The sequence below is a fragment of the Dendropsophus ebraccatus genome, chromosome 9 (genome assembly GCF_027789765.1).
Source record: "Dendropsophus ebraccatus isolate aDenEbr1 chromosome 9, aDenEbr1.pat, whole genome shotgun sequence".
NCBI classification, from domain to species: domain Eukaryota; kingdom Metazoa; phylum Chordata; class Amphibia; order Anura; family Hylidae; genus Dendropsophus; species Dendropsophus ebraccatus.
The window spans coordinates 9,787,544-9,931,722 of NC_091462.1; the positions used below are offsets into that span (position 1 = coordinate 9,787,544).

Genomic DNA, 144,179 nt, shown 5'->3' on the forward strand with positions numbered 1-144,179 from the left:
AATCCTTACAAAACATTAAATGTTGTCAACAATCGATAACTTACAGATGTGTCATTGTGTCATGAACAAGTACTATGCTATTGGGCACTACTTATTCATAAAGACTGAGGCAGCACTTAATTCTGCGGTGGGTTCCTCTTCAGGTACAGTCAAGGGGCGGATTATCTCCAATAATCACTGGTAGACACCTGACCCTCTAATGCTCCTATAATATTAGGAATACAGCAAGGATAAGGGCTGAAATACTGGGAACACAACTGACCCTCAATACAGCATAATATGATACATTTCGAGCACAATACTGTCAATAGACCCTATAAAATAATAAAGAGGAAGAAAGTCTGAGATACTGGCATATCGGAGGTCTCTTTAATGCTGAGGACAAGGTGTGAGAAACTGCACACCTGATCCCTCAGGGGTCCCTATTAATATAAGAAGGGGGCCCGAGATGCTGGACACATATTTGAATCTATGGGATTCCTCTAATATAATAAAAAGGGTGAGAATATGGTCTGAGATACCGGAGGAGGAGTGATATACCGGACGTACAACTGATTCTCGGGCCCCTATAACATTATATATAGGGGTGAGGAGGAGGAGTGAGATACTGGACGTACACCTGACTCTCGGGGGCCCCTATAACATTATATATAGGGTGAGGAGGAGGAGTGATATACTGGACGTACACCTGACTCTCAGGGGCCCCTATAACATTATATATAGGGTGAGGAGGAGGGAGAGAGATACTGGATGTACACCTGATTCTCGGGGGCCCCTATAACATTATATATAGGGTGAGGAGGAGGAGTGAGATACTGGACGTACACCTGACTCTCGGGCCCCTATAACATTATATATAGGGTGAGGAGGAGGAGTGAGATACTGGACGTACACCTGACTCTCAGGGTCTCTATAACATTATATATAGGGTGAGGAGGAGAAGTGAGATACTGGACGTACACCTGACTCTCAGGGGCCCCTATAACATTATATATAGGGTGAGGAGGAGGAGGAGGAGTGAGATACTGGATGTACACCTGACTCTCAGGGGCCCCTATAACATTATATATAGGGTGAGGAGGAGGAGGAGTGAGATACTGGATGTACACCTGACTCTCGGGGGCCCCTATAACATTATATATAGGGTGAGGAGGAGGAGTGAGATACTGGACGTACACCTGACTCTCAGGGGCCCCTAGAACATTATATATAGGGTGAGGAGGAGGGAGTGAGATACTGGACGTACACCTGACTCTCAGGGGCCCCTATAACATTATATATAGGGTGAGGAGGGGGAGTGAGATACTGGACGTACACCTGACTCTCGGGGGTCACTATATTATAATAAATGGAGTGAGGAGAAGCTGGCGTCTCTGGCTACAGTGTGTTTGCATTTCATAGATACTTAGGATTTATCGGCAGCAGATGGCTTCAAAGAGCTGCAGAGATGGAGGGAGACTGGCGGAGCTGCACATGTGCTGACACACACGTCTTAAGAAGAGGCTGTGGATTGGGCTTCATATTGGAGGGAGCAGCGGCCGTCACATCATGATTAATGGGATCTGCTCCACACATTTGTCCTTCCCTGATTAGCAGATTAAAGGGTCCCGGGGCCGACACTGCCGGGTAATTGATAATAATGCACTTCTGCCACGGCCAGGAGCGGCCCCCCAATATAATAGTCACTAAATGACAAGCACCTATATCACACCCCATTATCCAGATATATATACCTTTTATCATCCCAAAGAGGTCACACCCCATTAACCAGAGACCCCCATCACCTTATAGAGATCTCATGACATATGTATGGGACTGTAATACATGAATACATAATAATATTGTAAATAATAAGACAAGCATCTATATGATAATAAGTTATGTAGATATATATACTTCCCTATTAATACCAGAGACACCAATATACTAAATGCATTTACATGTCCACTCAGGGATATACAGTCACACATTGCACAGATATAGCCAGTACCCCATTGCAAGTATATACTGTCCAGCGCACTGGCGGGATGTATTATGGCAAATTATTATGCATGTTATGGGTGACTATATTATAGCTGATAAGTGAAATTGTGAAACTATAACATTATATGGATGGTTAGTTTACAGCAGAAACGCCACGAATAAAACTCTGACGACATCATCACTACATCACCTGATCCGGCTCCAAACAGCAAGTCAGACACTGCCAGAACATCCACTGTGGGCAGCAGAGTCTTACCAGACACCTCACCAGGAGTGGGGGGTCATTACAAGTAATGAGGTCAGCACAGAAATCAGGAGTCACAGAGAAGGATAGGAGGCCCAACATTGGCCCCCGATCCAAGAGACATTGGAGGCCGAATGAAGCACAACTCAATCACAAGACAATAAGTGAGAGGGAAACAATACCATACAACCGTAGATGACCGCAAATTAGGAAAACTTAAGTCCTATATACTACTATAAACTGTATAGTATAGGGCTGTCTACACCAGTGAAGGGCAACCTTTTCAGCTAAAATACGAGAATAACTTCGACAAAAACAAAAACATAATTTCGCAATATTTATAGTTTACATAGCAAAAATATACACCCCAGTCCCCATCCCTTCACCAGCATACACCTTCAGTCCCCCTGCCCACTCATCCCTTCACCAGCATACACCCCCAGTCCCCCTGCCCCCCATCACTTCACCAGCATACACCTTCAGTCCCCCTGCCCCCCATCACTTTACCAGCACACACACCAATTCCCCCTGCCCCCCATCACTTCACCAGCATACACCCCCAGTCTCCCTGCCCACTCATCCCTTCACCAGCATACACCTTCAGTCCCCCTGCCCCCCATCACTTCACCAGCATACACCCCCAATTCCACTGCCCCCTCATCCCTTCACCAGCATACACCTCCAGTACCCCTACCCTATCCCTTCATCAGCACCCTCTTCTCCCGCATACTCTCCAACTTGCTGAAGGGTCTGGTCTACAAGCAGGAGTGTGGCGCCTTTGAGACACAGACTACACTGCGCAGGAACATGGTGCCGCTGCGCATCCAATCAGAGTGCCGGGTAACATGGAGAAAGCAAAGTCCTGGCGGTATGTGAGACGGGGTACATGAGGTGGGACACGCCTGGGAGCACTGGCAGAGGCTGGATACTGTAATTGCGGCGCTGCGTGAACAGGACTAGGTCAGGGTCATTTCAATGCCCCTAGATCCCATTCATGCCACCCATCTTCCTGTTGGTATTTCTCCTATGTGCACTGCTTGAGAACCAGCACACTTCTACAGAGAAATCCTTGGGGGGATGTAGGGGTTAGTCCATCATCTCTTGTACTGAACACAACTCTAGACCAGCTGGATCTGTCAAAGTGTTAGCCGAACCCAAACGCTTAGTGTTTGATTCACTGCAGCTGCAGACTGTGGATGCCACCATATGGCTGCCAGGAAAACACAGATACAGCTTAGGGGTATATCCATGTTTTCCAGGACTTCCTAGGGGGGCATCAATCTTCTGTAGCCACAGGGAGTCAAACACTGTAGGGGGCTCTTGTGTACTGAAAACACACCTAGACCAGCTGGACATAACAGAAGTCCTAGAGGGAACATTCTCTTATGAAGACAACCCTTGGCTAGTTGTAGCCAAGTTGTAGCCCTGAATCCAACCCTAGACCAGCTGGACATGCTTTTATAGAAATGTCCTTGAGTCCTCAACACAATCCTGGACAACCCTATACTTTTATAGAGAAGTCCTAGAGGGATGGGAGCTCTCGTACCCTAGACCAGCTGCTGATATGCTCCCACAAGAGAAGGGCCCTTGTATCACTTGGGCACAACCCTTAACTAGCTGGACTCCATTGCAAAAAGAAGTAGTTCTTGTCCATGTCACAATCCTTGATTAGCTGTCATACTCCTATAGATAATTCCTGGGGGAACTACTGTGTCCTAGACCACAACTCTAGACAAACCAAATCCATATACTTTAATAGAGTAGTCCTGGTGGGGAGGGGGGCTCTTGTGATGGGTCTATTATCACCGTATCAGAATACCTGACAATAAAGAGTCAGATATATTATATAACAGTCACTCACAGTATGGGGCCAGGCATAATATTGTATTACAATAATTCACAGTAAACGGATAGATGAGGGCCCCATATTTTTTCCTGGAATACCAAACCAATCCACATTCCACAATATATTTGTCTGTGTATCACATGCAGACTTTGGCGTCCATAAGGCCCAGCCTCAATTGAAAGCCTTCAGTCTTAGTCTTCAGAACCAAAGCCAGGACAGGACTGTGGGAATGTGGCACTGCTTGGACTTTCACCAGTATTACAGATGCACAAAGGCAAATGTGATGTGCTGTGTGGAGCTGTCCTTAGAGAGTTCTGATAAATCTTCCCCAGTGTATACTGTGAGATAGACTCACAGGGACGGGGCCACAGCAGTGACCCACTGAACATTTACATGCACACTGCTCTAACATGGAGCCTAGAACCCAACTTCAGTTCTAGGCCAATATAGCGGAAAGGGCAGGCCCAGTCAAAAGCAGATCCAGATACAAGCTCCGCCCTCTTTGTTGGCGTGAATGAGGGTCCCGATGATTGTCTGGCAGCGGTCCGGATACTGCAGCCATATTACAGACATGTAGGATTCTCCTCTCATCCTGTTGCAGTTGTCAGTAAGACACTGCTGGACGGATAGGTCCCATAAATCTCTAAATCGGGCAAAATGACGCGTAAAATAAATCCGCCGCTCTCTACACGCAGCGGCCGCGGCGGAATAATGAACATTTATCTGAGGTAAATAGCGGCTGCGGTTTGCGGGGTATAATCAGTCACTTTCAATTAAAGCCGTCTCACGGATGCGGAGGCCAGGAATAAATCAGCACGGCCACATAATGGAGGCTATTAGCGCAGTCAATAGACTCCCTGCAGCTCCCATCTGCACTTTACAGCGAGCTCCTCTGACAAGTGAACGTCCTATTACCGGCGCGATCTTATCTGCGACTATTATTACACAGCAGTCAGGGAGGCTTCGTTCCGCCGCCTCTAATGTGATTTTTGATTAATAGTGGGATTTTTACGTGACAAGAATATTTCTCCTAGGCAAACGTTTGCTCATGTATCTTTACTTGAACTAACTTGTTCCTGGCAGCCGCCGCGCTCCCTGCACCTTGTACTACAAATGTCTGTGTCTCGCTCGGGGACGGAGCTGCTGACAACCTCTTAATTGTCTCTGAGTCATCGCTGGCAGGGGCTCATTTTGGCCAAGCTTGATAAGAACAAAAAAATAAAGTGACCCCTAAACTTTTCCATCGTTTACTCAAGAGCCGAGGGTGCGAGCACAGGGCGACACACGTCATAATGATCATCATGAACAACAGCATCCTCTGCGGCTCAATGTCTTCTTGCAGGATGGCTTCTGTCCCATTCTCTTCAATTCCAACTTATTTCATTCCTGACAATTTTTTTCCAAAGAAATACAGTAGGCAAAAGTTGGCTAAACCTGCCAAACTTCAGCAGGACCCGCTTTGGCTGTCTAAGAATGATGGGAATCGTAGTTTTAAAGCACCTGACAAGCCGCAGGTTGGTCACCACCGGTCTAAAGTGTAAGGCGGCCTCCTGACTCTCCCCCAACAAATGATGCCAGGGGAGAGGAGGATAGGGTATGTGGAATTACTTACATAATCTGCCACCAGGGCTGTCAATGGCAATGGCCATCCTGAACGTTGTGTATGGCAGGATCTGGTGACGTAGCAGCCAGCTGTCGTTCAGGCAACAACCAACATCCAAGGGCAATGCTCCCCTTATCCACATAGGCTGATCAATGGCAAGTCCTCAGTATACTGACCTATCATCTGAGGGCACAGGAATGAGGGGCCTGCGGCAGAATGGATGATCTGTTTCATCTGGGGTTCAGATAGTCATGTAATGAAACGTTGCATGCCACACCTCCCATAACACAGCATCTGGTGCTGTACAGGTACTTTGGGGGGAGTCAAGAGTAGTGTAGAGTAAACCTGTCAAAATGTTCGGGTTTGGAAACGTTATCTGAACTCGAGCGCTTGGCGTATGTTTAACGTGGCTTCAGAAGATTGATACAGCCTTCGGCATGGCTAGATGTTTTATAAGACTCCCCATGAGCAGCATCCATCTTCTGCAGCCACAGGGAATCAAACCTCGAGCGTTCGGGTTCGAATAACGCTGCCGAACCTGAACATTTCACAATTTTGCTCAACACTAGTTTGGAGTGAAAAATGGGAATGGGTAACCTAAAGTTTAGTGCAGAGGAGGAGTGAGATGTTATAAATACAACTCTTCATAGTCTGTGATATGACCCCTAGAAAGTATACAATCTGTATGAAGCTACAGAGCGGTACAGATCAGCACATGAAACACCCCTATGTCATTCTGTCCCCCTCGAGCTGATGGTACCGCTGTTATTAGCAGCAGTAAATGGTCCCAGTGTTTGCGGGGTAGACTAAGTATTTTGGGGCAACCCCTGGGAGCTGTCACACTCTTCGTTAGCTGTCACTTTGCAGAAGTGATTGTTCACAGACTTCCTTAATAAACCATCACATCTGCCTCGTTATTTTTTGTGTTGTCTTAAAATAAGTTGAAAATTGGGATCATAAATTATTGCAAACATCTCTCAAGTCGGAGCCTGCCAAAACATTGAATAAGTTAATAGGCGGCCATTTCTCAACATGTCACATGTGATGTCTGCAGGAGAAGTCTTCTGAGGAGGTCTCTGCCTGTCCTCAGCCTCGGCACGGCCAGTCCTGGCCTCCACCACACCCACAGCTGACAGCCTCCGGACCTGTGACTCAGCCGCACAGCCTGAACGGCGGCCAGAATCCGGCAGAGATTACCTTTATTAGGAGCATTTATCTCCGTGTCAGCCACTCCGCGCTCGTCCTGACTCGGCACACACCTAATGAGGAGGAATTATTCATTTATAGCTTTCAGCTTAACAAGTGTCCGGATCCTTCTGGATGAATTGGAAAGTGTTCCCCGGAAACACAGCGCCTGCAGGAGCTGTGACTGGTGACAATACTGCACACGTCACATATACAGAAACCTGATGGCCCTAACCTTACCCTGCTTACCTAGCTGACGGCTTGATACAATTGTAGTCCGTTTAGTAATCTAGTGGTATCTCAGAGAATATTGTCAACACTTGTCTGTACAATGTAACAAATCCTCAGATGTGAGCAATGCACAAAAAAATTTGGCCGTAGTGCATCCACAGTCTGTTTTTTTTGCGGATGTGCAAAAAATGGGAAGGGGATAGATAAATTTACCCCTTAAGGACAGAGCCAAAGGGCCAGTTCACACGGAGTAAAACTGGCTAAGTCCCGTCAGCCTCCATGTCATACTGGCAGTCTATGGAGGGCTCATGCGTCTCCTTTCTCCGTGCGGAAGAATTGACAAGTCAGTTCTTCCGCGTGGAGAGAGGAGGCGCGCAAGCCGTCCATGTAGTGCCAGTATGACACGGAGGCTGGCGGGATTCTGACAGTTTTACTCCGGGAGGGGAGGCCCTAAAACGGCATAAGGAAACAGGCCAATTTTAATTTTTCCGTCTTTGTTTTTTTCCTCCTCGCCTTCCAAGAGCCATAACTTTTATCTTCCACCTACAGGGCCAGGGGGCTTGTTTTTTTGAGGAACAGGTGTACTTTCTAATGGCGCCTTTCCATCTACCATAAAATGAATGCCCAAAGCCCCAAAATATTATTTATGGGGTGAAACTGGAAAAAATAATGCAATTCGGTAAATGAACTTTACAGTAAAACTGACCTGTTATCTTTATTTTATAGGTCAGTCTGAATAAAGTGATTTGCAGGTTATATAGTTTTTTAAAAAAATCTTTTAGTATTTTTTTAACAGTGAAAACTTTTTTTTCTCTTTCGCTTTATTTTTTCACCTAGGGGGCTGCATGTGAGGTTATTGCACCATGATTTCTGTTTTTTTTATTATATATTATAATATTTATATATAGCGGATGTATTGATCACTTTTTTATAATTATTTAATCTTTAAAATGTAATAAAAAAAATTGAAATCCTGGCTTTTTTTTTTTTACCGCTTTTTGTTTACGCCGTTCACCATGCGGGAACAATATCACTTTATTTTACCAGATCGGATAATTACGCATGCTACAGTATATAATATGTTTATTTTATTATTTTTACATGTCATATTTATAAAATGGGAAAGGGGGGTGATTTAGACACTTATTGGGGAGGAATTTGGCATTTGTTTTTTAACTTTTTTTTCTTCTATACTTTTTAAGCCCCCCTGGGGGACTATTACATGCAATCATTAGATTGTATACACTGGTAAATGCAATCCCATGGCATAGCAATGATCAGTGTTATATGTGATCTTCTGGTAGAGCCTGCCTGAGGCAGACCCTATTGGAACAGCGCAGATCCGACCGTACGGAGGTAAGGAGAACTCCGGCAGTCAGGAAAAACAATCAGAACCCCCAAAATGTGAGGTTTCCGTTTAAGTGACAGAATCAGCTCTTGTCACATTTAAGTGGCATGATCACGGTGTTTAAGGGGTTAATGGCAACAACCGCGGCCGCCCGTCATTGACAGCAAGGACGCGGGTGTTGAGAGCAGCCGTTTCTCACCCGCTATGAAGTGAGCTCCACAGTTCAATACCCTGATGGGGGCGTACATTTATTCCAGTTTGCGGGAAAGCAGTACAGAGGTTAAGGTGGTGCATATTTTTTGCAGACTCTACAGATGTAACATCTATAGCGTTCGCAAAATATGCACATACAATGAATAGCGGCCGCACATAACAGTTTTTTGTGCGGCCGCAATGAATCCCGGCCGGAGTGTATACAGAGTGTATACACTCCGGCCAGGATTCCATAGTAATGAATGCAAATCTACAACTACGCCCGTTGTTTAATGAATTTATACGTAGTGTGAACTTAGCCTTAGGGCGCTATTCCACCAGACGATTATCGTTCGCATAATCGTTAACGATTAACGAACTGAAACGACCGCTATTGCGAAAGACCTGAAAACGTTCACTCATTTCCATGGAACGATAATCGTTACTTATGATCGTATTTGTGATAACTTTGTTCGCTATTGCGTTCGTATCGACTGCGAATGACCGAACAATGTCTTATTCAATGCGAACGTTTTGCGAAACGAGCAACGATAAAAATAGGTCCAGGTCTTATAAAACGATCAATGATTTCTCGTTCGGCCGTTAATCGTTAACTGCATTTCAACCGAATGATTATCGTTTAGATTCGAACGATTTAACGATAATCTGAACGATAATCGTCCGATGGAATAGGGCCCTTAGTGTAAGGCCTAATGTGGCTTACGTTGAGGCACTGATTCTGCTGTAAATCAATGACAAACTCTGTCTATGCTATTGTTACTATACAAAGGGTAAAAAATCCACGTCAGCAGTGAAATGTAGATTGCAGAATCTGTCAGTAATCTGAGACAGAGGGGGCACGCTGCTGAATTTAAATGTTCCATTTTCTGGTTCGTTTTTTTTTTTTTTTTAAAAGATTTTCAGGTTTTATCAAAAATAGACAAACAAGTACAAGTCGTACAAATGGTCAATTTCCTTTAAAAACAAACAAATAAAAAAAACCCCTCTCCTTCATGTAATTTCTAACAGATCTGTAAAATCAGTTAATTTTCCAATAATTACTCCTTTCCTTTCTTATTATCTTAGCATTGACATATACTGTACCTATGACAGCTTGCTTTAATGGTTTTTTGCAACCATCAGACATCGCTGACGCATCAGACGGGCGATAATTTTTTTGACAAACACCTGATCACCCGGTGAACAAGCTTTTAAACGTTCGTGGGCTGATCACTAGCTCTAAATCCCAATCTGACTGTGGCCGACATGACAACTGTCATGTTGGTGTTACACTAGTATGACCCCAGCCGAACGCTACAGATCAGAGAATCTGTGCCAAATCTTCTGCTAATAAACTAAAATAAATCCACAGAGACTGTGGGACGGACAAGTTCTGCATCTGAAAATCAAAATACTAAATATGGCGGCAGATGCCATCACTGAAGCTTCCAGCAACATCTGGGACGTAACTATGTAACACTGGCTGCACAAGGATCTGCTGATCCCGCATGCTGTGCTCTCTTATAAGTGACTTTAGAGATGACAATGAAGTACCAGCGCCGCTGCTTGTATTACGTATTTCCCCCATCACAATGGACCTGATTCTCTGAAGTTCTAAATACAACACAAAGAGCATCCAGCAGTGTGCAGAACGGAGCTGATGGCTGCGTGTGGGGGCAGGGGTGTCCAGTCAGCTGTCCGGCCACATGTCTCAGGGCACAGCCGGTCACACAGCGGGGAGCAGCCGCACCTGTAATAGACATCTGCTTCCTCCAGGAGTGACCCCTGGGGTGCCCACCCTGCCCTCCGGCCACCTGCACCCTCAATGCTGAGGAATGCCAACAATGCGGCAGCTGTATACAGGGCTCAGGTGCACAGGGGGAGGGGGTCCATCAGCTGCACAGTATACACCATATGTAGGGTGTATGTAATACATGCAGAACACAGTGTAGTCCCAGAGGAAGTCTATGAGCATTACATGACAGCTCACCATCCACTATCCCCCCTGGGCCATCAGTGGGCCTCCAGCATGTCAGTGCTGCAGCTCCAGTCTCTGAGGAGGTCCACACCCTGCCGGCAGCCGCTTCCATTCCTCCATCACACATATAGCTCCACATCACACATCCTTCAGCCCCGACAAATCATACTATGTGACCAATGTTAAAGCTTTACATGCAGCAGACTGGCATTATGCACTTACACAGGCTGATCACTGGTGCTGGCCGGGTCTGGGCTACCCAGCTCATAACCTCTGGTCCTGCTCCAACCCTGACAGCAGCTGTGAGAGGAAAAACATGGCTGCCCTCTCTCTGTAACAGCGCCACAAGAGTGTGTGGGCTGGATATGGTACTGCATGTCATTATACAGCAACTATGAGGAGGAAGCCCACATGAGCACAGATCACCTCATCACCTGCTGATCAGGGGAGGGCTCTGTAACAATCAGGAAAGATGGCTCATCCTCAGGGGCAACAGTCACATAGAACAACCACCGTTATATATGTATGCATATATGGTGACGTCACCGCCCCTGTCCCGTCACCTGTTACTGTGGGTTATGTGGGAAGCCGCAGGGTGTGAGGCGGCTGCGCTCCAGGGTGACCGGGCTGGGAGCTGCTCTTGCCAGGGTCGGGGCCGCAGTGTCCAGGAAAGAAACGCTGACGATGCCCGTGTCCATCCTGAGAGCAGGCGTTATGCGAAGATTAATGGCGTCAGGAGAATGACTTCCGCAGGGGACGAGGTGAGTAAAGGGCGGGAGACTGAGGGGAGGCGGGGCCAGAAAAGAGCGCGGCCGGCTAATGAGGGGAGGCGGGGCCAGAAAAGAGCGCGGCCAGCTAATGAGGGGAGGCGGGGCCAGAAAAAAGCGCGGCTGGCTAATGAGGGGAGGCGGGGCCAGAAAAGAGCGCGGCCGGCTACTGAGGGGAGGCGGGGCCAGAAAAGAGCGCAGCCGGCTACTGAGGGGAGGCGGGGTCAGAAAAGAGCGGGGCCGGCTACTGAGGGGAGGCGGGGTCAGAAAAGAGCGCGGCCGGCTACTGAGGGGAGGCGGGGTCAGAAAAGAGCGGGGCCGGCTACTGAGGGGAGGCGGGGTCAGAAAAGAGCGGGGCCGGCTACTGAGGGGAGGCGGGGTCAGAAAAGAGCGCGGCCGGCTACTGAGGGGAGGCGGGGTCAGAAAAGAGCGCGGCCGGCTACTGAGGGGAGGCGGGGCCAGAAAAGAGCGGAATCAACCACTGAGGGGAGGCGGGGCCAGAAAAGAGCTGGGTCGACGACTGAACGGAGGCGGGGCCAGAAAAGAGAGGAATCAACCACTGAGGGGAGGCGGGGCCAGAAAAGAGCGCGGCCGGCGACTGAGCGGAGGCGGGGCCAGAATAAAGCGGGACCGGTGACCGTGAGAAGATCTGTATTTGTGAGTCACATCCAACACTCTAGTCGGGGCTGCGAGTATGGGGAGGTGAGGGAACACAGGGTGACTCCATAGGTATGAGGGGATATGAGCTGAGAGGACACATCATGTATTAGACGAGTGCCTGCCTGGGCAGTGCTCCCCCTCAGATAACACGGCAGCAGTAAGAGGTTCTCCTCTGGTGGAGCAGTAGGTGAGCAAGGTGTGTGTGACCCCTCACTGCCCAGTACTGTGCTGCTCGTGGTCCCCTGGAATTCTGGGTTGCCCAGTCATGTTGGTGAGTATGATACACATGACGCCCCCCCCCAGCTTCTTTGTAGTTGTGAGGTATACTTAACCCCTCTCTGCCCAGGGTCCCTCTATAATTATGAGGTGGTGGAGTGCACCTAATTCAGGGGTCCCCTTTAATCAAACCATGCTGTGGTGCGCCTGCCACTTTGCTGTAATTGTATGGCAGCTGGGGAGGCCCCTGCAGTGCTTATGGTTCACATGACCCCTCACTGACCTAGGTGCCCTATAATTATGCAGTGACCATGGCGCACATGAGTGCTTGCTGCCCAGGTACCCCGGCCATTACGGTTGATAATCGCCTGGTGTAATAGCTACTGTTAAAAGGCTGCGCTTAGCCGACATGCACAATGTCGGCTGATCCTTGTCTTTAAACATTTTCAAAACTTAAGAATGATAGCGATGTCTCTCCGGGCAATAGACTGCCACTTTCTCCTGTGGCCTTACCCGGCGATTTAAAGAGCAACCTGCTCATACCTTCTCACTGTTGGTGCGTGTGATAGCGCCGACAGGGAACAGAGAGCAAGCGTGCACTGATCTGACAGATCGGGCTTGCTTGCTCCTCACCATCGGCCTGTGTAATAGGGCCTAAACTTACAGCCCAGAATTCCCCTGTAATCATGTGGTGGTGTGTGTGTGTGGGGGGGGGGCACCTGATACCCTGCTGTCCATGGTCCCCCTGTAATTATGTGTGTGTGTGTGTGTGGGGGGGGGCACCTGATACCCTGCTGTCCATGGTCCCCCTGTAATTGTGGGTGGTGCGGTGACCTGATACCTTGCTGTCTGGGGCCCACCTGTAATGGTGGGTGGTGGGATGCAAATAATGCAGTGCTGTCTGGGGTCCCCTTGCAATTGTGTTTTGCACCTGATATGCTGCTGTCTGGGGCCCACCATTAATCGTGGGTGGTGGGGTGCACCTGACTCGGTGTCTGTTACTGAATCATTGTCTACCAGAGTTTTATGTTGACTTAATTCAGCATCACCCCAGTGTGTTGAGGGGTAACTGGAGACGCTGTGGAGGGCCAGGGTGCTCCCCCCCCCGATGATTGGTATCCCCCATACTCGTTTTGATCCTGTGTGAGGGGTAAGAGGAATGTAGTGGGGTCAGGAGTGTAATAGTAAGGATATAGAGGGGGGCATTCAGCCTGGGGCCCCCAGACTGCCGCCTCTCACGCTGCAGGCCTAGATACATGCGTTTGATGGATGTACGGTCCTGCGGATCACGTTACTCTTTCAGCACTTTGACAAATGGCAGCTCTGACCATAAAAATTTCTAGTTCTTATTAAATATTTGGTTTCACTGTTTACTTTTAATAATGCTCCTGGCGGCCATCGATTTCCTGAAATCAACCAGAGGAGTCTGATGAGTTGTGGTAGCAGAGTGACTGCCATAGGGAGGGGGTGTGAACCCTCCATACATGTGGACAAGGACAGAGTATAATCTCAAGCACCCCAAAACCCAAACTGCTGCATAAGAAGGTTTATCTATTACTACAAATAAGTAAATCCACCTCCAAGAAACATGACCCTGTACAAGTGTAAATGGGCCTCTCCTCCTAGGGCAAATAATGCTGAGTAAAGATCCTGAGACGCAGTGTGATTCTCGACTACGCAGATATTGTCCCGTGAAATGCTTAGCTAACACCCAATGAGTTTGTCAGCTGATCATCTTTTAAAGGGGTTGTTCGGAATTGTTTGGTCTACAGCACTAGTAACTGCATAGAGCTAAAATCAGACTCCCCTCCTCCAGACTGAGGTGCCCTGCTCTGTGGTGATTCTGTCCATAGGATGGCCGACATGTGACCATGCTCCGCCACCAGTGTCCACTGCTGAGCCTGTATATGACTATGGAGGACACTGGGGGTCGGGCATGGTCACATTCTCCATGTCAGCCATTTTATGGACAGTATCAACACAGAGCAGGGCAGCAAAACCTGGAGGGAAATCTGGTTTTAGTCCTATGGGGTATACAGGGAGCTGCTGTCAGTAAGTACACTTACTTAGGCCATGTTTACATTACGTATAAGATCGGCTGTTCTGTGACCCAACCACAGCGCGGCTGGTGTTACTGAAGATCATCCTGGTCGGGTGATCTTCATTTCTGTTGAATTGGGATGCGGGCGCATCCGTGTGCACCCGCATCCTACATCGCCCCTGCACACAATGGAGTGTGCGGCCAGAGCCACATGCTGCATTGTGTGAACTGACATTTCTGTACGGCCACTATTCAATGAATAGTGGCCGCAGAAAACTGACATGTCAGTTTTTCGTGCTGCCGGATGGAGTCCCGACCGGAGCATATACTAAGTGTATACTCTCCGGACGGGATTTCATTCATCGACATACAACGTATGTTGTTTAAATCATGGACGTTGTTGTGTGAACATGGCCTAATAATGTACACTGAGCAATTTTACTATAAATTGGCCAACCCCTTTAAGCAGGTTTCAAAATAATTATTCATCAGCCATCAGAGTATGGTGGATGTGAGGGAACGCACAAATAATGCAATAATTTATGGCCTGATATTTTCCAGATACAAGAATCATGCCCATCACGGGGTTCCTTATTCAAACTATCTTTTAAATCCCTCTAAAGTCAGAATAAAAGATGCTAGGAATTGGGACAAAACATGATCAGAGCACACCTAAAGAGCCTGCTGCATGTAAACTCTAGGCACTTAGGTAGGTCCCTTAGATTATTCCAGAAGTTTGCTACTAGTGAATGCTTTTACATGGGCCTGATAATAGGTCAGTTTAACCTTTTATCGACTAATGGTGCCACTAAGGGGCACCCCAGAGTGTCGTTTGGCCGGCCTGCCTTTGGTCAAGACCAGCCTGCTTATGAATAAATGAATATGCATAGGTAGACGTGACTGAAGCAGGTGGCTGGCCAGCTGAACAGTGCTCTGGGGGGCCGAGGAACACCCATAGTGCTCCTAACGCACTAATTTATATATTTTTTTGTTTTGATTAAAGCGATCGAAAATGGCAGGACCGACTAAGGAAAGACGTCTGGCGTCGGAAAGATGAGGTACGTGGCTGCAGGGAGCTGTCAGCAGGTTCGTTTGCACGTTTCCCTTTAAGGGGTTCAATAAAAATTTCAACAAAAACAAAATAAACATTTGGTATCGCGCATGTGGAATCGGCCAGACTGTTAAATTCACTTTCTTGTTCTAGAGTAAGCACCAAAAAAAAACAAAAAAACCCGCCAAAGTGCAAAGTTTTTTGGTCACATTAAGGCTGCATTCCCACGTTCCATGATCCTGACGGATCACAGACGTGGAATGCATGTACTGGAGCCCCCTGCGCCCGGACAGCATCTGTGATTAGATGCTGGGAGCGGGGGAGACTGTATTCATAAGCGCCGCTCTGTAATGAATCAGCCGCGCGGTGCTGTTACTACAGTGCGGCGCTCATGAATACAGTCTCCCCCGCTCCCAGCATCTAATTACAGATGCTGTCCGGGCGCAGGGGGGCTTCAGTACATGCATTCCACGGGATCACGGAACGTGGGAATGCAGCCTTAGAGATGAGCGAACCTGGAGAATGCTCGAGTCGATCCGAACACGAACTTTCGGCATTTGATTAGCGGTGGCTGCTGGTTACATCCCGAAACATTTTAACAAAAAGTGATCAAAAAGTTGCATACATGCCAGCAAGGTAACAATAAAAAGTACAGATCATGTCACTTCAAATAGTCTCATAGACCAAAAAATAAAAGTGTTATAAGGATCATAATACAGCAATTTTAAAGAGGACCTGTCACCCCCCCGCGCCGGGGTGACAGGCTCCCGACCCCAGCTAGATCCCCTTATAGTTACTGCATGTCGCCGAGTCCCGCTGCCTGAGCCGGTCCCGCGAGGGAGATATCCCGGTGAGAAGCCGGCGTGCGTGCTGTGGAGATGGGTCCAGCGTCCATAGAGAATGAATGAAGCCGGACTCATCTCTGCTGCGCGCGCACGGCTCCATTCATTCTCTATGGATGCCGGACCCATCTCCACAGCGGACGCGCCGGCTTCTCACCGGGATATCTCCGTCCCGGGACCGGCTCCGGCAGCGGGACTCGGCGACATGCGGTAACTATAAGGGGATCTAGCTGGGGGTTGGGAGCCTGTCACCCCGGCGCGGGGGGTGACAGGTCTCCTTTAAGCATATAATGGGACTAGAGATGAGCGAACCTGGAGCATGCTGGAGTTGATCCGAACCCGAACTTTCGGCATTTGATTAGCGATGGCTGCTGAAGTTGGATAAAGCCCTAAGGCTATGTGGAAATCATGGATATAGTCATTGGCTGTATCCATGTTTTCCAGACAACCTTAGAGCTTTATCCAAGTTCAGCAGCCCCAGCTAATCAAGTACCGAACGTTCGGGTTCGGATCGACTCGAACCCGAACCCGGTTCGCTCATCTCTAAGTGGGACATTTACGAAGGATTCTAACATGTGCAACTATTCTAATAGGGATTGGTGTGTATTTTGTTCCAATATCTTGTGACCGATTTATTAACATGTAGCACTGCCATAGTAAATGTATCTAATTAAAAAGGCACAAATATGAAAAAAATTGCACAATTTTATTCACCTGGTACTGACCAGACGTAAGCCTGCGCCTGTTTATGCGACTTTTCAAAAAGTCACAAATGATAAATTGGGCGCTAATCCCGGATTATGCAAACTTTTGGGTGAATACTTAAAACAGGCAGATAAAAAAAAAAGTCCCATCTAAAAAATATTCACTAGAGATGAGCTAACCTGGAGCATGCTCGAGTCGATCCGAACGTTCGGCATTTGATTAGCGGTGGCTGCTGAAGTTGGATAAAGCTCTAAGGCTATGTGGAAATCATGGATATAGTCATTGGCTGTATCCATGTTTTCCAGACAACCTTAGAGCTTTATCCAAGTTCAGCAGCCACTACTAATCAAATACCGAACGATCGTGTTCGGATCGACTCGAACCTGAACCCGGTTCGCCCATCTCTAATATTCACCTGTCGAATACTGGTTCATAGAACTTAGACCAAAAATGGGTGAAAAATGCAATTAACGGAAAATTAGGCGCAAAACCCTTGATAAATGTCCCCCTTAGTTTTTTTTTAAAAAAGGTTTTAATTTTTATAAAGCAGTAAAATAAAATGAAACTTGCAAGCACTATGGCCTTATAAACACGAGGAAGAAAAAAGTGCAAAAACAAAAATTGTCCTGGTCCTTTAGGGATTAAAGGGATCATCGGAAGATTGATTGACCTCTGGTCAAATTATCCAGACCGATCTAAGTTACAGCAGTCAACAACGCCTCACTTCTTATTCCTAATTCCAAAAAGGCAGAATGTATATACCTTTTTTATTGAAGTTCAATATTCAACATTTTTGTTCAATATCATTGCACTTGTTGGGTGATCTAAAAATCCACGCATTAACCCTTTCACTAAAGCTATATGTATAAATATGTTCCTATTGTCGATGCCACGGCTAGTAGAAACAGGTGTATACGTTCCTGCATTGAAGGGATTATAATGTGTGCGGGGCAGCTTCAATGTGAGCAGCCCTGCACTTATTATTTTTCTAGGAGCTGCTAATAATGACAGGCAGCCATGATTACGCAGCTGACAACTATTAACCCCCTAAACGCCGCAATCTATAGTGATCTCATCGTTTTAGGGAGTCAGTGACAGGATAAGTACGTGTCACTGACTGTTTGATCCTGATCACTTTACCTGACAGGTGGGTTATAATACTTACCTTCATCCTGTTGGATCAGGGCTCTTCTCATAAAACCTACCCTCAGGCAGACTCTTTGCAGATTGCCGATAATACTGATGCTATGCAATGGCATATGTAATCTAATGATTGCAAATATAATTCCCCTAGGGGACAGTGTTTAAAAAAAAAAAAATTAAAAGTATAAAAGTTTAATCACCCCCTCTCCCATTCAAAAAATATAAATATGTAAAAATTAATAAATAAATATATTAGCATGTGGAGTTATAATAATATTGTTCCTGCACAGTGAACAGCGTAAACAAAAAGAAAAAAAAACAGAATTGCTGTTTTTTTCCATTATACATTAGAAATAAATTAATGAAAAGCAATCAAAATTTTTTTTTACATCAATAAAAACTATAGATCATGGTGCAAAAAACAGTGGTGCAACCTGCCCTGTAGGTAAAAAATAAAAGTGTTATGGCTCTTAGAATGGGAGAAGAAACACTGCTTCAGTGTGACCTGGACATCTGTGCATCATTGACCTTTGGTTATAAAGGGGTTAAAAAAGTACTTAAATTGAACCTGTCACCGCACTTGTTTCTGAGATGAGTCTGACGCCCATAGAGAATGAATGGCTCCATTCATTCTCTATGGGCATCGGACTCATCTCAGGAGTGCGTGCGCCGGGCTTTTCACAGGGATATCTCTGTCCCGGGACCAGCTCCAGGTGCGGGACTTGGAGAGAAAGGGTAAGTATAAGGGTCTTTAGTGGGGGTTCGGGCAGCCTTCACCCCGGCACCGGGGGGACAGGTCTCCTTTAAAGCATACCTGTCGTGAAAATGTTTTAAGGATTAAACAGGGGTTGTGATCACAAGCAGTTGTACATATTGCAAAACTGTCATCTATGCTTCCTCCATGTAAATATTTAGTCTTTGCTCAAAAAAAAGAGACCAAACACAGGAAGTCCCAATCCTTTTTGCCCTTACAAGGAAAGACACCTGTTCATCATGCAGGTTGTAAATCAACTGAGGGCTAATTCTGTTAACTTTTATTCTATTAAATTTATTATCCTCCATGGATGCTTACCTGGAGACAATGCTGTTTGTTATAGGACTATTGTTAGGATCCGGACAGCAGGACAAGACAAGACAGTGAGCCCTAAGCTCAGCCCCGCCCACTGTCCTCTACCTACTTGCCACAATCCGCCCTAAGATGGCGGCGAGCAACTGGGCGTCAGTCCCTGCACTGGCTAGGTGGGACACAAAGACAAGACAGACAGACAGACAGACAAAACACAATAAAGAATAGTCGACAGTCCGGGTCACAACAATCAGGCAGCACAGTACAAAATCACAATCCTATAATCAGAGTCAAACAAGCGATATGGTCAGGGGCAGGCAGCTAGCAAGGATAGTCAGAACACAAAGCAGTAGTCAGGAGATGCAAACAAACAGAATCCACAAGCAGGCAGAGACTAAGTCAATAACCGGCAATGATATCCAAGACTGAGGTAGTTATATAGGAGGCCAGGGTTCTGATCCAGAACATAATTGGACCATTCCCCTGATCTCCAAGCACAGACAGCTGAGAACAAAACAGATCCACTGGCAGGAAGGCCTGTCAGTCACAGCAGAACCAAAACACAGATTAACCATGACATGGCCAGACAGAACTCAGCAGGTGAAGTCGGGTGTGTCTCCCAACCCAGGTGAGAAATAAACCAGAGTTCACACACAGCAAAACAAAACACAGAAACAGGATACAAGAAAATCAGTGCCTTCTTGGCCGAACAGCACGAGCAGAGGGACGCATAATGCTCTGCAGAGATACCATCCTGACAGTACCCCCCCCTTTTACGAGGGGCCTCAGGACCCTCACAGGACTCAACTTCACTTAGAAGATTGCCATCTGACTCCCATTCATCAGAAGAAGAGTCCATGGCATGGAGAACAGGCTTACTGACAGGACGAGCAGAAGAACATGATAAATTGGCATCAGATATAGGCAAATCAGTTACAGTAGAACTAGCAATGTTTATTTCGCCGGAGGGTACCTGTGCGCCCAAGTGACCTTCCTGGGAGTCACCTGAACGCTGATGATCTGGGTGCAGGTTTTCTTGCCGCTTGGGACGCTTGTGGCAGAAACTGATGAAGTGGCTACTGTCACCACAGTAATAGCACAGACCGTTGTGTCTCCGGTGTTCTCGCCTGGTCCTGGCGTCCAATAGTCCCAGCTGCATGGGCTCGTCCTCAGGAATATCAGGGATAACAACAGAGTGTTTGACAGAGCAGGGGACAGAGGTCTTAGAAGGGTCAGAGCCTACTTTTTCCCTATGTCTGTCATGGAGTCTACGGTCTATGCGAATAGCCAAATTCATGACCTGCTTTAGGGTGGAAGGATCTGGGTGTCCTGTCCAGGCATCTTTAATGCCATCAGATAACCCCTGCTTAAATTTGCATCTAAGCGCTGGATCATTCCATCCGGATGGAACGCACCACTGGGGGAACTCTGCACAATACTCCTCCACCGGTCGCTTGCCCTGTCTCAAAACTGTCAACTGCCTCTCAGCTGCTGCTGCCCTGTCAGGGTCATCATAGAGTAATTCCAATGCAGAGAAAAACTGATCTACAGAAGACAATTCAGTGGCATCTGGAGGCAAAGAAAAGGCCCACTCCTGCGGAGGTCCTTGTAAGAGTGACAAAACTATGCCCACTCTCTGGCTCTCATCCCCAGAGGACCGGGGACAAAGTCTGAAAAACAACTTACATCCCTCTCTGAAGATTCGAAAGGCCCTTCTCTCGCCTTTGAACCTATCAGGAAGCTGCACAGGAGGTTCTGGGGGAACAGCAGCAGATAGCATGGCATTTTGGCCCAGGAAAGACTCTACCTGCTGCACCCGTTGCGTAAGGTCCAGAACAAGCTGGTTGAGACTTTGCATTTGCTCAACCAGAGCTTTCATAGGGTCCATAGCAAGGTGGTTATTCTGTTAGGATCCGGACAGCAGGACAAGACAAGACATTGAGCCCTAAGCTCAGCCCCGCCCACTGTCCTCTACCTACTTGCCACAATCCGACCTAAGATGGCAGCGAGCAACTGGGCGGCAGTCCCTGCACTGGCTAGGTGGGACACAAAGACAAGACAGACAGACAAAACACAATAAAGAATAGTCGACAGTCCGGGTCACAACAATCAGGCAGCACAGTACAAAATCACAATCCTATAATCAGAGTCAACAAACAAGCAATATGGTCAGGGGCAGGCAGCTAGCAAGGATAGTCAGAACACAAAGCAGTAGTCAGGAGATGCAAAGAAACAGAATCCACAAGCAGGCAGAGACTAAGTCAATAACCGGCAATGATATCCAAGACTGAGGTAGTTATATAGGAGGCCAGGGCTCTGATCCAGAACATAATTGGACCATCCCCCTGATCTCCAAGCACAGACACCTGAGAACAAAACAGATCCACTGGCAGGAAGACCTGTCAGTCACAGCAGAACCAAAACACAGATTAACCATGACATGGCCAGACAGAACTCAGCAGGTGAAGTCGGGTGTGTCTCCCAACCCAGGTGAGAAATAAACCAGAGTTCACACACAGCAAAACAAAACACAGAAACAGGATACAAGAAAATCAGTGCCTTCTCGGCCGAACAGCACGAGCAGAGGGACGCATAATGCTCTGCAGAGATACCATCCTGACAACTATTCAGTTAGTATAATGTCACTGTGTGGTTACAGAGGATTTGGTGTTGTGTGACAGGAGAGCTGACTGCACAATGCAAGCTTCCCTAGGATTCTCTGGTTCTGAATGTAGACGCACAGCAGCTGTACACATGTGCAGTGAAGGAAGACACCAAGTGGCCTTATGTATATCATTGGTATAAACATAGAAAACATAAAAAATAAAGAGTATATTGCAAAACTGCTTACAATCACAACTAGACATGAGTGAAGCGAATTAGGCATTAAATTCGCTTTGTAGTGATTCGCAAATTTGTCAGATTCCCTTTGCAAATTCACTAAACATGGCAGCTGCAATGGCGGCCGCACATGTAAGTTTACAGGACTGTCTTTTGGCGGGAGCAAGGGATAATTCTTTGCGCCCATCCAATCAGCTGCAAACCTTACTGTGATGTCAGACCCTCACCCTCTATATAAAGGCCCTATTCCACGGAACAATTATCGTTCATAAATTCGCTCCAACGACCGCTCGTTAACAATAATCGCTTCGTGGAACGACAAAGGTGAAATCGTTATATTGTCGTTCACAATTGTTTTTCAGCATGTAAAAAAAAATCGTTGGTCTTTGAAAGATATTTCACTAATCTGTTCGTAAAATTTTAAATCTTTCAGTCGTTCGTAAAAAGGTTTAAAGAAGTAGGTGTGTCGTATGCTCAGGATCACCCCGACGAACGTTTTAAATGACCATGTAACGACCGCAAAATAATCGTTACACTACATATATCGTTCATGTTCCCACGTGTGTTATCGTTCGCTAAAAAAAATCATTTAGTGATCGTTAACGAGCGGTCGTTGGAGCGAGTTTATGAACGATAATCGTTCCGTGGAATAGCGCCTTAAGGTGATTGGCTTTCTGGATGCGGCCAGTCGGCTGTGTGTAGTGAAGAGGATGCAGCAGGGAGTGGAATACAGAGAGAGATATACAGAGAGATAGGGAAAGAGAGGAGAGAAGGGTGGATTGTGGGTGGTTTTCTGTGGGAGCAGTGAAGCCATTGTCCAATAAACCAAATAACTGAGTGACTGCTGTTCATTATACAAGGTCGCTGGGTGCTGGGTGTACATTATAGGAGGTCACTGGGTGCTGGGTGTGCATTATATGTAGTCGCTGGGTGCTGGGTGTGCATTATAAGAAGTCACTGGGTGCTGGGTGTGCATTATACCTAGTCGCTGGGTGCTGGGTGTGCATTATACCAAGTCACTGGGTGCTGGGTGTGCATTATAGGAAGTCACTGGGTGCTGGGTGAGCATTATAGAAAGTCACTGGGTGCTGGGTGTGCTTTATACCTAGTCGCTGGGTGCTGGGTGTGCATTTAAGAAGTCGCTGGGTGCTGGGTGTGCATTTAAGAAGTCACTGGGTGCTGGGTGTGCATTATAGGAAGTCACTGGGTGCTGCGTGTGCATTATAGGAAGTCACTGGGTGCTGAGTGTGTATTATAGGAAGTCGCTGGGTGTGTATTATAGGAAGTCACTGGGTGATGAGTGTGTATTATAGGAAGTCACTGGGTGCTGGCTGTGCATTATACCAAGTCGCTGGGTGCTGGGTGTGCATTATATGTAGTCGCTGGGTGCTGGGTGTGCATTATAAGAAGTCACTGGGTTCTGGGTGTGCATTTTACCTAGTCGCTGGGTGCTGGGTGTGCATTATATGTAGTCGCTGGGTGCTGGGTGTGCATTTTACCAAGTCGCTGGGTGTGCATTATAGGAAGTCACTGGGTGCTGGGTGTGCATTATAGGAAGTCACTGGGTGCTGGGTGTGTATTATAGGAAGTCACTGGGTGCTGAGTGTGTATTATAGGAAGTCACTGGGTGCTGGGTGAGCATTATACCAAGTCGCTGGGTGCTGGGTGTGCATTATATGTAGTCGCTGGGTGCTGGGTGTGCATTATAAGAAGTCACTGGGTTCTGGGTGTGCATTTTACCTAGTCGCTGGGTGCTGGGTGTGCATTATATGTAGTCGCTGGGTGCTGGGTGTGCATTTTACCAAGTCGCTGGGTGTGCATTATAGGAAGTCACTGGGTGCTGGGTGTGCATTATAGGAAGTCACTGGGTGCTGGGTGTGTATTATAGGAAGTCACTGGGTGCTGGGTGTGTATTATAGGAAGTCACTGGGTGCTGGGTGTGCATTATAGGAAGTCACTGGGTGCTGGGTGTGCATTATAAGAAGTCACTGGGTGCTGGGTGTGCATTATAAGAAGTCACTGGGTGCTGGGTGTGTATTATAGGAAGTCACTGGGTGCTGGGTGTGCATTATAGGAAGTCACAGTGAACACAATATCTATCTTAATACCTCACTGGGTGCTCATTTACCAATGTCCACTGCTGTCCTGGGAGAAAATTGATATTATGCTGCTGATCCACCAACGGCCATTACTGTCTATGGTGGAAATTGAATGGTTTACAGGCTGATTGACATTTTCTAAAAATTGTAATTTTCTGATTTTTACACAGCAACAGCTGTTAAAAATTGCTGCTCTGTAATAGTCCCACTATTGTAGCTACTATAGTTTGCTTGTCTTAATAAAAATTTGTTTGTATGCAATTCCGAGTCATTGGCAAAAAAATAAATTGCCACGTGATTTAAATGTCAGGGTCAGGAGTGGCTAATGTGACTGACCATTCTGGACCCCCACAGCTTGACTTTAGGACTGTAGGAGGTATAATTTTTGCCTCCATGCTGTCCAGTCGGCTGTCTCGTCATAGTCTGCTTCAGGCAGTCTCTATGAGCAGAGCACCGATAATACAGATCAATGCTGTGCAATGCCCCACTCCGCTGGTATTCATTAGGGGGGATGGGCTGTGCACTGGGGGCAGGGCTACCTTCTGGAGCAGATTGGTGAGCTGGGGGCTGTAGTCCCACACTAGTGCACCAAAACACATAACATATGGATTAAACTGCTAATATCACAGTAATGGCACAGAGGATGAAGGTAAGAAACTCCACACCCTGTGCGCTATAGCGAAATATCAGCAAGTTAGATTCTTCTAACCTGCTGATTGTTTCCCTTTAGGGTGCGTTCACACCTACAGGATCTGCAGCATATCTGCAGCAGATTTGATGCTGTGTTCAGTTATTTAAATGAAATCTGCTGCAGAAAATCAGCTGCAGATCCTGTAGGTGTGAACGCACCATTAAACTGCCAAACATCAACTTATTCTTCTGACTGATCATACGATTCTTACATACATTTATCATTCTCTACACCAGCGCACAGTGGTAAAATTGTTTCTTTTTTCGTGCAAATCCCACTTTTTCTGAAAAAGTTGCACAAACTCATTTTGCACAACAAAAATGAGTACAAAATGGAACTTAGGACAGGGAAGGTAGCCTTGTAAGAAACTCTCTCTTAAGTGAGGTGTGCGCTGTTCTTCATCCAAGGAACTGCAGAAGTAGATGCAGAATGGCCAAAGTATTGGCGCAATAGCCTCTGTATTAACATGAGATGCTTTTCAAAATTTTGGTAAGCCTTTTGCTCAAAATTTGAGCTTGTTCTCTTCAACTGATCACTGTATGACCAAGGAGGAAATAAAAAGCTGAAGTGGACACTAGAGAATGTATTACATTGTTACATATCTGCCTGTCAATCACCTCGAGACTTATTATCACTAGCTGAGTTCACTTTAAATAAATGTCATTCTCTTCTCCTACAAATTCTTTCATCCCTTGGCGTCACTTTCTCAGCCCTCTCCTGGATCTCCTCTTACCTCTCCAACCGCACTTTTAGTGTCTCCCACTCCCACACCACCTCCTTTCCTCGTCCCCTCACTGTTGGTGTTCCCCAAGGCTCTTTACTCGGGCCTCTTCTCTTCTCCATCTATACTTCTGGCCTGGGACATGACATATAGAATCCCACAGCTTCAGGTACCACCTCTACGCCGAAGACACTCAGATCTACCTCTCTGGTCTGGATGTCACCTCTTTGCTATCCAGGATCCCAGAGTGTCTATCGGCCATATCCTCCTCCTTCTCCTCCCGCTTTCTAAAACTCAACATGGACAAAACAGAACTAATGATCTTTCCCCCATCTCGCTCCACCCCTCCATCTTATTTGTCAATCACTGCAATCAATAGCTGCACTCAGGGGCGTAGCTAAAGGCTGATGGGCCCTGGTGCAAAATTTTAGCCTGGGGCCCCCCTATGCCGTCTGATGAGGGCGCAGTCAGAAGCCAAAAAACGTTATATCAAATCAATCTAAGGTGAAACCCCCTAATATGGCACCGTGTCCTAATGGACTGTCACTATTTCCTCATGTACTGCGCCACTGCCTCCACCTCTTGTATTGTGTCACTGTCTCCTAATGTACTGTACCACTGCCTCCCCCTCATGTACTGTACCACTGCCCCTATAATGAATGGACTGTACTGTTTCATTCTCTAATCATTGTGTACCAATCTTTGACAGCCAAAAAACTACAACTCCCATCATAACCTGTCAGCAGGGCGTGATGGGGGTTGTAGTTCTAGGGATAATAATCTCACCTGTCCAGGTTCCTGCCCTTTTCTGGGGTTCTGTCCTCCTCTGGTCAGGTCTGCCTTCTGTGTATGGTGGCGGAGCTAAGCGCTCGGCCTGTATTACACAGAACAGGAGTCCTGGAGGCAGGAGACGGAGCAGGGGGCTCCTGCCAAAAGTCTATTCAGTTGTATCCGCAATTGCGGATACAACTGAACAGAGAGGGAGACAGGGCCGGACTGGCACTAAAAAGCAGCCCTGGCATACAAAACCCCCTACCAGCCCCCCATAAAATATCATAATTCTCCCCCACCACATAAATGTGCACTGCAGGGAATTATGTTGTTTTGGCTCACATAGTCACATATGGCCCATATACACATATGGACATAGACATACATAGAGATACATACAGTTACATATACACAGGCACATATATAACCATTCAGAGACACACAGAGGCTATATAACAGGCACTTACATACAGTCTTATGTACAAAAACAGTCAGGCATACCCATACAGGGACACACACTGTACACAGAGGCATACACATACAGCCAGCCACATATATACTCATACAGGGACACACACTGTACACAGAGGCATACACATACAGCCAGCCACATATACACTCATACAGGCACACACACTGTACACAGAGGCATACACATACAGCCAGCCACCTATATACTCATACAGGCACACACACTGTACACAGAGGCATACACATACAGCCAGCCACCTATATACTCATACAGGGACACACACACGCTGTACACAGAGGCATACACATACAGCCACACATACACTCATAAAGGGACATACATACATACATACACATACAGCCAGCCACATATAGACTCATACAGGGACACACGCTGTACACAGAGGCATACACATACAGCCAGCCACATATATACTCATACAGGGACACACGCTGTACACAGAGGTATACACATACAGCCACACATACACTCATACAGGGACATACACACACACACACACACACACACACACACACTGTACACAGAGGCATACACATACAGCCAGCCACATATATACTCATACAGGGACACACGCTGTACACAGAGGCATACACATACAGCCAGCCACCTATATACTCATACAGGGACACACACACGCTGTACACAGAGGCATACACATACAGCCACACATACACTCATAAAGGGACATACATACATACATACACATACAGCCAGCCACATATATACTCATACAGGGACACACGCTGTACACAGAGGCATACACATACAGCCAGCCACATATATACTCATACAGGGACACACGCTGTACACAGAGGCATACACATACAGCCAGCCACATATATACTCATACAGGGACACACGCTGTACACAGAGGCATACACATACAGCCAGCCACATATATACTCATACAGGGACACACGCTGTACACAGAGGTATACACATACAGCCACACATACACTCATACAGGGACATACACACACACACACACACTGTACACAGAGGCATACACATACAGCCAGCCACATATATACTCATACAGGGACACACGCTGTACACAGAGGCATACACATACAGCCACACATACACTCATACAGGGACATACACACGCTTTACACAGAGGCATACACATACAGCCAGCCACATATATACTCATACAGGGACACACGCTGTACACAGAGGCATACACATACAGCCACATATACACTCATACAGGGACACACATACATACATACATACATACATACACACACACACACACACACACACACTGTACACAGAGTATATACACATACAGCCAGCCACATATATACTCATACGGGGACATACACACACTGTACACACACAGTTCTGTACACTGAGCCATACACATACAGCCACATATACACTCATACAGGGACACACATACATACATACATACACACACACACACACACACACACACACACACACACACTGTACACAGAGGCATACACATACAGCCAGCCACATATATACTCATACAGGGACATACACACGCTGTACACAGAGGTATACACATACAGCCAGCCACATATATACTCATACAGGGACATACACACGCTGTACACAGAGGCATACACATACAGCCACACATACACTCATACAGGGACACACATGCTGTACACAGAGGCATACACAGCCAGCCAGCCACATATATACTCATACAGGGACATACACACACACACACACACACACACAGTTCTGTACACAGGCATACACATACAGCCACATATACACTCATACAGGGACACACACACATACATACACACACACACATACAGCCACATATATACTCATACAGGGACATACACACGCTGTACACAGAGGCATACACATACAGCCACATATACACTCATACAGGGACACACACACACAGTTCTGTACACTGAGGCACTTACATAGTCCTCCTCTCCTCTCCTGGATTTTCGGCATTGAGTGGGTGGAGCTTCCTCTGCAGGGGGACGGGACTGCCCTGTAACCCCCTCTATGCTGTTTCTTGTCATCTCCCTCCTCCTCCTGGAGCATAGAATAGGGTCGGGCCGTCAGCGCTGAGAGAGGCCTGCTGCTGCTGCACACAGTGAGTGGAAGTGACTGTCAGGGCCCTCAGCATTTGCTTTAGAAAGCGGGGGGCCTGGGAGGGAGGGTGCCCGCTGCACTGCCTGTGCCTTTTGTAATATGCTGCCTGCTTAGTGCAGTTCACCCGGTGCTGTCAATATCACAGCCGATTGGAGTGAACTGCAGTGACAGAAAGTGGTGAGAGAGGGGGGAGGAGTCGGCAGGCTGCGGGGGGGGGGGCTGCGGGGGGGCGATCGGGCGGCCGGGGCTGCGGGCGGCCGGCTGGAGCATATACCTCACCTGGTCCCCGCTCCGGCTTGCTGAAGACATCGGGAACCGCCGGAGCCGGGATCAGGTGAAGTATCAGCTCCGGCGGCCGGGGGGTTAATGGGGCGGGCTGCAGACAAACTCGCAGCAGGGATGTACATCCCTGCTGCGTGTTTGTCTGCCATTAAAAGTATAGGGCCGGGATCTGCAGCGAGTCTCGCTGCAAAAACACAGCTTGGAGACTCGCTGCAGATCCGGCAAGTGGGTTTGTACCCTTAGGGTACTATTACATCAAGCGAATTTTTGACGATTAACGATAAACAATCTCAAACGACCGCTATGGCAAACGACCTGAAATCGTTTGCCCAATTACACGGAACGATGATCGTTACTTATGATCGTTTTTGCGTATGTTTTGTCTTCGCTATTGTGTACGTTGCAGCTATGACTTCTTATTACACCGAACGATGTGTGAATGATTTGCGAATGATCAAACGATAAAAATAGATCAGAGTTATATCAAACAACCAACGATTTTTCATTGGTCGTTTAATCGTCTGCTATTACATGAAACGTTTATCGTTTAAATCCGAACGATCTAACGATTTTTCGAATGATAATTGTCCCATGTTATTCGACCCTAAAGCTTGGTACATATATAGTATTTTGGACAATTTTGTTAACTAAAATTATATAGTGTAAAGAGTTGCAGATTTTTATGTGAATGTTTTTGGACCCTCTTCTGGTTTACTGCTGACCAAAATGAGGACCAATATACCACATGTAAACCCAGCCTAACACTTGTAAAGCTAAGAATTATACTATTCAGTGTGATCCCAGGTTCAGCAAAGCCTAACAAAAGTCCAATGGGAAGCAGAAGCAAACTGCTGGTAGAGGCCATCTATCAGCCCCTTCTTCACTGTAGGTGATAAAGTCGGGTTGTCCACAAGAAATATAAGGTTAAGTTGCCCTCAACCAAACTAGTCCTCAAAATCATTGGTCCATACAAGATAATTTAAGTGATAAATGCCTATGGCTTACAGTTACAACGTTCCACATCATGTCTTCCATAAGTCTCTTGTATAGCAATAGTGTTCACCATTTCACCCTGTGAAAGTCCGATGTGCCTGCTATTTATGTTATTGCTGATCGTCAGATTTCTAAATTCCATTCTGAAAATCCGGATGGTGTGGTGGCCCTTTGTAGAAGAGAGGGTACTGTAATGTATTCATCCGCCAGTGATCCTCCAGCTTCTGGTCAGGCTGGTGCTTTTGGGGGTGTTTATACATTGTGCACAGTTTTTGGCCAATTGCAGGAGTTTGTCTTCACCCAATAGGCAGATTCCAGACCTGGATTATCCCGGACTAACCGTTGTAGTATTAAGCTAGAATTGTTTATTGGTCCCTTTCAAAGTTGTGCACCTCTGGTTTGACTCTGGTTTCCCTGGTTTTGATATTTAATTTTGTTTTGACTGTATTGTACATTCTGAACATCTGGTATTGACCCTTGGCTTCTTTTGTTTTGCTCGGTATTAGCTGTTAGCTCATATACATCAGAGCCAAGGGTAGAGCAGCACAGTCATGTATAAAGAAAGCATGTCCTTGGTCCTCTTGGAGATTGTACTGAAAGGTCTGGCCCCTGTGGCTGTAGAATATTGCAGGCTGTGTCAGTATATTATTAGCAGCAGGGGTGCACTGAGCACGGCCGCTGGGTCACATGTTTACCAGATTGGAGATGTTACAACATATTCCACAAATTACAAATGTATTTAATATAATCCAGACTGGAGGTTCACCGGGCCGCTCTAAGCTCATTGGTCACTGGTCCCCTGTCCTCAATGTTTTCTTGTCCGCACATTAGCTGTTTCCAGGAGCAAATATTCGGCAGGTTGCGTGTTTTAGCTGATGGGAGCCTAAAGGGAAACATGTTCCTTATCTGCAGAACATTGCTGTCCGGCGCAGAGGAGGTTAAGCCGAAACATCTGCAGGCTGAATGCACCAGTCCAAAAGCAACTTTACAGCAAAGTCAAATAAGTGCAGCTCAATTTGTGTCAGGAAGGCTCAGGAAAATAAGATATCATGTCTTACTGTCTGCTCCATGTCAGCTTCTCAGATTCAGATCTTAATGCTTCATCAAATGGAGACTTGCCTCCAGCCTGCCAAGCCCTGCGGTTCAGCCAGAGTTCAGAGTTACCACAGAGAAGCCCCTTCCTCCTCCTCCTCTGTCCTCTGCTTTATATTGCACACACTCTGTAAAACACAATATACTGTTTCATGTGGATAGGAGCCTCTCCAGGAGATTCCATACTCTACCCATTCCCATCTCATTGTCTGTGCTAGAGGATGCCTTCTTCATGAAGTATAACTATGTGTATGTTCATCGCCTCTGTTACATGTATCCAGTCTGCTGTGTGATACCAGTATCAAGTGAAGCCCATTCTATGTGCAGTGCCTGATGGACACTGCTCCAACTCTGGAGAATTTCATAGAACAAATGCAGATATCAAATAAGTTTGAGTCTTCAAGGCTGATGTGTCTTACCGTGCCAGACATATATCCACAGGATATGCCATGAATTCTGATAGAGTTGGGTTCTCCAGCCCGGCCTGGTTGTTGGGGACAGAGGTGGCCGAGAATCTTCAAACAACTGCTCAGTGCTTTATAGAATCCTGGGTATCCTCAACCACCACAACTGTGTTGGACAGGGCCAGGAAATCTCTGTTCTACAGGTTGATGAAAGTTGTAGAAAGGACATAGGACCAGATAGTATAGGTTTGCAGAATGTATAATTTAAAAGCTATCCAGATTGTCCTGGCGCGTAGGTTTTCAGTGCCATGTCTGATTTAACAAATGCAACTTTTTTTTGTAAATGGTGCAAAAAAAGGTGCAAAGCCACATCAGTCTGGTCCACCCAGATCGGATCACGCCACCTACAAAATGCAGAGCTGAATTCACAATTCTGCTGAAATTTAAAGCTGCACTCACAATTCTTCTTCAAAGTTTATCATGGATAAATAGGAAAAAATTCACCCATAGGTTCTGGAGAAACAGCAGAGCTTTTCTGCCCCTTCTCACATCGTTTCCATATCTTGACATATTGTAGTGGGTAAGGGGGACCAGGTGTATGAAAATGGCACAAATTACGCCTTAAAATGGTGCAAGTGCGAAGATAAACCATTGAGTTGAAATAGCACAACCACTCATCCATGCCAATTTTATGATAGTGCTTTCTCCATTTTGATAAATTTGGTGCAGGAAAAAGTGCTTCAAATGCAAAAAGCATAATATAGACCAGTTCCCATTGAAAAGTGAGTCAAATCTCTTCCCCCCCCCCCATTTTGTTTTTAATCGTCTCAAACATTGTATCCTGGGAAGCTTCTACCATTTACCTGTTTATCCTTTTCCTCTTGCTCCTTGTTCCCTGCTATTACACTCGCTGACAGCTGCGGCAGGGGCTCGCTGGACGATCTTTAGATCATCTGGGGAGCCCATAGGAGATAGTGGTGGTCTGCTGCACCACTCCTATAACATGGGGCGATGGCTAGCAGCCGTCCGTACCTGTTGGCTTATTGTTTCCCTTTAACACTATAGCTATTACACCAAGCGATTATCGGTTGATAATCGGCCAAATACGGCCTGTAATTGCTTGGTGTAATACGGCCTTAAAGGGGTTGTCCGGCGCTAAAAAATTATTCACAGAATAACACACATTACAAAGTTATACAACTTTGTAATGTATGTTATGTCTGTGAATGGCCCCCTTCCCCGTGTCCCCCCCCACCCGTGTACCCGGAAGTATGGTGCGCTATACTCACCTGTCACGTGCCGACCACGGTCTCCGATCCTCAGCAGTGACGTCTTCTTCGGGCGGCCGGCGGATCTTCCCGAGTGCCGGCCGCCCTCTGCAGCGTCATCCGAAGCTCACCCGCGATTGGCTGAGCATAACTGTGCTCAGCCAATCGCGGCTGAGCGGCTGATGAAGCGGCCACGCCATCAGCTGCTCAGCTGCGATTGACTGAGCACAGTTATGCTCAGCCAATCGCGGGTGAGCTTCGGATGACGCTGCAGAGGGCGACCGGCACTCGGGAAGATCCGCCGGCCGCCCGAAGAAGACATCACTGCTGAGGATCGGAGACCGTGGTCGGCACGTGACATGTGAGTATAGTGCACCACACTTCCGGGTACACGGGTGGGGGGGGACACGGGGAAGGGGGCCATTCACAGACATAACATACATTACAAAGTTGTATAACTTTGTAATGTGTGTTATTCTGTGAATAATTTTTTAGCGCCGGACAACCCCTTTAAGGGATCCTTTACACTTAACCTCTTAAGGACGCATGATGTACCGGTACGTCATGCGTCCGCAAGAGGTGTTCAGAGCGGGGCCGCGTGGCGACCCCGCTCTGAACCGCCGCGATCCCGTGTGCCGCGTGTATGACAGCTGCATCCGAATACTGTATGCAGCACTTCCCTGGTGTCTAGTGGGGTGGATCGCTCCACACATCCTACTCCTGCCGGAGTCTTCGCATTTTTGGTCGCATCAAATCCAGAAAAAAATGTGATAAAAAGCGATCAAAAAGTCGTATATGCGCAATTATGGTACCGATAGAAAGTAAACATCATGGCGCAAAAAATTACCCCTCACACAGCCCCATAGACCAAAGGATAAAAGCGCTATAAGCCTGGGAATGGAGCAATTTTAAGGAACATATATTTGTTAACAATGGTTTGAATTTTTTACAGGCCATCTCGTAATATAAGTTATACATGTTATATATCGTTGTATTCGTAACGACTTGAGGAATATGGATAACAAGTCAGTTTTACCCCAGGGCGAATGGCGTAAAAACAAATATCCCCCAAATAAAGGAAATGCGTTTTTTTGTTCAATTTCACCACACATTGAATTTTTTTCTGGTTTCGCAGTGTACTTTATGCAAAAATTCAGCATGTCATTGCAAAGTACAATTAGTGACGCAAAAAATAAGGGCTCATGTGGGTTTCTAGGTGGAAAAATGCAAGTGCTATGGCCTTTTAAACACAAGGAGGAAAAAACGAAAACGCAAAAAACGAAAATTGGCCCCGTCCTTAAGGGGTTAAAGATTTCCTGCAAGGAAGTTTATTCGTCGAGATAAAAAAATAGTCAAGATAAAAGCAAGATTAATCGGTTGGTCAGACTGCATGAATTATCCTTGTATCATTCGCACAGCCATGGACGCTGACATCACTGATATGCACATATCTGTGCTGTCACTTTTCAAATCACACAAGAGGTGTATACATACCTTCTGCACTGCTGTGTGATGCAACATCCCGCTCTCCAGCCACCATCTGTATGTTCAGGCTGCCCCCATCCTAAGGCTGGCAATCATTTTGGAGAAGGCAGTGGCCTGAAGACACAACCAGCAGCTGGTGCTCTGGACAGAAAAGTGAGGTGCCGGATCACACAGCAGAGCAGATGGCATATAGACACTGCTTGTGTGATCTGGAAACTGACAGCATGGCTATACGCACTGCTGTATTGTCAATTTCCCTAGCTATCATCGCCTGTTTACACGGGGATATAATCTCACTTTTACACGGGCCGATTGTGGTGTCCCACTGTGGGTGTTGCTATTCCTCACACCCCTCGTAAAAGCCTGTACTTGTCTGTGGTCTTGTTGCAGCTACAGTATTACCAGAGATGACCACTAGATGTCGCTGTATTGTGTAACTAAGGTCTAGAAGCTGCACAGCTGAGATATCCTAAAGGGTTATTGTTTGTGTAAGTCCCAGATTCTGTTCTTCAGTAGGATTTCTCCTTTCTTCTCTCCTATCCTACCCTAGTCCCTTGGGTAAAGAAGGAGTCTTAGCTGAGCTTTGGTGGAGAATGGATGCAGCTCACTGTGGTTCAACCTGGGCCCTGGCTCTCTGCCAGGTGCGCTCTACAACGTGGTTCTTAGTCAGTACCCCGCATGGGTAGGATGCAGGACAGCCAGCTCTTACAAACTTCTTTTTTGAGGCACCACTCACGGCACTCTCCTCTCTACTACCTCAGTACAACTCTACCAACTCTTCTACATCCTAGTCAGCGCTTATCACACAGATCTGGGGGTTCTATGTTTGTGTATTTATTGGAACTGTATCAAGTGTACCTGAAGATTTGTTGTATTACCTACTGCACATTTACAAAGAGTAAACCCAGTCAACGTTATCACTTGAGTCTGTAGTTATATAACCTGAGTCTGTAAGTATTTCCCTGTGTAGTAGAGAACCTGTAGTCGATGGCTGATCACTTTTTTATGACTTGATAAGGTGACGCTTGATTTGCTTGTTTATCGGATGATCACTAGCCCTATTACACGGGACGATGTTGGCCTTTTTGGCCTATAATTGACTGTGTCATAGGGTGCTAAGAGGTTGTACTCAGCACTATTACATTTATTGACAGAAACAGCAGGCTTAGAGGAAGCCCCCAAGTGCAGTGTAGTGATACAACATCTCATTGCTGCATTAGACTCTATGTAAACCAGTTCTCCTGTTCTCCTATCACATAACATTTTGCTATGTTCAGATAGACTTCTTTTTTCAGTTTTGAGGGCCTGTGCAAACAATGAAGAGAATAGGCGCAAGGCCTGTGATATCAGTGGCAAACTGTCAGGACGGTGTGCATGGCCCTTGACAGCATTGGAGGCCGTCCGATGCAGAATATTCATGGAGAGAGAGGAAGGAGTGGCAAGGCATGCTAAAGTGCGGCACGGGCGATTCACCACAACTCCTCTTTGACACTTGATTAGAGTGGAAAATATGAAACTGTGCAGCATCCCCTCCCCAAGAGCTAAGGCAAAGGTGTTCTTCTTACTAGTAAACTGTCAGGTAATGCACGCTGTTCAGTGAATAGCGGCCACACAACACTGACAGCTCACACAATGGAAAGTGCTGCTCCAGCTGCACTCTCCATTGTGTGCTATGGTGAATTGGGATGTGTGCACACATGGATGCGCCCCGCATCCTAATTCAGCACAAATGAAGTTCATTGAATGAACTTCACTGACACCAGCCATTCTGTGACACGGCCGGTGTCTCATGTAGTGTTAACCCGGCCTCTAGATGAAATGAAAAGGGTACAGACGGTGTGACATTTACCAGCCATGGTATTTTTGGCATTAGTTGCCACGTATGTAACACGTGACTGCCACTCCTGCCCCACAAGTGGGCAGAAGCCTCCGGGCAGTGTATTAGGCTGTGGATAGAGACAGCACACTGAGAATGAGCTGCTTCTTTTGTGTTGCATTAATGCAAAGTTCTCGTATCTATTTTATTCAATGTAAAGTTCTTGTAAGTCGGAATCAGCCACGTGAATGAAGAGTCCCATGTGCCAGAGCCCAGATGCCCAACATGCGGCTCAGAAGAGGAAAGAGAGCTGCACGCCCGCTGTTTGCAGTCATTATCAGGCATTGTCTTGATTAAAATTCCTTTAGCTCCGGTTAGAGGAATGTATCTGTATCGGATGACAGGTATGGTACGCTTCACCTCCTAATGAAGACATCTTTCATCCTGTCAGGGAGGACGGCCAGTTCACTTTACAGGAGACGAACTTCCAAATAATTTATCTTAAGTGGATAAAACTGAGCTCACAATGTTATATGGAAGTTCAGATTTCATCGCTGTCTGACCTCACCCACTAAATATCTCTATACTGTTCCGCGCCAGCAATGGATCCCTACGATCGACCGGACAGGAGGGATTAAAGTGTGTAGGCCCACATCATCCAAGATTTTACCTGTGATGGTCTGCGATTCCTAATAATCCAGTTTCTGACAAACACAGTCTCAGTTCCTTGTTGTCCAAAGTGTGAAAGTGGCCATGTCGGGTCAAAGAGTTGGTCATCATATACTCGGCTTAGCAGGAGGAGGATGGAGGAGGATAGTGCAGGTGGGACTGATTCCTGAAGTTAGCGAATAAGTTATCCAGTTGGATTCCATGTTTCTCAGTTTATTCAAGATGATTAAATACCACAAAAAAGTTAAGAGACAGACTTGTGTAGCAGTGTGCCATATCGATGCCTTCTATTACCTATACATTATGCCTATAACAAGGTGTAACATGGGGTTGGGGCCGCCGGTGGACACTTGGATTTTCTATCACTATTGGTAGGACACTTTAGTAGCTCTATATCATTAGAGCCCTATGAACTTTCTATAGCACTTTACTTATTTATTTATATTATTATTTGTTCATAGCTTTTTTTGTGTTGTATTTAATACTTCAGTTCATCATTTAATTATTTATTTACTGGTGTCCACCTGCAGCAGTCCTCTCATTGTATGTTCGTTGTTTTTAACATTCTTTCAGCCATGGTTCATTGTGTATTTATTCATTATTTTGTTACTGTATTGTAATTTTAACAATAAAATTTATATATATTGTAATATATTAGAGGTTCAGTTGTTTTTCTGTTGGTGTTCAGCTTGCTACAAGAACCTGATTTTTGTGATGTTAATACTTATCCCCCATACATTAGAGTAGTACTGGTAGTGTCTTGAATGATGGAGTTCTGCAGACTTTGTATATGTATCAGCCTTCTATTACCTATACATTATGCCTATAACAAGGTGTAACATGAGGGGTATAGACCTTCCAGTATCTCCCTCCAGGCTCCTTTCTTACAAGAACAGAGTAGACATCAACATTTTTGGTTTGGATATACAGTGGTACCTTGGTTTAAGAGTAACTTGGTTTAAGAGTGTTTTGGTTTAAGAGCTCACAGTTTTTCAAAATTGTGACTTGGTTTAAGAGCATTGCTTTGGTTTAAGAGCTCCCTGTACTGAGTGGGAGCGCGAGTGGAGGAGGGGCATGGTCTGTATAGCATAGTCTACAGCCCTGTACTCTGACCCAGGAAGTCTCCCTCACCTTCCAAATCATAGCAGATCCACTTCAGGCTGGGGCTTACATCAGGGGACAGGACTGTGGGGGTAATATCTCCATAGCTGTAACCCCTCTCTCCCCGGACAGAGAGCGCTGCATGTATGTGCCCACATCTGCCCTGCTCATTCCTTCATGCTCCCTGCAGTCTGTCGGCCCTTGTGTTTCCCATTCTCTCCATTCCTGTACAGTAACTTATAATATCACAGATTCTGCTGTTTCTGAATGTTTGTTTCATTTGTTTTACATGTTATTCAGAATAATAAATCATTTTTTGGGGGGTGTGGAACCAATTGTCTACATTTTAGTGACTTCTAATGGGAAAATTTGCTTTGGTTTAAGAGTGGATTTGGATTACAAGCACGGTCCCGGAACGAATTATGCTCGTAATCCAAGGCACCACTGTATTCTATACAATGTTCATGATGCCAGCCTTGGTAACTGTGGTAGCCACATGTCTCGATGCTACAGACTGCTACTGTGCTCCCCATTAACTCTTGAGAGCCACAGTGTCCCTTTAACAATGGCGGCTACAATTATTGGCGTCATCATTATTGTGAGAACCCAGGGTACCAATAGTCATGACGACCACTGAGCCTAATTACTGTTATTGTTCTTTGTAGTAGGGCCCTAACACCTTAACTGAAAGCAACAGTCCCTCTATAACAGTGACAACGAGATGAACAATGGGAAACCCATGTCGGGCAGCTGATGACTCTAATGGGACTTTCCTGCTGTGTTGGTAGTCAGGGGGCTCCCTCCTATTTCTAAGGACTCCTAGATGTTTCTCAGGGGGATACAAGGATTTTTATTCTGGTTGCTGGTCACATACATGTTTGCAGAATTAACTGCTCTGCAGAACTTTAGCTGGACTTTACTCATTTTGGTTCGTTCTTCTGTTATTGTACAGAACAGGAGTTGAACGTCTTAATAAAAAACAATGAGAACTAGCTATTAGAGATGAGCGAACTTTTCAAAAGTTTGGTCCAACCGGACTTTCGGATTTTTTTCGGATTTTATAGTTTAAAGCATATATATGATACGGGGGTAATGTATTTGGTTGAATTTAGGGCTCTACATGTCAGTAACATCATTATATTTTCGATATCTCAAAGTCAATTTTTTTTTTTAGATTTTAATATTCACCATTACAGGGTCTATGCAGGAAACTCACCATTACAGGGTCTATGCAGGAAACTCACCATTACAGGGTCTATGCAGGAAACTCACCATTACAGGGTCTATGCAGGAAACTCACCATTACAGGGTCCATGCAGGAAATTCACCATTACAGGGTCTATGCAGGAAACTCACCATTACAGGGTCTATGCAGGAAAAAGGTCACAAATCCAGTGAAGGAGCAGCAGTAGTCATTGCAGGCCAGTGGAGGATAAGAGGGATGTGATATACACACTTTCAATCAGAAGGGTCCAAGTATGGAAATTGGGTGTATATATATATATATACATATATAGCACTTTTTTAAAGATACAATGCTATACACCTGAACCAGGTATTTTAGTCCCTCAGGATAAGAGGGATGTGATATACACACTTTCAATCAGAAGGGTCCAAGTATGGAAATTGGGTGTATATATATATATATATATATACATATATAGCACTTTTTTAAAGATACAATGCTATACACCTGAACCAGGTATTTTAGTCTCTCAGAATAAGACGGATGTGATATACACACTATCAGAAGTAATAGGACTTGTATATCTGATCTGCACGTTTTGGTTCCGTGCACCCTTTTCTGTCCTATGCCTAATCTATCTATCTTTTGCCCTCTCTATATTTCTCTCTTAATCACTAGATGTTTCTCCTCTCCGCTTTCCTAATCTTTCCTAATCCTTTCCTTTCCCACAATATCTTCTCAGTAGTCTGTAGTACACAACAGCATCTTGCTTCCTCTCTCTCTCTCCCTCTACACACTGGGTGGTGTGGTCATGTGACCGCTCCTATTAGAGCAATACCGACGTCACACAGGGGGTGGGATAGTACAAGATCTCTGCTGATTGGATGTGTTCCGGGCATCATGGGAAAGTGCTTTTCCCGCCTGGAACACTTCCTGCTTTCTAGAATGGCGGCTGCCATTTTAGATAGCAAGAAAAAAAAAAATCCAAAAATCCGAATCTGATCGGACTCGGATTTTTGGGAGAATCCGAACCGGATCCCATACCGGGCGAACTGGTTCGCTCATCTCTGATAGCAATGTGTTCTCCAGAGCTTCACTCATCAACAAGTATGAATTATCTATTGTCCACTGGGGTTTAATGATGGATGCGCATCATCTGTGTACAGTCCAAGCCATTGAACATGAAAGGCCTATATTGAGTGTGCTGATGCCCCTATATCACTGGTGCCCATACCACCTCTTACATTGCAGTCTCTATAAAGCCAAATACACAGAGTGCAGATTTATTTAGTACTTTACGTGATCTTTACAGCCAAAACCAGATAGTTATTCCCAAGGATAGGGATCATATTGACCAGATCTTTGGCGTATAACGTTGTTAACAGGATGCAGCCTCCCCTCCTGGGTATTGTGGCTCTGTGGCCCTTTCATTTTACAGTATGAATAATGACTGATCTTGAGTGTGGCAAAGAGTTAACGCTTCTCTTTGCCATGAGCTGACATAAATTGTCTGTATTTTAAGTAGCTATTTTGTGGGGGCTCACACTGAGGGTCTGCACATGTGCACTGCCAGCATGGAGAAAGAGAAGTAATATTTGGCAATTACTCTGCGGTTCTTAGCAGGGGATAGACGCTTGTGTTATATATTATATGTATATTAAAGTGTGAGGGAAGCCCAGGACCTTGGAGAGAGGACTGCAGTTCAGCTCAGCAGCACCAGAAGTTTATCTGCAAGTCATTATATTGGAAGCCGTCTTCTGATCACTTTTACTTCACTGTGTTTCTTCCCTGCGATGCTCAGCCGGCTCTCCAGGGATTGAGAAGGAATTTTACAGCTTGTGCACTTGGGTGTCTGTAAAGTGACTGATGCAGACAGGACTGGCAATAAGGGAGTTAAGGATGAGAAGAGTCACTTGGGCACAGGCTGCAAGAAACCATAATGAGTTACATATTGTGCCCATAATATGTCCATAATCCCAGGCACAGTGTAAAGTTACATGTCGCTCCTCTACATTTCATGCTGATTTACTTTTTTTTTTTTTTTTTACAAATGCTCAAACCAGAGAGAGCGAAACAACCGCTCATTTCAAAGGAGCAGGATAGTAATGGCACCAAACATTTATCTGCCCATGTGGTCACATTATGTCCCTATAATATACAATTAGTGTGTATGTGATACAGGGGAAGCTGCTTACATTGACTAAGGAGGTACATAGAAAAGCTGTAATGTAAACAATTGCATTAAAGGGGTTGTCCTGTGAAAATCTTTTTTCTTTCATATCAACTGGTTTCAGAAAGTTATATAGATTTGTAATTTACCTCTATTAAAAAATATCAAGTCTTCCCGTACTTAGCTGCAGGAAGTGTTGTTTTATTTCCAGTCTGACACAGTGCTCTCTGCTGACATCTCTGGCCGAGACAGGAACTGTCCAGAGCAGGAGAGGTTTTCTATGGGGATTCATAGAAAACCGAGACAGAGTTCCCATAGAAAATCTCTCCTGCTCTGGGCAGTTCCTGTCTCGGCCAGAGATGTCAACAGAGAGCATTGTGTCAGACTGAAAATAAAACAACACTTCCTGCAGGACATTCAGCAGCTAATAAGCATGGGAAGACTTGAGATTTTTTAATAGAAGTAAATTACAAATCTATATAACTTTCTGAAACCAGTTGATATGAAAGAAAAAGATTTTCGCTGGACAACCCCTTTAAGTGCTCAGAAGGAATTTTGATTAGGTTTAGATCAAGATTTGATTTAATTTTGATTAATGAGGAAACAGTTAGGTTCATGAGCTACTTTAAGGAAGAGCAAAGTCACTACATAACAGAACAGAAAATATGAAAGTGCAAAAGAGCTGCAGAGAAGCTGAGGAACTGCATGGAGGAGCTATACAGAGAAGCTCAGAGGCTACATAGAGGAACTGAAGAGGTACATGAAAGAGCTGAGTAGCTGCATGGAAGAAGAGAGAAGCTGCCAAGAGGGGCGGAGGAGCTTCCTGGAGGAACTAAGAAGCTAATTGGATTTGTATTCAGCTTCCGATGAAAAAGTGGAGGTTCTGGAGAGTAAGGGCCCTATTCCACCGGACGATTATCGTTTGCATAATCGTTAACGATCTCAAACGACCGCTATTGCGAAAGACCTGAAAACGTTCACTCATTTCCATGGAACGATAATCGTTACTTATGATCATAATTGCGATCGTTTTTCTTCGCTATTTCTTCGCTATTGCGTTCGTATCTATTGCGAACGACTGAACGATGTCTTATTCAATGCGAACGATTTGCGAACGAGCAACGATAAAAATAGGTCCAGGTCTCGTTCGGTCGTTAATCGTTAACTGCATTTCAACCGAACGATTATCGTTTAGATTCGAACGATTTAACGATAATCTGAACGATAATCGTCCAGTGGAATAGGGCCCTAAGTGGTTTAGGACCTATAGTATAGCACGCAAGTTCCCTCTGTTGACCAGATTGTGCTGCCAAGTTGGAGTTATGGCTTAGAAGTTGAGTTTTTGTGTTTTTTTTTTTTTGTCAGAATAATGTATGATTAAGTCATTTTTGACATGTAGAATATAGTAGGAGAACCTGGCCAGTCCAGTGTGACTTGCACAAGCACCCTGAGGTTGATAAGGCAGAAGCAAAAAAAAAAAAGTGTTTTTTTATTTGATCTTAAATAATAAAGTGGTCCTGTCTGGGGTCTGATTTAGCTCCTCCTTGTGATATGGTGCCATATAATGAAAAAGGACACTATGGTACTATCACTTATGGAGCACTAACATGGTGCTGGTGGGCACTTTTTTTTTTTAACTCTGAATCTCTCTATTCTACTACGTTATAGTATTTGAGATCCCTGAGTGTCTCTGCAGTACCCTGCAGTATTAACTGCTTAACACAATTTGATGTACTATTACATCACAGGAACTGGGATCAGTTTACACAGATCAATGTTTTAGTATGTCATGGTAATGTCATGGCCACAGAAGATGACCGCTTTTATGCCTGATATCTTGGCTAGTTAACCTGGATACTACTGTATAGCCACATCATATAAAGAGTTTAAGCCTATCAACCTACTCATAAAGTGATTAAATGCTCCTGGGTTTCCATCTAAGTAGAGAGCCTAATGGTGCATTTACACAGATTTATCTGACAGATCTTTAAAGCCAAAGCCAGGAACAGAGTATAAACAGAGAATTGAAGAGGAAAGTTTTCTGCCTGAAATTCCTCTCTGTATGTGCACACTTCGGAACCTGCATGGATCAGCTGCCGCGGATTCCTCAGCTCGCCCCGCTCGCATCTCCGTCTGTGCCATGGACACTTATCTATGCACAGGCAGATTCCGCCGTCCGCCCGAAGGAGGAACCCGTTCATTCTTTGGGCAGATGGCGGAATTTTTCTGTGTATAGAATGGAGTCTGCGGCAGATTATCTGTCCGGATTCCTTGGTGTGAACGCACCCCTATTCTGCTTTAGCAGAAATTGAGCAGAATTCAAGCGTAATTCAAGCCCTATTGACTTCTATAGGATTCCTCTAGCAGAATCTGCCCAAAGAATTAACATGTCGATTCTTCTGGCGGAACGCGTATCCGTGACTGAATTTCCGCATGGAAAATTCCTCCGTGTGCACTAATGCGCAGAAAACCAATAGAAACCTATGGGAGCCAAGACTGCTCATTTTTTACTTGCGGAATTTCAAACGGATTCCGTGCGCATTTTGATGTAGAATCCCCTTGAAATGTCGTTAGAATTGTAGTGTGCATATACCCTAACAGTGACCTCCCTGTCTACTATGGATGTGAATCTATTAGTCCATCTACAGAGGTATAATAAACTATACTACATACTTTTCAGAGGTAAGTCTGTACCTATTTATGCAGGTTCTTTCAGATCTTACACTGTACATTTTGGTACAGATTGTGTCATTGACATGCTGAAGAATCTTGCTTTGCTTGGTCTGTAAAATCTGCCGAGGAAATATGTGTCTGCCTTGTGTGAACACACACTAAAATTATCATATTTTGTATGGTAAGTCCTGTAAATACAATACAATAATGCTAGAATTGCTGTTTTTGTTTACCCCTCCTACAGAAACATAAAAATTGATCAAAAAGTAAAAATGGTACAAATCATCGTACATAAAACAAGTCTTCTCTCAGGTCCATCAATGGAAAAAATAAAAATGATGACTCTCAGAATATGAGAAGGGTTTGTATTGTGCAAAAGTTGCAAAACATAAAAAAAACTATATAAATTTGGTATTGCTGTAATTGTATCAATCTGTGGAATAAAGTTAACGTGTCAATTATAGTGTGCAATGAACGCCATAAAAATCCCAGAATTGCCATTTTCTTCATCCTGCTTCACAAAGAATATATAGTAATCAAAAAATCCAAAGTCTAGCTCTGACCTGGAGTAATGAAAACAAAGGTCCTCATATAGCTCCAGGACCAAAAAAATAACACGGCTCACAGAATGCAATGACACTAAGACAATAGAAAAGGTTTTTACTCTACAAAAGTAGAGAAATATGAACTCTATATATTTGGTATCCCCATAATCACACTGACCTGCAGAATAAGGTTCACATTATATAAGACACCGGCTGTTTCGTTACTCGGCCGGGTCACTGAACCGCCAGTGTCAGATAAGATCATCCCGGCTGGTACTGCAGTGGAGCGTGGGGCCGGAGCCGCTCGCTCCAAAGTGTGCACTGACAGGGTTTTCCGCGGCGGCTATTCAATGAATATCGGCTGCAAAAAAATGACATGTCAGTTTCTCGCGGTGCCGCTAGGGTTTCCGGCCAGAGTGTATACTATGTGAATACACTCCGGCTGGGATTCCTCAGAAGGCCGCACAATGTAAGGTTCGTATAAATCACGGCTGTTGTTTCAAATCGGCAACAACGGCCGTGATAAATATGACCCTTACGTTGTGTGAACATAGCCTAAAGGTGAAATGGTGAGCTATTTGGACCCCAAATAGGGAGTTGAAGATTTCAACTCTTCCAGCAAGACACAATCAATCATTCTTTAAAGCGACTCTGTACCCACAATCTGCCCTCCACAAACCGCTTGTACCTTCGGATAGCTGCTTTTAATCCAAGATCTGTCCTATGGTCCGTTCAGCAGGTGATGCAGTTATTGTCCTTTTAAACTTACAACGCTGTGTCAAACTGGCGTGGCCTATAGTCTCTATGCCCTAGACTTGCCCTGCCCCTCCGTCTCTCCTCCCCACCCTTTTCATCATTAGAAATGCCCAGGCAGGATTTCTCCTATGTGCCTGTGTCATCCGCCGTGGGTCCTGGCTGTCAGTGATAGCCGAGGACTTGCCGCAACTGTCAGCACCGGAGCTGCGTTCCAGTGCTGACAGTTAACCCTATGGATACTGCGGTCTCTTCCTCTATTCCCCTTGTTCACTTCATTATAGTTTATAGAGCAAAAAAGTCAAATGTTCTACTGGCTGGGGAGTGGAGCACACTGCTGCACACTCTCCCTGTCTCCATCTCTGCATCCCAGTGGGTGTCAGGAATAAGACTGCGATCAGTTACTTAACATAAGTTACTTCAAGTGACAATAATATAGATGGCTTTCATTAGGGGTTGAAGTTGGCAGCAGGATGGGGAATCTGTAGAGCTGCCTGGGAAAGCATGGTGCGAAACATCTGTGCTAACTCTTTCAGGGTAAGCCTCTTAGACCTTGTTCACATGAGCATCAGAGGCTTAGTTTGTGGCCTCCATCGCACTTTCCATAGAAGTTTGACAGACGGAGTTGGATGGTCCTTTGTGGACACCAACAGATCCTAGCATATGTGAACATGTCCTATGGCTTGAAGAAGTCATCATGGCAGACTGGGTCTGATGGGAAAGATGGAGAAAGAGAACAACTATGCTCAAAGAAGTTATCACATGTGAGTCACTGGATGTAATTGTTAATTTTGGGCCCAATCGGTATTTTATTCGTTTTTCTACCCTGCAGTGTGGTAATAATCTGTTGACCCCTGTGTCTGATCGTTGTATGGTTACTTTATTCACCCCCTGTATGGTGGTAATATTCACTGACAATGTGCTGGTAATTTTAGTATTCTAGTTTATGTTCTTATTTCAGCTCCTGTGTAGTGGTATAACCCAGTCACAGTATGGTGGTATCATACAATCTTGTTTTTTATTCATTATCAGTATGAAGGTGTTGTGTAGTGACAGTATGGTGGTCTTATTCATTTACGGTAAAAGTAAAGGTAAAAACAAATTCTGGATTCCTCACACTTAGAGGATGTCGTCACCCAATCACAGATATGACGCAGAACACGGTTATGAAGATAGTGGTTTATGAAATATCCCTCATGCATACAAAGAAATAGTAATGTAATAAAGCTAGGGGACAATTGGCAATCTGTTGGGTCCAGTGGAAATCTACATAAATATACACGCTAGGTGCATAAAAGCACTATATATATATATATATATATATATATATATATATATATGTATATATATATATATATATATATATATATATATATATATATTTTTTTTTTTTTATATATATATATATTTATTTATTTTTTTTTTTTTTATTTTTTTTTTTGTCGAAAACAAAGGTTTACATACACTATATAAGAAGACACATATGCTGTCAGGTTGGGACCAGGGAAGACAATGGACAAGTGCAGCCCTAGAACTTGCATTTGCCCCAGCTGGCCCTACCTACTTGCCTCATCAGCCCTAAATGGCAGCGGACAACTGGGCAACGTTCCTAACCTAAGTAAGTGCAACACAAAGAACGAAGACAGACATACAAACACAGTAAGGGGAAGAAAACAGTCCAAGTCAGTAACAGTCGGTCATTGAGGTACAGAAGTGAAATCCAGACAGTAGTCTAAGGTAGAAATCCAATACCAGAGAATAATGGTGCTTTTACACGGAACGATTATCGTTCGAATTTTCGCGATAATGATCGCATTTGAGCCATAATCGGCTCGTGTAAACACAGCAAACGATAAACGAGAAATTGTTCATTTTGATCTTTGAACAAGTTCTCAAATCGTTGGTCGTTCGCAAAAAATTCGCAGATCGCTTCGTGAAAACAGTCTTTCAATGATTTACCCTATGTGTGAGATGGGCTTAAAGGATCTTAAAACGATCGCAATAACAATTTTTTTTAAACAATCTATCGTTCTGTCTAAACGCTGATCGTTATAAAATACACATTGTTACTTCAAAAGGACCATATGTCAGAACAATATGCTTGTTCAAGATGCTCTCACAAGTGAGGCTCTATCACAGGCAAGGTACTGAGACAGGGGAGGATACCTATGGAGCCTGGAGTCCCAGCCCCAGGGGTGATTGGGGCTGAGGTTCCAGGTCCTGCCCAGATACCGACAGCTGACTGAAGAGCCAGCTGTCAGTCAACAATCAGTGAATTCACTACACCTTGTGCTGATCGGCCAGGGAGTAACACACTGGCCACTGCTACAACAGGGAATAGCAGAGTGGTGCAAAACCTGAGAAGCAGTCCAGCTGCTATGGCACACCTGAAACATGGACTTCGAGCCGAACGCACAGCCGGAGTCCTAACATATGCATGTTTTTTCCACTATCTGACATGAAATCAGAATAAACCTTTTGGCTATGTTCATGCAACATTTTTTCAGCTCTGTTTAAAATGACGTCCGTTATTTTGAGTCTAAAATAACGGACGTTATTTAGCAGCCTGGCCTCCCCTTACTGCAATGACTGGTGTTTGTACATTATTTTAGTTTGGGGTTACTAATTGAACTTTGGGTGTGTCTTAATTGAAAAGTCCATTGAGTATAATAGTAAAGACGGAGAAAGAACTGTGAAAAAAAGGAAAACTGTGTGAACAACTAACAAAAAACGTCCGCTGTTTGCAAAAGACGTCCGAAAATAATGATCATGTTCATTACTTTGACGTCTGGAAAATGGCCGTTATTCAATACACTGTGTGCATTGGGCGTCCGTCTTCTCATTGACTTCAATGCATTGCATTGTAGTCAGTTAAATTGCAGCAAAAACGGAAATTTTTTTTATTTGAAAATCGTCTGCCTTCTTAATATTTTTTATGTTGTGTAAACATAGCCTTTTTCCATTTTAGGATTACCAAAGTTATATACGCAAAATGCCAGAATAATGAGGGAGAGAATTTTGAGGCATTTTGATTACTTTCTACAAAGTCAAAAGTTTACATACCCTATGTTTACTATGCGTTTAAACAATTTGGGACAGCTTATACGAAGATGCAATGTCTTTGGAAGCTTCTGATTGGCAACATCTGAGAGACACACCTGTAGATGAATGTTAAGACACACCTGAAACACACTGCTGCTTTGTGTAACACCATGCAAAAGTGTAAAGAAATCAGCTTTGATATCAGGAAGAGAATTGTGGACCTGCACAAGTTCAGTTTATCCTTGGAGCCTAGTTCATTTGCACAAACAGTTGTATACAAGTGCAAACAAGATGGGAATGTCCAGCTATCATACCGCTCAGGAAGGAGAGGGGTTCTGTGTCCTACAGATGAACATGCTTTGGTACGAAATGTGCATATCAACCCAAGAACAAAAGCAAAACCTTGTGAAGGTGCTGGCTGAAGTTGGTAAGAGCGTGTCATTATCCACAGTGAAACGAGTTCTGTATCGGCATGGGCTGACTAGCCACTCTGCCAGGAAGAAGCCATTACTCCAAAAGAAACAGAAAAAAAACAAATTAATCTTTCCAAATGCATACCGGAACAATGAACTTAACCCCTAGACTATCCATGGCATACAGGTACGGCATAGGATTTTTTTGCAGAAATCAATAGTCCAGGCGATTTTAAGAAACTTTGTAATTGGGTTTATTATCCGAAAAATGCATTTTTATCATGAAAAAGCAGTTTGAAGCTCTCCCCCCTGTCTTCATTGTTCTCCTATGGAGAGAGCTAAAGAAAAGACCAAAACAGGACAACAAAGAGTTAATCTACAAATCCCTCACGGGATATCTCCTGTGACAGTCACCAGTGACCTGTCTGAGCTCGGATTACAGCTGTCACCCAGCTCCGTGCCTGTAATCCTCTGTTATCTGCTTTCTGCTGCCGGCTAACTCCCTCCTTCCTCCTCCCCCCTCCCCTCTCCCTAGAACAGACAGGGGACGTCTCCTGCAACAAGTCACAATTTTCAGATTTTTCAGAGTGGATGAAAAAGAGGAAGGAGGGGGGGGGACCTGGGAAAAGGCTTTTTACATGCAGATAATGGCAGATTTGGCTAATAAACCCAATTACAAAGTTTCTTAAAATCGGCTGGACTATTGATTTCTGCAAAAAAAAAAAATACGACAGTGACTCTTTAATGAAAGACAGCAGTGAATGCGCTGCAACCCGTCATTAACCCCTTTGACTATGCGGCTTTCGTGTAAGTAACAGGAGCAGCTCCTGTCACCAATCTAAACCCCCACAGTGTGATTATGGGGTCCTGATTGTTTTCTCTGACTGCTGGAGTAGTTATACTTACCTCCTTGCTGTCTGATTGCCAGTCTTCTTATAGAGTTTGCCTCAGGCATCAGAAGAGCTCCGATAATACTGTTCAATGCTATGCAATGGCAAAACATTGAACAGTATATGCAATATAAGGATTGAATTTAATAGTCCCCCAGGAGGACTTAAAAAACATAAAAAAATACCAAAGCCCCCCAATATAAGTTAAAACCACCTCCCTTTCCAATTACACAAATAAAACATGTAAAAATAAACATATTATTTAAGGTAGTGTGTGTAATCCTACGATCTATTAAAATCGAACTACTTACCTGCCGGTGGACGGCACGAAAAGGGAAATAAATACCAGGACTGCTGATTTTTTTTCTTTTGTTACATTATATATAAATAAATTAATACAAAGTGATTAGAATATCCGTTCTACACCAATCTGATACTAATAAAAAGTAGAGCTCATGGTGCAAAAAAATGACGTCTCATATAGCCCCACAGGTGAAAAAAAAAACTGTTATAAGAATCACAATAGGGAACTTTGAATAATTATTTGCAAAAACAATTGTTTGTGAAAAAGCTGTGAAAAGATGTCTATCATCAAACGACTAACGTTTTATTCGGACTGAAGTATTAAATAGAAATATTTCAGTTTTACCATAAAATGCATTACGTAGATAGACATAGGACAAAGTTACAAAATTGCATTTTTTTTCCAATTTCACCCCATCAATAATATTTTTGGGTTTCAGTCATACATTTTATAGTAGAATGAAAGGCGCCATTACAAAGTACACTTGTTCCTGAAAACAACAAGCCCCCACATGGCCTTGTAGGTGGAGACATGTCCTGTGGTCTGACAAGTAAAATTGAATTGTTTGGCCATAATGACCATGGATACGTTTGGAGGAAAAAGGGAGAAGCTTGGAAGCCTAACACCATCCCAATTGTGAAACATGGGGGTGGCAGCATCATGTTGTGAGGTTGTTTGGCTACAAAGTGGCTTGAGGATAACAATGCCAAAGTTATCTGAGCTCAACCCTATTGAAAAGTTATGGGCAAAGCTAAAAAAGCAGAAGTGAGCAAGGCATCCTACAAACATGGCTGTTACACCAGTTCTTTCAGGAGGAATAGGCCTAATCACTTATTGCCAGAAGCTTGTGGAAAGCTATCCATAAGTGTCTTTTTATATAGAGTATGTAAACTTAAGGTTTAATATATATATATATATATATATATATATATATATATATATACATACACCAACACCCTATAGCAGATTTGCACACACACTGATATTTACACGTTCACACTCGGCATGATTGAAACAATCCTTTGTACATTGAGCTTCAACCTCTCTGGGGCTTTGATGGATAAATGCCGACATCTGACTGAGTCTGGAGATTTCTCCGAGGTCCAGTAATATGAGCGCTTAGCGAGGATTCACTCAACACATTATCAGAGAATATATAACGTCCACACGGACACCTCATACATCTTCCATCAATGCAGCCGGCTCAGCTTGTCACGCTCGTCAGGAGCCGGACTGCACTTATAATATTATCTCCATATTCCTCAGATATATAGATATAACTCCCATTATTCTAAACATCTCAACTTCTGGAATCCAAGCGTTCTTCAGAGAGAGCGACGGCTCATATTCCCAGAACAAGGTGGATTCAGAGAGGTTTCCTGTCATGTGTAATTTCAGTGATTCGGCGTGTTGGAAGGAGTCATTGGGAGCTGGAATGCAGGATATGTAAAACTTGTATCCTATAATATTAGGATAATGAAATACTTTCTCAGACATAACTCGACTTGCGGAATGAGCCAGCGCGGTTTGGGCGTCGACAGCGCTCCGTGAAACTTTTGGAGAGAAACATATTTATCACAGTGGTCACGGTACAGCTCCCCGTACCATATGATGATGACCCATAAAACATGATATATATCAGACTCCCCCATCTCTCTTTTAATGACATAAATTTGGGGGTTTAGAGATGGACACATTTGTAGTGTTCTAGAGCTGTAAAGAGTACAGAGCTGCGCTCACTTAATGCCTCCTTCATGCTTTGTACTCACATCTGTAAGTGATTCATTCTTGTCACATTGACATCTATCTCTTGCTGGTCAGCTCTTAGGGAAAGTCTAGATTTCCTATATACCAAGGCAGATCTCAGTGGTCAACCAAGTAGTATACTGACCATCCTCCAGACCTCCTCTATAGTTGATAGACATGGTTTAAATCTTTGGCTTTTACATAATCTACGCAATGTTCCCATTTTACGCAAGGAATTTTTTGTCACATGCGGATGTGGGCGTTTTCAGTCACAAATATTATATTGTAGTTTGCTGACACCAGAAGTTACCGTAAATGCATCCCACGCCGTCCACGTTCTGTGCATCTAGGATGCTTTTCTGGCGTCAGTGCGGAATCTAAAGCCCGAAGTCTAGAGCCAATCCACTACATCTAAACTTAGCTTAACAGGGCAGAAGGGCATGAAGTGTCTGGATAGCCTCATTATGCTGCTGGGGATGTGTCTGATACTACATAGCTGGATACAAAAATACAACAGTGCTTGGTAGTGATAACCATGAGCCCTGACCCTTATAATAGTATGAGAAAGGGTTAGATGTGAAGATGAGTCTCAGCTCTAAGCAGGACCACGTTAGGCCTCCCGCACACATCTGTGTGTGCCACTGTAATCCACGGTCCATGATGTGTGTGGCCCACGGGTCACACCCCACATGTTGTCCTCATTCACGGACCGAGCACTGCGGATTTCATATGTGTATATGGGACCTTAAAGTGATTTCTGCGTTAGGTTTATTAAAGCTATCTAGTTCTTAGATAGTGATAACTTAGACTGGACAGTCTAAGAATGCACCAGATTTATCACTGTGGTTTATACTTGATCGAATGATTGATTTGGACATGTTTGCACAATCTATTAAATGGCTTAAATTGTGCCAGAATTTTGTGCATGGTGCCACATCTCAGGTCATGCCCATAGAGGTTACCTTTTGTGTCATTTCATTGACTAGACTGAGGCCTAAAGGTGTCTACAACACATAGTAAATGTGGGGAAAGGCATGTCGCCTTTTTCATTACAGACTGTACCAGGATTGTAGTGTTATAGTAAATCTGACCCAGGTTTTTGTCACATATGAAGATCTGGGTTGATTGGGGGCAATATCATTGCTTTCCTTTTCTCTGGGGTTAGTGCTAGCTGTGGGTGGTGACAGCAGATTATAGCAGCAGGTAACATTGATGAATCTCCCCACTTTTTGGGGATTGATCACATTTAGGAGCTCCCAGAGCTGTGTTTCTCTTTTCCTTCAGATTCGGATAACATGCTTGGCGGGAAGGGGTTAAGGCCTCCTGTCCCTGGTGCTGCTTGGACTGCTATCTGTGATAATACTGAGCAGATGTTACCGGCTCGTTGGCATGCTGCGCTCACCTTTTATGCTCTTAAATTGCTGCAGATTTTTTTTGTTTCCATACGGGTTTACCATGACATTTAATACTCTGTTTCCAGCTTGCTCCTCCTGCTCTGCCGGTATTGAGCTGAGCTGACCGCAGTGAAGATTATGGATGAGTAAAGAAGGACACCACATTAGAATCAGTCAGCTCAATGACCCACGAGACAGAAACACAATATTAAATGTATCTCCAAAGCCTCTCCTGACTCTCGAAGAGTTAATGTCCATCTCTGATTAACTCTAAAATGTGACTAATGATGTGTTCACCCGGCGATTCATCTGCTGCCCAGTCCTCAGCCCTCAGTGTCAAGGTGTCCCCTATTGTTAGTGTGGGGCATGGTATGCAATATAGCACTGCCAGGTATTTTGCCTAGTGCCTGCATTCAGTCCTTTGCTTATCCTTATACTTATGATATTATCCCAATCACCCAAAGTGGTCAACGTCTTTAGCTAATGGTTGTGTGCAAATATTGCACGATATGTTGTATCAGAGCGGTCACTGCTTCAGAGTTAGACAGTCAACATGAAGTTTTGGCTATGTACATATACATTGGTCTTTCTAATGATGGCATACAATGTTGTATCATCTGCTGAACATCTGATGGATGTAACATTTACCATCTTCCTAATACAATCGTAATGGCCAATGCTTCCCAACTCTGTATATAGGCGAGGTCTTTACTGCCTCAGGTCTATGGGTTTCAGAGGTTCCAGGTTCTGATGTGTTGCGATGGGGCCCTGATGTCCTTCCATTAGTGAAGAAATTCTGTTGTTTGTGTAAGTGAATTCCTGCCCTTGGCCATGTGTATTGGGGCGCACAGGGAGGAGACGGGGATAGGAGCTGCTGCCGCGGATATTTCCCAGCCCCGTGAGCAGCCGTCCTGCTTTACAAACTCATCTGGCTCATATTAAAGGCTGAGATGGGAGAATAGCAGGAGAACAAAACCCATTTTTCCCCCTCTCACACATGTGGTATAAAATCCATGTCATTTTTTACTGTCTACTAAGTTTCTTTAAAGCCGCACATTGCAGGAAACATTGATTCAATAACTTTTCATGTAATGAAAAACTACTACACCTCTGTGTACGAGTGCAGTCAGGTAATGAATGGGGTAGTGTCCACAGGCGGGAGGCTCCCAGAGGATGACCCCGCTACTGCATTCACTGCTTTATTGAGGCAATGGCCCAAAAAAGAACTTAATGCTAAAGCAATTTTCACATTTTTGCAAATCCATAGGCGGGAAAGCTAAAGAAGGCGATGCATGGATGAGGCAGGTGTGCTCGGAGGGGATCCACTGACTAGAGCACGCTCACAGCTCCAAGGGGGTCATCTCTACTGAGGGGAAGCGATAGGTTTATGACCCTCAGATTGTAAAGCTCCATCTAAAAGAAGATCCTGTACATTGCAACATTACCACAAATCCTGACACACAGTATGATTTGGGAAAATCAATGGCAAGACACAAATAATATCTCCTATACGCTCCATTGGTAGTGTAGAGCTCCGAACTCTGTATGTGCAGAATAATATGGAGGGGTCGGCATCATAAACGTAAGGCCATGTTCTCATGGCGTAAGACACTGGCCCTTCTGTGACCCAGCTAGGTCGCAGAACGTCCGGTGTCAGATAAGATCATCCTGGCTGGTACTGCAGTACCGGCTTGATGATCTTCATTTCTTCTGAATTCGGATGCAGGCTCACTTGTGTGCGCCCGCATCCAAATTCACCGCAGCATGGAGTGGGCGGCCGCAGCTGCATGTTCCATTGTGTGAACTGACAGGTTCTAGGGACATGTCAGTTTTTTGCGTGGCCACTAGTGGTCCCGGCTGGAGTGTATACCCTGTGTATACACTCTACCCGGGATTCCATAGACAGCAGCACAATGTAAGTTTCATATTAATCACGGCTGTTGTTGCAAATCGGCAACAACGGCCATGATTAATATAAAACTTATGTAGTGTGAAGATGGCCTAATACTGTGTGTACACAAATGCCTTCTGCCTGTGTCACAAACTATAGTCTGGTAAAAGAATAGGGATAAGAAAAGGAGAAAGCTAGGATTAGATTTTGTTAGGCCACGGGGGCAGGACAAGTCTAGAATGGACAATTCTCCACTGTGATAACATTGTAGTTGCAGGTATAAGTGTCTATTAGTAAGAGACCCTACAAGTCTGCGTCCTCATTATTACAGGAACGTGGCTTTGACCGGCACACTCTTCACTGGCACTGATCCGAGACACTGAAGGAGTCCTGTGCTGTGTGATACATGACGCTCATTGTAAGAATACTGTCAATGGGTTCATTTACTTCAAATAAGCTGTGAATACAGGGCGGGCTAGGTGGACCATGTGGTCTTATTTTGCTGATAATCCTCTGTGTTTCTAGAGGATAATCACAGAATGATTTCCTCGCTGATGACATCTGTATCAGTTTGTATGAGCTGGTGGGTTATTGGTGAGCAGGGTGTGTGTCCAGTGTCTGTAATAATACATGCAGGACATCCTCATCCAGCTGGTGTCTTCATATTCGTATGTGACCTGTATGCAGGTTGTAACCCCAATATCAGAGTGCAGCAACAACCACAAATAAAAAGACAAAACGTTAAATTTTTTTGTCTATCAAATCAACTGGTGTCAGAAAATTATACGGATTTGCAATTTACTTCTATTAAAAAATCTTGAAGCTTCCAATACTTATCAGCTGCTGTATGTCCTGCAGGAAGTAGTGTATTCTTTCCAGTCTGACACAGTGCTCTCTGCTGCCACCTCTGTCCATGTCAGGAACTGTCCAGAGCAGCAGCAAATCCCCATAGAAAACCTCTCCTGCTCTCCAGACTAGAAAAAATACACCACTTCCTGCAGGACTTATAGCAGCTGATAAGTACTGGAAGACTTGACATTTTTAATAGAAGTAAATTACAAATCTTTGGCTTTTTCTGGCCCCAGTTCATTTGAAAGAAATAAAAAAAATGGTGAACAAGCCCTTTAATAGCTGTTGACCAAGTGATAATTTCAGAATAACATGAGGAAGGATTAACTTAAAATGAGCGAGAATGGGGGCCTCTCACCTCCCCTAGACAGATGATGTTGGGGAAAGAAGAATCGGGCATAGAGAGACAAGTTTCCACCAAATGTTTTGTTGTCATTTGTCTCTCCTGATCTCCCTAAACACAAGGAATGAGTGGGCTGTCATTAATGGAGAGAGGATGGGTAATGGTCCATATAAACCTTAGACAGTTGGATTGGTTGATTTGACTTGTCTATAGTATATGGGGACTGCCTGACTTATTTCGGAGAGATACGCCGTATCTTAGATGTGCGTGATCATTGCACAATAGGATGGAAGATGCTGATGCTGTCATCCTCTGCTCCTTTGTGACACAGTTTTAGGGTCCTATTAAACAAAGCCATAAATGATTGCAAACGAGATTGTTTATCGTTAGGGCTGGGTTCACCCTACGTTTTTTCCAATTTGTTTTTTTTTTCCAACTGTTTTTGCAAAAAAAGGATGCATTTGTGTGCATCTGTTTTTTTTTTTTTTATTTATTTATTTCCATTATAAAGTAGGGATCAAAATGCATCAGTTTCTTTACCGTACAAAAAAAAATAATGTCAGCTAGGTTTTTGTGTACATTTAAAAAAAAAGGATGTGTTGTGATCCTTTTTTTCTAAAGGAAGTCAATGGAAAAATGGTTGCACACAAATGCATGTTTTTGCATCCATTGTTTGCAAAAAAAAAAACGGATTACAAAAACATAGTAACCTGAAATTGTTCACCATATTGCACAGAACGATAGTCGTTAGTAACGATCATTATAACAATTGTTACTATGATCTTTTCCGTACGATAATCGTCCCATGTAATAGGGCCCTTAGGCCGCACTGCCTGCCTGGTCTGGTGCACTGATCTAATGATTACAGCACAGTTTGTGAACTTACACCGTGTTCTTGCACCAGTGCTTTTATGTCCTTGTGATAACCTATATGATAACGCTTCTTACTGGGCATAGTTATTAGTAAAACTAGAAAGATTGGTTCTGATGTGACTGAAGCTGTGAAATAAAGATGGGTAACCTGGAGGTCTGGGGCCTGCGGGGTGGAATTGTGCTCTCTTCTGTCATCTGTACTTGGACAATGGCCGGTACCTTGGACAGCTCCTCGCTCAGAGGCTCTCGAATTCACATGCGACCGTCTCTGGTGGGATAACATCTCCCAGAACATGACAAGATTTCTAGAACCAACTCATTCCAGGACAGGTTTATGTGCTAGGAAGAAAAGAAGAACAGAGCATTGCATTCCTGTCTGCAGCTCAGAAAATAAATCTGCCTGTGGTGCCTGGAGAAGAGTCTGCAGCTGGAGAATAAAGCCAGGAATCCAGAACACAAGATGCAGGAAATGATTCCTCTCGAGATAAGCAATGAAAGATATTGGGCTCCATAGACAAATACAGGCCTGCAAAAAGTGGCAGTGATAGTTTATCAGCGATTGAGACTGCTATAAGGAACAACAACATATAGAAAAAGAAACTTCCATATGTTTCAACGCCGCCATTGTCCACGATTGTTATAAGTAATTCCTATTTTCAAACACTCATCATTTCATGTACCAAGGACCTTGTGGATTGTGCCTCCAGGATAATTCACAATTTCTTAGCATTTTTGGTTTGCCAAAAACATTGACTGCTGCTATGTGTTAGTATCTGGAGATCAGGGGTATGTGCCCTGTTGGCTGCTGGCCTAGCCCTATATTACATGTGGCTCACAGGACATTGTGTTCAGTATCTTCCTGTCCGTACACCATGGAATGAACAGACCCATTTACAGATGTTTGCACAGAACATTGTGCAGATATTTTATGTGCACACAATGTATTTTCTTACCAGGTTGATGCAATATCTTAAATATTGGCACAAAGACTGAAGTTTCAGGACACACAGGAGCATCAGACGGGTTCTCCTCTCAGCACCCAGGAGCTCCGGCTTCATATAGACATGGCTACATAATGCATTGTTTAAGCAAATACAGAATTGTTGACTTAATGTACGTAAATCACACCTTAATGGATTAGTTGACAAAGGGTAAGAGCCATGTGCTGGAGACATTTCTGCTTCCTACCGTAATGATTTCCTTAGGATTAAGATGATGGAAGGCGGCTAATGGTTTGGGACGTTCTTTATATTTTATCATCACCTGACAGCCATGTCATCCACTATAATGTTACTAATTTCCTGTAATTGTAATTTATTAGGAGGATTCTATAATGAATACAGATTTTCTTCACCCTCATATTAGCATAGACTGTCATCTATAGCTGAATACTTAGTATAGGAAGCTTATTCACCTATTACTATGTAATAAACTAAGCTAAACGATAAACTAAAAACCCAAAGAGAAGTGAGATAAGAGCAGGAGAGTATACAGATCCCATACACAATCATATATGAGAACATGAGCTTATATTAACCAATACCATTGAGACTACTGCTACTGTGGTGCTGGGGAGAGGGCAAAAGACAGTCGGCCATGCTTCTTAAGGCCGTATCACATAGCACGATATAGAGGAGGAAGCGAGCGCCAATCAGCGTTCACTTTCTCTTCGTTCTCGTTCGCTACGTGTGCTATTATACACACAGACAGTGAGCAGGGGGGGAGGAGAGGCAGCCGGGAGAAGCCTGTACAATCCTTAGAATGTCCGGGATGCCCATTAAAGTCAGCCGCTTCTGCTCGAATTGCACAGACTGTCGCTATCATGATTGTGATTTTTTAAAATGTTGAAAGACCACGATCAGCTGAAATTGTGAAGGTTGCTGTAATAGAGCCCTTACTGTCAGGTGCCCCCCAGGATAGGATCTCCATGATCTCTGGTGTCCTTTGTGTCCTGGTACTACCAGGTAGCAGCAATAGTACAGGACAGTGCTGGGGTAATATTGTAGCACGATACAAGATTTTCCTGGGATACTAGTTTATTAGTACAGGAATTACAAATACAGGATACAAAGGTAACAGTGCAGAACAGCCCTGAGATACAAGTGTAGCAGTACATCACTTTTAAGACAAGTTTAATAAAAGACTAAGTTGCATCGGAATATGGCTGGAAATTCTGGTTTACTTGAAGCAAAGTAATAGCTGGTGCAAACAAAGAGTAGACAGTCTGTCTGTGTGACAGATTTATCCGCACCACATTGATAAATCTGGCACATTACATATTGTCTAGTCTAGGGGCCCTAAAAATTGTCGCACAGAAAATTGTTATATCATTCGAATTTAATCTTTTCATATTTTCGTACGTCGTTGATCGCATCTTTTGAGCTGGCCGTAAAATCATCGTAAACGTCAGCAAATCTTTCTCTGTATGTTCATTCATAATTACAATAGTTCGTATACTAGAGTACACCAATAATCGTAATTGATCGCTCCATGTATTATGATGAATGATTTCAGTTCATTCCCTAAAGTGCTCATTTGCAATTGTTTATCGATAATCGGAGGAAGCGAAAAAACGCTTCATCTAAAAGGACCCTTAGTTTGCACATAGACAGTTTTATTTTATCTAGGCCAGTGTCTACATCCCACCAAAAGAGCACAGATAATTGCATGTGCTACCAAGTTCACAGGGTCCCTAATTGACTAATACCATTGCTATTTATCTTAAAAGTCACACCGGGTCATCTGCATGCCACTTTATCAATCACTACATATCATATGCTGTAAATTGTAATCCATAAAGGGTACCTGTAGTATCCATATATGTAATGTAAATTAAAGTTACTCATTATCTAATATAATTTGCACTTCCCATACCACTGAAATACAAGTGTAATAGTGCAGCACTGTCCCAGGATACAGGTATAATAGTGCAGCACTGTCCTGGGATACAAGTATAATAGTGCAGCACTGTCCTGGGATACAAGTGTAATAGTGCAGCACTGTCCCAGGATACAAGTATAATAGTGCAGCACTGTCCCAGGATACAGGTATAATAGTGCAGCACTGTCCTGGGATACAGGTATAATAGTGCAGCCCTGTCCCAGGATACAGGTATAATAGTGCAGCACTGTCCCGGGATACAGGTATAATAGTGCAGCACTGTCCTGGGATACAAGTGTAATAGTGCAGCACTGTCCTGGGATACAGGTATAATAGTGCAGCACTGTCCTGGGATACAAGTGTAATAGTGCAGCACTGTCCTGGGATACAAGTATAATAGTGCAGCACTGTCCTGGGATACAGGTATAATAGTGCAGCACTGTCCTGGGATACAGGTATAATAGTGCAGCACTGTCCTGGGATACAAGTGTAATAGTGCAGCACTGTCCTGGGATACAAGTGTAATAGTGCAGCACTGTCCTGGGATACAGGTATAATAGTGCAGCACTGTCCTGGGATACAAGTGTAATAGTGCAGCACTGTCCCAGGATACAGGTATAATAGTGCAGCACTGTCCTGGGATACAAGTGTAATAGTGCAGCCGTGTCCCAGGATACAGGTATAATAGTGCAGCCCTGTCCCAGGATACAGGTATAATAGTGCAGCCCTGTCCCGGGATACAGGTATAATAGTGCAGCACTGTCCCAGGATACAGGTATAATAGTGCAGCACTGTCCCAGGATACAAGTATAATAGTGCAGCCCTGTCCTGGGATACAAGTATAATAGTGCAGCACTGTCCTGGGATACAGGTATAATAGTGCAGCACTGTCCTGGGATACAAGTGTAATAGTGCAGCCATGTCCCAGGATACAGGTATAATAGTGCAGCCCTGTCCTGGGATACAAGTGTAATAGTGCAGCACTGTCCCGGGATACAGGTATAATAGTGCAGCACTGTCCTGGGATACAAGTATAATAGTGCAGCCCTGTCCTGGGATACAAGTATAATAGTGCAGCACTGTCCCGGGATACAAGTATAATAGTGCAGCACTGTCCTGGGATACAGGTATAATAGTGCAGCACTGTCCTGGGATACAGGTATAATAGTGCAGCACTGTCCTGGGATACAAGTATAATAGTGCAGCACTGTCCTGGGATACAGGTATAATAGTGCAGCACCGTCCTGGGATACAAGTATAATAGTGCAGCACTGTCCTGGGATACAAGTATAATAGTGCAGCACTGTCCTGGGATACAGGTATAATAGTGCAGCACTGTCCCAGGATACAAGTATAATAGTGCAGCACTGTCCTGGGATACAAGTATAATAGTGCAGCACTGTCCTGGGATACAGGTATAATAGTGCAGCACTGTCCCAGGATACAAGTGTAATAATGCAGCACTGTCCTGGGATACAGGTATAATAGTGCAGCACTGTCCTGGGATACAAGTATAATAGTGCAGCACTGTCCCAGGATACAAGTATAATAGTGCAGCACTGTCCCAGGATACAGGTATAATAGTGCAGCACTGTCCTGGGATACAGGTATAATAGTGCAGCCCTGTCCCAGGATACAGGTATAATAGTGCAGCACTGTCCCGGGATACAGGTATAATAGTGCAGCACTGTCCTGGGATACAAGTGTAATAGTGCAGCACTGTCCTGGGATACAGGTATAATAGTGCAGCACTGTCCTGGGATACAAGTGTAATAGTGCAGCACTGTCCTGGGATACAAGTGTAATAGTGCAGCACTGTCCTGGGATACAGGTATAATAGTGCAGCACTGTCCTGGGATACAAGTGTAATAGTGCAGCACTGTCCCAGGATACAGGTATAATAGTGCAGCACTGTCCTGGGATACAAGTGTAATAGTGCAGCCCTGTCCCAGGATACAGGTATAATAGTGCAGCCCTGTCCCAGGATACAGGTATAATAGTGCAGCCCTGTCCCGGGATACAGGTATAATAGTGCAGCACTGTCCCAGGATACAGGTATAATAGTGCAGCACTGTCCTGGGATACAGGTATAATAGTGCAGCACTGTCCCAGGATACAAGTGTAATAGTGCAGCCCTGTCCCAGGATACAGGTATAATAGTGCAGCACTGTCCTGGGATACAAGTGTAATAGTGCAGCACTGTCCCAGGATACAAGTGTAATAGTGCAGCCCTGTCCCAGGATACAGGTATAATAGTGCAGCACTGTCCTGGGATACAAGTATAATAGTGCAGCCCTGTCCTGGGATACAAGTATAATAGTGCAGCACTGTCCCGGGATACAAGTATAATAGTGCAGCACTGTCCTGGGATACAGGTATAATAGTGCAGCACTGTCCTGGGATACAAGTATAATAGTGCAGCCCTGTCCTGGGATACAAGTATAATAGTGCAGCACTGTCCCGGGATACAAGTATAATAGTGCAGCACTGCCCTGGGATACAGGTATAATAGTGCAGCACTGTCCTGGGATACAAGTATAATAGTGCAGCACTGTCCTGGGATACAGGTATAATAGTGCAGCACCGTCCTGGGATACAAGTATAATAGTGCAGCACTGTCCTGGGATACAAGTATAATAGTGCAGCACTGTCCTGAGATACAGGTATAATAGTGCAGCACTGTCCCAGGATACAAGTGTAATAATGCAGCACTGTCCTGGGATACAAGTATAATAGTGCAGCCCTGTCCCAGGATACAGGTATAATAGTGCAGCACTGTCCCAGGATACAAGTGTAATAGTGCAGCACTGTCCTGGGATACAAGTGTAATAGTGCAGCACTGTCCTGGGATACAGGTATAATAGTGCAGCACTGTCCCAGGATACAAGTGTAATAGTGCAGCACTGTCCTGGGATACAAGTATAATAGTGCAGCACTGTCCTGGGATACAGGTATAATAGTGCAGCCCTGTCCTGGGATACAGGTATAATAGTGCAGCACTGTCCTGGGATACAAGTGTAATAGTGCAGCACTGTCCCGGGATACAAGTATAATAGTGCAGCACTGTCCCAGGATACAAGTGTAATAGTGCAGCACTGTCCCAGGATACAAGTGTAATAGTGCAGCACTGTCCCGGGATACAGGTATAATAGTGCAGCCCTGTCCTGGGATACAGGTATAATAGTGCAGCACTGTCCTGGGATACAGGTATAATAGTGCAGCACTGTCCTGGGATACAGGTATAATAGTGCAGCACTGTCCCAGGATACAGGTATAATAGTGCAGCACTGTCCCAGGATACAAGTATAATAGTGCAGCCCTGTCCTGGGATACAGGTATAATAGTGCAGCACTCTCCTGGGATACAAGTGTAATAGTGCAGCACTGTCCCGGGATACAGGTATAATAGTGCAGCACTGTCCCGGGATACAGGTATAATAGTGCAGCACTGTCCTGGGATACAGGTATAATAGTGCAGCACTGTCCCAGGATACAAGTATAATAGTGCAGCACTGTCCTGGGATACAGGTATAATAGTGCAGCACTGTCCTGGGATACAAGTGTAATAGTGCAGCACTGTCCCAGGATACAAGTGTAATAGTGCAGCACTGTCCCAGGATACAGGTATAATAGTGCAGCACTGTCCTGGGATACAGGTATAATAGTGCAGCACTGTCCCAGGATACAGGTATAATAGTGCAGCACTGTCCTGGGATACAAGTGTAATAGTGCAGCACTGTCCTGGGATACAGGTATAATAGTGCAGCACTGTCCCGGGATACAGGTATAATAGTGCAGCACTGTCCTGGGATACAAGTATAATAGTGCAGCACTGTCCTGGGATACAAGTATAATAGTGCAGCACTGTCCTGGGATACAAGTATAATAGTGCAGCACTGTCCTGGGATACAGGTATAATAGTGCAGCACTGTCCTGGGATACAGGTATAATAGTGCAGCACTGTCCTGGGATACAAGTGTAATAGTGCAGCACTGTCCCGGGATACAGGTATAATAGTGCAGCACTGTCCCGGGATACAGGTATAATAGTGCAGCACTGTCCCGGGATACAGGTATAATAGTGCAGCACTGTCCCGGGATACAGGTATAATAGTGCAGCACTGTCCCGGGATACAGGTATAATAGTGCAGCACTGTCCCGGGATACAGGTATAATAGTGCAGCACTGTCCCGGGATACAGGTATAATAGTGCAGCACTGTCCTGAAATACTAGTGTAATAGTGCAGCACTGTCCCAGGATACAGGTATAATAGTGCAGCACTGTCCTGGGATACAAGTATAATAGTGCAGCACTGTCCTGGGATACAAGTATAATAGTGCAGCACTGTCCCAGGATACAAGTGTAATAGTGCAGCACTGTCCTGGGATACAAGTATAATAGTGCAGCACTGTCCCAGGATACAAGTATAATAGTGCAGCACTGTCCCGGGATACAAGTATAATAGTGCAGCACTGTCCCAGGATACAAGTATAATAGTGCAGCACTGTCCTGGGATACAAGTATAATAGTGCAGCACTGTCCCGGGATACAGGTATAATAGTGCAGCACTGTCCTGGGATACAGGTATAATAGTGCAGCACTGTCCCGGGATACAAGTATAATAGTGCAGCACTGTCCTGGGATACAAGTATAATAGTGCAGCACTGTCCCAGGATACAGGTATAATAGTGCAGCCCTGTCCCGGGATACAGGTATAATAGTGCAGCACTGTCCTGGGATACAAGTATAATAGTGCAGCACTGTCCTGGGATACAAGTATAATAGTGCAGCACTGTCCTGGGATACAAGTATAATAGTGCAGCACTGTCCCAGGATACAGGTATAATAGTGCAGCCCTGTCCCGGGATACAGGTATAATAGTGCAGCACTGTCCTGGGATACAAGTATAATAGTGCAGCACTGTCCTGGGATACAAGTATAATAGTGCAGCACTGTCCTGAGATACAAGTATAATAGTGCAGCACTGTCCCAGGATACAGGTATAATAGTGCAGCACTGTCCCGGGATACAAGTGTAATAGTGCAGCACTGTCCTGGGATACAGGTATAATAGTGCAGCACTGTCCTGGGATACAAGTATAATAGTGCAGCACTGTCCCGAGATACAAGTATAATAGTGCAGCACTGTCCTGAGATACAAGTGTAATAGTGCAGCACTGTCCCAGGATACAAGTGTAATAGTGCAGCACTGTCCCGGGATACAAGTATAATAGTGCAGCACTGTCCTGAGATACAAGTGTAATAGTGCAGCACTGTCCCAGGATACAGGTATAATAGTGCAGCACTGTCCTGGGATACAAGTGTAATAGTGCAGCACTGTCCTGGGATACAAGTATAATAGTGCAGCACTGTCCTGGGATACAAGTATAATAGTGCAGCACTGTCCTGGGATACAGGTATAATAGTGCAGCACTGTCCCGGGATACAAGTATAATAGTGCAGCACTGTCCCAGGATACAAGTGTAATAGTGCAGCACTGTACCGGGATACAAGTATAATAGTGCAGCACTGTCCCAGGATACCGGTATATTAGTGCAGCACTGTCCCGGGATACAGGTATAATAGTGCAGCACTGTCCCGGGATACAGGTATAATAGTGCAGCACTGTCCCAGGATACCGGTATATTAGTGCAGCACTGTCCCGGGATACAGGTATAATAGTGCAGCACTGTCCTGGGATACAAGTGTAATAGTGCAGCACTGTCCCGGGATACAGGTATAATAGTGCAGCCCTGTCCTGGGATACAGGTATAATAGTGCAGCACTGTCCTGGGATACAGGTATAATAGTGCAGCACTGTCCCAGGATACAGGTATAATAGTGCAGCACTGTCCTGGGATACAAGTGTAATAGTGCAGCACTGTCCTGGGATACAAGTGTAATAGTGCAGCACTGTCCCGGGATACAGGTATAATAGTGCAGCACTGTCCCAGGATACAGGTATAATAGTGCAGCACTGTCCCAGGATACAAGTGTAATAGTGCAGCACTGTCCTGGGATACAAGTATAATAGTGCAGCACTGTCCCAGGATACAGGTATAATAGTGCAGCACTGTCCCAGGATACAGGTATAATAGTGCAGCACTGTCCCAGGATACAAGTGTAATAGTGCAGCACTGTCCTGGGATACAAGTGTAATAGTGCAGCACTGTCCCGGGATACAGGTATAATAGTGCAGCACTGTCCTGAGATACAAGTGTAATAGTGCAGCACTGTCCTGGGATACAGGTATAATAGTGCAGCACTGTCCTGAGATACAAGTGTAATAGTGCAGCACTGTCCCGGGATACAAGTATAATAGTGCAGCACTGTCCTGGGATACAAGTGTAATAGTGCAGCACTGTCCCGGGATACAAGTATAATAGTGCAGCACTGTCCTGGGATACAGGTATAATAGTGCAGCCCTGTCCTGGGATACAGGTATAATAGTGCAGCACTGTCCTGGGATACAGGTATAATAGTGCAGCACTGTCCTGGGATACAGGTATAATAGTGCAGCACTGTCCCAGGATACAAGTGTAATAGTGCAGCACTGTCCTGGGATACAAGTATAATAGTGCAGCACTGTCCTGGGATACAAGTGTAATAGTGCAGCCGTGTCCCAGGATACAGGTATAATAGTGCAGCCCTGTCCCAGGATACAGGTATAATAGTGCAGCACTGTCCCGGGATACAGGTATAATAGTGCAGCACTGTCCCAGGATACAGGTATAATAGTGCAGCACTGTCCCAGGATACAAGTATAATAGTGCAGCCCTGTCCTGGGATACAAGTATAATAGTGCAGCACTGTCCTGGGATACAGGTATAATAGTGCAGCACTGTCCTGGGATACAAGTGTAATAGTGCAGCCATGTCCCAGGATACAGGTATAATAGTGCAGCCCTGTCCTGGGATACAAGTGTAATAGTGCAGCACTGTCCCGGGATACAGGTATAATAGTGCAGCACTGTCCTGGGATACAAGTATAATAGTGCAGCCCTGTCCTGGGATACAAGTATAATAGTGCAGCACTGTCCCGGGATACAAGTATAATAGTGCAGCACTGTCCTGGGATACAAGTATAATAGTGCAGCACTGTCCTGAGATACAGGTATAATAGTGCAGCACTGTCCCAGGATACAAGTGTAATAATGCAGCACTGTCCTGGGATACAGGTATAATAGTGCAGCACTGTCCTGGGATACAAGTATAATAGTGCAGCACTGTCCCAGGATACAAGTATAATAGTGCAGCACTGTCCCAGGATACAGGTATAATAGTGCAGCACTGTCCTGGGATACAGGTATAATAGTGCAGCCCTGTCCCAGGATACAGGTATAATAGTGCAGCACTGTCCCGGGATACAGGTATAATAGTGCAGCACTGTCCTGGGATACAAGTGTAATAGTGCAGCACTGTCCTGGGATACAGGTATAATAGTGCAGCACTGTCCTGGGATACAAGTGTAATAGTGCAGCACTGTCCTGGGATACAAGTGTAATAGTGCAGCACTGTCCTGGGATACAGGTATAATAGTGCAGCACTGTCCTGGGATACAAGTGTAATAGTGCAGCACTGTCCCAGTATACAGGTATAATAGTGCAGCACTGTCCTGGGATACAAGTGTAATAGTGCAGCCCTGTCCCAGGATACAGGTATAATAGTGCAGCCCTGTCCCAGGATACAGGTATAATAGTGCAGCCCTGTCCCGGGATACAGGTATAATAGTGCAGCACTGTCCCAGGATACAGGTATAATAGTGCAGCACTGTCCTGGGATACAGGTATAATAGTGCAGCACTGTCCCAGGATACAAGTGTAATAGTGCAGCCCTGTCCCAGGATACAGGTATAATAGTGCAGCACTGTCCTGGGATACAAGTGTAATAGTGCAGCACTGTCCCAGGATACAAGTGTAATAGTGCAGCCCTGTCCCAGGATACAGGTATAATAGTGCAGCACTGTCCTGGGATACAAGTATAATAGTGCAGCCCTGTCCTGGGATACAAGTATAATAGTGCAGCACTGTCCCGGGATACAAGTATAATAGTGCAGCACTGTCCTGGGATACAGGTATAATAGTGCAGCACTGTCCTGGGATACAAGTATAATAGTGCAGCCCTGTCCTGGGATACAAGTATAATAGTGCAGCACTGTCCCGGGATACAAGTATAATAGTGCAGCACTGCCCTGGGATACAGGTATAATAGTGCAGCACTGTCCTGGGATACAAGTATAATAGTGCAGCACTGTCCTGGGATACAGGTATAATAGTGCAGCACCGTCCTGGGATACAAGTATAATAGTGCAGCACTGTCCTGGGATACAAGTATAATAGTGCAGCACTGTCCTGAGATACAGGTATAATAGTGCAGCACTGTCCCAGGATACAAGTGTAATAATGCAGCACTGTCCTGGGATACAAGTATAATAGTGCAGCCCTGTCCCAGGATACAGGTATAATAGTGCAGCACTGTCCCAGGATACAAGTGTAATAGTGCAGCACTGTCCTGGGATACAAGTGTAATAGTGCAGCACTGTCCTGGGATACAGGTATAATAGTGCAGCACTGTCCCAGGATACAAGTGTAATAGTGCAGCACTGTCCTGGGATACAAGTATAATAGTGCAGCACTGTCCTGGGATACAGGTATAATAGTGCAGCCCTGTCCTGGGATACAGGTATAATAGTGCAGCACTGTCCTGGGATACAAGTGTAATAGTGCAGCACTGTCCCGGGATACAAGTATAATAGTGCAGCACTGTCCCAGGATACAAGTGTAATAGTGCAGCACTGTCCCAGGATACAAGTGTAATAGTGCAGCACTGTCCCGGGATACAGGTATAATAGTGCAGCCCTGTCCTGGGATACAGGTATAATAGTGCAGCACTGTCCTGGGATACAGGTATAATAGTGCAGCACTGTCCTGGGATACAGGTATAATAGTGCAGCACTGTCCCAGGATACAGGTATAATAGTGCAGCACTGTCCCAGGATACAAGTATAATAGTGCAGCCCTGTCCTGGGATACAGGTATAATAGTGCAGCACTCTCCTGGGATACAGGTATAATAGTGCAGCACTGTCCCAGGATACAGGTATAATAGTGCAGCACTGTCCCGGGATACAAGTGTAATAGTGCAGCACTGTCCCGGGATACAGGTATAATAGTGCAGCACTGTCCCAGGATACAGGTATAATAGTGCAGCACTGTCCCAGGATACAAGTATAATAGTGCAGCCCTGTCCTGGGATACAGGTATAATAGTGCAGCACTCTCCTGGGATACAGGTATAATAGTGCAGCACTGTCCCAGGATACAGGTATAATAGTGCAGCACTGTCCTGGGATACAAGTGTAATAGTGCAGCACTGTCCCGGGATACAGGTATAATAGTGCAGCACTGTCCCGGGATACAGGTATAATAGTGCAGCACTGTCCTGGGATACAGGTATAATAGTGCAGCACTGTCCCAGGATACAAGTATAATAGTGCAGCACTGTCCTGGGATACAGGTATAATAGTGCAGCACTGTCCTGGGATACAAGTGTAATAGTGCAGCACTGTCCCAGGATACAAGTGTAATAGTGCAGCACTGTCCCAGGATACAGGTATAATAGTGCAGCACTGTCCTGGGATACAGGTATAATAGTGCAGCACTGTCCCAGGATACAGGTATAATAGTGCAGCACTGTCCTGGGATACATGTGTAATAGTGCAGCACTGTCCTGGGATACAGGTATAATAGTGCAGCACTGTCCCGGGATACAGGTATAATAGTGCAGCACTGTCCTGGGATACAAGTATAATAGTGCAGCACTGTCCTGGGATACAAGTATAATAGTGCAGCACTGTCCTGGGATACAAGTATAATAGTGCAGCACTGTCCTGGGATACAGGTATAATAGTGCAGCACTGTCCTGGGATACAGGTATAATAGTGCAGCACTGTCCTGGGATACAAGTGTAATAGTGCAGCACTGTCCCGGGATACAGGTATAATAGTGCAGCACTGTCCCGGGATACAGGTATAATAGTGCAGCACTGTCCCGGGATACAGGTATAATAGTGCAGCACTGTCCCGGGATACAGGTATAATAGTGCAGCACTGTCCCGGGATACAGGTATAATAGTGCAGCACTGTCCTGAAATACTAGTGTAATAGTGCAGCACTGTCCCAGGATACAGGTATAATAGTGCAGCACTGTCCTGGGATACAAGTATAATAGTGCAGCACTGTCCTGGGATACAAGTATAATAGTGCAGCACTGTCCCAGGATACAAGTATAATAGTGCAGCACTGTCCCAGGATACAAGTATAATAGTGCAGCACTGTCCCGGGATACAAGTATAATAGTGCAGCACTGTCCCAGGATACAAGTATAATAGTGCAGCACTGTCCTGGGATACAAGTATAATAGTGCAGCACTGTCCCGGGATACAGGTATAATAGTGCAGCACTGTCCTGGGATACAGGTATAATAGTGCAGCACTGTCCCGGGATACAAGTATAATAGTGCAGCACTGTCCTGGGATACAAGTATAATAGTGCAGCACTGTCCCAGGATACAGGTATAATAGTGCAGCCCTGTCCCGGGATACAGGTATAATAGTGCAGCACTGTCCTGGGATACAAGTATAATAGTGCAGCACTGTCCTGGGATACAAGTATAATAGTGCAGCACTGTCCTGGGATACAAGTATAATAGTGCAGCACTGTCCCAGGATACAGGTATAATAGTGCAGCCCTGTCCCGGGATACAGGTATAATAGTGCAGCACTGTCCTGGGATACAAGTATAATAGTGCAGCACTGTCCTGGGATACAAGTATAATAGTGCAGCACTGTCCTGAGATACAAGTATAATAGTGCAGCACTGTCCCAGGATACAGGTATAATAGTGCAGCACTGTCCCGGGATACAAGTGTAATAGTGCAGCACTGTCCTGGGATACAGGTATAATAGTGCAGCACTGTCCTGGGATACAAGTATAATAGTGCAGCACTGTCCCGAGATACAAGTATAATAGTGCAGCACTGTCCTGAGATACAAGTGTAATAGTGCAGCACTGTCCCAGGATACAAGTGTAATAGTGCAGCACTGTCCCGGGATACAAGTATAATAGTGCAGCACTGTCCTGAGATACAAGTGTAATAGTGCAGCACTGTCCCAGGATACAGGTATAATAGTGCAGCACTGTCCTGGGATACAAGTGTAATAGTGCAGCACTGTCCTGGGATACAAGTATAATAGTGCAGCACTGTCCTGGGATACAAGTATAATAGTGCAGCACTGTCCCAGGATACAAGTGTAATAGTGCAGCACTGTACCGGGATACAAGTATAATAGTGCAGCACTGTCCCAGGATACCGGTATATTAGTGCAGCACTGTCCCGGGATACAGGTATAATAGTGCAGCACTGTCCCGGGATACAGGTATAATAGTGCAGCACTGTCCCAGGATACCGGTATATTAGTGCAGCACTGTCCTGGGATACAGGTATAATAGTGCAGCACTGTCCCGGGATACAGGTATAATAGTGCAGCACTGTCCTGGGATACAGGTATAATAGTGCAGCACTGTCCCGGGATACAGGTATAATAGTGCAGCACTGTCCTGGGATACAAGTGTAATAGTGCAGCACTGTCCCGGGATACAGGTATAATAGTGCAGCCCTGTCCTGGGATACAGGTATAATAGTGCAGCACTGTCCTGGGATACAGGTATAATAGTGCAGCACTGTCCCAGGATACAGGTATAATAGTGCAGCACTGTCCTGGGATACAAGTGTAATAGTGCAGCACTGTCCTGGGATACAAGTGTAATAGTGCAGCACTGTCCCGGGATACAGGTATAATAGTGCAGCACTGTCCCAGGATACAGGTATAATAGTGCAGCACTGTCCCAGGATACAAGTGTAATAGTGCAGCACTGTCCTGGGATACAAGTATAATAGTGCAGCACTGTCCCAGGATACAGGTATAATAGTGCAGCACTGTCCCAGGATACAGGTATAATAGTGCAGCACTGTCCCAGGATACAAGTGTAATAGTGCAGCACTGTCCTGGGATACAAGTGTAATAGTGCAGCACTGTCCCGGGATACAGGTATAATAGTGCAGCACTGTCCTGAGATACAAGTGTAATAGTGCAGCACTGTCCTGGGATACAGGTATAATAGTGCAGCACTGTCCTGAGATACAAGTGTAATAGTGCAGCACTGTCCCGGGATACAAGTATAATAGTGCAGCACTGTCCTGGGATACAAGTGTAATAGTGCAGCACTGTCCCGGGATACAAGTATAATAGTGCAGCACTGTCCTGGGATACAGGTATAATAGTGCAGCCCTGTCCTGGGATACAGGTATAATAGTGCAGCACTGTCCTGGGATACAGGTATAATAGTGCAGCACTGTCCTGGGATACAGGTATAATAGTGCAGCACTGTCCCAGGATACAAGTGTAATAGTGCAGCACTGTCCTGGGATACAAGTATAATAGTGCAGCACTGTCCCAGGATACAGGTATAATAGTGCAGCACTGTCCTGGGATACAGGTATAATAGTGCAGCACTGTCCTGGGATACAGGTATAATAGTGCAGCACTGTCCTGGGATACAAGTGTAATAGTGCAGCACTGTCCTGGGATACAGGTATAATAGTGCAGCACTGTCCTGGGATACAAGTGTAATAGTGCAGCACTGTCCTGGGATACAGGTATAATAGTGCAGCACTGTCCCGGGATACAAGTATAATAGTGCAGCACTGTCCTGGGATACAAGTATAATAGTGCAGCACTGTCCTGGGATACAAGTATAATAGTGCAGCACTGTCCTGGGATACAAGTATAATAGTGCAGCACTGTCCCGGGATACAAGTATAATAGTGCAGCACTGTCCTGGGATACAGGTATAATAGTGCAGCACTGTCCTGGGATACAAGTGTAATAGTGCAGCACTGTCCCGGGATACAGGTATAATAGTGCAGCCCTGTCCTGGGATACAGGTATAATAGTGCAGCACTGTCCTGGGATACAGGTATAATAGTGCAGCACTGTCCTGGGATACAGGTATAATAGTGCAGCACTGTCCCAGGATACAAGTGTAATAGTGCAGCACTGTCCTGGGATACAAGTATAATAGTGCAGCACTGTCCCAGGATACAGGTATAATAGTGCAGCACTGTCCTGGGATACAAGTGTAATAGTGCAGCACTGTCCTGGGATACAAGTATAATAGTGCAGCACTGTCCTGGGATACAAGTATAATAGTGCAGCACTGTCCCGGGATACAAGTATAATAGTGCAGCACTGTCCTGGGATACAGGTATAATAGTGCAGCACTGTCCTGGGATACAAGTGTAATAGTGCAGCACTGTCCTGGGATACAGGTATAATAGTGCAGCACTGTCCTGGGATACAGGTATAATAGTGCAGCACTGTCCTGGGATACAAGTATAATAGTGCAGCCCTGTCCTGGGATACAAGTATAATAGTGCAGCACTGTCCTGGGATACAGGTATAATAGTGCAGCACTGTCCCAGGATACAAGTATAATAGTGCAGCACTGTCCTGGGATACAGGTATAATAGTGCAGCACTGTCCTGGTTACAGGTGTAATAGTGCAGCACTGTCCTGGGATACAGGTATAATAGTGCAGCACTGTCCTGGGATACAAGTGTAATAGTGCAGCACTGTCCCGGGATACAGGTATAATAGTGCAGCACTGTCCCAGGATACCGGTATAATAGTGCAGCACTGTCCTGGGATACAGGTATAATAGTGCAGCACTGTCCCGGGATACAAGTATAATAGTGCAGCACTGTCCTGGGATACAGGTATAATAGTGCAGCACTGTCCCGGGATACAAGTATAATAGTGCAGCACTGTCCTGGGATACAGGTATAATAGTGCAGCACTGTCCTGGGATACAAGTATAATAGTGCAGCACTGTCCCAGGATACAAGTATAATAGTGCAGCACTGTCCTGGGATACAGGTATAATAGTGCAGCACTGTCCCAGGATACAAGTATAATAGTGCAGCACTGTCCTGGGATACAAGTATAATAGTGCAGCACTGTCCCAGGATACAAGTATAATAGTGCAGCACTGTCCTGGGATACAGGTATAATAGTGCAGCACTGTCCTGGGATACAAGTGTAATAGTGCAGCACTGTCCTGGGATACAGGTATAATAGTGCAGCACTGTCCTGGGATACAAGTGTAATAGTGCAGCACTGTCCTGGTTACAGGTGTAATAGTGCAGCACTGTCCTGGTTACAGGTATAATAGTGCAGCACTGTCCTGGTTACAGGTATAATAGTGCAGCACTGTCCTGGTTACAGGTATAATAGTGCAGCACTGTCCTGGTTACAGGTAAAATAGTGCAGCACTGTCCTGGTTACAGGTATAATAGTGCAGCACTGTCCTGGGATACAGGTATAATAGTGCAGCACTGTCCTGGTTACAGGTATAATAGTGCAGCACTGTCCTGGGATACAGGTATAATAGTGCAGCACTGTCCTGGGATACAGGTATAATAGTGCAGCACTGTCCTGGTTACAGGTATAATAGTGCAGCACTGTCCTGGGATACAAGTGTAATAGTGCAGCACTGTCCCGGGATACAGGTATAATAGTGCAGCACTGTCCTGGTTACAGGTATAATAGTGCAGCACTGTCCTGGGATACAGGTATAATAGTGCAGCACTGTCCTGGTTACAGGTATAATAGTGCAGCACTGTCCTGGGATACAAGTGTAATAGTGCAGCACTGTCCCGGGATACAGGTATAATAGTGCAGCACTGTCCTGGTTACAGGTATAATAGTGCAGCACTGTCCCGGGATACAAGTATAATAGTGCAGCACTGTCCCAGGATACAAGTATAATAGTGCAGCACTGTCCTGGTTACAGGTATAATAGTGCAGCACTGTCCTGGTTACAGGTATAATAGTGCAGCACTGTCCTGGTTACAGGCATGGCTGCTGAGCACATTTCATAGATTTCATGTTGTGTTATGATTATTCACCTGCGGCCGTCCTGGACACAGATAAGATCAGACTGAGGGGCAGTGACTGAGATACGATCTGTGAGCGCTGTTCAGACAGCACAGAACTGAAGAAATCACTGGCAGCAGCCTGCAGTCTAGACATCCTGGCTGCAAACTGACACAAAACACAGAAATGTGCGCACTGGAACCTTCAAATTATAGACAGCTATTCCTGGTTATTAATAATATTCACACTGTCACTAATAATGGGGGGGGGGGGGATACCTAACCAATCTTAGGGCAGGTTCTAAGAAAAAGAGCAATGAAGCCATAAGCAGGTGACAGTCTTTTATATTTGGTGACAGTCTTTTATATGCACCCCTAATCTCACTGATCACCACACACTTCCACTATGGTCAGCAGGACAACCGCCTGCTGAGGGAGTGCTTACAACCAGTGATGATTGTTATAGAACTATAATAGTTGTGATCAGCCAAGGAATGAGAACAATCGCTGATCGGTGGACGAGCAGTAATCTGGCCGTATGACTGATAATGGGGTAATCCCATTGCTTCACATCTGTTGACATTACTGGGCATGGCAACTTCAAACGTTGCGGAATTGCATTTTCTTCTATAATTTCACCCAGCAAAAATCAAATAAAAAAACAAAAGGAATTATGGCTCTTAAAAGCCCAGAAGAGAAAAAAAGTGCTAATAAAAAAGTCATGTTTATCAAGGGTTAATATTTGATGTGTGTCCTCCCTAGCTACCTTCAGACATACAGCCCATACACTGTGTTATGTGGAAGGCAGCATAGTGCAGGGTCAGGCCGCCTCTTGCTCCAGCTTGTCCTGTGTCATGTATCAGGCTCATTACCATGTTATCCATTTGAGCTGACAGAAGACAGACTTATAGCAAGTGTTATTGTTCATGTCACGTCCCGGTCTCAGATCTCCCCGGTGTACAGTGCAGGCCGCAGGGCCCAGCGATAAGCAGCTAATAATCAGCTCATTCCCCCCTGCACTGACCCTGCAGAACATGAGGCCGTGTGATAAGCCAGACTGGATGCACAGCAAGCATCTGTAGTGCTGTCACATCCCCGCTACACAGAGCCCAGCTACTGACAGCCACACATGTAGAGCGCAAGCTCTGCAGGACAGACAGCTATGTGCATAAACGGCCTATAATTGTCGTGTGGAGAGGCTGGTAAATTGTTTTTATTTTCTAGGCTTTTCAAGTATTGTTTGTCTTTTTTATAGTGGTCGTGGGTGTCATTTTTTGGTTAATTTTCTATTACGGTGTAATTGCGTTTAATGTTTTCAATCTTTTTTTTTCTTTTAAACAAGTAAAATCCCAAGGCAGAGGGTCAGTGTGGTAATTTGCTCCTCTTCTTTGCCTGTAAGGACAAGAAGTTCATGATTAGTCACTAGAGATCTCCTAAAATTAGTTTCAGGTCTCATTTGGCAAATCTGACTCAGATTAGTTATGGATTTGGAAGTGCTCCGATTGCCCATACAAAGTATATACAGGAGAAGGGACAGGGGTCCCTGCCCATGTACAGTACGCTGGGCAGCTGTGAGGACTCGGCAAATGTAATGAGCGAAGGCTGCCATATATATTACACTGATCCACTGCTGTACAGGACCAGAGATGGAATAAATCCAAAGCAAATCGCAAAAAGGTCAGATTGTAATGAGGCAGATTTGTTTTTCTTTTTCCGTGAAATCCATTCAGTCATCTCTGGTAGTAACATCATGACGCCATCCCTCTGTACATGTATCTGTATACTGCTCCTGTATCAGCCATGTGGAGAGTAACATGCACCTTGGTGCTGTGTAATTGCTGCAGATGACATGGCGGGGCCTTATCTGAGGTGATGAGCTCTTGCTGACATCGGGGTTTGAGAGGGGAATGTCAGGGAGATACAGATAAGTCGCTAAGTGATAATTATGGAGTCCTAGCGCTTGGGAAGGGGAATTTCCATGAGGTTCTGAGCTGGTAATTCCATTTATCTGCCGTTCTGATTGTCATTTGTGATGAATGTGGATTTCCTCCTTCCACCATGCTATAAATTATAATCCTGAGCAGCTTCAAGATGTTCTCACCATTGTCTGAAGGCCTTATAGATGTGAAGGGTTAATTCCTGTCTCCACTCTGCTGCTGCACTCCCCTGATATGTTGTAATCTAATATCTTTGTATATTCTCTTCCTTTACTGCCTTTTGTAGTTGCTTAGCAACTGCGGGTCTCCAAGTAAATTGTATTTTTTTTTTTAAATGGCCCCTGGAAGTTTTTTTTATGTTACTCAAGGGTCATGTTGCATTCTGCAATAGCCTGAAGAACATGAAATGTCATCTATGTACACAGTATCAAAGTTTAATCGTCTATTGATAACTCCAGGCGCTTCTAAGGCCCATCCACTTTGCAGATAAAAGTTGCACATTTTTGGACAAGCCACGTAGGTTTGGGTTTGCGAAACCCTGAACACTTGGCATCTGACTCCCGGTGGCTTAAGAAGATGATCCCGAACACTCGGCATTTGTTTACACAAGGAGGAAATTGAAGATCACTATTACCCTCCTCAGGAGTTGTCAACCAACAAAGATAACTCTGAGAGCATACCATATAATAGTCCACAGAATCAGAAAGGAACCCAAGGTCACCGATAAACAATGAAAGGCTGAACACTGCCTAATATTAATGTGCACATCAGGGGGTCACTGAGGAATAATGGTCTACCTCTCAGGATTGCAAGGAGAAGACCACTACTTTCCACAAAGGACATTGCTGCCCATCTACAATTTGCTAAAAATGACCAGGGCAAGCTGGAAGGCTACTGGATCAATGGTGTTTTTTTTAACCAAATGGATGAGATCAGAATTGAACTTTTTGGTACAAGTGAGAAGCACTATTGTTGGAGAAAGGAAAACCTTATACTGTCTGTGATGCATGGTGGTGGGAGGATGATGGTCTGGACCTGTTTTGCTGAATTTGTTCTGGAATTTCGACCATGATGGATGAAACTATGAAGTCTGAATCATACCAGCATATTTTATAAAAAAAACAATCGGGACATCTGTCCATAAGCTGGAGAGAATGTGGGTCATTCAGACAACGACCCCAAGCACACACGTTGTTCTATAATACAATAGTTATAGAATAACCTTAGGGATTGTTCACTTAACAAAATAGTTGGCATTATGGGAAAGAAAATTCTTATGGAGATTTTGAAGCAACATTTCAAGACTAGAGATGAGCGAATTTACAGTAAAAATTAAGCGATCGCTTTGTCAGCTGGCTGAAATCCAATGCTGCTTCTCCTCGGGTGTTTTGAAAAGCTGGGAGAAGTTTTCCAGGACTGGATCAAGCTTTTCCCGGCACCCAGGGAGGAGCGGCATTGGACTTCAAAGGCAGCCAGCTAGTAAGCCAACTGCCGAGCTAGCAAAACGATTTGCTTAGTTGTTACTGTAAATTCACTCATCTCAAATAGATGGTTTCTAATCAATCTCCCAGATTTTCAGTAACCCCAGGTGTAATGTACTTCTTGACGTGTCCTTTCGTTTCATGTTAAAAAAAAAAAAAAATGTTCACATACAGTTAGGGCTAGTTATTTGGCTGCTGTCTGGGGATTGTTGCCTCATTCCTTCATTAACTTTCATGGGGGGTGGGGGTTCGATGAGCTGTGTCCCACACTGTATTCCCGTCCCCTCTTTGTACAGATGCTTTTTCTATGCAGAGGATGAATCACATCACTGTCTTGCTCGACATAACTTTTAAGTTGTGGCAAAATGTCTTAAAGTGTACCTGTCGTTATAACTTTCAAATTCTAAATCATCAGTAGATGTGATATAAAGCAAGTTTGCCATATACATTCATTATTTTTTAGTTATTATGGAGAACACGGCACTTCCTGTTTCCTGACTCTTTTTTTTTTCTCAAAAAACAGAAAACAGGAAGTCCTGTGTTTCCCAGGCCATCTGAGCGCTCACAGAGAGAAGGCAGTCATGTGATTGATGGACACGTTGAGCTATGACTCTCTGTACTGGCCGGAATTCCTGTGTTTAGTCTGTTTTTTTCAATCAGCACAAGTAAGAAAATCTGCCTTCAGGAGACTGGACCTGGATACAGTAAGTATAGCTGTTATATAGCTGCCTACAGGAGACTGGACCTGGATATGGTAAATATAGCTGTTACATAGCTGCCTTCAGGAGACTGGACCTGGATACAGTAAGAATAGCTGTTATATAGCTGCCTTCAGGAGACTGGACCTGGATACAGTAAGTATAGCTGTTATATAGCTGCCTTCAGGAGACTGGACCTGGATACAGTAAGTATAGCTGTTATATAGCAGTCTTCAGGAGACTGGACCTGGATACAGTAAGTATAGCTGTTATATAGCTGCCTTCAGGAGACTGGACCTGGATACAGTAAGTATAGCTGTTATATAGCTGCCTTCAGGACACTGGACCTGGATACAGTTAGTATAGCTGTTATATAGCTGCCTTCAGGAGACTGGACCTGGATGCAGTAAGTATAGCTGTTATATAGTAGCCTTCAGGAGACTGGACCTGGATACAGTAAGTATAGCTGTTATATAGCTGCCTTCAGGGGACTGGACCTGGATACAGTAAGTATAGCTGTTATATAGCAGCCTTCAGGAGACTGGACCTGGATACAGTAAGTATAGCTGTTATATAGCTGCCTTCAAGAGACTGGACCTGGATACAGTAAGTATAGCTGTTATATAGCTGCCTTCAGGGGACTGGACCTGGATACAGTAAGTATAGCTGTTATAGTTCAGCTTTGTTTTACAGCATGATAACAACAACAAAAATAATGAATGTATATGGCAAACTTGCTTCATATCACATCTGCTGATTTCCATTTTGAAATTTATAATGACAGGTACACTTTAAAGTGACACTATCAGCAGGTTCGGGCAAGTGAACCAGCCGCTATTTACCTTAGGATTCCCGGGCTGTCCTTTTTATCCCGGTGGAGTCCGGTATACGGGTGTTTCGCTAATGCTAATTAGCTGGTTCGGAGCATTTGGGGCGTTCCCTCTGCTCCCGGAGCACCTGCTCGGCCCTCCTAGCCTGCCCCCTCCCGGCCCGTCCACTATGCATATTCATTTATGCATAGCTAGGCCGGTTGTTATGGTGCATGTACAGGAAGCAGCCCGTAAAAACCGGCATAGCTATGCATATATGAATATACAAAGTAGGCGGGCCGGAAGGGGACAGGCTAGGGCGGCCGAGCGGGTGCTCCGGGAGCATGGGGAACGCCCCAAATGCTCCAAATCCGCTTATTAGCATAGCAGTAATTAGCAGAAAACACCAGTATACTGGACAGCCCTGGGATCCTGAGGTAAATAGGGGCTGGCTCATATCAGCAGGTTTACTGGCCTTAAGTGCCGCTTTAAAGCGTAACTATCATGATGTAGCTTTCCCAAACAAGGCCTGCAGTCATTCCTGCCACTAGATGATTGGGTTACCATGTCCATGTTCTGTGCATACACACAGCTCTTTTAAGAGCCGTTCAGTTTAACCCCTTAGTGACTGCCCATACGCGTTTTAACGGCGGTCACTAAGGGGCTTTATTCCGATACATCTCCCCCTGTATCTCCTGGTAGTACCAAAGGTATGGCTGAACAGATTGCCTGTCAGCATGTAGCTGACTTAGACACTACACTACAGTAACTGATTAGTATACACTAATGTACAGTAATTTGCACTAGTGTAAAAGTAAAAAAAAAGTGCAGAGAGTCTACTTATTAACAGTATTATGGTGGCCACTGGTTACGGGCATTGCCGACGCAGCCTAATGCTTTCATCTCTTCCCACCATGAATCCACGGTGAGAAAATTCCAAAGTGCAAAATTGCGCATTTTTGGTCCCATCAAATTTAGAAAAATTGTAATAAAAAGCGTTCAAAAAGTCGCATATGCGCAATCAAGGTACCGATAGAAAGAACACATCATGGCGCAAAAAATGACACATCAGACAGCCCCATAGACCAAAGGATAAAAGCGCTATAAGCATGGGAATAGAGTGATTTTAAGGAACGTTTATTTTCTGTAAAAGGTTTTAATTTTTTTCGAGCCATCAATTAATATAAAAGTTATACAAGTTGCATATTGTTTTAATCGTACCGACTTGAGGAATATGTATAACATGTCAGTTTTTCCATAGGACACACGGCGTAAAAACAAAACCCTCCCAAAGAAAAAGAATTGCGGGTTTTTTTTTCAATTACACCACGCATATAATTTTTGGGGTTTTTTCGCAGCATATTTTATGCAAAAATTCAGTCTGTCATTGCAAAGTACAATTAGTGACGCAAAAAATAAGGGCTTATGTGGGTCCGTAGGTTTAAAATTGCAACTGCTATGGCCTTATATACACAAGGAGGAAAAAACGAAAATGCAAAAATGAAAATTAGCCCGGTTCTTAAGGAGTAAAGTACTGTATTGCCCCCTAAAAGTTATATAAATTACCAATATACACTTATTACAGGAAATGCTTATAAAGTGCTTTTTTCCCTGCACTTACTACTGTATCATGGCTTCACTTCCTGGACAACATGGTGATGTCACTTCCTGGATAACATGGTGATGTCACTTCCTGGATAACATGGTGATGTCACTACCTGAAAAACATGGTGATGTCACTACCTGGATAACATGGTGATGTCACTTCCTGGATAACATGGTGATGTCACAAGCCGACTCCCAGAGCTGTGCGGGCTGTGACTGCTAAAGAGGATGATAGCAGAGGGATGCTCAGTGCCCTGTGTCCCTCAGTGTCCCCCTACCATCATCCTCTCCAGCAGCCACAGCCCGCACAGCTCTGGGAGTCAGGTCGTGACATCACCATGTTATCCAGGAAGTGACATCACCATGTTATCCAGGAAGTGACATCATCATGTTATCCAGGAAGTGGCATCACCATGTTATCCAGGAAGTGACATCACCATGTTATCCAGGAAGTGAAGCCTTGATGCAGGGAAAAAAGCACTTTATGTGCATTTCCTGTAATAAGTGTATATTGGTAATTTGTACTTTTGGAGGTAATAAAATTATTTATTAAAAATTTTGCCTGACTTCTCCTTTAAGGGGGTTTCCAGTATACAAGCCTCCTCAATCTACTTGAACTGGTCCCTAAAAAATCAGTTTTGGAAATTTCATGATAATCTGATAATTTGCTGATACAGTTCTAAAGCCCTTAAAAAGTAACAATATGAAGTCAGAATAAAAAAGACATATTGATAATGTGACTTAGTAACTAATTTATGTGATATGACTTACTTTTTTTTAGATGCAGAGAATTTCAAAGTTCGTAAAGTACAAATTTTTCATGATATTTTGATGTTTTTCACAAAAAAAACACACAATACAGTGACCAAATGTTTTCATTAACATAAAGTACTAAATGTTATGAAAAAACTGTCTCAGAATCACTAGCATACGTTAAAGCAGACAGGTCAGATTTTGAAAAATGGGCCTGGTCATTAAGGCCCAAATAGGCTTGGTCACTAATGGTGCGTTTACACAAACAGATTTATTTCACAGATCTTTGAAGCCAAAGCCAGGAACAGACAGGGAACAGGTCATAAAGGAAAGACTGAGATTTCTCCACTTTTCAAATCCATTCCTGGCTTTGGCTTTAAAAATCTGTCTGTGTAAACGCACCATAAGGGGTTAATAGGGCTCATGCACGGAACTCACCTGGCGTGGACGTATTCATAGTTACCCAATCTTCCAGTAGTGGGAGCAGCTGCACTTGGATTGGGAAAAGCTGCATAATTACAGTTCCTCATTAAGGACAACAAGATGAAGGTAATGGGATAGCCGTCACAATCCTGTGGCCGTAAACCCATAAAAAATTATAGGCAAAACTGAATAAGTGTTTGTGAACAAGGAGGCCTACAAGCCAGTTCTGTGCGGGGAATGAGCCAAAATTTCACAACTTATGAGAAACTTATGGGAGGCTCCAAAATGTGTGAGACAATGTAAAATTAATACTAGCAAGTGCTAACTGTGTATGTAAACGTCTCCGCCACCAGGAATGTGAAATAAATCATTGTCTCTATTATTATTTTGACATTTTTAAATTCTTGACACATTCTTGAAATATAGTAGTGATCTTGACTGACCAAAGAGAGGGATGTGTCGGAATGGGAAAACTGAGTATTAATGAATGTGGCTAAGGCGTATAGAAAGTGCAGCTCTGGAGTATAATACTGGATGTAACTCAGTAATGTATGTACACAGTGATTCCATCAGAAGTATAGTGAGTGCAGCTCTGGAGTATAATACTGGATGTAACTCAGTAATGTACGTACACAGTGATTCCATCAGAAGTATAGTGAGTGCAGCTCTGGAGTATAATACACGATGTAACTCAGTAATGTATGTACACAGTGATTCCATCAGAAGTATAGTGAGTGCAGCTCTGGAGTATAATACTGGATGTAATTCAGTAATGCATGTACACAGTGATTCCATCAGAAGTATAGTGAGTGCAGCTCTGGAGTATAATACACGATGTAACTCAGTAATGTATGTACACAGTGATTCCATCAGAAGTATAGTGAGTGCAGCTCTGGAGTATAATACTGGATGTAATTCAGTAATGCATGTACACAGTGATTCCATCAGAAGTATAGTCAGTGCAGCTCTGGAGTATAATACTGGATGTAACTCAGTAATGTATGTACACAGTGATTCCATCAGAAGTATAGTGAGTGCAGCTCTGGAGTATAATACTGGATGTAATTCAGTAATGTATGTACACAGTGATTCCATCAGAAGTATAGTGAGTGCAGCTCTGGAGTATAATACTGGATGTAACTCAGTAATGTATGTACACAGTGATTCCATCAGAAGTATAGTGAGTGCAGCTCTGGAGTATAATACACGATGTAACTCAGTAATGTATGTACACAGTGATTCCATCAGAAGTATAGTGAGTGCAGCTCTGGAGTATAATACTGGATGTAATTCAGTAATGCATGTACACAGTGATTCTATCAGAAGTATAGTGAGTGCAGCTCTGGAGTATAATACACGATGTAACTCAGTAATGTATGTACACAGTGATTCCATCAGAAGTATAGTGAGTGCAGCTCTGGAGTATAATACTGGATGTAATTCAGTAATGCATGTACACAGTGATTCCATCAGAAGTATAGTGAGTGCAGCTCTGGAGTATAATACTGGATGTAACTCAGGATCAGTAATGTATGTACATAGTGACTTCATCAGAAAAATAGTGAGTGCAGCTCTGGAGTACAATGAACTGGTGCTTTTGTTGACCAGTTCTATAAGGAACCAGTGACATAATCAATAAAGACAAGAATGTGCTTGAAGGGCAGAAATATAAATATATCAGTAAATGTTTTCCCAGAGAGTAGTCTAAGTGTTATCATAAATCATGGACATCTGGGCAAAAGCGGCACCGTCATGATTCTTCAGAAAGGTCAGAAAATCCCAAGTTTCTTGACTGCTTGTGTTTTCAGCTGACCGTGCACCTTTGTTATGGCCCAGACCTAAGATGTTCAGAAGCTCCAGATCTACATTCATGAATATTAGGGTTTTCTTTTTGAGGCATGGCCATCAGCAGGGATGATGGGTTGCAGTAAGTGAGCGCAGGTCTCCTTGCACAGCACTTGTTTGCTAGATTGTTCATGCAGTCCATTTAATGCATTGCCTGTTTACACGGGGTTATGTGCGGCTGACAGTATGCAGTGAATGGGCCGCACAAAAGATCCAATGAGCAAACGCTGGCTGGCCCTTTATTATTGGCCGATTATCATTTGCATCGGCCTGTGTAAGACTTGTGCAGACATTCACACATGGATGAAAGTAAACACTGCTTTCCCTGACTGTTGGATAAATATTCTGGACAGGGGTCAGTATCGGATGGCTTGGATTCGTAGTATCCCAGAGCACTGTTACGTGGCTGGGCTTAAGATGGTCATGTCTTGTTGTTGTGTTTTCTGCATTCTATCTTTATGTAGCAGTCTGCCATTTACCTTATTCATGTATTGTGTTTTTGATTTTGAAATGTTCTGTGTGTTAACCCTTATTGCTTGTATAGCGCTCTGAAATCAAGGGTGCTTTAAATATTAATAATGATGGTTTACACTTTATTTCTGTGTACCAGTGTTCCTGGCAGGCAGAGAATGGGTTACAAGTTATCACACATACTGTTATAGATGTGAGTGTGGTCCCGTTGTGCTGCTCAACAGATTTGGCTTTGGGCTACATCAGGAAGCAGAGTTTACGTGCTCTCTGGGTCTTCACTCTGTAACCCGCTCCACGATGCGTAAGCTGGACTTCTGCGATTAGAGGACACCAGGTTACTCCACAAGTGTCCTCCTGCTGTGAACAGAGTCTGTGCGAGACATCGGGTGCTGCCCGAGTAATTGTATACAGCAAGTGAGTCAGCACAGTAACAGGGATAAGACAGGCGTCATAGGCAGCTAGAGAAAGAATTAGGGCAGGTAGCTTGAGAGGCAGGTCAGACAATCCAAGTCCAGCTGGAGAGGCAATTGGTCAGGCAGAGAAAAGGCACAGGTCAGGATACATAGGAGTTCAGCAGAAATAGCAGACAGACACCTTTGCTATGTATGTAGGAATGCAACAACACTCAGGCAGTGAGTAGCCGGCAGTGAGACTGTAAGTAGGTGCAGGTGAAGTTTTATTGCAGTAGGCACCAGCTGGTGGAGACAGGCTGGCCCTAAAAATCCTAAGCAGGTGGTCACACACTCTAGTGGCCAGAGGTGTTATTGCAACAGGGATCAGTTGGAGAAAGCAGACACCAGGAGACACTGAGATGCTGGCGAAGACAAGCAGGACCTGGAGTATAGCAGAGGAGCGGACAGGACAGCGGTGGCCTATGGCCTGAATGGCACCACTGGTGGTGAGTATAGTCCAGCGGCGTGAAACACACAAGCACGTAATTTATCAAACGTGTGCCAGGCGTACTTACAGAAAAGGCCACAGATTTTTTTTCACAATATTCTGTTAGTTTTCCCCAAACTACACAGCAAGGCAGGGAGAAGGTGCCTCACAATTTAAAATTATTTGAATGTTAGCAGGTGTGAATCATGGTGAACATATCCGCCAGAGCCTCAGAGTTGGCGGATGTCCTGAGAGACGCGTGCCTCATTTATCAAGGTGTCTGCGTGTGCCTCTTAATAACTTCTACAGGTGATTGGGGACAGGGCTTTATTTAAGAAAGACGTACCCCATAGATTTTTGTTAGTTTCTGAACTGGGACAGGTATGCAATACAGCATATTTATTATTTTTTTGCAATGTCGGAGCACTCTTTTAAGGGAGTCAAGGGCCCATGGCTGTGTAAAGATCTTGTGCCTGTTAAGGACCACAACTCTACCTATGGAGCACTGCAAGTCCCAGCCTTTCAATGGGTGTATCCCCCACCACCTTATCTGTGCTAAACACTAACCCCCTTGGCTGCTATAGATTCCTCCTGCCGCTTTCAGTTCAGTAATATTTTTCTTCTTGATTCTGCTCATTTTTCTTTCTGGAGGACCTTCAGCTGTCCACGGTGGCCATCAGCAGTGTGTTATGTTGCTAGGGTTTCGCCTCAACAAGTTGTTCTCCACAAAGCGGTTGACCTATCTCTCTGACCCTTGGCTTTCTACACAGTCACAAAACTATGACAGAAAACAGTCCGTGTTAAAGAACATTAGGCTTCTGGCCATTTGTGGACTGGTGCACATGGTAATATGGAGACTAAGGATCTGGAGAAGTTTCTTGTGGAGAGCAATATAGTCATCTTAGTAAAGGAGTAAATATGAGGCAGGAAAACCTTGTCCGTAGAAGCTTACAAACAGCGCCTGCGATCCGCCCTGACTCCCCTGCGTTTATCATCACAGCTGCCTGCCGACCTGTAAGCTCATTCGTCTGCTCAGCCGGCATCTCTCAAACATCTACCTTAATGTTTCACGCTAGAACTCAAAACAAGAGTAATAAAACCAACGACACCATTGTTACTCTTCTTCCTGCGTTTGGCGCTCATCGCTTCATGCCTGAATAATGACTCTCGGCCACATTATGGGAGATTGTGCACTCCTCGTGCTGGATGTAAAGCTATTATCCACTTGTCAGTCTGACGCCTGCTCCGCTCAGCAGTTTCTGAAGCTGACATGGAGATATACAGCCTCAGGAATTACCGGGGGAACCATCCCGGCCTTCACCAGCGAACATCACACTCTGCCGAATGAGAGGCTGCTAGACGCATTATGCATTGTATGAAACCCAGCGAGGGCCGGATGTAAACAACATGGAGAGCGCCATTCTGGGTCTGGCAGCCATTGTTTAAGTGCCCGCGAATTACAGAATAGTTATAGGTGAAGGATCTTGTGATGGAGTAGCACTGAAGGACGGTGGTTAATAAAATGCAGTGACTGTACTACATTGTGTAGAGGTTAAAGGGGTATTCCCCCTAAAATTATATTTGCAATAATACGTTGCTCACCACTAGCTTTGCATCTTTTCAATATAAAGGTATTAAAGATTCTGCACAGTTTTGCTGTTATCTAGGTACATTCAATCACGCCCCCCCCCCCTCCTTCACGTGCGGCTCACTCATGCTGCTTGCCCGCGGCACCCCCATAACCATCCCAGCTTACTGGCGGCACTCCCTCCCCCTGGGCTCAACAGATCCGTCTCAACCGTCCACCCACCTATCTCAGCTCTGCTGCACCATGTCACCATCTCAGCTCTGCTGCACCATGTCACCATCTCAGCTCTGCTACACTGTGTCACCATCTCAGCTCTGCTACACCATGTCACCATCTCAGCTCTGCTACACCGTGTCACCATCTCAGCTCTGCTGCACCGTGTCACCATCTCAGCTCTGCTACACCTAGTCACCATCTCAGCTCTGCTGCACCGTGTCACCATCTCAGCTCTGCTACACCTAGTCACCATCTCAGCTCTGCTGCACCGTGTCACCATCTCAGCTCTGCTGCACCATGTCACCATCTCAGCTCTGCTGCACCGTGTCACCATCTCAGCTCTGCTACACCATGTCACCATCTCAGCTCTGCTGCACCGTGTCACCATCTCAGCTCTGCTACACCGTGTCACCATCTCAGCTGTGCTACACCGTGTCACCATCTCAGCTCTGCTACACCGTGTCACCATCTCAGCTCTGCTACACCATGTCACCATCTCATCTCTGCTACACCGTGTCACCATCTCAGCTCTGCTACACCGTGTCACCATCTCAGCTCTGCTACACCTAGTCACCATCTCAGCTCTGCTGCACCGTGTCACCATCTCAGCTCTGCTACACCTAGTCACCATCTCAGCTCTGCTGCACCGTGTCACCATCTCAGCTCTGCTGCACCGTGTCACCATCTCAGCTCTGCTGCACCGTGTCACCATCTCAGCTCTGCTGCACCGTTTCACCATCTCAGCTCTGCTACATCATCATCATCAGGCATAAGCATTGCATGATGGGAAATGTAGTTTCCTATCTTGATAATAGACTATCTTTTAGAAAAATGTGTAACTCAGGAACTGCAGCAGCTAGAAAGATGGGAGACAGCTCAAAATACTCAAGGCAACTTGGTGAGTAAGGCCAGCTAGGTTTGGGAGCATTAATTTTTTTTTTCTCTTGGGGGAATACCCCTGTAAGGTATTGTATACCTGTATTGTATATATAGAGAGGTCAGCATAGAGTATATAGCCCAGGGGGATTTTTATATTCATTGATTTAGGCAATTCCCCCTGGGATGTGGAGTAAGTTAGTCTCTTGTAGAACAAATGCAGTAACACCTCCTGCTGATGAAGTGGCTATTGATTATGGTCAGGATATATGAGAATGGCAGCAGTAGAATAGACATTATATGGCCATTAGGTTTGTGTGGTGACCATGTAGTCATAGTGTCAAGCAGTTCATCTGCGAAGTAGATAAGCAGTCAAGTAAAGTATATATAGGCCTCATCAGATCACTATATGTGACCATATATGAGATGTAGGGGGTCACCATGGAGTATATAGGCTGCATTGTAAAGGTATAGATATCAGTATTGGGTATATATATATATCTCTGTATTGTAGAGTTGTAGAGGTTAGTATGGGAGATATAGGCTGTGTTGTACAGACATAGATATAGGTATAGAGTAGTATTGTAGTGATGAAGTCAGTAAAGGTTAAATAGGCTATATTGTAAATATGTAGAAGCTAATATAGAGTCTATTATAATATAGGTTGTATTATACAGGTATACAGATCAATATAGGCTGTATGTTGGGGTTAGTGTACATTATATAGCATAGGTATCAAATTCAGGCCCTCAAACTGTTACAAAACTACAATTCCCATCATGCTTGGATAGCCAACACATCCTATATTTTATACAGGATGTGTTGTATGTCAGGGTCAGTATATGTTATATAGGATGTGTTGTATGTCAGGGTCAGTATATGTTATATAGGATGTGTTGTATGTCAGGGTTAGTTTATGTTATATAGGATGTGTTGTATGTCAGGGTCAGTATATGTTATATAGGATGTGTTGTATGTCGGGGTTAGTATATGTTATATAGGATGTGTTGTATGTCAGGGTCAATATGTGTTATATAGGATGTGTTGTATGTCGGGGTCAGTATGTGTTATATAGGATGTGTTGTATGTCGGGGTCAGTATATGTTATATAGGATGTGTTGTATGTCAGGGTCAATATGTGTTATATAGGATGTGTTGTATGTCGGGGTCAGTATATGTTATATAGGATGTGTTGTATGTTGGGGTTAGTATATGTTATATAGGATGTGTTGTATGTCGGGGGTTAGTATATGTTATATAGGATGTGTTGTATGTAAGGGTCAGTATGTGTTGTATAGAATAAGTTGTATGTTATGTTAACACCGTTTGTGTTATGTAAGATGTGATGTATGGCGGGATCAGTATCAGTATGTAGGCTTTGTTCTAGAGCTGTAGACGTTGACATAAATTATATATAGGTTATATAACGAATAAAAGTTTACAATGTAAGTATAGATGTAGATAGCTGTTTGTGCTGTGATGTTCCTTATTGATCCCGCACAGAAGTGCTTGCAATGTCTGAGCTCCTCTCCGTGTGGTTTAGCTGCTGAATTTATGGGATTGTAATTAGAATTAATCAGCCAATAAGTGGTGATTTGTCTTGACCTTTCCCCAACACAACAAGGCGGCCGATATCAGCACGCAGGCTGCAGGGGCGTCCATAATTACACAGTCATCATGGCATTTGCTTTGTCCCCGGGATGTGCTGTCTCGTCACACACGCCTCACACATCTGTGGCCCCGGACTGGTCATGTAAACACCTCCCCTTCTCTGCACAGCTGCCTGTCCTAACAATGGACACATGTCCCCTTATCCAGCTGACCACAACCCTGAGTCAGGAAAGGACTTTAACCCTTCAACATATTCTCCAGGGTCCTAAATAGTCTTCATAGGTTACATCTATCACTCCGACCAGACTGTGACAAATGCCCTGCAAAGAAGACACAGACAGATCAGAACTAATGGCATTCTGTTACTTTCCTACATCACTGGTTGATTGTAGTTTCCTACGTCACTGGACGCTAATAGATCCCTGCACCATTGGATACTAATAGATCCCTGCAGCATTGGACACTAATAGATCCCTGCACCATTGGACGCTAATAGATCGCTGCACCATTGGCCGCTAATACATCCCCGCACCATTGGACACTAATGGATCCCAGCACCATTAGACTAATAGATCCCTGCACTATTGGACACTAATAGATCCCTGCACCATTGGACGCTTATAGATCCCTGCACCATTGGACACAAATAGATCCCTGCACCATTGGACACTAATAGATCCCCGCACCATTGGACGCTAAAAGATCCCCTCACCATTGGACGCTAATAGATCCCTGGACCATTGGGCACTAATGGATACCAGCACCATTAGACACTAATAGATCCCCGCACCATTGGACGCTAAAAGATCCCCGCACCATTGGACGCTAAAAGATCCCTCAACATTGGACGCTAATAGACCCCTGCACCACTAGACACTAATAGATCCCTGCACCATTGGCCGCTAATAGATCGCTGCACCATTGGCCGCTAATACATCCCTGCACCATTAGACACTAATGGATCCCAGCACCATTAGACTAATAGATCCCTGCACTATTGGACACCAATAGACCCCTGCACCATTGGACGCTAATAGATCCCTGCACCACTGGGCACTAATGGATACCAGCACCATTAGACACTAATGGATCCCAGCACCATTGGACATTAACCCCTTAAGAACAGAGCCAATTTCGTTTTTTGCGTTTGCATTTTTTCCTCCTTGTGCTTAAAAGGCCATAGCACTTGCAATTTTTCACCTAGAAACCCACATGAGCCCTTATTTTTTTGCACCACTAATTGTACTTCGCAGTGACAGGCTGAAGTTTTCATAAAGTACACTGCGAAACCAAAAAAAATTCAATGTGTGGTGAAATTGAAAAAAAAAATGCATTTTGTTTATTTGGGGGGTATTTGTTTTTACGCCATTCGCTCTGGGGTAAAAGTGACTTGTTATAGATATTCCTCAAGTCATTACGATTACAATGATATATAACATGTATAACTTTTCTTGTATGTGATGGCTTGTAAAAAGTTAAAACCATTGTTAACAAATATATGTTCCTTAAAATTGCTCCATTCCCAGGCTTATAGCGCTTTTATCCTTTGGTCTATGGGGCTGTGTCAGGTATAATTTTTTGCGCCATGATATGTACTTTCTATCGGTACCTTGATTGCGCATATATGACTTTTTGATCGCTTTTTCTTACAATTTTTCTGGATTTGATGCGACCGAAAATGCGCTTTTTTGCGCTTACACCGTGCGAAATCAGGAATGTGATAAATTAATAGTTCGGGCGATTACGCACGCAGCGATACCAAACATGTTTGTTTGTTTATTTATTTATAACATGGGAAAAGGGGGTGATTCAAACATTTATTAGGGGAGGGGGCTTTTTATGAATAACAACACACTTATACTAGAAGCCCCCCTGGGGTTAGGGTTATTCCCCCTGGGGTTAGGGTTATTCCCCCTGGGGTTAGGGTTATTCCCCCTGAGGTTAAGGTTATTCCCCCTGGGGGACTTCTAGTATAAACACACTGATCTGTCATTGAAATCTATGCTGTAAAGATATATAGCATAGATCAATGAGATAAGGCACTTGATTGCTTCCGGCTGCTGCAGCCGGAAGCAACCGAGTGCCGAGCCGGGATCAGCACCATTACGGCGCAGATCCCGGCCGGGTGAAGACATGGTGATCGCTTCTCCGGGACAACGTCTGGGGGGGGGGGGGGGGGGGCGATCTCTGCCACTAGACACCAGGGAACGGCTGTATCAGGTAATCGGATGCAGCTGTCATCTTTGACAGCTGCATCTTATATAGTTACATAGTTTAATACGGTTGAAAAAAGATACAACCTTATTATCGGGCACGGCGATCCGACCGTGCCCGCTAATAGCTGCGGCCCCCCCTCGCCTTGCCCCCCTCTAAACACCCTTAACTGCAGGACGTAAATATACGCCCGCGGTCGTTAAGGGGTTAATAGATCCCTGCACCATTGGACACTAATAGATTCCTGCACCATTGGACACTAATAGATCCCTGTGTTACAGGATATACTGTAATAAATCCTGCAGTTTTCTTGAAGGTAATTGATCTCTGTATCATTGGACACTTAGGGATCCCTTTATTACGGGATATTATACTTCCTCCTATTACTAGACACTAATATATTTATGTATTACTAGAAAATACAAGATGCCTGAATTATGAGACACTAATAGATCCCAGGATTGCTGGACACTAATAGATCCCAGGATTTCGGGACACTAATAGATCCCCATATTCCTGAACACATATACATTTCTGTATTTCACTGTATTACCTATTCTGTGGCATATGTCTTACGGGAGTAAACATGGCATAAACAGGTTTGGGAAATGGGGGCCCGGCTTTATTTAAAGGACAAGTGCCATGAAAAACTTTTTCCCAGTAATTGAAGCACATTACAAAGTTATATAACTCTGTGATGTGCTTCAATCACCTATCTGCCTCCCTTCCCTGTCTTTTCCCCCCTCCACCCCCCACCAGGAAGTGTCCTAACTCACACAGACCTAATGACTGTCGTCACCTTCACCAAGCTCTTCTCTCAGCTCCTTCTCCTGTTACACTAGCCTCGCCCCTCCCCTTCCCTGTCAGGTGACTCAGCTTGCTCAGCTCCCATTGGCTGAACAACTGCAAGCCATCACTTGTTACATCTCACTTGCTTATCTTCCCTCCGACTGACTCCGGCACATAGGCAGCTCCCCTCCCCTCATACTCTCTCCTGCTGCCATGGACTCAGTGAGTGAATGAGTCCTGTCACTAGAGAAGATAAGTGACAATCGGAGCTGAGCAAGCTGAGTCACCTGACAAGGAGGGGGAGGCTGGTGTAACAGGACCTAGAGCAGCCCTCCTGCTGATGACTCATCCTCACAAGAAGGAGCTGCCTGGTGACAGTGACGACAGTAATCAGGTCTGTGTGAGTCAGGACACTTCCTGGTGGGGGGTGGAGAAGGAAAAGACAGGGAAGGGAGGCAGATAGGTGATTGAAGCACATTACAGAGTTATATAACTTTGTAATGTGCTTCAATTACTGGGAAATAGTTTTTCATGGCACTTGTCCTTTAAATCCCCCTTATTTTGTCAGTATGTGGTCAGTGTTTGTAGCCAAAAGAAGGAGTGAACCAACAAAATAATAATGGAAGTTTTGTTTTTTTCTACCCACTTCTGGTTTTAGATGGAAATAATACCCCAAATCCTCCATCTAAACCCAGCCTAATAGATCCCTGTTACTGGTCACTAATTGATTTTTATATATATATTACTAATAGATCCCCACATCTCTGGACACTAATAGATCCCCACATCTCTGGACACTAATAGATCCCCACATCTCTGGACACTAATAGATCCCCACATATCTGTACACTAACAGATCCCAACATCACCGGACACTAATAGATGTCCACATCTCTGGACAATAATAGATCCCCACATCACAAGACACTAATAGATCCCCACATTGCCGGACACTAATAGATCCCCACTAGGGACGGTCCGAACCTGCTTCGGTTCGGGTTCGTACGAACCCGAACTCTCGGAAATGATTCCCGCTGTCTACCCGCTCCGTGCAGCGGGTGGATACAGCGGGAGGACTGCCTGGAAAACTGGGATACAGCCATAACCATAGGCTGTATCCCAGTTTTCCAGGCGTTCCTTCTGCTGTATCCACCCACTGCACGGAGCGGGCAGACAGCGGGAATCTGAAGTCGAGCGTTCGGGTTCATACGAACCCCAACCTCAGCAGGTTCGGACCATCCCTAATCCCCACATCACAGGACACTAATAGATCCCCTAGATCCCCACATGACTGGTCACTAATAGATCCCCACATCACAGGAAACTAATAGATCCCCACATGACTGGTGACTAATAGATCCCCACATCACAGGAAACTTAATAGATCCCCATATCACCAGACACTTATAGATCCCCACATGACTGGTCACTAATAGATCCCCACATCACATGAATCTAATAGATCCCCATATCACCACACACTTATAGATCCCCACATGACTGGTCACTAATAGATCCCCCACATAACTGAACACTAGTAGATCCCCACATCATCTGACTCTAAATAGATCCCCTAGATCCCCACATTGCTGGACACTAATAGATCCCACAACACTAGATACTAATAGATGCCCATATTATGGGATAGATCTCTGTATTATTGGACACTAATATATTCTTGAATTGTTGGACATTCTTACATCCCAGTATTACTGAACACTAATAGATCCTTTATTACTCAAATAGAGTATTACACAAATAGATCCCTGTGCTATAGGACACTAATAGATCTTAGTATTACTAAACAGGAATAAATCCCAGTATTAATGGGCACTAATAAGTTTCTGCATTACTGGGTGCTCACAGGTCCCACTTTACCGGACATTAACATTGAAGACTTTTGGGTTACTGTACTGTACTTTATACCTACATTCAGGGTTACCTGTAAGATCCTACATTTTACATCTTACACCCATCAGCCAAGGATTGTGTCTGAAGTCAGCAATGACTTGTGGGTAATTTTATGGGTAACTCATTCTCAAATTTTCTTCAAAATCTTTTCCCACATATATGACTTGTATCCAGTTGTGATTTATGAGCCAATCTATTACTGACCCCATAGGACATATTTCTAAATAATAATGTGGCTTCAGTTCATCAGTAGATCCATGTTGGGGATCTCCATGGGCTTGTTTGATCTTCCCATGTTCTGGTTTCTTGTCATTTGTATTTTTTGCATTCTTTCTTTGGCCCTTCCATGTAAAATACCCCTTATCTAAATAGACAGTTCAGGATCTATATATGTGACCTGGGACATGGCAGAACATTGTCAGTCTGCCAGAGCATTGACATGGAATACTTTGTCTCTGGTTATTTACTAATTGTATATTAATGGGGTCCTATCTAGCTGGACATGGACAGGACCTAATGGATGCGGGGTACATGCCGTGTTATCTGCCAGTGATGGAGTAGTAATGATATGATAGGAATCAATCAGACCATTATCCCCCCTGTCAGATGAGCCTCATTGACCTGTGAGACGGATCTTGTGTATACGACGATAGGGTCATCGGGTAGCTGGTCTCCACAATGGCTGCCAGTGGTGTGGGATGCAGAGACTGCAGTCATACTGGAAACCTATAGATTCAGTGGCTGAGCTTTAATGGTTGCATTGCTGGTAATGTGATAACTGCGATCCTCATAAGCCCTTATTATGTCCGTATCATTGTACGGCACAAACTCCACAGAAGATGAGAAAGGGCTGAAAATGTGAAATCTTCGAGTTAATTAGGTTTGAATGGAATTAAAATCACGTCGAGCATCCAGCATTAGAGCGCCGTCCTTGTTGTTAATGTCACATGAATACATCACAAAGCTGCGTCGTGCAGAACATATTACTACTGAGAATTCCTGCAGCGCCGGAGAAGCACAATGAGTCGGAGACAATGAATCTTCCTTTGTGTTGTTCTAATTAGGACACAATATTGCTTATTACGGTGATGCCCACGATCCAGGGGTTTCATGCATTTCCTGTGATAAAATCTCAACTTGCCGCCAAGTGACACATGTAATATTACCTTTAACAAGAGTTTGCCATGCATGCAAATTGAATTAAATATGCAGAGTGCAAATTTGTGCGATAATTAAGATAAAAATCCACGTCAGGTAAAACCCTTGTGTATATCAGTAACCGCTCGACGTATCGCCCGCAAACGATTCATTTGTGTCTGAGCTTAATTGCTTTTAATATCCCTGCTTAAAGCAAAGACAGATAATCTATAGAAAATATTCAAAGTAAACACTATCATTCTGAAAGACAGTCCAGAAAATTAGCCGTCATCGTATAGCAGAGCTGTGGAGGAGTTTCTGCTCCTCTATTCAGAAGTCTCCGAGGAGGAGGAGGGGGGTATTACACGGGTGCTCAGACTCCTTCCACAGGAGCCTTACGTGGTGAAAGCGGCAGGTGCATCAAGGACTCGGGCATCAAGCTTCAGCTGTCAACAGGGCACTGGGGGGACATGACATCTCACTAAATGGTGGGGTGCAACTAAGGTTATACAGATGAGATGTCAGTTTATTAACACTAAGGGTCCTTTTACACAGACAGATTTATCTGACAGATTTTTGAAGCAAAGCCAGGAATGCATTTGAAAAGAGGAGAAATCTCAGTCTTTCCTGTATGACCTGTTCTCTGTTTATAGTCTGTTCTTGGCTAGTGGATGGTGTGATCTGTCCAATATGGCCGATCAGTTTCCCCTTTAGGCAAGATCACTGTGTTTTATTTGAAAAAAACAAACAAACCGTGGTATCTTCTGGTTTAGTCTAGACATTGCTGAGACAATTGTTCATAACAACCATCCCTGTGGCAGGTCAGAGTCTTATGTGTATGGCCATGGTCATGGACTATACATAAACAAGTATCTGCTCATGTTCGTTTTATATTGCAGCAATGATCAGATATCCCTCCACCTTTGTCCCATAGTTTATGCACCCATTGGCCATCATTGACACAGATGATGGGGCAACCACAGGGTCACCGTTTATAAATCCAACCCTCATTCTCCTATCTGACCCTGTGTATCTCCTGCCTGAGAGCAGTAATTCCTCCCACACCGCTCCCGCTCATAATTGTCCCATAATGACTCATTTACATAGAAATTACCGATCCTGCTGATAGGCCTGGTAACAATGAATTTATAATGAAGCAATTCACCCCAGCGCTGCCGCTTACAATGACAATATTTTTATTTCATGTGTGGATTGATTTCCAGGGCCGGATCGTGTGCGACTATTGTCCGTGTAAATCAGGGCAGACACCTACAGCTGGGTATTTCCACTACAATCCTATTATCCAGTCATTTCCAGGACAACAATCCGCTGATAAACTTCCTCTTGTGTCTCGGGGTTAAGAGTCTAATTATTAATTATCTCCCTCCATCATTGATATGTAAATGAGAACACACTCCAGGGCCAGGCAGGGGGCCCCTAATTTGTCAATAATGATTGTGGCCCATGACCCTTAACAGGGCAGCGAGTGAGGGGCTGATTTATATGAGAGCCGCTGACAGCAGGAGCCGAGAGCAGATAAAAGGACATATATTGGAGAAAGCAGGATGATGAATGGAGAACAAGGCACCAGCTCATCATCTCATTACAGACTCTGCTCTTCCCCTAAGAACTAATGTACCAAGTCATTGCCTCCCCTCACTGCAGCCTCGGGATTTACTGCCACCAGCCTAGTCACATGGGCCCTGTGCTGTCCCCCCCCTATAGCCTAGCACAGGTCCTGCACCCACATCTCCGCCACAGCCCCCTCCTCCTCACAGCCATTTAGCAGTGACAGGAATCCCATGTTGGTTCTGTGACTGTGTCCCTTATCATTATTCTCCTCTGACCTTGTCCTCTGACTGACGGAAACACCCTCAAACCCCCCATTAATATAGAGACACAAAAAATTCCAAAAGTATATAGATGCAACATACATGATATTGTATGGGATGGCAACCTATGTGTTAGTATCATATGTAATATATAGAAAAATATATTACGTTATATATATATATATATATAACATTATATGGAATAAGTAGCATATGTGATAGTATCCTATGCAATAAGTCATAGATGATGGTAGGATCTAATGTGAAAAAAAAAATTAAAAATACAAAAAAAATATATATATATATATATATATAAACCAATATGCCCTGATCCATTGAAGCCTGGACCCCATAGCTCTGTGATGTGTCCCCCCGGACCCCTATAGCTCTGTGATGTGTCCCCCGTACCCCATAGTCCTGTGATGTGTCCCCGGACCCCATAGCCCTGTGATGTGTCTCCCCCCCGAACCCAATATCCCTGTGATGTCCCCCCGGACCCCATAGTCCTGTGATGTTTCCACCGCGGACCCCATATCCCTGTAATGTGCCTCTTTGGACCCCATAGCCCTGTGATGTGTCCCCCTGGACCCCATATCCCTGTGATGTGTCCCCCGGACCCCTATAGCCCTGTGTGTGTCCCTGGACCCCATAGTCCTGTGATTTGTCTCTTTGGACCCCATAGCCCTGTGTTGCTTCCTCCTGGACCCCATATCCCTGTGATGTGGCCCCCCGGACCCCATATCCCTGTGATGTGTCCCCCGACCCCTATAGCTCTGTGTGTCCCTGGACTCCATAGTCCTGTGATTTGTCTCTTTGGACCCCATAGCCCTGTGTTGTTTCCTCCCGGACCCCATAGCCCTGTGATGTGGCCCCCCCGGACCCCATAGCCCTGTGATGTGTCCCCTGGACTCTGTAGCCCTGTGATGTGTCCCCTGGACTCTATAGCCCTGTGATGTGTCCCCTGGACTCTATAGCCCTGTGATGTTTCCCCCCGGACCCCATAGCCCTGTGATGTTTCCCCCCGGATCCCATAGCCCTGTGATGTGTCCTCCCGGACCCCATAGCCCTGTGATGTGTCCCCCCGGACCCCATAGCCCTGTGATGTGTCCCCCCGGATCCCATAGCCCTGTGATGTGTCCCCCGGACCCCATAGCCCTGTGATGTGTCCCCTGGACTCTATAGCCCTGTGATGTGTCCCCTGGACCCCATAGACCTGTGATGTGTCCCCTGGATTCTATAGCCCTGTGATGTGTCGCCTGGACCCCATAGACCTGTGATGTGTCCCCTGGATTCTATAGCCCTGTGATGTGTCCCCTGGATTCTATAGCCCTGTGATGTGTCCCCTGGATTCTATAGCCCTGTGATGTGTCCCCTGGATTCTATAGCCCTGTGATGTGTCCCCTGGATTCTATAGCCCTGTGATGTGTCCCCTGGATTCTATAGCCCTGTGATGTGTCCCCTGGACTCTATAGCCCTGTGATTTGTCCCCTGGACCCCATAGACCTGTGATGTGTCCCCTGGATTCTATAGCCCTGTGATGTGTCCCCTGGACCCCATAGACCTGTGATGTGTACCCTGGATTCTATAGCCCTGTGATGTGTCCCCTGGATTCTATAGCCCTGTGATGTGTCCCCTGGATTCTATAGCCCTGTGATGTGTCCCCTGGATTCTATAGCCCTGTGATGTGTCCCCTGGATTCTATAGCACTGTAACGCCCCCTGTGGTATCAGCAGCAGGTGCTGTAAGATGTGACGTGCAGACCCCATGGATCCCACAGATGATCGGATTGATATCTGGGGGATTTGGAGGACGAGTCACCATCTTGATCTTTGTCATGTTCCTCATTTCTGAACAATGTCTGCAGTGCGGCCCCCGGGGCATTATCCTGCTGACCGATGCCATGAAGAGTGGGGTTTGGGATGTATATTGGTTAGGTAGGTGGTAGGGGTCGCAGTAACATCTACATGGTGCCAGGACACAAGGTCTCCAGGTCTTCTTCTGTGGGAACGGACCAGACAAGTTAGCCTTCACTCCCCACACACATCAATAAGCCTTGGGCCCCCATATCCTTACCCTAGGTCATCCTTTCTTGGTCGTTACTAACCAAAACACACCCGGGAACCCACAAAACTCATACCCCGGCATCTACACCTCTATTCAGCCCTGGTCACAGTCGCTCAGATCCTTACATTTGGCCATTTTCCTGTTTCCAACATCAACTTCAAGAACTTACGGTCACTTCTCCAAATATACACAGTGGTACCTTGGTTTAAGAGCGTTTTGGATTAAGAGCTCACAGTTTTTAAAAATTGTGACTTGGTGTGAGAGCTCCCTGTACTGTGGGGGAGGGGCACGGTCTGCATAGCGGGGTCTACAGCCCTGTACTCTGACCCAGGAAGTCTCCCTCACCTTCCAAATCATAGCAGATCCACTTCAGGCTGGGGCTTACATCAGGGGACAGGACTGTGGAGGTAATCTCTCCATAGCTGTAACCCCTCTCTCCCCGGACAGAGAGTGCTGCATGTATGTGCCCACATCTGCCCTGCTCACTCCTTCATGCTCCCTGTAGTCCCTGTCGTCCCTGTCAGCCCTTTTGTTTCCCATCCTCTCCATTACTGTACAGTAACTTATAATATCACAAATTCTGCTGTTTCTGAATGTTCGTTTTATTAGCTTTACATGCTATTCAGTATAATAAATCATTATCTTTGGGGTGTGGAACCAATTGTCTGCATGTCTATGATTTTCTTATGGTAAAATTTGCTTTGGTTTAAGAGTGGATTTGAATTACAAGCACCGTCCCGGAACGAATTATGCTCGTAATCCAAGGCAACACTATATATATATATCCCCTGACAGTCGCCATTGTCAATACATAATCGATTCATCAGTTTTTGTTTATATGATAGTATGAATTATTGTATAGGATAAGTGATATATTCAGTAGGATCTGGTGTAATAAATGATGTATGTATATGATGGAGCGTCCTGTGGTATATATGTATTATTGTATGAATGGATAGGGGGTGATATAATATACAGTCTCTGTTCTTATGGTCTGTTTGTTCTGTATAACAGCATTATATTATGGATTGGATACTTTGTAATTGTGCCCGTATCAGCAGATTTTGATTTCCTGCCTTTTTCTTTTGCTCTTGCGGAGTTTTATGATTCAGACGCCACAAATTTACCGTTTTCTTGGTGTAGTTAATTAGAGAACATCCAGCGCGGTGTTTATACAATGCTCGGAGGGATTGTGACTCTCCCAGCATCAGTGAGGCACAAAATGAGAATGAGACGCGTTCTCTGTGTGATGATAAATATTGTGTATTGTGCAGATAAAGTATAGAGAATGTAGGAGCTGACAGGAGGGGGGGTGTCAGCCCCCCAATACCACAGCAGAAGAATACACGCCCCTCCCCGGGGGGCTCTGCCTTTGTCACACTGAAATAGGCAATAATTCTGGCAGCCGTGGCGGCGGGCTCCTGGTGAAAGCAGCGTTTATTAATGTGAGTTTTATCACCGGCCAGCTGCTCTCCTCTCTCTATAAAAAGGTAATTACCTCCAATAGTAACAAGCTAATTGATTACTAATTAAATGAATTGGCTGCTAACTGCTGTCAGGAGTGACATATGAGGCGGCGGCCACTGGGGCAAGCACCTGACATATGAATGATATCGCCTCTTCATGGTGGTCACTAGGAGGACACTAGGGGGGGTGAAGAGGTGTGACGCCCCCACTCAGCCACTCAGATATATGCTGCCCTCTGCTGGATGGAGAACTAAATGCAGAGTTCTCCCTTATTTCCTGCAGATTGTACAGGAAAGAGTATTTATTCTCTACAGAAAAGATCTGTCACCCGGCCTATTATATAACATCTATTACTGTCAGCAACTTCCGCTCTGGATAGAAGATGGCCCTCCTACACTCTGTATATAACATAGACACTTGCTCCAATATATATATAACACTGACACCTCCTACTCTGTGTATATATATATATATATATATATATATAAAACTTATGCCTCGCCTCACCTTTGTATATATAACATAGACACCTCCTCCCATCTGTATATAACATAGGCCCCGCCTCAGCTCTATATATAACATAGACACCTCCTCCCATCTGTATATAACATAGGCCCCTCCTCACCCCTGTATAAAACATAGGCCCTGCCTCACCTCTGTATATATATAACATAGACACCTCCTCCCATCTGTATATATAACATAGGCCCCGCCTCACCTCTGTATATATATAACATAGACACCTCCTCCCATCTGTATATAACATAGGCCCCGCCTCACCTCTCTATATATATAACATAGACACCTCCTTCCATCTGTATATAACATAGGCCCCACCTCACCTCTATATATAACATAGACACCTCCTCCCATCTGTATATAACATAGGCCCCGCCTCACCTCTATATATAACATAGGCCCCGCCTCACCTCTGTATATATAACATAGACACCTCCTCCCATCTGTGTATAACATAGGCCCCGCCTCACCTCTGTATATATAACATAGGCCCCGCCTCACCTCTGTATATATAACAGACACCTCCTCCCATCTGTATATAACATAGGCCCCGCCTCACCTTTGTATATATAACATAGACACCTCCTCCCATCTGTATATAACATAGGCCCGCCTCACCTCTGTATATATAACATAGACACCTCCTTCCATCTGTATATAACATAGGCCCCGCCTCACCTCTGTATATAACATAGATACCTCCTCCCATCTGTATATAACATAGGCCCGCCTCACCTCTGTATATATAACATAGACACCTCCTCACCTCTGTATATAACATAGGCTCCGCCTCACCTCTGTATATAGCATAGACACCTCCTCCCATCTGTATATAACATAGGCCCGCCTCACCTCTGTATATATAACATAGGCACCTCCTCCCATCTGTATATAACATAGGCCCCTCCTCCCATCTGTATATAACATAGGCCCCTCCTCCCATCTGTATATAACATAGGCCCAGCCTCACCTCTGTATATATAACATAGGCACCTCCTCCCATCTGTATATAACATAGGCCCCTCCTCCCATCTGTATATAACATAGGCCCCGCCTCACCTCTGTAAATATAACATAGACACCTCCTCCCATCTGTATATAACATAGGCCCCTCCTCCCATCTGTATATAACATAGGCCCCGCCTCACCTCTGTAAATATAACATAGACACCTCCTCCCATCTGTATATAACATAGGCCCCTCCTCCCATCTATATATAACATAGGCCCCGCCTCACCTCTGTATATATAACATAGACACCTCCTCCCATCTGTATATATAGCATAGGCCCCTCCTCACCTCTGTATATATAACATAGACACCTCCTCACCTCTGTATATATAACATAGGCCCCGCCTCACCTCTATATATATATAACAGACACCTCCTCCCATCTGTATATAGCATAGGCCCCGCCTCACCTCTATATATAACATAGACACCTCCTCACCTTTGTATATATAACATAGGCCCCTTCTCCCGTCTGTATATAACACAGACACCCCATCTGCTCTGTATATAACATAGGCCCCTCCTCACCTCTGTATATATAACAGACACCTCCTCACCTCTGTATATATAACATAGGCCCCTCCTCACCTCTGTATATATAACATAGGCCCCTCCTCACCCCTGTATATAACATAGGCCTCGCCTCACCTCTGTATATATAACATAGACACCTCCTCCCATCTGTATATAACATAGGCCCCTCCTCACCTCTGTATATATAACATAGACACCTCCTCACCTCTGTATATATAACAGACACCTCCTCACCTCTGTATATAAAACATAGGCACCTCCTGTGCTCTGTATATATAACATAGGCCCCTCATCTGCTCTGTATATATAATATAAGCCTTACCTCACCTCTGTATATAACAGACACCTCCCCTGCTCTGTATATAACAGGCCCCTCCTCATCTCTGTATATAACATAGGCCCCCTCCTCAGGGGCGCAGCTAAAGGCTGATGGGCCCTGATGCAAAATTTTAGCTTGGGCCCCTCCCCCCCCCCCCCATACTAACCGATCAGGCTCAGTCAGACGCTAAAAACATTATATTCAATTACTCTAAGGTGACGCCCCTTTATGTGCCAATGTGTCCTAATGAACTGTCACTGTGTTCCCTCATGTACCGTGCTACTGCCTCCACCTCTTAAACTGTGCCACTGTCTGTGGTGAAAGTATGGTAACCTTCATAGTTTTTCCAGCTACTTCTGTGTCTCACCGCACAGGATCCGTCATCTCTTCTCTCAGCACTGACAATTCTACTGGGCAGCCGGCAGCCTCATTTATAGGATCCTAATCTCCTCAGACTGCAGCCACTCACTGCTACTATGGTCACATCACATCCCAAAGATGTCCCCAGCTTTCCCAATAGTATTTTATTACAATATTGCAGTATTACTGATGTACAGTAGAACTGTGGAGAGAGGACATGACAGATCGCCAGAGAAGCTGTGAAGTCTGATACTATTTTAATGATGTTTGAGACAACAACTGTAAGTTGTTTACCACTGCTCCCCCTGTGACTGGGGCAGCTGGGGGTGACTGAGGGGGAGCTGGAGGTGACTGAGAGGGACTGAGAGAGAATGGGGCAGCTGGGGGTGACTGAGGGGGAGCTGGGAGTGACTTAGAGGAAATGGGGCAGCTGGGGGTGACTGAGGGAGAGCTGGAGGTGACTGAGGGGGACTGAGAGGGACTGGTGCAGCTGGGGGTGACTGAGGGGGAGCTGGAGGTGACTGAGGGGGACTGAGAGGGACTGGGGCAGCTGGGGGTGACTGAGGGGGAGCTGGAGGTAATTGAGAGGGACTGGGGCAGCTGGGGTGGGACTCAAGGGGAGCTGGAGGTGACTGAGGGGGACTGAGAGGGACTGGGGCAGCTGGGGGTGACTGAGGGGGAACTGGGGCAGCTAGGGGTGACTGAGGGGCAGCTGGGGGGGACTGAGAGGGACTGGGGCAGCTGGGGGTGACTGAGGGGGAACTGGGGCAGCTAGGGGTGACTGAGGGGGAGCTGGAGGTGACTGAGGGGGACTGAGAGGGACTGGGGCAGCTAGGGGTGACTGAGGGGGAACTGGGGCAGCTAGGGGTGACTGAGGGGGAGCTGGAGTTGACTGAGGGTGACTGAGAGGGACTGGGGCAGCTGGGGGTGACTGAGGGGGAACTGGGGCAGCTAGGGGTGACTGAGGGGGAGCTGGAGGTGTGCAGTCTGTGGGCGGAGCTTCCTCCTGCAGGGGGACATGTTGTCCTGTCACTGAACAGCGTCCTGGGACCAGTGCAGCAGACTTCCTCATGTTCCATGTAATGGGGTCCGGCTCTCAGCAGATTCTCAGGTAGTCCCGGGAGGAGGAGGGGGGCCTCGGACAGGAAGTAAGGGCTGTCCCCTGCGCTGCCTGATATATTTTTTTTATGCATCAGGCGGCCTCACAGGAACTGGCAATCTGGTCAGCACACTGGTCTGCCAGATTGTCAGTCCGGGCAGGGAGGGCTTAGTGCATTTCTCCCGAACTGGCTGTCATTATCACAGCCAGTTCGACAGAAATGCAGAGTGACAGGAAGTGGTGAAGGGGGGCGGCGGGCCCCCCTAGCTTAGTGGCCCAGTCGCTATGGCGACCACTGCGACCCCTATAGCTACGCCACTGCCCCTCCTCATCTCTGTATATAACATAGGCCCCTACTCACCTTTGTATATAACAGGCCCCTCCTCACCCCTGTATAAAACATAGGCCCCTCCTCTCCTCTGTAAATAACATAGGCCCCTCCTCTCCTGTGTATATAACATAAGCCCCTCCTCCACTCTGTATGTAACATAGGCCTCACCTTACCTCCAGGGCCGTATTTACCATTAGGCACCCGTGGTCCGGTGCCTATGGCAGCACCTTGCAGGGGGGCAGCACCAGGGAGCAGGGGGACAGAAAAAACATTTTTTTTTGTTTTAATTTTTTTAGTTTCCCTCCCCCCGTTCAGACTTGCCAGTAAATCTGGTGTCTTTTCCAGGGGGGTGGGGGGTATGGTGGTATTGGTCAGGTCTGGTATCGCCAATAGGTGCGTGTAGATGAGGGGTCTTCAGGTTTAGTGCCTAGGGCAGCAGCAGCTGTTAATACAGTCCTGACTACCTCTGTATATTACAGACACCTCCTCACCTCTGTATACAACACAGACACCTCCTCTGCAGCATGGACCCCTTATCCCCCCTGATATATAGTATATCATAAGACACCTCTTCAAATCTGTTAATAAAATAGACAAAAATATAGCTTCCACCTCTTCTCTGTATATAACATAGATATGTATATACTATACTAGGTAGTACCACCATTATTCTGTCTCTGTTATTGGGGTGTGTGGGGTGGGTCCTGGGATGCGTTGCCTCTGTTATTACACTATGGACCCCTAACCTTTATAGTTCATTACATTCTCTCATATAAAGCACAAATGTTAATTAATCCATTGTGATTTAATCACTTGGTGTCACTGGGGAGCGCACTTTTATTCCTTACTCAATTATTCACGTGTGTGGGTGTGTGGGTTGGGGGGGGGGGGGGGTTGGTCATTACTTCACGTCCTGTGGGATGGCGCTAGTTAATACATCTCTAAAATCTCTAATCTTACCTTGTAACAAAGGCAAAACTACCATGATCTTCTGTGTACACTGCATCCCACTTCATCAGTCACTGCAGAGTCTCCAGCTTATATAGTTATACCTGCCCAGTGGATCCCAATACTATTGGATCCACTCACGGTCTAATGTCAATGGAACCTAACAGAGGATGCTGTAAGTACTTGTGAGATTATTCTGGCTGCAGCTAATAGGGTGTTTAGGGGCTGCTTTGCTGGTGGATATTGGTCAGGTTCACCCCTTGGTCTAGTCTTTTCTGTGGTTACCAATAAAGCCCAGGGTCCTTTTACACTGTAAGATTTATCGGTCACAAATGAGCGCCAATCTCACTGACACGGCACAACCAATCAATGTACTGTTCATGCAGCAATGGAAACTGGAATCTCCTTCTCATCGTGTGTGTGTGTGTGTGGGGGGGGGGGATCATGGGCTCTTCTGGGACCTAGTGAGCGGGCGATTATCATCCTCTGTGTTTTTAATGAATTTTTAAAAGTTACGTATTAGTTGTCCTACAGTGGTCCATGTACGTCGGTGATAATATAAAAATTTTTGACCACTAGGTATACTCCAGTAGTGGGAGGAGGTAACCTGATTTCCGCCATTTTGGATTTTAGCAATGAAAACTGACAGCACAGATATACATATAGTCCAACTAGTAAACTCATATTGTATTCTTTAAGTCACTAGTCTGGCTTATTCACTAGTATGAACTTTTCCTTTTCCTTATTTATAGAATAAATAACAAAAACTAGGTGGCCTACAATAGCGACTTAACATGTGAAAGTAGATGTCCATACACCAGACTTCATCTTCAACTGTAAAGCTATGTTCACACAATGTATATTTTCGTAAAAGTACGGCAGTTGTTGAGATCGGCAACAACGGGCGTACTTTTTATGGAAATATACGTTGCCTTATCTTCTATAGGATCCTGGACGAAGTGTATACACATGGTATACGCTCCAGCCGGGATCCCTTGCAGCGCTGCAAAGAACTGACATATCAGTTTTCTGCAGTCGCTATTCAGTGAATAGTAGCCGTAGAAAACCATGTTAGTGCACACTATGGAGAGAGTGGCTCCGGCCGCAAGCTTCATAGTGTGCTGTGGGGAGTTCTGATGCGGGCGCACACAGATGCGCCCGCATCACAACTTTGCGGTGTGAAAGATCATCCGGCCGGTACTTCAGTACTGGCCAGGATGATCTTTTTAGAGGCCGGCCATTCCGTGACCCGGTCCAATACGCTGTGTGAACATAGCCTAAGATTGTATTAATTAAAAACAAGGCCATCTTTAAGGTAGGGCCACTAGTATGGATTTTTTTGTGGTCATTGGTCTGAGGGTGGTAGCTCCGCCCCCTTACATCAAACCACTTAATTAGCATATAGATTAATCTACAAAGTCCACAAAAAACAATGCAGAGGATTTCTACCTCGTTTGAACAAAGCCTTAGGCTGCTTTTACATTTGGCAGTATAGCTGTAGTTTTTATGCACCTTTTGAAGGCAAAATTAGATGTGAATCAAAATGAATTAGATAACATAAAGAACTTATGCTACTTTTTTCTTTTTGGATCCAGTCCACACTATGAGTGTTAGTATACATGGCACTTCTTCTTTACATAATTTCATCCACACTTCATTTTTATTTTAGAGCTGTTGGAGAAGATGAGCAAAATTGCCCTTTGTAAGAGCAGCCTTTATATGGAAACTACTATTAGGCTATGTTCCCACAACGTGTTTTAAAATTGTTTTTTTGGACGGTCCTCAATTTGGTGCCAAATGTGTCAGTTTTATGCAAATGGTGACTGTAATTTGCATAAAATGGCTATGTTTTAACGGACCTTCAAAAAAAACGGCTGCAAATCAGCCACAAAAAGAGATGGTTGGAACATAGCCTTAATAAGGAAAATATATATAAATATAGATATAGGAAAACTAGTATTAATAGGGAAACTCTCATTAATAAGGATACTACTATTAATAGGAACACTTCTGTTTAAAGGTGCACTTCCACCCAGGTTGTGTTCACACACAGTGTTTTAGATATGTTTTTCATGTGTTTTTGAGCAATTCTATGTTCACACACCAAGGATTAGACATGATAGGGACACTGCTTTTAGAAAGCACTCTACTAAATATAACAATACTGCTATTTGGCTCTGTTCACACATGGTGTTTTTGTTACATTTATTTCATGTATATACGAAAATTGTAGCAAAGATTGTGCTATTTTACAGCAATTTGCAGCAAAATTGTAGGAATATTGTAGTAAAAACACAACAAAAACTCCACATGTGAGAACAACCCAATAAGGCACTGCTATTAATAAGGGCATCATTATTATTCAGGCTATGTTTATACAAAATACTTCATTAGTGCTATTTTGCAGTGAATTGCACAATTGCTGTAAAATAGTGCCATATTACTACAAATTGGCTTCAAAATAGCACTATTTAACGCTAATTAAATGCTGTGTGTGAACATAACCTAAGGGCACCGCTAGTAATAAGTACACTGCTATTAATGAGGTAACTTCAGTAGTAGGGGCACTACTATTAATAGGAGAATATTATTAATAAGGACACTACTTTTACTATTATTTACTACTATTAATATGGACACTACTGTTGATAAGGACACTACCTATACTATCGGCACTGCTATTAATAGGGGCACTACAATTAGTAAGGACACTACTATTAATAAGGACACTGCTATTAGAAAGTATAAGGACACTGCTATTAATAAGGACACTACTATTAGAAAGGACACTACTATTAATAAGGACACTACTATTAATAAGGACACTGTAATAATAAGGACACTAATAATAAGGACACTACTATTACTATGATCAGTACTATTAATAAGGACACTGCTATTAATAAGGACACTAATAATAAGGACACTACTATTAATAAGGACACTGCTATTAGAAAGGACACTACTATTAATAAGGACACTGCTATTAATAAGGACACTGCTATTAATAAGGACACTACTATTAATAAGGACACTGCTATTAGAAAGGACACTACTATTAATAAGGACACTGCTATTAATAAGGACACTACTATTAATAAGGACACTGCTATTAATAAGGACACTGCTATTAGAAAGGACACTACTATTAATAAGGACACTGCTATTAATAAGGACACTACTATTAATGACACTACTATTACTATGATCAGTACTATTAATAAGGGCACTGCTAATACTAATGATGGCAGTACTATGGCTTTGTGGAAGAGATGAAGCAACAGTACCACCAGGGTCTTATGTCCTGGTTGGATAACATGGAGTCTAGAACATTCTTCCATCCTCCTAGTGATAGAGAGCAGCTGAGAAGCCTGGCGACCCCCCTCCGGCCTGTGCAGCCCCTCTCACCCGCTAATAGCAGCTCAGGCCGCCACACTCTATGGATAGGTGAAGAAAAGGAAACAGTATTAGTGGGTGATATGACGAGACGGCAATATCCTCCTGAGCCGCGTCCTCAGGTGTATACAGCCGCGTGCGGACATTACTTTCTGGCCGATTGTTAGCTCGGAGCGCGGAGAAAATCCTGAGTAAAGTTTAACGTCTGCTTTATTATGTTTGCAGGATTTACAGGGTGGATCAGGAAGTGTTGAGATGACATCTAGTGAAAGTGGACGGATTAGTGGTCTGAGCGCGGCTTAAACGATTCCTTAATCTCCTCAATCCCCTGGGGTGAGAGGTCGCTCCTTAACATCAGCAGCAGCTTGTGTGAAGAGCCCCAGGCTCTAATCCCTTCAGGAAATGAGGCCGCTGCTTGCTTTTCTCTGAGTAAACTGTTTAACACCAAGGAGACGCGGAGAGCTGTGAAGAGCAGGAAGATCAGTGCTGGGTCAGAGAGGAGCATTAAATGGTAACCTGGTGTCATCTCATATCCATAGAGGCAGCCCATGGATGGTATATATATATATAGATGAGTGGTTCAAGAAACGCGTTGGGCCAGCTGAATGAGGTGTGAAGGAACCCTTAAAAAGTAAAGAAATAAACAAAGGGAAGTACAAAAAACCTTTTCTGAAATATTTTAATAAAGTATATTTATGAGCTCACAGAAAGATATTATATGTGGAATGAACACGGACTGTGGTATGAACTATATAAAAAATAGAATAAAATAAGCACCTAAAAATTGCCGTGTATATTATACTATTGCGGAAAGGTTACAACCGAAAAAAGTGCAATAGAGCCAAGGGGATCGAGCAATTCTATATTAAGGTGCAATATGAACTTTGAACTAAGCACTTTATAATTGCTATGCACATCACATAATTGCGGGAAAAGTGCAAAGATAACGTGAGAAGTGCAATACTATTATTAAAAAAGGCTGTGCAATTTCTATGAGTGCAATATGATCTGATGAATTGGTGTACGGTGTTCTGGTACTGGTGTACTGTATAAGTAAAAGAATAATCTGCTGATTCAACAACTGAGTAAAGTATTTTAACAAGGTATATAAATAAAAGTTATATTTCAAAGTTTTCCTCTATCATCAGTATACTATATATATATATATATATATATATATACCCTGCAGCTTCCTGAGGATGTTATATATATATATATATATACCCTGCAGCTTCCTGAGGATGTTATATATATATACCCTGCAGCTTCCTGCAGATGTTACATATATATATACCCTGCAGCTGCCTGTGGATGTTACCTATATATACAGTATATACCCTGCAGCTTCCTACGGATGTTACATATATATACCCAGTGGTGTAGCTACCGCCACGAAGGGGGGCCCGCGAGGCCCTCCCGATCAATCACTCTTGTGACCGCAAACATTGTTTTGCTTGCGGTCACAAGAGTCCGGCTTCGTCTTCCCCTGGCTGATGCGCAGCTGCCGGGGGTGTCGCGTCTTATCCCCGGCAGCGCGCGCATCCCAGAGCTCCCTGCGCGCCTTGGGACCTGACTTCCGGTTCCGGCGCGCAGGGAGCTCTGGGATGCGCGCGCTGCCGGGGATAAGACGCGACACCCCCGGCAGCAGCGGACAGACCAGGAGGAGTGAGGATCAACGTGGGATCAACGTGTTTTTGTTTTTTTAACAGCCTGCAGGGTGGGGGGAAAGAGGGGGGCATCTATGAGGGTGGGGGGAAGGAGGGGAGCATCTATGAGGGTGGGGGGAAAGAGGGGGACATCTATGAGGGTGGGGGCAAGGAGGGGGGCATCTATGAGAGTGGGGGGAAAGAGGGGGGCATCTATGAGGGTGGGGGGAAAGAGGGGGGCATCTATGAGGGTGGGGGGAAGGAGGGGGGCATCTATGAGGGTGGGGGGAAAGAGGGGGACATCTATGAGGGTGGGGGGAAAGAGGGGGACATCTATGAGGGTGGGGGGAAGGAGGGGGACATCTATGAGGGTGGGGGGAAGGAGGGGGGCATCTATGAGGGTGGGGGGAAAGAGGGGGCATCTATGAGGGTGGGGGGAAGGAGGGGGGCATCTATGAGGGTGGGGGGAAAGAGGGGGGCATCTATGAGGGTGGGGGGAAAGAGGGGGGCATCTAAGAGGGTGGGGGGAAAGAGGGGGGCATCTAAGAGGGTGGGGGGAAGGAGGGGGGCATCTATGAGGGTGGGGGGAAAGAGAGGGGCATCTATGAGGGTGGGGGGAAGGAGGGGGGCATCTATGAGGGTGGGGGGGGAAGAGGGGGGCATCTATGAGGGTGGGGGGAAGGAGGAGGGCATCTATGAAGGAGGGGGGCATCTATGAGGGTGGGGGAAGGAGGGGGGCATCTATGAAGGAGGGGGGCATCTATGAGGGTGGGAGGAAAGAGGGGGGCATCTATGAGGGTGGGGGGAAAGTTAGGGCATCTATGAGGGTGGGGGGAAAGGGGGGGCATCTATGAGGGGGGGGGGGAAAGAGGGGGGCATCTATGAGGGTGGGGGGAAAGAGGGGGCATCTATGAGGGTGGGGGGGAAGAGGGGCCATCTATGAGGTTGGGGGGGGAAGAGGGGGGCATCTATGAGGGTGGGGGGAAAGAGGGGGGCATCTATGAGGGTGGGGGGAAAGAGGGGGGCATCTATGAGGGTGGGGGGAAAGAGGGACCATCTGTAAGGGAGGGGGAAAGAGGGACCATCTATAAGGGAGGGTGGGGGGAGAAGGGGCCATCTATAAGGGAGGGTGGGGGGAGAGGGGGCCATCCATAAGAGAGGGTGAGGAGAGAGGGGGCCATCTATAAGGGAGGGGGGGAGAGGGGGCCATCTATAAGGGAGGGTGGGGGGAAAGAGGGACCATCTATAAGGGAGGGGGGAAGAGGGACCATCTATAAGGGAGGGTGGGGGGAGAGGGGGCCATCTATAAGGGAGGGTGGGGGGAGAGGGGGCCATCTATAAGGGAGGGTGGGGGGAGAGGGGACCATCTATAAGGGAGGGGGGGGGGAGAGGAGGCCATCTATAAGGAGGGCAACATGGGGGGAGAGGGGCCATCAATTTGTGGTCTCTATACCACAGACAAGACAACTATCATGGTGCTTGGATAACTGATGTTATTGCTATGGCTTTGCCTTCTCTGATTGGCTGCTAGGATTGTGTGATCTTCCATACATCAGAACTAGTCACACAGTCACATGTACATTGCGCCATTCATTTCCATCTGTCCAAGGACATTTTGTATAGCAGTGTGTCCTTATGCTGCGTTTACACGAAACGATAATTGGCCCGATCTTACGATTAACGATGTCAAAGTAACGATTTTTTTTTCTCATAACGATCAGCGTTTAGACGGTACGATATATCGTACGGAAAAATCGTTTTGCAATCGTTTCAAGATCGTGCGCCCCCAGCCCGGCCCCCCCCCCCGCTCATCCGCAGCCTGGCCCCACGGTCAACCGCAGCCCCCTGCGCCGCCCCGATCGCCACCTCTGCCGCTACGATCGCCACCCCCGCCGCTCCGATCGCTCCCCGCCGCTCCGATTGCGAGCATACCTTACCGAAATCCCCGGCTCCCCTTTTCAGTGCATTGATTGGCTGAAGAGGGGAGCCGGGAATTTCAAACGACTCCTCTTCAGCCAATCAGTGCACTGAAGAGGGGAGCCAGGGATTTCGAACATCTGCTACGCGGAGCAGGTAAGGTATGTTCGCGGCGGTGGCGATCGGAGAGGAGGCGGGGGGGGGTGATCGGAGCGGCGAAGGGGGTGATCGGAGTGGCGGCGGCAATCATCGGCGGGGGGGGGGGTAGCGATCAGAGCGGCAGAGGTGGCGATCGGGGCAGCGGGGATGACGATCGAGCCGGCGCAGGGGGCTGCAGATGAGCGGGGGGCTGGGCTGCAGATGAGCGGGGGGCCGGGCTGCGGGCGGATTTTCGACTGTTTACACGGAACGATCTGTGAATTTTTTACAAACGACGATTTAAGAACAAGTTAAAAGATCAAAACGAACGATTCGTCGTTTGATCGTTCGCTGCGTTAACACGTACGATTATCATTCAAATTAGATCGTTATTGTGCAAATTCGCACGATAATCGTTTCGTGTAAACGTGGCATTACCAACATCAATTCAGTCTAGATTAGGGATGGACCCTCAGGTCTTCACATCACAAGGAATAGGTCTGAAAGTTGTGGGGAAAAAAACAAAAAGGAAAAAACTGATTGAATTGGGTAAGATGTGAGCGGATCAATGTACAGCCATCCCTCACAATAAAGTCTCTGTTCAGACCACAATCATTGAGTTTATATATTGTTCAGCTCTCACTGTAAACCAGGAGCCAATTAGGATTTATGTGCAGAACGCTCCTCATGTGGAGCTGAAATCGTCGCTTTATTTCGGCCCATTTTTCGGGCTGTCAGGAGTCATTTGTTTTGCTTTAGATTTTTATTTGTTGTAAGGAAAACGCAACATTCTGTCCAATCATGTAAATTGTAGGAGCAGCAAATCATCCGGACACGCCGCGTCAGATACCAGCACGTGATCCGTCCACAGGCCGGGAGAGGTCCCTACACAGGGGGTTCACATAATCCACAATGACACTAATAACAAGGCACAGATACCACATAAATGACAAACATCTGCAAGTCTACGGCAGTAACACCAATACTACTAATAATAACGCTAATAGAATAAGGACAATGAGAGTTACTGGCAGGGCAGTGTACTTGCCTTGGTAAAGGCTGATCTGTCACTGGTTGATGCAGGATATGGAACCAGCCAGGTTTTCTTAATTTCCCAGTGTAAATGGAATTATGTGTCAGCTCTTGTGAACATCCTCATAGTGACAGATCACACAGGGCTCACATCTCTACTTATTGTGTTGTTAATGGTTTCAACATGAACACCATGGGGGAGATTGAGCAAGGTTGAGCCCCTAGCGTACAGAAGGTGCAGATTTCTGCCTTCTCCCTGGCGCACGCCAGCCGTATCCCCTGCTTGCCTGACCAGCGGACAGGGGTGTGTGGCGTGGCCTCCCCCTGCGCCAGATTCATCATCATGATTTACGCCCACTTGCAGCAGTAAATCGTGATTCAAATCTACACCTGCTCCTGAGCAGGTGTACATTTGTATCGCAATACCTGCGCTGGGACAGCCGGCTGTACTAATAAGTATGCGCCTCCTAGTAGATCCATCCTGAGAAAAAGAGACAGGCCTTTATTTACGACTGGTGTAGGAGTGTGCCAGTCGTCATTAATGTCCCTCCATACGTATGCTTACTTTGACCTCTCACAACATTGTGCATTTATAGGTGAGCTATTCCTCCTCCTCCCCCATACACATGTACACTGGGCTCAGCCATTCCTCCTCCTCCTCCATACACATGTACACTGGGTTCAGCTATTCCTCCTGACTCCCCCATACACATGTACACTGGGCTCAGCCATTCCTCCTCCTCCTCCATACACATGTACACTGGGTTCAGCTATTCCTCCTGACTCCCCCATACACATGTACACTGGGCTCAGCTATTCCTCCTCCTCCTCCTCCATACACATGTACACTGGGCTCAGCTATTCCTCCTCCATACACATGTATACTGGGCTCAGCTATTCCTCCTCCCATACACATGTATATTGGGCTCAGCTATTCCTCCTCCTCCTCCCATACACATGTACACTGGGCTCAGCTATTCCTCCTCCCCCCTCCCATACACATGTATATTGGGCTCAGCTATTCCTCCTGACTCCTCCATACATATGTACACTGGGGTCAGCTATTCCTCCTCCCATACACATGTATATTGGGCTCAGCTATTCCTCCTCCCCCATACACATGCACACTGGATTCAGCTATTCCTCCTCCCCCATACATATGTACACTGGGCTCAGCTATTCCTCCTCCTCCTCCATACACATGTACACTGGGCTCAGCCATTCCTCCTCCTCCATACACATGTACACTGGGCTCAGCTATTCCTCCTCCTCCCCCATACACATGTACACTGGGCTCAGCTATTCCTCCTCCTCCCCCATACACATGTACACTGGGCTCAGCCATTCCTCCTCCTCCTCCATACACATGTACACTGGGCTCAGCTATTCCTCCTGACTCCCCCATACACATGTACACTGGGCTCAGCTATTCCTCCTCCTCCATACACATGTACACTGGGGTCAGCTATTCTTCCTCCCATACACATGTATATTGGGCTCAGCTATTCCTCCTCCTCCCCCATACACATGTACACTGGGCTCAGCTATTCCTCCTCCCCCCTCCCATACACATGTATATTGGGCTCAGCTATTCCTCCTGACTCCTCCATACATATGTACACTGGGGTCAGCTATTCCTCCTCCCATACACATGTATATTGGGCTCAGCTATTCCTCCTCTCCCATACACATGTACACTGGGCTCAGCTATTCCTCCTCCCCATACATATGTACACTGGGCTCAGCTATTCCTCCTCCTCCATACACATGTACACTGGGCTCAGCTATTCCTCCCCCATACACATGTACACTGGGCTCAGCTATTCCTCCTCCATACATATGTACACTGGGGTCAGCTATTCCTCCTCCCATACACATATATATTGGGCTCTGCTATTCCTCCTCTCCCATACACATGCACACTGGACTCAGCTATTCCTCCTCCCCCATACATATGTACACTGGGCTCAGCTATTCCTCCTCCTCCTCCATACACATGTACACTGGGCTCAGCCATTCCTCCTCTATACACATGTACACTGGGCTCAGCTATTCCTCCTCCTCCCCCATACACATGTACACTGGGCTCAGCTATTCCTCCTCCTCCTCCCCCATACACATGTACACTGGGCTCAGCTATTCCTCCTCCCCCATACACATGTACACTGGGCTCAGCTATTCCTCCTGACTCCCCCATACACATGTACACTGGGCTCAGCTATTCCTCCTCCTCCCCCATACACATGTACACTGGGCTCAGCTATTCCTCCTCCTCCATACACATGTACACTGGGGTCAGCTATTCCTCCTCCCATACACATGTATATTGGGCTCAGCTATTCCTCCTCCTCCCCCATACACATGTACACTGGGCTCAGCTATTCCTCCTCCCCCCTCACATACACATGTATATTGGGCTCAGCTATTCCTCCTGACTCCTCCATACATATGTACACTGGGGTCAGCTATTCCTCCTCCCATACACATGTATATTGGGCTCAGCTATTCCTCCTCTCCCATACACATGTACACTAGACTCAGCTATTCCTCCTCCCCCATACATATGTACACTGGGGTCAGCTATTCCTCCTCCCATACACATGTATATTGGGCTCAGCTATTCCTCCTCTCCCATACACATGTACACTGGACTCAGCTATTCCTCCTCCCCCATACATATGTACACTGGGCTCAGCTATTCCTCCTCCTCCCCCATACACATGCACACTGAACTCAGCTATTCCTCCTCCTCCTCCCATACACATGTACACTGGGCTCAGCTATTCCTCCTCCCCCATACACATGTACACTGGGCTCAGCTATTCCTCCTGACTCCCCCATACACATGTACACTGGGCTCAGCTATTCCTCCTCCTCCCCCATACACATGTAAACTGGGCTCAGCTATTCCTCCTCCTCCATACACATGTACACTGGGGTCAGCTATTCCTCCTCCCATACACATGTATACACATGTATACATACACATACATACATGTATACATACACATGTATATTGGGCTCAGCTATTCCTCCTGACTCCTCCATACATATGTACACTGGGGTCAGCTATTCCTCCTCCCATACACATGTATATTGGGCTCAGCTATTCCTCCTCTCCCATACACATGTACACTGGGCTCAGCTATTCCTCCTCCTCCCCCATACACATGCACACTGAACTCAGCTATTCCTCCTCCTCCTCCCATACACATGTACACTGGGCTCAGCTATTCCTCCTCCTCCTCCCATACACATGTACACTGGACTAAGCTTTTCCTCCCCCATACACATGTACACTGGGCTCAGCTATTCCTCCTCCTCCCCCATACACATATACACTGGGCTCAGCTATTCCTCCTCCTCCCCCATACACATATACACTGGGCTCAGCTATTCCTCCTCCTCCTCCATACACATGTACACTAGGCTCAGCTATTCCTCCTGACTCCTCCATACATATGTACACTGGGGTCAGCTATTCCTCCTCCCATACACATGTATATTGGGCTCAGCTATTCCTCCTCCTCCTCCATACACATGTACACTGGGCTCAGCTATTCCTCCTCCCCCCTCCCATACACATGTATATTGGGCTCAGCTATTCCTCCTCTCCCATACACATGCACACTGGACTCAGCTATTCCTCCTCCCCCATACATATGTACACTGGGCTCAGCTATTCCTCCTCCCCTATACACATGTACACTGGGCTCAGCTATTCCTCCTCCATACACATGTACACTGGGCTCAGCTATTCCTCCCCCCCCCATACACATGTACACTGGGCTCAGCTATTCCTCCTCCTCCTCCATACACATGTACACTGGGCTCAGCTATTCCTCCCCCCCCATACACATGTACACTGGGATCAGCTATTCCTCCTCCTCCATACACATGTACACTGGGCTCAGCTATTCCTCCTCCCCATACACATGTACACTGGAATCAGCTATTCCTCCTCCTCCCCCATACACATGTACACTGGACTCAGCTATTCCTCCTCCTCCATACATATGTTCACTGGGCTCAGCCATTCCTCCTCCCCATACACATGTACACTGGGATCAGCTATTCCTCCTCCTCCCCCATACACATGTAAACTGGGCTCAGCTATTCCTCCTCCTCCCCCATACACATGTACACTGGGCTCAGCTATTCCTCCTCCTCCCATACACATGTACACTGGGCTCAGCTATTCCTCCTCCTCCCCCATACACATGTGCACTGGGATCAGCTATTCCTCCTCCTTCTCTATACACATGTACACTGGGCTCAGCTATTCCTCCTCCTCCATACACATGGACACTGGGCTCAGCTATTCCTCCTCCCCCCCCATAATCATGTACACTGGGCTCAGCTATTCCTCCTCCTCCCCCATGCACATGTACACTGGGCTCAGCTATTCCTCCTCCTCCCCCATACACATGTACACTAGGCTCAGCTATTCCTCCTCCTCCCCCATACACATGTACACTGGGCTCAGCTATTCCTCCTCCTCCCCCATACACATGTACACTGGGCTCAGCTATTCCTCCTCCTCCCCCATACACATGCACACTGAACTCAGCTATTCCTCCTTATCCTCCCATACACATGTACACTGGAGTAAGCTTTTCCTCCCCTATACACATGTACACTGGGCTCAGCTATTCCTCCTCCTCCTCCATACACATGTACACTGGGCTCAGCTATTCCTCCCCCCCCCATACACATGTACACTGGGCTCAGCTATTCCTCCTCCTCCTCCATACACATGTACACTGGGCTCAGCTATTCCTCCCCCCCCATACACATGTACACTGGGATCAGCTATTCCTCCTCCTCCATACACATGTACACTGGGCTCAGCTATTCCTCCTCCCCATACACATGTACAATGGAATCAGCTATTCCTCCTCCTCCATACACATGTACACTGGACTCAGCTATTCCTCCTCCTCCATACATATGTTCACTGGGCTCAGCCATTCCTCCTCCCCATACACATGTACACTGGGATCAGCTATTCCTCCTCCTCCCCCATACACATGTAAACTGGGCTCAGCTATTCCTCCTCCTCCCCCATACACATGTACACTGGGCTCAGCTATTCCTCCTCCTCCCATACACATGTACACTGGGCTCAGCTATTCCTCCTCCTCCCCCATACACATGTGCACTGGGATCAGCTATTCCTCCTCCTTCTCTATACACATGTACACTGGGCTCAGCTATTCCTCCTCCTCCATACACATGGACACTGGGCTCAGCTATTCCTCCTCCTCCCCCATACACATGTACACTGGGCTCAGCTATTCCTCCTCCTCCCCCATACACATGTACACTGGGCTCAGCTATTCCTCCTCCTCCCCCATACACATGTACACTGGGCTCAGCTATTCCTCCTCCTCCCCCATACACATGTACACTGGGCTCAGCTATTCCTCCTCCTCCATACACATGTACACTGGGCTCAGCTATTCCTCCTCCCCCATACACATGTACACTGGGCTCAGCTATTCCTCCTCCCCCATACACATGTACACTGGGCTCAGCTATTCCTCCTCCTCCATACACATGTACACTGGGCTCAGCTATTCCTCCTCCTCCCCCATACACATGTACACTGGGCTCAGCTATTCCTCCTCCTCCTCCCCCATACACATGTACACTGGGCTCAGCTATTCCTCCTCCTCCTCCCCCATACACATGTACACTGGGCTCAGCTATTCCTCCTCCTCCCCCATACAGATGTACACTGGGCTCAGCTATTCCTCCTCCTCCCCCATACACATATACACTGGGCTCAGCCATTCCTCTTCCTCCTTCCATACACATGTACACTGGGCTCAGCCATTCCTCCTCCCCCATACACATGTACACTGGGCTCAGCTATTCTTCCTCCTCCATACACATGTACACTGGGCTCAGCTATTCCTCCTGACTCCCCCATACACATGTACACTGGGCTCAGCTATTCCTCCTCCCCCATACACATGTACACTGGGCTCAGCCATTCCTCCTCCCCCATACACATGTACACTGGGCTCAGCTATTCCTCCTCCATACACATGTACACTAGGCTCAGCCATTCCTCCTCTCCCATACACATATGCACTGGGCTCAGCTATTCCTCCTCCTCCATACACATGTACACTGGGCTCAGCTATTCCTCCTGACTCCCCCATACACATGTACACTGGGCTCAGCTATTCCTCCTCCCCCATACACATATGCACTGGGCTCAGCTATTCCTCCTCCTCCATACACATGTACACTGGGCTCAGCTATTCCTCCTGACTCCTCCATACACATGTACACTGGGCTCAGCTATTCTTCCTTCCCCATACACATGTACACTGGGCTCAGCTATTCTTCCTTCCCCATACACATGTACACTGGGCTCAGCTTTTTCTCCTATACCGCTACATCTACCTCTTATATCAGTACTTACAAGTATCCCTCAGCACAGATCCAGAGAAACACTAAAGCCTGTATCCAGATAAGCTATTTACTGCCAAAGTATTCTGTATTTCCAAGACATTATTCAGTAAAGCTGTTATATTTATTCTACTGGGACTCAGTCATCATTACATCAGCACCAGCACCTATATGTATCCGCTACACACCTTGGGTCACTTTTCCCCTTTCTGTGGGTGGTGATACCAATAGTCTGGATGGGTTGTTTTCCACTCAGGACTACCGTGACAGGAGCCCAATGGACCCATCACAGTCCGGCAGGTCATTGACCACTGGGGAACAGTACAGGCAGCCATAACATAAAAGCAGGTATCCCACCCAACCTGTGTTCTGAACTAGCACTGGCGTCACAATATTTCCATCAGTGGCTGAGCCGTACACCTACACTGACCAACCACCACAAAAGTGGCGTCACTAGCATCTTAGCACGTCACTGGTCGAGTTATAGAGCACCACACTACACCTTTAACGGACATGTGTTTGGACCTAGGGAGGGCATATACCACTCCGAGCCCCATGACAAGTGCTGCAGCGGTACTGCAACCCCAGCCCTTGCAAGTTCCACCTAGCACCCTTGGGTCGTCACATGAGAATAGGGTAGGAGGGTTCTGTAAGTTTGAAGACAAGGTAAGAGCGTACTTTGTGGATGATGATGGGTTGAGAGGGTTCTCTCCATGTGAAGACCGGGGAGGGAGTTTTCCATGCATGAAGGTGAGAGGAGGGGGTTCTCTGTGAATGAAGATAGGGACAGGGTCAGAGGGTTCTCTGTGGATGAAGATATGGAGAGGGTCTTGTGTATAGATTTCATTCATTGCTTGTGGTCTCCTTATTCTTTAAATGAGATGACAGGCTGGGCCGCTGTCGCACTGCTCCCATTCATCATTCCCCCACCATGGTAGCTGACGCTTTGCTGTGTTCAGCGATACAGACACTTTCCTTAATACTAAGTGTTTATGGGGCGTACACGTGATAATTGTTTCAGCGTCTGTCGCATAAGCAGAAGGCATTAATATATAGAGAAATATGAGCATCTCCCGGCTGCAGCCTCTGGTGGCCTCCATTACTCACAGAAGTGCTGAGATGATCATTCTACATTACCAGATGAGCGGCGGGAAACACTTTACCTGATTCTTGTAGAAAACTTGTCAGAGATAAAGTTTGCAAGTTTTCTTTCAATTTTCTTGTCAGCCATACGTATTAAAAATGGCTGAACCCACTGATTCCTGTGGGATCAGCTGATCGCCATGTATGGGGCCCTCTGACTTTTCTCGGTTAAGGTAGAGAAAGGTAAAGGAAACACCTTCAATACCTGTCGGCTGATAGGTATCCCTCTTGCTCCCCCCTTACAAAAGAACATTCAGCATGGGCAAATGTTTCAGTGTCCTCTATGGGGGTGGGAGAGTTAAAGGGGACCTGTCACCTTGGCTGCTGGAGTGAAGCCCCCCCACCGACCCTCTGGTGGAGCCCCTTATACTTATCCCCCTCTCGAAGTCCCGGTTCTGGACCCGTCCCGCCGTCGGAAGCCATGAGCGCGCTCACCAGAGATGAGTCCGACGCCCAATAGAGAATGACTGGAGCAATTCTCGGTGGCGGGGTCTGGAACAGGGACTTCGAGGAAGGGGCAAGTATAAGGGGCTCCACCGGGGGGTCAGACGGGCTTCACCTTGGCAGCCGGGGTGACAGGCTCCTTTTAAGTTGCAACCAGACTTTGGCTGGTTTTCTCTGAGAACAAAGGGGTCAGGCAGTATAATTCCATCAAGTCCAACTCTTATGTCACAGCATCTCTCAATAGTGACTGGGGAGGCCTCATGCCACATTGGATGGATATGGCATTGCCCCAATGGTGATTCTAACATCATATTAGTCATAGTCTCCTTCTGTACCTTATCGTGTGAACTTGGGTCTTTGTGCTCTAGAACATGTCCTGCTACATTCAGTAAGAAAAGTCATTTGTACGTTCTCTCCTCTTGCATAAGTTACTTGTTATATCCTCAGAGCTGAGAAGTCGACTTCTGGGACACTTCAAACCAGCCTGGCTTCATGGTGACGTGCGAATGAAAGATATATTACTGGGATACCGAGGGCCTGGGGACAAATTTAGCAAAACCCCTGAAAACCTAAATGAGATGCAGATATCCTTAGTGAAGAAGAGGAACGGGTCTGATGAATTAGTGGACAGTCCGGAGAGTAATGGCTGCTTTGTGCACAGAGCCTGGACCCGGTGTGAAGTCACTCTGCTCAACCCAACATCAATTATTTACTGCCGACACCCCCAAATCAAGGACTCACCTGTAACACAGAACACCCCACATCCACAGCCCAGCAGGAGATGGTGATAGGATTGTCAGCGCTGTGTTAATGTATAACAACGATGGCGAGCAGCTGGAATATGGAATGACTGAATCACGTAGAATGAGCTGCAATGATTTATCGCTTTGTAAATATCTGGACTTTTCTCCACGGCCGTAGGAAGGTTTTAGAGATTTAGCAATCACAGTTTTCCTTTAAGAGGAAATGATTCAGTAATGGTAATGGCAACCCCAGCCGTCGCCATCATGTCTGGGGAAATCGACCCACTCACACACATGAGCAGAGCCACGTCCAGTGCTGTGGAGCTTCATAACATTGGCTGATGTGGGGTAGATTACACCCCATATAACGCCAAATGCAACAAAAAAAGAGCGTGTCTTTGTATCGGCTCATACCTTATTTTTTAATTCTTAGGGTCTGATCCCATGCGATGCTTTTTGTATGCCGATACCTTGCCAGATTTTCTGACGGATAATAACTGGTCGTCTTTTGTGGTTCTAGTTTCCTTTTTAGAAATATACTCGGGCCTGTGCCGTGGTGAGTTCGCAATGACATTTCCCTCTGGCAGAGAGCTCCTTAAGGCCCTATTACACAAAATGATTATCGGCCGTATTTGACCCATATCGGCCATAACAGCCGATAATTGTCTTGTGTAGTAGAAGACAACGATCAGACGACATGCACAATTTTGGCTGATCATTGTTTTTCAACATGTTGAAAACACAACAATGGGGGTAGCAGGGATCTGCTGCCATTGCTCCGTGGAAAAGGAGCGGCGGCAGCGGACCACTGCCATCCTACATGGTCTGCACGGATGATCAGCGATTACCCAGGCCTCTCCCCGCAGCCCCCTAGCTCTTGCCCGCTTGCTGCTGGTATGTGCAATAGCGCCGTCAGTGAGCGGGGAACGAGGAGCAAACAAGCGCTTGTTTGCTTCACTAAATCGCCCTGTGTAAAAGGGGCTTTAGTTTCACTGCACTAACAATAAAGACACCACCCCCTTCCTTATGTAGAAACTTTTTTCCTCTAGATGTAGAGGATGTCCCCTTGTTACATTTTCCTTGGTAGCAGCTGCCTGGCACTGGTTGCTATAATGTAATTTACTGTCAGCTAAAACTCCATTTGTTACTTAATCCCAGCCCATAGCTTTTCGCCCTGTGTGCATAACCTTGTTGTATTTTGTGAGTTCTGAAGCATTGTCCTATTTTGTGATGCATGGTCCTGTTTGGTGGATACTGATGCATTGTCCTGTTTGGTGGATACTGATGCATTGTCCTGTTGTTTGGATACTGACAGGGCCGTCTTAACAGCATTATGGGCCCCTGGGCAGAGGTGCGAATTGGGCCCCCCCCCCCCCCCCAACCCCCCCCCCCCATCTTTGCAACCCCGCCCCTAGCCAGTACAATTACATACAATAAAAAATACAAATTATTGTTAACATAAACTGTAATTCACAACACAGTCTCTCAGCAGCACAAAAACAAAAAATAACCGTGAGTGCATGCCGCACCAAACCAGACCAGGTTGGCCTCAAAGTATCTAAAAAAACGCAATGGAGACAGCACTTCCAACAGCAATCTGCAGGGTTTATTGTCACACCAGTGCAACATGTCTCATATATACAGAGGGGCAACAACATGACTATTATATATGAGAACCATGTTGTTTCCATGTATACAGAATACAGGGAAACAACATGGTTCATATAAAATATAATAGTCATGTTGTAACCCCTCTGTATGTATGAGACATGTTGTTTTGCCCTTCTCTATATATATGCCAGATAACAAGCCACAAATATTACCACCACATACTGACTAACACCACCGCTGCTACTGACTAATCCACTGTACACAGATCACTATAACCTCATCCAGTCATATAGAGGTAGCCCCAGCTCTACACAGGCTCTGTACACCATCTACATTACAGTGCAGTTATATCAGGTGACTCACAGGGGACGTCTTCTCTGATCGGAGTTCTTCCCTTTTCATTTTCTTCTCCATATGCCCTGGGCCGTTATGAGAACTTCTCTGAGCCACGAATCCACAGAATCTGCCAGACAGACATATTAGGCTCCACACTCTGTCACCATCCTCATCTCTCTACACACTGCACATCTGTATTGGCCCCTTATAGATGGCTCCCCCTGTATTACCCCCTTATAGATGTCTTTCCCCTGTATCCCCCCCTTATAGATGGCTCCCCCTGTATTACCCCCTTATAGATGGCTTTCCCCTGTATCCCCCCCCCCTTATAGATGGCTCCCCCCTGTATTACCCCCTTATAGATGGCTCCTTCCTGTATCCCCCCCCTTATAGATGGCTCCCCCTGTATTACCCCCTTATAGATGCCTCCCCCCTTTATTCCCCCCTTATAGATGGCTCCCCCCTGTATCCCCCCCTATAGATGGCTCCCCCGTATTCCCCCCTTATAGATCACTCCCCCCTGTACCACCCCCCCCCCCCGTATAGATGTCTCCCCCGTATTCCCCCCTTATAGATGTCTCCCCCCTGTATCCCCCCTATAGATGGCTCCCCCGTATTCCCCCCTTATAGATGGCTCCCCCCTGTATCCCCCCCCTCGTATAGATGGCTCCCCCGTATTCCCCCCTTATAGATGGCTCCCCCCCTCTCGTATAGATGGCTCCCCCCTGTATCCCCCCCCTATAGATGGCTCACCCGTATTCCCCCCTTATAGATGGCTCCCCCCCTGTATCCCCCGCCCTCGTATAGATGGCTCCCCCCTGTATCCCCCCTATAGATGGCTCCCCCGTATTCCCCCCTTATAGATGGCTCCCCTGTATCCCCCCCCCCTATAGATGGCTCCCCTGTATCCCCCCCTATAGATGGCTCCCCCCTCTATCCCCCCTATAGATGGCTCCCCCCTCTATCCCTCCCCCATATAGATGGCTCCCCCCCTATATATGGGTCCCCCCCTGTATACCCCCCTTATAGATAGCTCCCCCCTGTATCCCCTCCCCCTTATTGATCGCTCCCCCTGCACAGCAGATAAAAAAACCAAACACCCAACTCCCTTGTCTCTGCTTCCTCTCCTCTTCTGCCCCCGGCTGATGCGTCGCTCCCTGGGGGATTCTCAGGGAGCGCACACATCCGGAAGCTCAGTGTGCGCCCGGGCCGGGACTTCCGCGCAGTGTGCGCAGGGCCGTCTTACCCATTGGGCATGGTAGGCGGCTGCCCGGGGACCCTTGCGTCCTAGGGGGCCCCTGCCCGCTGTGACAGCGGGCAGGGGCCCCCTAGGACGCAAGGGCCCCCGGGCAGCCGCCTACCATGCCCAATGGGTAAGACGGCCCTGGATACTGATGCATTGTCCTGTTGTTTGGATACTGATGCATTGTCCTGTTTGGTGGATACTGATGCATTGTCCTGTTTGGTGGATATTGATGCATTGTCCTGTTTGGTGGATACTGATGCATTGTCCTGTTTGGTGGATATTGATGCATTGTCCTGTTTGGTGGATACTGATGCATTGTCCTGTTTGGTGGATACTGATGCATTGTCCTGTTTGGTGGATACTGATGCATTGTCCTGTTTGGTGGATACTGATGCATTGTCCTGTTTGGTGGATACTGATGCATTGTCCTGTTTGGTGGATACTGATGCATTGTCCTGTTTGGTGGATACTCATGCATTGTCCTGTTTGGTGGATACTCATGCATTGACCTGTTTGGTGGATACTGATGCATTGTCCTGTTTGGTGGATACTGATGCATTGTCCTGTGTTGTGGATATTGATGCATTGTCCTGTTTGGTGAATGCTGATATTTATCCATTGTTCTTGCAATTCTTTGTTATATTGAGTTGGTGCTTATGCGTTGTGGCGTCTTTCATGTCCTGTAGGTTGGCGGTGTTTTTGCTGGCGGTGGCGCGCTCTGTTATTGAGCGGCTCTTCCGGGGCCCTGATCCTCTTTAGGTAATTGATTTGATAAGAGAAGCTTTACCAGCGAGCCGGCATCATTCCTAGTATTAGTGACTTTAATTAACAGCATCTTCATTGTTAACCCTGAGGCAGAGAGACATCTGATCCCTGGGGGATTCACACAAAGCCATCGGAATCACAATGCAGAGCGCTGACTCCAGGATTTTACACAAGGTGTTCATGGCAATAGAAATCTACAGCAATAAGTGGTGTGATCATGTTCAGAATATAGGCAGGCCATCACACTGTTCAGGTTAATGGACCTGAATCTACTGGGTTCAGCACCTAAGAGGAATCAAAACCTGGGGTGGATGACACCGGTAACAACAGTGAATAGTGTAATATTATATATGTCATAGAGATCTGTAATAAAGTAGGCTTCATTCTACAGTCATGGACAGTGTGCAGCTGACCCCATCTCCAGCTTATCCTGTGTGATACTGTCTGCTAAGCTGTGTATCTAAGCCTCTCTACTGAGTCATGGTACCTAAGCCTGGGATGTGTCCCTACTGTTGTGCCCTGGTCAGAAGGGCAGATGTGTAAATGTTTTCCGGGTCACTCCGGGTGATGCCGCCTGCACATTGCCGATGGTTTTGCACACCGCTCAGTTTCATTTTCGGAGCAGAAGATGGAGTGCAGTGAATTTTTTTTCTCATCATGTCAGACACACGTCCTCACAGATGTTCCTGATAAGTTTCTTATTCGAGAGCGCAGACTGACAGTAAAACTGAGAGGCTCGGATACGCACAGTAAATTGAAAGTGATTGGACGCTACATTTCAATTAATGTGTCACAATGTTTCCGAGACATTTTCACCAAGTTTCGATTACAGGGGTTGGAAGAGTAAGAAGAGTTCAGCTTCCCTGAACGTTGTCTGGCTGAATCCCACCCAATCCCCCCAGGTTGTCAGGCATCCAGGGTGCAGTCTGACTTTGTGGACCAGAGACCGATCCCTGACATATACTCAACATCATTGTATACTGCTACAACCACAATGGTCAGACCCCTGTGCTTGCTAGGATTCAGACAGGGGATTTATTGGATAAGATGTATGCTCTGTATCCCCATTATTACTTTATATTGATTATAATTATTATTGAGTGAGTGTCAGTCTATATAATGTATATTATAACTAGTGTTACGAGCAAACTCGCCAAATGTTTAGACTTAGCAGAAGCCCAAAGCTCTGCATTTAACTCCCAGTGTCTGGAGAAGATGGATGCAGCCAGGGCTGCCAGGAAAACATCCATCCTCCCCAGCCACTGGGAGTCAAATACTGAGCATTTGGGTTCAGCTGAATCCGAATATTCGCCAAGGTCCATCAACACTAGTTCTAATATACACAATATAGACAGGAGTACTAGGCCCATCCGAATCATCGACTCCAGCTTTTCTTTCATGCTTCACAGTTGCCACCAGCCCCTACCAATGCAGTCGTCTTTACAAACATTTGTGCGAGAATGGGTCATTCTATAGAATTCTATTGCAGTTGTAACAGGAGCCACCATTGCAACAATCCGGTTCCTTATATTCCTTATATCATCTGAGAGCAGTAATATTGTAGTAGCAACTCAGCCACAAAGTGGAGACCATGAAAATTTAAAGACCGGTGATGCCAAGAAGCATAGAGCGTGAAAGTCACCAACGCTCTGCTGATACCATAACTACATAGACCAAACCTCATCTGAGACACTGCACACCATACGCACTCCATGCACCTACTGCCACTGCCTCACAGTTCCAAGCCAGCAGTCTGGTCTTCCTGCTTATATTTAAATCTGCTTACTTCTATCCAGTGAAGATGGGCTTATAAAACCAGAAACATTGCATGAAAAATCATCGGATTGCTCAGTGTTATTTTTGTACATGGTAAAACTAATCAGCAAAGCATTCTCCAACGCTTGGTGTGTCGCACTTCTCTATCAGACGACTAATGGATGAGTCAGGGTTTGGTGAAGTATGTTCCCAGCCTAAGTGCTTTGTGCCAGCTGTTGGTGGCGGAGGATAATATGGGGGGCACCTCAGGGGTCAGTCCAGCCTTACTAAAAGATTTACACCAGCCAGGGAAAAGTGCACCAAAAATGTTGCCCAATTATCACTTTTAAGTTTGTGGGAACTGTTGGGTATGGCCTCTTTTGTTCCAGTATGACTGCACCTGGTGCACACAGCAAGGCCCTTAATGACGTAGGTGGAGGGTGGTGTGACCGCCCCCACAGAGCCCTGACTTTAACACCATTCAAAACCTTTTGGATGAACTAGAACAGAGACGCAAATACTCTTCTGGATGAATGGAGAAAAAAATCTCACAGACACCTTGAAAATATAGAATAGTCTCAGAAGAGCAGAAACTCTTATAACTGCAACTCTATATTAATGTTTATGGATTTAGAATGAGGTACCCTGAATGCTGGAATATGGAGGGCGTTTGTGCATATAGTGTGGAAAGCAGCAATTCCCATTAGTTCCTATGATATGAGGGTGCCAGCAAGATCCCCAATAATCATGCTGCTATTGGTGGAGAAATGGGCCTGTGGTACAAAACTTAGCCTGTGACAGCCTTAAACTGGTCTTTTTAGGTTTTTTTTTTCAAATAAACCTAATTTGAAATAGAGATTAAATAATTTTGGTTGCAGCTATAAAACAGAAGACGCCCAGAACTGGGGAAACAAAAAAGCAAGACTCCAATGGGCAAAAATGATACCACAAAGCAATGGAGACATATGGGCTGGTCAGAGAAATCCAGACTTCTGTTGCACCATGCTGATTGAATGGCCAGGATATGGCACAGGGTTTGTACGGTTTGCACAATGTCCAAAGCTTACAGAATACAAAAAAGGATCTAAAGACCTTAAACTGCAATTCATGCCGGACATCTCTGGTAGAAGAACATTGTAGGAGAAATTAATAATTGTCTGAACTTTACAGATGTTACATCCACAACCGCACTGAATCGAATGGTGCGTTTACACAGGCAGATTTATCTGACCAATTTTGGAAGCCAAAGTCAGAAATGGACTTGAAAAGACAGGGAATCTCAGTCTTTCTTTTATGACCTGCACCCTGTTTATAGTCTGTTCCGGGCTTTGGCTTCAAAAATCTGTCAGATAAATCTCTCTGTGTAAACGTACCATTAGGCTGAGACTAAGTAGCCGTGCTCTGAAACGCGTTGGTATTTACACATCAATGTACATGTCTCATTTTTAATAAGAATGAAATAAAGGATTCGTTTTATATGTTTGGAGCCGGAGGTTTCTTCTGTTATCATTGCTATGGTCTACACCACGAGTTGGCCCGGCTGCACCTACCGTGCCTCAGTGGAGTGGTGCTGTACACACATGGACTAATGGTGAGCTGATATACCTGTTTCTGTTATCCTGAATATTATCCTGTTAGAGTTAGCAAGCGGCCGAGAAAAGGATTGCATGTCCGCCACATTCTCTCCTCGGCTATATCTCCTGACAGTGACTCTTTAACTGTAGTATTCTTGCCCCTTCCAAAGCCATTGTGTTTATCACCATGAGGTTTAAGGGGGTATTCACACGTTCTGTAAATCACGGATTCAAATCTTCCCACTACTATAGTGAATAGGTTCGGAGCTCCTGGCATTATAATGATACATGGCGCCGGTAGTTCCTGATACTTACCTGCAGCTTCACGCTCTGTGACATTCGTGATCCATTTTAACTGACTTCCATAAATTGCATTGAAGTTTATGACATAACGGAAGTCTTTTTCATACAGTGTATTGATTTGCTTCCACCTTAAGGCTATGTTCACACTATGTATGTGTGCGGCTGTATTTTTTATGCGGCTGTAAATGTGCGGATGAAACTACGGCCGTGGGAAAAAATAGACATGCGGCTGAAAACATACGGTCATTTACTTGGAAATCTGGTTCAACTAAAAATAACAAATAAAATCTTAGGAAAGTGATGCAAACACCTCTGGATGCATCTGGGAAAGCAGGGAAACAGTTTACATGAATCGCTATTACCGGGGTTTGCGATCCTCTGCAGTATGCCGATGCCTCTCATGGTTAATATATTGAATTAATAAAACACATTTTCGTTGTAATAAAGTCCCTTTCATTGTTCAATAATTAAATTTAAACGATTCCATCATTTTGCAATTAAATATACTGTTAAAATAAATATATATATAAATAAATGCATATTTATATATATATTTATTTTTTGACAGTATATTTAATTGCACAATGATGGATTCGTTTAAATTAAATTATTGAACAACGAAACTGATTTTATCTCAACGAAAATGTGTTTTATTAATTAAATATTAATTAGTACAGGAAGCTCCAGTAAGCCGTTAATTCATATTGCCGGTAATAAAGCATTCTGTACTAATCATCACTTTACTTTAATTAAAACATCAAATGTTTCTTCTAATTATGTTATCACAATAGCATTATTAGAAGAAACATTTAGAATTATATGTGCGCTCAGCTGATTGGCTGATCGGCTCAGCGCACATATAATTAGCGGGTCCGCAGTACAGTGACTTCATTGTGCTGCGGACCAGCGAAGAGACAACATCGGGGTGAGTATACAGCTCTCCCCACCCCGTCCCCAGCACTGCACCCCTCCCAGCAAGGAAGGGGGGTCACTTAACCCCTTCCTTGCTGGGATGGGTGCAGTCTGACATCAGTCTGGCCCCCAAGGGGTTAAGGGGGATACAATACATCCTCCCTTAACCCCTTGGGGGCCAGACTGTAAGCAGCGATCTGTAAAGATGCTGCATACTGTAAGGAGCACAACACCGCTCACAATGATGGGTGTTGTGCTCCTGTTTGTGTGTTTTTTGTGTGTTTCTCCCTTTTTGTTTTTCAGATATCGGTATCCTGGGGATTACGTCGGATTCGGTGGACTACGCCGATGACCAGCGGTTGTTTGTTGTTTTTTTTTAATAAAATGGTCAATGAGGGGTGTGGGGGTGTTTTTATTTGAATAAAAATTTTTTTTAACTTGTGTCTTATCTTTATTTCTTTACTTTATGGACTTAGTAGTGGAAGCCGTCTAATAGACGGAATCCATTACTAAGTTGGGGCCTAGTGTTAGCCGGTATAAAATGGCTAACACTAACCCCCTATTATTACCCCAGTACCCAATGCCACCAGGGGGACTGGGAAGAGCCGGGTGCCAGAGTGTCAAAATTGGCGCTCCCGGACCGGGCGGCAGCAGGCTGGTAAGATTTAGGCTGGGGAAGGCCTAAACCAATGGCTCTTCCCACCCTGGTGTTACCAGGCTGCTGTCGTTTGGTTTTTAACCCAGCTGGTTATAAAAATAGGGGGGACCCTATGCGTTTTTTTTTTTTTTTTAATAAATAAATAATAAAAAAAAACGCATAGGGTCCCCCTTATTTTTTATAACCAGCTGGGTTAAAAACCAAACGACAGCAGCCTGGTAACACCAGGGTGGGAAGAGCCATTGGTTTAGGCCCTCCCCAGCCTAAATCTTACCAGCCTGCTGCCGCCCGGTCCAGGAGCGCCAATTTTGACGCTCCAGGACCACTGGCACCCGGCTCTTCCCAGTACCCCTGGTGGCATTGGGTACTGGGGTAATAATGGGGGGTTAGTGTTAGCCATTTTATACCGGCTAACACTAGGCCCCGACTTAGTAATGGATTCCGTCTATTAGACGGCTTCCACTACTAAGTCTATAAAGTAAAGAAATAAAGACAAGACACAAGTTAAAAATTTTTTTATTCAAATAAAAACACCCCCACACCCCTCATTGACCATTTTATTAAAAAAAAAAACAACAAACAACCGCTGGTCATCGGCGTAGTCCACCGAATCCGACGTAATCCCCAGGAAACCGATATCTGAAAAACAAAAAGGGAGAAACACACAAAAAACACACAAACAGGAGCACATCACCCATCATTGTGAGCGGTGTTGTGCTCCTTACAGTATGCAGCATCTTTACAGATCGCTGCTTACAGTCTGGCCCCCAAGGGGTTAAGGGAGGATGTGTTGCATCCACCTTAACCCCTTGGGGGCCAGACTGATGTCAGACTGCACCCATTCCAGCAAGGAAGGGGTTAAGTGACCCCCCCTTCCTTGCTGGGAGGGGTGCAGTGCTGGGGAGGGGGTGGGGAGAGCTCTATACTCACCCCGATGTGTCCTCTTCGCTGGTCTGCAGCACAATGAAGTCACTGTACTGCGGACCCGCTAATTATATGTGCGCTGAGCCGATCAGCCAATCAGCTGAGCGCACATATAATTCTAAATGTTTCTTCTAATAATGCTATTGTGATAACATAATTAGAAGAAACATTTGATGTTTTCATTAAAGTAAAGTGATGATTAGTACAGAATGCTCTATTGCCGGCAATATGAATTAACGGCTTATGGAGCTTCCTGTACTAATTAATATTTAATTAATAAAACACATTTTCGTTGAAATAAAATCAGTTTCGTTGTTCAATAATTTAATTCTAACGAATCCATCATTGTGCAATTAAATATACTGTCAAAAAATAAATATTTATATTAATATACATTTATTTATATATATAATTATTTTGACAGTATATTTAATTGCACAATGATGGATTCGTTAGAATTAAATTATTGAACAACGAAAGGGACTTTATTACAAAGAAAATGTGTTTTATTAATTTAATATATTAACTATTAGAGTCATCGGCATTCGGCATCATTGCCGGCTATTTTTGAAGTACTCCGTACGGACCGCCTGTCAATCCACGGCCGCATTTCCAGCCGCAAACAATGGTCTTGTTCATTTTTTACGGGTCCGTTTACGATGGGGCCGTAGATTCATACATAGTGTGCACTGTGCAGCCGTATATCGTATACTTTCCAGCGTACGCATGAACCACCAAAAATACCGCCGCACAATTACAGCCGCAAATACAGCCGCACAGTTACATAGTCTGAACCTAGCCTAAAAGACGTTTTGTTATTCCATAGACTTCAATGCAATTTATGGAAGTCAATTAAAATGATGCAATAACGGACACCTTTTTCCTTTTTTGGACGTTATGTGAACATAAGAGAACCTATTAACACACATTACAAAGTTATATATCTTTGTAGTGCGTGTTAAGCTAAAAAAAAACAAAACGCTGGAGTTGTCCTTTAAGAGGCACTTTTTGTAAATGAATTTGTCACATATGTGGCGGCCTGTATGGGACCTGGCAAAAATTTCAGTGACAATATGATAGACCCTTGTTGGCGATGCCCAATTAAGCAAAACCCCGCCTTTCTGAAAAGTGGGGAGCATGGCGTAAAAAGATCAAATTTTTTCAGAAAAATTTACAACTCCAGTTTTCTGGCACACAAGCCTTAGAAAGTCTATTTCTCAACCCAAATACTGTAAGGAACCTACAGAATCTTTTACATTATACAGTACATAAAAACGCTGACTATGACAGGAGCTCTGTGCATCCCTATGAATATCCACCAATAACACATTTAATGGCAAACTCAGCTCTGCTACATCTGTATTAGGTGTATCTAGTAGACACTTTTGGTGAGGTGTAGGTGTTTGCTTGTGTCAACTCAGCCAGTGATGTTAGTTGTCGTGATGCCAGTGCTAGTCCAGCACACAGGTGTGATGTTGATACCTGCTTGTTGTATGGCTGGCTGTGTTCCCCAAATGGTTGGTAACCTGTCGGGTTATTGCAGGTCCCTTGGGCTCCTGTCACAGCAGTCCTGAGTGGCAACTGACCCACCCAGACTATCGGTACCACCACCAACAGAAAGGAAAAAATAACTCAGGCTATGTTCACACTGCGTATGAGTCCGGCCGCATTTCGCACGCTGCCGTACATGTGCGGCTGAAACTACGGGCGTGGGAAAGATAGACATGCGGCCAGATGCGTACGAACCGTGAACATACGCCCGCAGTAGAATTATGCTTCCCTAGCTTGTTTCGACGCGATCTGAAACAGGTCATTTACTTGGAAATCTTTGCCCAGCCCCGTAAACCACACAGAACCTTTTGGATCGAAAAATCAAGTTCGATTTGGCTGAAATAAGTACTCCTTACGGGACCGCATGGAAATCCACGGCCGTGAGTTTCAACATTTCCGTCCTCAAACAATGGTCGTGTCATTTTTCACGGCGCCGTATACGATCCGGAGGTAAGCTCATACGTAGTGTGCACTGTGCAGGCGTATATCGTATACTTTTAAGCGAACGCATCAACCTCAAAACTACGTGCGTATATTCGCGGTTTGCACTACGGCCGGAATCATATGCAGTGTGAACATAGCCTAAAGGTGTACGGTGCTGTGTGTATAGGTACCGGTGTGGGTAGAAGATGACAGAGTCGCAGTAGTATAAAAATATAACAGTTTTACTGTCAGGCTTTTAATAGTTGTAGCAGTGCTTGAAGAGTAGAGTGGAGTAGAACAAAGTAGAGGAGTTTGCCAGAGGAGCTCCAACCCAATGTAGCTATGTACTGTACTCTCCCGGAACCTGAAGATATCTTTGTAGTGAATAATTACTTGTACTTGTGTATAGACTTAGTCGGACCACCTTCGGACCCCTGGTATCATCGAACATGTCCCAGTAGGGTAGTACAAGCCCCAGCCATGGTTATCTGGGTGTAGCTAGTTGTCTGAGGGGTCCCAGTTACCTGCACTGTGCGATAGGATACGTAGACCTGTACGTTGGCTTTGTCATTTCGAGGCTAGTTCCTCTGTAGTCAGGATACTGCTCTGCTCTGTTCCGACGTGTTCCTGGTGTGGGTCACGGTGTTCCCAGGTTACCTCTCCCTTTAGTGTGCTTAATAGATAAAGTAGTCGTGAAAAAACTGTTGGTCTCTAACTGCATCTGTACATTGAGGTGACTCGACTCGTTGTACCTGACAGGGGTCCTGGCACAAGCCAGGCACTGGCTTAACTATAGCAGGAACACTGGGTTTTGTGTCCTTCCTCTCTGAGAATCTGAATAGAACTAACTTGCACTTCCTCCACCAGTGTAAACTCCTCCTACAGGGGCCTGTAGTGTGCCTCTCTGTGAGTGGTGGGGATAAGTGTGTGCAGGAGAAAGGTAATAGACTAGCAAAAAAAAAAGGACCTCCTATATGTCTGAAATAAACGCATGATATACACGAATCATTAACCCATTACTACCATCAGCTATGCAACACATATAAATATAAAATATTGACACCTAGTGGTGAAACTTTATAATACCTCATCACCACTTTAACCTGAGGGAAAAGAGGCTTTTGGACAGGTGCACAGGAGATGCAAAAACACCAGTGGTGGGACACCACACACTGTTGTGTATGAGGCTGATGGGGGTCTCTGCAGTCATGTATCAGTCTCATCCTGATTGCTGGTCCTTGATCAGATAGATGCTAGATTTCCCACTGTTACTCTGATATCAATGTCCCCCAAACTCTTCCTTAGAGAAAAAATCATTAGCAGAGAAGCACCTGTAGAGGTGAGGCAGCTGGCGCCCCCTACTGTCCTGTCCTTGGAGCTATAGTTTAGGTTCAGCGCCTGCTGGTTCTGTCAGGAATCCCAGGACCTTGATGGAGAAGCGGGTGGTGGCGGCGGTGATTCATGGCATGCGGGAAGGAAAGTTCATATTTTACTGCAGGACAATATTAAACCTGGCCGGTGTTAACCAGGAACATTGATTTGCATTTGTCATGACGCCCTGTAATCCATAACTTTCTGGGCTTATGTTGAGCTTTCATTACGGCTATACATCACATCTTAATAAAGCGGGAGGCCGCAGCACACCGACTATTTGTGTTCAAAAAGGTCAGACAGTAAAATCATCGAGATTCCTGCAAACGCTGCTGATTAATTGAATTTGTTCTGCTGTTTCTGTTGGATGGGGCAGATTTATTTGGAAACACTGCTGACAACTCCCAGAGTCTCCTCCTTTATGAACCCAATCCAAGACTAGATATTCATCTTCATTGTTATCGGATTTCACCAGCGGGTGGCGCCCCATTCTCCACTGGTGGCTGCATTCACATGTGTACTGAAAAATAATGCTGCATCGGGACATGAGCAGCACCCAGCATCCACCACATTACATTATATATATATATAGATACCCGTGTTATACCAGCTGTACATATATAATTATATACAGGAGATACCCAGGTTATACCAGCTGTACACCAGCTGTACATATTTAATTATATACACTATATACCCAGGTTATAGCAGCTGTACATATATAATTATATACAGGAGATACCCAGGTTATACCAGCTGTACATATATAATTATATACAGTATATACCCAGGTTATACCAGCTGTACAAATATAATTATATACAGGAGATACCCAAGTTATACCAGCTGTACATATATAATTATATACAGAAGGTCCGCAGGTTTTACCAGCTGTACATATATAATTATATACAGTATATACCCAGGTTATACAATCTGTACATATATAATTATATGCAGGAGATACTCAGGATATATTATGGAGAAAAGTATAGGTCCGGCACTCCAAAAATGAATTAAAAAGTATAAATTTTATTAATCCATGTTAAAAAACAGCAGAGCAACCTGTGCTGTGTGGCCCAGTGGATTGACGCGTTTCGCGCATGCGCGCTTAGTCATAATCTAGTGAATAGTGTGCAAGTGTGGATTTAAAATCAAGTAGAGGCCAATGGAGGTGTTCCCAGTGCAAACTTTAGCAGGTGGGATAGGTGCATGTAATTAGTATACTGACTATGTGTTAGCACCACTTGGGAGATCTAGCGGTTAATACACACTATAATATGTTATATATAGATATACTCTACGTGTGATGCCGCGATCTCCGTAATAGAGAGGATAAGAGAGATGATAATAAAATATTAAATAAAGTATTTTATTATCATCTCTCTTATCCTCTCTATTACGGAGATCGCGGCATCACACGTAGAGTATATCTATATATAACATATTATAGTGTGTATTAACCGCTAGATCTCCCAAGTGGTGCTAACACATAGTCAGTATACTAATTACATGCACCTATCCCACCTGCTAAAGTTTGCACTGGGAACACCTCCATTGGCCTCTACTTGATTTTAAATCCACACTTGCACACTATTCACTAGATTATGACTAAGCGCGCATGCGCGAAACGCGTCAATCCACTGGGCCACACAGCACAGGTTGCTCTGCTGTTTTTTAACATGGATTAATAAAATTTATACTTTTTAATTCATTTTTGGAGTGCCGGACCTATACTTTTCTCCATTTCATTTGTCCATTGACGGCTGGCCACCGCTCGGAACCGTGCACCCTCTCGAATGCATTGAAGTCCAAACAACATAACACCAAGGTGAGCTGATCTCCATTTTTTCACTCTCAGGATATATTAGTTGTACATATATCATTATATACAGGAGATACCCAGGTTATACCAGCTGTACATATATCATTATATACAGGAGATACCCAGGTTATACCAGCTGTACATATATAATTATATACAGGAGATACCCAGTTGGTACCAGCTGTACATTTATAATTATATACAGGAGGTCCGCAGGTTTTACCAGCTGTACATATATAATTATATACAGTATATACCCAGGTTATATTAGTTGTACATATATCATTATATACAGGAGATCCCCAGGTTATAGCAGCTGTACATATATAATTATATACAGTATATACCCAGGTTATACCAGCAGTACATATATAATTATATACAGGAGATCCCCAGGTTATACCAGCTGTACATATATCATTATATACAGAAGATCCCCAGGTTATAGCAGCTGTACCTATATAATTATATACAGTATATACCCAGGTTATAGCAGCTGTACATATATAATTATATACAGTATATACTCAGGTTATACCTTCTGTACATATATAATTATATACAGTATATACCCAGGTTATACCAGCTGTACATTTATAATTATATACAGGAGATAGCCAGGTTATACCAGCTGCACATATATAATTATATACAGGAGATACCCAGGTTATACCAGCTGTACATTTATAATTATATACAGGAGATCCCCAGGTTATACCAGCTGTACATTTATAATTATATACAGGAGATACCCAGTTTATACCAGCTGTACATATATAATTATATACAGTATATACCCAGGTTATACCAGCTGTACAAATATAATTATATACAGGAGATACCCAAATTATACCATCTGTACATATATATTATATACACTATATACCCAGGTTATACCAGCTGTACATATATAATTATATACAGGAGATACCCAGGTTGTATCAGCTGTACATTTATAATTATATACAGGAGGTCCGCAGGTTTTACCAACTGTACATATATAATTATATACAGTATATACCCAGGTTATATTAGTTGTACATATATCATTATATACAGGAGATACCCAGGTTATACCAGCTGTACATATATAATTATATACAGGAGATAGCCAGGTTATACCAGCTGCACATATATAATTATATACAGGAGATACCCAGGTTATACCAGCTGTACATTTATAATTATATACAGGACATGTCAGGAACTTACCTTGTCCGGATCCAGCGGCGTCTTCCTCTAGCTCGGCTCCGGCTGACGGCTCAGGAGCGCGCCGCTGCTCCGCCCGCCGGAGCCGAGTGACGTCACGGAGACCCGACGGCGTCCCTAGCAACCGGGGACGCCGTGGTGTCACGTGATCGTCAGCCGGCCGGCCGGCTCGCAGCTGAGGTGCCTTGCACTCAGGCTGAGTGACAGGTCGCCCGGCCACTCAGCCTGCAGTGCACCAGCTGCAGTGAAACTGGACTCAGGAGGCCGGACCAATCAGCCTTTGGTCCGGGCTCCTGGTCCAGTATAAAGTGTTTGTATTGCCAGCAGGGTATCGCTGGCTATTAGTTCGTCTAGTCCCAGCTCCCCTGCTCCGTCCCAGCGTTCCCTGCCCTATATCCCATTCTGCTTGTCTTCTCGTGTTCTTGACCCTCTGCCTGACCTGTGACTATTCTTTGCTTGCCGATTCTGTACTGCGTTGCCCGTGTGGTTTGATCTGGCTCTGTTGACTACTCTTTATTGTGTTTTGTCCGTCTGTCGTGTTTTGTGTTCCACGTATTCAGTACAGGGAACGTCTTCGTGGTTGTCCGCGACCGCCTAGGGTCGACTGAGGCAATTAGGCAGGGACAGTGGGTGGGATTAGATCAGGGCCCACTGTCTGGTTGTGTTTGCCGTTGCTGACAGGACATACCCAGGTTATACCAGCTGTACCTATATAATTATATACAGTATATACCCAGGTTATACCAGCTGTACATATATAATTATATACAGGAGATACCCAGGTTATACCAGCTGTACCTATATAATTATATACAGTATATACCCAGGTTATACAAGCAGTACATATATAATTATATACAGGAGATACTCAGGTTATACCTTCTGTACATTTATAATTATATACAGTATATACCCAGGTTATACCATCTGTACATATATAATTATATACAGGAGATAGCCAGGTTATATCACCTGTACATGTATAATTATATACAGGAGATACCCAGTTTATACCAGCTGCACATATATAATTATATACAGGAGATAACCAGGTTATACCACCTGTACATATATAATTATATACAGGAGATACCCAGTTTATACCAGCTGCACATATATAATTATACACAGTATATACCCAGGTTATACCACCTGTACATATATAATTATATACAGGAGAGACCCAGGTTATACCAGCTGCACATATATAATTATATACAGTATATACCCAGGTTATACCAGCTGTACATATATAATTATATACAGGAGATACCCAGGTTATACCAGCTGTACATAGATAATTATATACAGGAAATACCCAGGTTATACCACCTGTACATAGATAATTATATACAGGAGATCCCCAGGTTATATCAGCTGTACATATATAATTATATACAGGAGATACCCTAATATACTATTATCAGTTGGATGCTTATATCAGTCTCTACATTTGTCTGCACTCTTGCTTTTATACTGGTGATTAATATTAGGATAATCTTGTTTCCCTGCCATTTGGTTGTATAGGTGTGCGGCTTGTGTCTCCCTGTGCTGTGTCTCCCTGTGCTGTGTATCCCTGTGCTTTGTAGCTGAGCTGTGTCTCCCTGTGCTGTGTCTCCCTGTGCTGTGTATCCCTGTGCTGTGTAGCTGAGCTGTGTATCCATGTGCTGTGTCTCCTTGTGCTGTGTATCCCTGTGCTGTGTATCCCTGTGCTGTGTAGCTGAGCTATGTCTCCCTGTGCTGTGTATCCCTGTGCTGTGTAGCTGAGCTGTGTATCCATCTGCTGTGTATCCCGGTGCTGTGTATCCCTGTGCTGTGTATCCCTGTGCTGTGTAGCTGAGCTATGTCTCCCTGTGCTGTGTATCCCTGTGCTGTGTAGCTGAGCTGTGTATCCATGTGCTGTGTATCCCTGTGCCGTGTATCCCTGTGCTGTGTCTCCCTGTGCTGTGTATCCCTGTGCTGTGTCTCCCTGTGCTGTGTATCCCTGTGCTGTGTAGCTGAGCTGTGTCTCCCTGTGCTGTGTATCCCTGTGCTGTGTAGCTGAGCTGTGTATCCATGTGCTGTGTATCCATGTGCTGTGTCTCCTTGTGCTGTGTCTCCCTGTGCTGTGTATCCCTGTGCTGTGTATCCCTGTGCTGTGTATCCATGTGCTGTGTATCCCGGTGCTGTGTAGCTGAGCTGTGTATGTGATGTGGTGTAGCCGCACATGTATCGTGCACAGTGTAGATTATCTGTTCTACCACTCGGACACATTAAGGATTCATTTGCGCTTCTCTCTCTGTTAATTAAATGACTCATCCAGTGTCGGACAGTCAGTGCCGCGCGCTTCTCTTGACATAGTGAGAATCGGCCCCGGTGCATAGATAAGTAGACACTGCTGACAGGACCATCCCGATTACAGCGGGCGGCGGCGGCGGTGTGATATCCACGGCTCGCGCCACTCTACAGTAAACAGCCTCATTAGAGCGCGCAGGTCCCCGGAGCCAAAGTGTGTTTGACATTATTAATTGGCTTTTCTGTAAAACGAGTCAAATAGATGAAAAGGTTTATCAAGCTGAAATAATTAATTTTGCCGGATTTTGCTGACAGCTCAGTTCCCGTCCGCAGATCGGCTTCACCACTTATTCTTTTATTTAATTTCACATTTCTAAAGACATATTAATGTAAAAGTGCGGCATTTTAGTCAAAGTATAATTAGAGGGAATTTAATTAAATTGGGCCAAGAGAAGTATAAAAAGCCGCTATCTCGCCTCAGCCAGCGCCTGCGCCGCCGCCACCATTAGGGGTTAACTCTGCTTTCATATGAATGCAATCAGCTCCTAATAAAGAAAGGTAATTACACATTGTGCACCAGGGGCTCCCGGGAGCGAAGCAGATAATCCCGTCCCGCCACTGACTCCATGTTTATTTACATACAGAGCAACTATGGGAGACAAGGAGTCCACGTTATACATCATATCCAAGTGCAAGCTCATAGGCCCAGACATTACTGTCCTGGAGTCCTAGCTGAGGGGACAGTCACACAGAACCAGAAGTCCAAGCTGCGGGGACAGTCACACAGAACCTACGGACAGGTAAGCTGTCTAGTAGAATCATCATGTAGCAATATGATGCTGGGAGCGGGGAAAGTGTCTGAATCTTCGCGGCACAGTAATGATACATGATGCTGGGCGGTGATTCATTCCATCACACCATCCTTAGGTTTCACGTTTCACAGAATGTGGGAATGCCGCCTAAGGGTTTGTAAACACTGAGGAAAAGGGGAGGGATTGGAAGCGGAATACTCGCTTAATTTCCGCTTGAAATTCCTCAAGTAAAGTATGTACACAGCAATGTCACATTGTGTTCAATGGTATTTCCACTCTGTTGTTCACACTGCAGAATTTTCTGCCGCAGATCCGCTTTCTGACCAAAAGAATTGACATGTTAATTTTTTGGGCGGATTCCTGTAGAGGAACCCTATAGAAGTCAATAGGGCTTAAATTCGGCTCTAATTCTGCTCCTATTCTGCCCGAGCATTAGTCCTGCTCACACTTTTTACAATGTATCAGCCATCTTGGTCCAGGAATCCACACACATAGTGAGCCTATTAGTTTTATATGTACGATGAGGTCAGGACAGGTTCTCTGGAGGTAAACCAGAATGATTCTATTCACTGACAAATAACAGAGATCCTGCAAAGGGTAAAGAATGGAAATGTAAAGCCTATTAGAACTATACATGATTCTGTGATGAAGCTTTGTATGCAGAATACTGGATGCTTCCTGTCACCGCACGGTTTGTGGACGCCCACTGTCTCATCTATTATAACATACATCATATAGATCATGGATGATATACAGCCCAGAGATCTCACCTGGTCGGGGACTGTAACATTTCTGTAGTCTCTACACTGAATACACCTGCCCAACAAGTCACCTCCTCATATCCCTGCCCAGCCAGTGCCACCTTAGCCACCTATAAGAGACTGTATTCAGCCACCTGGGCGGATCTTTACATCCACGGCGCCACTTAGCCCTGCCCACACTGATGGCATAGGCTCCACCCCACGTGACATCATTGCTGTCTAGGCCCCACCCCTGGCTTTACAGTTGTGTAGAGAAGTCCTCATACAGAAAGGGGGTGGCAGTATCACTTTATTGTTGTTCTCTTAGACTGGGTTTACATATAGAAGTTTGCATCAGTTGCGTTTTTTGTCTAAAAACTGACCACAACTGATGTCACAACTGATGCCAAAAATGCATCA

General features: G+C 45.2%; 1 long non-coding RNA gene across 2 annotated transcripts; it reads left to right on the top strand.

The window, feature by feature from the left end:
* The first annotated feature begins 11,883 nt into the window (after positions 1 to 11,883).
* Positions 11,884 to 111,081, top strand: LOC138801956 (uncharacterized). 2 transcript variants are annotated; one of them, XR_011364655.1, is made up of 3 exons: positions 11,884 to 12,034; positions 15,298 to 15,380; positions 110,210 to 111,081. It is a non-coding gene; the product is annotated as an uncharacterized lncRNA (long non-coding RNA). The 2 variants fall into 2 exon arrangements; XR_011364656.1 differs by having other exon boundaries at positions 15,298 to 15,352.
* The last annotated feature ends 33,098 nt before the right edge of the window (positions 111,082 to 144,179 follow it).